General features: G+C 45.7%; 1 protein-coding gene across 4 annotated transcripts; it reads left to right on the forward strand.

Moving 5' to 3' along the window:
• Positions 1-17,345: 17,345 nt before the first annotated feature.
• Positions 17,346-121,568, forward strand: LOC137411203 (single-stranded DNA-binding protein 2-like). 4 transcript variants are annotated; one of them, XM_078769679.1, is made up of 19 exons: positions 17,346-17,456; positions 22,830-22,902; positions 26,785-26,846; positions 44,040-44,124; positions 44,219-44,296; positions 49,730-49,819; positions 89,851-89,910; positions 90,003-90,069; positions 96,051-96,112; positions 96,256-96,347; positions 96,525-96,573; positions 108,279-108,314; positions 113,590-113,644; positions 114,017-114,087; positions 117,393-117,468; positions 117,588-117,616; positions 118,123-118,227; positions 118,853-118,877; positions 119,016-121,568. In XM_078769679.1, exons 1-18 carry the CDS (start codon positions 17,371-17,373, stop codon positions 118,859-118,861), a joined length of 1,185 nt encoding a protein of 394 aa, XP_078625805.1. In that variant the 5' UTR covers positions 17,346-17,370; the 3' UTR covers positions 118,862-118,877; positions 119,016-121,568. The 4 variants fall into 4 exon arrangements, with proteins under 4 accessions (XP_078625805.1, XP_067952712.2, XP_078625816.1 ...); XM_068096611.2 differs by having other exon boundaries at positions 49,730-49,798; XM_078769690.1 differs by having other exon boundaries at positions 44,222-44,296.
• Positions 121,569-133,320: the final 11,752 nt, after the last annotated feature.

Genomic DNA, 133,320 nt, shown 5'->3' on the forward strand with positions numbered 1-133,320 from the left:
TGGGATTGAATATCCAGAGAATCCGTAAAATAAAATAGAAATATAATTTGATTATGAACATTATCTCTTTTGTCAAGGGAAATGGAATATAAAAAATTTGATGTGCTGGGTTATGAGCAGCCATTAATTAATCGTAAAATTGTGAGTAATTTTGGGATTCCATTTTTGATAGAATTTATATGAGAATAACAGCTATTTATGGATATGAGCTTCATAAAAGGAAATGAGGGAGTACAAAATTATCCAAATTTGGGAGAGGTCTTACACTGACTTCCCAGAATACTCTGCTCATGGATTTATATATATATATATAAACTTGAATTTTATCAGCATATAAATTGTGCTGCATGTATGGATGTGTATTAGGCATAGATGATATGGGAAAATAGTAAAGAAAATCTTGCTGATTGGAACTATTGTGAGTTTTAAAACGGAATGCATTGTGCATCTTAAACCAAGGGGCAGACATGAACGCGCTGTTACGTTATTAATACTCAGAACGCGCTGTTACATGTACCTGCAACATATTTGTTAATCTCGCACACCTATATTGGCATACTGGTGTCAGTAGTACTCACTGGGTGCATAGAAATGGATGAGCAACAGTTAAGGGGGTGTATTAAAACACTTACTTGGATACTTTCTACAAAAGTAGGAGTTTCAATAAGTGGTACCATACACATGGGATTCATCAAATTAAGTTTTGGAGTTCAAACAAAGTCACTGGTTAACAGATGGGAATGGATAGTAAATAAATTCTTCGATGCTGGGTAAATGAAGTGAGATATTACAAAGACTTATTAGAGCTATTGTTCTTCCTTGCAGCAGTGGGAGAAAATTTAGATCCAACATAATGAATCTATAAATGAATGTGATAGGGATAATATCCTCAATTTGTACTAATTATTTGATTGTGGGTAAAGGAATTAATTAATCGTAGTGGATTGTTAACAAGCAGCCTGAAATGTCCTGAGAGTGTGCATCCATGTAATCAGAAATCCCAGATTTGTTTTTACAAACAACATTTTGGTAGAGATCTTATGCGGACGAATACTTGCTTGGTAGATAAAAACGGTACTGCATGTTGGCAGCCACTTCAGTGGCCATTTAGGCCGAACAAATAGGAAAAAACTGTAATTGAATATGTAATTTACAGATGAGTATTTGGGAAGTAAAAAGGGAATTTATTGATTTGGGAGACATTTTTCGAAGGTTTATTAAAGTGTTGCAATATGACATTTGGCAAGGAAAATTATTGGATGGGAAAATTAGATCTGTTTATAAAATGAGTTTGTTGACCCATTGAAGTTAATTCTTTGAATTGTTGTTTAATTAGCATTTTGAGTTCAAATTGGAAATAGTTTGGTAGAGCTTTGGTTAAAACCTTTGGTTGCAGTGTTTTGGAACAAATTGATAAACCATAGGAGATTGATAAGAAAAAAAAAAGAAAAAAATATGGACCCAAAATAGAAAGTTGGATTCATGCCCCTCATTGCAAACAAGGACATGGGGCTAAGGTGGACGATCCCACAGAAAATGAGGCTGCACCTAGCAGCCCAGCAGAACATTCAGTGGTAGATAAATGATAGTCGTGATTTACAGTCATTTGAATTACATTTTAACACCCCTTGCATTGTTAAACATTACATTTTCAACATGTGATATTCCTACTTGGGATAGTGACATTTATTTGCCTACATGACATACAATTACCTGCTGATATTAATACAACATGAGTGAAAAATGTATCACAACTACACTCATGATCAGGGGATTGAGTTCAACCCCGGGAGATAGGGGGATCAGGGCAAGACAAATAATCTGATTATGTTACATATTAAGGGATTTTCTTTATTTACCTTTTAGGAAGCTTGTTAGTTTGGTATATAATGTTAAATGTCATCGACATATAACTATGTCATAGGTATGAATATATACAAGGAGTAGCAGACTTGTTTGTTGGTTTAGTAATTATATTGGCAATTGTTTTAGTGGTGGCTTGCTTGAAAGCCTTAGTGACGGTGTGTTTGAATAAGGTAACCAACAACACGATGATAACGCATGAAGTGACAAATGAGGAAAGAAATGTGAAACCAGAAAAGGAAGACTTTTATGGCGACATAAACAGTAGAATTAAGATAATGGCATAACGACAATGTTATGAGTTGTGTCAATTACAATATCAGTGAACTCATATCACCACGAGTGACACACTGTTAGAAAAACAGAGGGAAAAGAAAAAGTGGAGAGGAATTATGGTAATAATACATTATGCTTAATTTGTTGGTTTGGGAAAATTGTTGTTGGGAATTAGATATTCCCGTTTGTGATTGTAATCATATACAATGCTATTCTTAGATTAGTAATAAAATACATACCTGATTGAATATTATTTGTGTGACGCATATAAATGAATATAACGTTTGTGTTAAGGAAAAAACAACAAATTGTTGAATGTGAAACTGTCGGAAGATATACATGATTATGCTGATTTCATGGTAAGATGTACCCTATCTGATCCAGTGTGTGCGGAAAGCAGATTCAGATGTGACTGAGCATAAGGATAAGACGAGATCACAGTTTGGAGGGATTGCTAACGGAATTGGGAAGAAGGTCGAGAAAGAAAATTTGTGGCTAAAAAATGAAGTTAATCGTGGCATACACCCTCTTTCTCAAAGAATGATGAAGACATTCTCCCGTGTAACTTGGAGATGAATGCTTACCTTCACCAAGGAAATTTATGTGACCATTTGCCTGGATCACACTGCAACATATGAAAGAAAGGCGATCACTTACTCTTGTTCGAAGGCTTCGAACATTCACCACATCAGAAGTTGCAGGACAACGACATTTTACCTGCAACCTCTGTGAAATGCGGGGACATATGTTATTACTTCACCAACGTCCGGGGAACCAGCATGGAGCTGCAAAAAACGGCTGTGCCCTTGTCACAACAGCTGTGCACGATTCTGCTGGTTGCTCCTGGTAAGGACCATGAATGACCTGAACACCATGGTCCCAACATCATTGTGGATGCATCCGGCATCCCTGTTCCACATCTTGCTGGCCAATCAACGTCACACCAATACTTGCTGCCCACTCACAATGAGGGAGGAGGCAAGTCGACTACAACTGGGTGAAGGCCGTGTTCAGGAATTACTATGGTTTACAGCAAAAAGTGGCAAGAATGCTACAAGGAGAGCAGGGTCAGCCTGTGACTCCGCAATGTTACCACAACAGCGAAATCCTACACGAAGTAGTGCAGGAGCTATGAAGACATTAGGAGAAAATGTTTCATACCAGGATTCAAACACAAGTGATCAGCCCTTCCTTTCAAACAAAGTCAACATTTGTGTGGAGGAAAACGGTTTTTGCCAGATGGTGCAGATGCTTTACAAAACTTGAAAATGAAGTGAAATTGTTGTATCTTGGTGATGGTGAAGTGTTGTTTTGAAAATATATTTGTGATGCAAATGCAATAGATTGAACGATATGGAAGGAGTCAATGACCAACGAAATGTTTTGTGATTCTTGCAGGATGACGGTGTATGCCCAAGGGAATTTGATTACCAAAGTGATTGATTATTTACTTATACTTGTAATGATGTTTACTTGTAGTGATTGATTATTTACTTATACTTGTAATGATGTTTACTTGTAGTGATTGATTATTTACTTATATTGATGTTTAGATTAATGGTTAATATAAACAAAAAACAAAAAGATGAGGGAATTGTGGAAGTGTAACTCAGCATAACTTATTAATTGGCACTGGTAACTTATTAATTAACCTGGTAACAAAGCAAATACATTTTACATGCAAACTCTGTGAAGGACGAGTTTGTAAATGAGTTAGGAATGTGCACGAACATGATAATCTCTTGAAACACCTGGTCACAGCCCCAGGCTGGAGCACCCCCCTATTGTTTGATAAATGGAACTCACAACAGGGGGGGCTAGCTGGCGCCAGGAAGGCGACCAGTAACGTCAGCGGAGAAGAGATTACGAGTTCAGCGGACAGAGGATTAAGTTGAGTTGGTCCATATAAGCGGGAGCTGCGGCTGGAGTCGAGAGTACTTGCTGCGAGGAGCTCTGACGAACGGGACCATGGCGGAGGAACATCAGCCGAACGAAAAGGTCCATGGAAAAGAGTTAATCTCAGCCATTGAATAATGCGGTATTATTTGGTAAATGGAATGAAGTGAATAATAAAAAAGACCTTTTGTAAACCTGAGTCCGGTCATTGGAGTCCTGTGAGTCATACACGAAATTCTTCCACAATCTATCTATAATTCCAGTAATCTCTGTCTGTCTGTCTGTACGTTTGTTTGTTTGTCTGTGACCGCTGTTTCTCGACAACCACGGGTCCGATATACTTTTAACTTGCCAGGTATATTGCTGGGGACCCGAGGATGTGCCTTTTCAAGGTTTCATATTAATCGGACAATTACTTACCGAGCTATGTCCAAAAAACGATTCAACCAATCAGAGAGCAGCGAACGATCGCGTGTGCCGAACGTGGCGGGCACACTCTGCCTCGGATGGCACATTTGAGAGCGTATTCATTTATTTCACGTTTGCAAACTATGTTGCCGTTAAACTATGTTTTACAACTAATAAAAACGAATTTGCGATTCATTCGCTTTCCTGCGCGTTTGTGCACGCGATGGCGATTTCTTTACCAAACTCCGGAAGCCGTTCGCTTTGGACCAAACCATTGCATGTAAATAGAGGGGGGGGATTGTCACCACTCGCAAGCCGTTCGCTTTGGACCAAACCATTTCATGTAAATAGAGGGGGGGGATATAATTTTAGATATATATATAGTACGGGCATGCCCTAGTAGTAAGAAATTGCGATACAGGGATCACTCACCCTTTAATAAATGCTTTGAATAACGCACATGAAGATGTTGTCAGTTAATGTGTGGAGCATTTTTCGTCCAGACAGGTGGGATGTAATTTTCAAGGAAACCAATGTGGCCAGTTGTGCCGTAGCCTTTCTGTCGGTGTGCTTTTTACCAGCTTGGATGAGTTATCCATCTCTTACTAAAGCATGGTTGGGACTTTCCCATTTTTCCAGGAGTAATGGAAACAGGAATGATGGTGTTGGCTTTCTCTTTTCTAATAAGCTGCCATGGATTATTAAGCAAACCCTTCACCTATTACCAGGTAGAATATAGTTACGTTTGTAGGGGGTAGGCATTGATTACCTTAGTCCAGGTAGAATTGCATAGGTAGTGTGATCTGACTGTCGTGAAGAAGAAGAAACCCCATGTATCATAAGTAGGGATCCGGTAGACCATATGTCATGCAAGAGTGTATCTTTGTTCCCATGACGAGGGGTGGGGTTATGTTAATTAGTTAAGGATTATGGGTAATTCATCCCCTGTATGTAATGGCCTCTGTTATTTTTTCCTGTGTTCCTTATGACACATGCAGCACACACACATAGCTAAGAAACTGTGCATTTATGACACTAAATAAAAACCAACCGGAAGCAGGACATTGAGCATTCCGCTGATAACAACAACCTGGTGAGCACACAGGCACAAGAGGTCCATGAGGCCACGCCCCAAAGAGCAGTGATTGGTCCGGAGTTTGGTTCAAGTAAGGACTGTTAAGATGGCACTCGCTGATAGGAGCGGACACGGAGACGTCGTGAGATGATGTCAGAGCCTTGAGTATAAAGGAACGCTCTGCCCGACATTTTCTCTCTCCTCTCTTCTTCATCCTCTTGAGTCTTGGCCTCAATAACGAACGGTCGTGTCCGGACATTTTTCTCTTCTTCTTGGCTCGTGGTTTCTCTCTCGGCTGGTTCTGATTTTGATTTTCGACGGCGAGTGGTCAGAGTTCATAGCGCTCTTGCGCTGGGACACGTGGGTGCTGTGGTGGAGCAGATGGTGAGTGGACGAGCACGGGCTGCTCGCTTTGACCTCGACGGCTGGAAGAGCGAGCTGCGTGCCAAGGTCGTTCTCGCGCACAGACTTCGCACCAACGAGCGTATTTTCGCACACTAGGACGCAGGGCCCGGGACGATTCCTGACATGGTTCAAAAGCCGAATAGAGCTAAGTGCCACACAAAAACATATTCATTTTCACAGTTATTTTTCCCATTTTTGTATTTGAGTCTGTATGGGGGCGCTCCAGTTAGGACTTTATTTTATCGTGCATCATTTGGTTACCGGCATTTCTTCAATAAAGCCGGTATTTTTGTACATTTTAATTCTGTGTCATTGATTTGATTGTTTATCCACGTGCGAAGACGTCGGGTGGAAGCCGTCCAGGTAAGTTCGTCATCCTCTTTTCCCTCGCATGCAAAGAATACCATTATTTTTGGATTGAACGCCTTGGAGTAAAGCTCGTTTGGTCATCCGTGTCGCCCTGCGGTGTTCACTACAGGGTAGGCACACGACAATATGTATGATTGATGTTGACCTATTTGATCTAAGGTGTCATCTTATAAGTGTCTATTTGGGCAACACAGTGATTTGTCCATATAGGGGATGTAAGATTCCAGAATCTGTTACGCATTACACTGGTCAACAGCCAAATTGGTTCTGACTTGTTTTCAACTGTTTCTAACTAATTTAGTGCCCACGAATCCGAATCTGACCTTAAAATAGTCCAGTAGCCAGTTTTCAAGAGAGGCCTAGAAAATGAGTTTCGTGCAACACCCACTACACAGTTGGTTTGTCATTTCAGGGTGCTTGGGATACATCTGTAGAACAAATCCAGCCCTGATGTACAGTTAAATTGCGGCAGCAACAATAAATGGCAGCCACTTTTCTATTAAGGGGGTAGCGTAAAGCTGGAAATTGACGATTTTTTATGGTATTTTTGTTTTTTCAGCTCTTCCAATATGGATTCTTCAACATTATAATTAAAAGGATAGTGGGAAGTATGAGGGGATTTTCATTATGCTGTTCAAGTATGATTTAAAAAAAATTATTATTATACCTTGTATTATACCCAAAACACACAAAATCGCTGAAATATGTAGTTTTTGCTTTTCGACTGTAATTATGCAATATCATCTTTGTTGTTCAAATGTGGTTATGGTTGTAACATGATATATCTTTATGATCTTTTCAAGAAACAAAATTGGACAATCCTTAAGTAAAGTCAGAAAAATATAGATTTCATTTCCCCTTAAATCATCAACCCCACTCCTGTTATGACCAAAAGTCCACAAGTAATCTCAGCAAAAATATCTCACCAGGTCAAATCTGGCTGCGTATCATAACCATAGTCATTCACTGAACATTACAATGTTAACATATAACTGTTATTTGTTGTATTATTAAAATAAACACACATATTTTGCTACTGAATCATCCTCTAAGTGGTATAAAATCACGAAAATGTCATCATTAATCTTCCTCATCATCATCTTCTGAGTCGCTTGTGGTAGATTATTTGCTTGGGTTTTTGCATTGTTCACCTTCCATGCAAGTGCAGGCTTATGTGCATGGCATGTTATTGTTCTTGCAGGCACATACGTGGCTGCGTTGACATGCAGACACTTTACACTTGCACGCGGTCAGCTCAACTAGTCCAACTGGAGCAGGGTCTTTTGTCATGAGGGTGGGCTGGAGAGTTCCATCTTCGATGTTCCATCCACTACCATCTGGCTTTGGTAGTGCTTGGTTGGGGAGCAATGACTTCTTCCAGATGAATGACTGATAGTTAGCTCGATAAATGTGTTGCCTAATACAGTCAGATGTTGGTGGTAGGCATTCACTCTTCTGCCTTTTTTGGCAGAACTTCCAATATCTGATTTCGTCCGCCGTGTCACCTGCTGCCTGAGCTGCTGCCTGAGCTGTTCATCACATCAATACTATTCCAACGCATACAGTTGTCTAACTGTGTAAAATGTTTTGAAAGCAAAATATTTGGAAATTTCGGGAATTCCTCGAATTAGGCGATATTATTTTTGCATAATTATATGAACCGCTATGACATGCGAAATATAAAACTATTTTATAACATACACATATAGATGTCTCATACTCATGAATGAAACTTTCACAACAAAATTGGATGTATCTTGCCTGTAGGGGCTCAGAGAAAAAATAAATAAATGAAATCCGTCAAAATCTCAGATTTACGCCTCGGACACCACCCCCTCATAGAAAAGTGGCTGCCATTTATTGTTGCTGCCACAATTCAACTGTACATCAGGGCTGGATTTGTTCTATAGATGTTCCCCAATCACCTGGAAGTGACAAACCAACTGTGTAGTGGGTGTTGCACGAAACCATTTTGAGCAGATTCTGGCTCCTGGACTAAAATTTCGCTATCACGTAACCTTGACGTAGTACATCATAAGTGTGGAAAAAAATCTTTAGAGCATGCGAATTTCTTGATTAAGTCTCAATAAGTCTATTTATTGTCACAAAAAATAATATGAACTTAAAGTTTTTATTTTCATCACATAAAAAATATAAATCTCCAAAAATAATATGAACTTTATAAAATATCACAAAAAATAATATGAACTTTAAGTTTTTATTTACATCACATAAAAAAATGTAAATCTCCAAAAATAATGTGAACTTTATAAAATATCACAAAAAATAATATGAACTTTAAGTTTTTATTTACATCACATAAAAAAAATCATATCATTCATCAATATTCACATCACATTAAAAGTGCTTTTGAACTTTACTTTTGCGTTTGTAGAGCAATCACTTTCACGCTGTAAAGTCCAACAGTAGTCGCCCATCATGCTTGGATTGAATCGGCCTTGATCTCGAGTCTCCATGATGGGAATTTCCTGGTGAAACCTTTCTCCATGTTCATCACTGACATCGCCAAGATTTTGTGGAAAGAAGTCCAGATGAGAATGGAAGAAATGTATCTTGAGTGACATTCGAGCACCGAGCACCTGGTAACTCTTCAACATCTTGTCCACAAGCTCTTCATAATTTGGTGCTCGAAAATTTCCAAGGTAATTGTTAGCAAGAGCCACAAAGCTATCCCAAGCAACGCTTTCCAGCTCAGATAGTCTCGTTACAAAGTCCTGATTGGTGAGTACAAGACTAATTTGAGGACCATTGAAAACACCCGCCTTTACTTTGGCCTCAGATACAATGCCTTGGAACTTCATTAGCAAGTAGTGGAAGCCAGCACCATCTTGATCCATGGCCTTCACAAAGTTCTTCATCAAACCAAGTTTCAAATGAAGTGGTGGTAAGAATACCTTTTCAGGGCCAACACGAGGTTTCTGAATTTCAAATGAAGTGGTATTCCTATGGTATACTGGTTCTCAAAAACTGGATGTGCTGGTGAAAATTGGATATCATAATCGAAATCTACAAGTTCATGTTGATTAGAATCACCTCAAAATATACTAGAACCATAAAACTTTTAAAATTTTGTTGACCAGTGTGGAGGTGGTCATGGATATTTCCTTAGAGAGCATGGGGGTACATTTTGCTCAATACATGCAAGATGGCTTTTTTGTCGGAAATTTAGTATTCCTTTGACGTGATATTATCACACTTGAAGTGTGTGTCAGTTCCTTTTTCTCAGAAGGTGTTTTTTTTTGGAAGATCCTGAGCGCGACGAAAGTCGCCCTTTCGAAGTGCAGATGTCTGGTGGTGTTTGGTAAGGACGATTGGGAACTCGTTCTCCGTTTCCATTTTCCGGAGTGAAATTGCCATGTGCCTTGGACTCCTGGCAGGAACTTCGTCCAAGGAGAAGGCCTTCCTTTAGCATTGTTTCCAAAGATCGTATAGCTAATGTCATTGTGTCTTCTATATTCTTTGGTCGGATGGATAATAATGCCTCATATTTACCCTCGCCAGAGGAGAGGGTATTGCATTTGAGTCCGTTTGTCTGTTTGTCTGTTTGTCCGCACAGAATAAATATGATTTTCTCTGCAACCGTTAGTCCGATTGACAGGAAATTTTCACCATAGGTGCAACTCCACCTGTAGAATTTTATAATGATAATTATGACGTCATCGGTCACGTGGTTCGGCCGCCATCTTGGAAAAGCCGAAAACATTTGCAGCTCTATATCTCCGAAAGAGCTGAATATAAAAAATTGAGACATGGCTCATTGTAAAGAATGCTCCATGGGGAATAAAATATGTTAATGATGATGTCATAGGTGCCTCCATTATGACGTCATAATTCGACAAGGACAAAACTCCATCCGATGAAGATGAAATTTGTTGAGCATAATCTAGGAATAAATGAGTTTAGAAAAAAAAATTATGATGACGTCATCGGTCACGCGGTTCGACCGCCATGTTTGTTTTAACACAAAAGCCTTAAAAACAACTGAAAATACATCCTGGCGAGGGTTTACAATCTCTGATTGCTCTTTTTCTTGTTTTTATAATAGTTCCTGAGTGCTGGTATAAATTGTGAAGTTGCAGATACAGGCAAACACTCATATTTGTACTTTATTTGATGTAAATGATGGTGAAGCGCGGTGTTACGCGCGCTGCTTGTAAGCAAGGAGGAAGCGGACAACGCGGTAAGTTGTAAGAGTCTTTATTCAAGAGCTCCACTGTAACACCAGGGCGTTCCGGGCTGCGCGCCCGGTGTATATCCCGCGGCCTCGCCTACCCCTCGGGCATGGCCGCCACCCACTTGGTGCGCGGAATGATGCCCTCGCGCCAGTGAGCTTTCTTGTCCGCCACACGCGCCCCCCGAGAATTCCCGCGCACCTGGAGGGCCAGTTTGCGGGGCAAACGGATGACCCAGCCGAAGCACCCTCTGGCGACTGGCGGCGTCCGGGGTGCAGGGATGCCTCCGGCTGCACCCGGGATGGGTGCAGGCTCGGGGGGCAGCGTGCCGGCGGGGCCGGGCGGTGCTGGGGGTCCGCCCGCCGTGGGGCGGCCCTGACGCGGGGGCCGACCCACCGGTGGTGGGTGGTCCACGTCGATGTGGGCCGGCTTGAGGCGGTCTATGGAGACCCGGTCAGGAGTGCCGCCGATGTCCAAGGTGAAATGTTTCACCCCGGTCTCCAGCATGCGGAAAGGCCCGTCATATGGGGGCCGCAGTGGTGTCCGGTGGGCGTCGTGCCGGACGAAGACGTACCGGGGCGATGTGCGTAGGTGGGTGCCCGTGGTGCACCGTGGGCACCGGGGCAAACCTCTGGGCGGTCTCCTGCAGCGCGGAGCGCTCCTGCACCGTGGCCCATGGTGCTGTGGAGTCGGGGAGGAACTCGCCCGGCACCCACAGCGGTTGCCCGAAGACCAACTCCACCGCGGATGCGCGCAGGTCGTCCTTGGGCGCCGTCCGGAGGCCCAGCAGCACCCAGGGGAACCTGTCGACCCAGCCGCCGTCGCGGAGGGTCGCCCGGAGCGCGGCCTTCAACGAGCGGTGGAACCGCTCGCACAGGCCGTTAGCCTGGGGGTGGTAGGCCGTGGTGTGGTGCAGCTGGACCCCGAGCCCCTGCGCGACCGCCCCCCAGAGCTCCGAGGTGAACTGGGGGCCGCGGTCGGACGAGATGTCCAAGGGGGCGCCGAACCGGGCGACCCAGGTGGCGATGAACGCCTGGGCGACGTCCGCCGCCGTCGTTGACGCCAAAGGCATGGCCTCCGGCCACCGGGTGGTGCGGTCCATCATGGTCAGGACGTGGGTGAAACCCCGCAAGGGGGGCAGAGGTCCCACCAGGTCCACGTGAACGTGGTCAAACCGACGTTCCGGCACCACAAACGGGGCCAATGGGGCCTGGGTGTGTCGGTGCACCTTCGCGCGCTGGCACGTGAGGCACGTCCTGGCCAAGCCGCGGACGGCCTTCCGGAGGCCATGCCAGACAAACTTGTCGGCGATCAACCTCTGGGAGGCCCTCATGCCCGGGTGGGACAGGCCGTGGATGGAGTCGAAAATCCGGCGCTGCCAGCCCGCGGGCACGATGGGGCGAGGCCGCCCGAGGGAGACGTCGCACCAGAGGGCCGTGCCCGCGCTGTTGAATGGCACTTCGGTGATGCGGAGGCCTGTAATGGCGGTCCGCAAGGCCTGGACGTCGGGGTCGGCGGCCTGGTCCGCCACCATCCGGGCATAGTCGATGCCGAGGTGGACCGCGTGGGCAACGGACCGGGAAAGGCAATCCGCCACCGGGTTGTCCTTCCCCGCGGCGTGCCGGATGTCCGTCGTGTATTCGGACACGGCCGAGAGGTGACGCTGCTGCCGGGCCGACCACGGCTCAGTGACCTTGCCCATCGCAAACACCAGTGGCTTGTGGTCGACGAAGGCCGTGAACGCACGGCCCTCGAGCAGATGGCGGAAGTGCCTGACCGCCAGGTGGAGCCCGAGCAACTCGCGGTTGAAGGTACTGCACCGGCGTTCGGGCGGGCGAAGCTGCCGGCTGAAGAACGCCAGCGGTTGCCAAGCTCCACGCACCGATTGCTCGTGCACCGCGCAAACCGCGTAGTCCGAGGCGTCGGTGGTGAGGGCGATCAGTGCATCGGGCGCCGGGTGCGCGAGCATGGTGGCGTTAGCCAAGGCGAGCTTCACGCCCACGAACGCCGCGTCCATTTGCTCGGTCCAGGTGACGTCACCTTTGCCGGGCTTCCCTCGGAGGGCCTCGTGCAAGGGGCGCAGGAGCTGGGCGATGCGGGGCAGGAAACGGTGGTAAAAGTTTACCATGCCCAGGAACTCCTGGAGCCCCCTGATCGTGCGGGGGCGCGGAAACCCCTTCACCGCCTCCACCTTGGCCGGTAGGGAAACGGCCCCGTGCCTGGTGACGCGGTGCCCCAAAAAGTCGATTTCGGCGACACCGAACCGGCAATTGGCGGGGTTCACGATCAGGCCGTGCTGGCCCAGACGTTCGAAGAGCGTGCGGAGATGGTGTAGGTGCTCTTTGCGGGACGCGCTTGCGACGAGGATGTCATCCAGATAGACGTAGATGAAATCCAAGTCGCGCAAGACGCTGTCCATGAGGCGCTGGAACGCCTGAGCCGCATTCTTCAAACCGAAGGGCATCCGAAGAAATTCGAAAAGACCGAAAGGCGTGATGACAGCCGTCTTCGGGATGTCCTCCGGCCTGATGGGGACCTGGTGGTAACCGCGTATGAGGTCCACCTTCGAGAAGAAGGACATATTCGCCAAGCGGGCAGAAAAGTCCTGAATATGGGGGACAGGGTAGCGGTCGGGGGTGGTGGCGTCGTTGAGATGGCGGTAGTCCCCGCATGGTCGCCATCCCCTGCCGGGCTTGGGCACGATGTGGAGCAGCGACGCCCAAGCGCTCTCGGAGCGCCGCAGGATGCCGAGCCGCTCCAGCATAGCAAACTCCGCTTTAGCTACCGCGAGCTTCGTCGGCTCGAGGCGGCGTGCCCGGGCATAGACCGGTGGCCCGGCGGTGGGGATGTGATGTTCCACCCCGTGCTTGACGGACCCCGCGGAGAAGGTGGGCCGCGTGAGGGCCGGGAAACCCACGAGGAGGCGGGTGAATTCGTTCGCTGCCGGAAGCATGCAGATGAACCTGGCCGGAACCAAACCGCTCAGCAAGCCGCTCGGCGAGCTGCCCGATGAGCCGCTCCGTGAGCTGCTCAACGAGGCGGGCAGTGCGCAAGCGAGTGAGCTGAATGTCTCAGCCTGGACAAGCCTTCTGTGCTTGACGTCGACCAACAGGCCATTGGCACAGAGGAAGTCCGCGCCTAGCAGTGCCATAGGCACGTCGGCAGTCACGAACGACCATCGGAAAACTTGCCCTCCGAACCGCAGAGAAAGGCAGCGTTTTCCGTATGTGCGAATGGGCGTACCGTTGGCAGCAAGCAGAGCGGGACCCCGGCCCGCGGTCTGCTTGTCGGACGTACCGGCGGGAACGACACTCACCTGCGCTCCCGTGTCGCACAGGTAATGGCGCCCGGATAAGGTGTCCGTTATGTACAGGAGGCTGTTTAATCGGCCGGCGCTCAGTGCCACTACCGAGGGCCGGCCCGGGCGTTTCCCGACCTGCCGAATGAGCACGGCGGGCGACATTGCCGAGCCTCGTGGCCGAACCTAGCGTGGAAATGGCACCAGGTTTGTGGCGAAGCCGGAGGCCACGGTTTCCACGGTGGTGGTGGGCGTGGCATGGCGGCCGCCATGAGGTGCCCCTCGGAGCAGGGGTGGGCACCCGCAGGAGGTTCAGTGGCTACGCGGTGCATCGCATAGTAGGGGTGGGCACCCGCAGCAGTTTCAGGCTCAGGAGCCGCTATGGCCGCACCGAAACTCGCCTGCGTGTCCAAAGCCGCGTAGAACTTGTCGGCCCCAGCCGCGAGCGCGCGGGGCTCCGTTGTCGCGGAACCGGCCAACGCGAGGCGTACTCGTGCCGGCGGCTGGCGTTGAAATAACGCCCGGAATAGAGCGTTCGGGGTTTCGTCGCCCATGAGTGACAGCATATGGTCCATTCGGACCGACGGTCACGTGTCACCGAGCTCGGGGAGGTCCAAGAGGCGATCGGCCCGTGCGTCCACCGTGAGGCCGAACGTGGCGAGGAGGAGACGCTTGAACGCCTCGTACCTGTCGTCGGCCGGTGGGTTCCTCAGGACCGACACGACGCGGGCGGCCGCGCCGGCCCCGAGGGAGGCGACCACGTGGCAGTAGCGTGTCTCGTCCGCCGTGATGCGTCGAAGCCTGAACTGGGCTTCGGCCTGCAGGAACCAGATCTCCGCCTGAGCTTCCCAGAACGTGGGGAGCTTTATCGCTACCGCGTTGGTTGCCATGGCTGTGGCGGGTTTGGGTGGTCAGTGACGGCTGACCAGAACGTCGGAGGTCACCAATGAAGCGTGGTGTTACGCGCGCTGCTTGTAAGCAAGGAGGAAGCGGACAACGCGGTAAGTTGTAAGAGTCTTTATTCAAGAGCTCCACTGTAACACTGGGGCGTTCCGGGCTGCGCGCCCGGTGTATATCCCGCGACCACGCCTATGCCTCGGGCGTGGCGGCTGCCCACTTGGTGCGCGGAATGATGCCCTCGTGCCAGTGAGCTTTCGTGTCCGCCCCAATGGTTTAATTTGTCCCTTTTTATCGTCTAATTTCCATTTGTTATTGTTTCATTTCAGCCAATGGAGATTGTGGGAGGTATTGCCAGTGTATTTTTTCTTGTCATTTGTTTCCTTTTCTGGGATATTTCTGTATTGTTAGCCCACGTTGGACTTCTTTCCAAACGAAATCAAACGAAAATTTGATCTCGCCCATCCCTCCATGCATCAGAAACCATATCTCGGAGATGTATGGATTAATTTTGTTCATACTTGGCAGAAAGACAATACATGACTGCATACAAATGCGCATCATTTTGTTTCGTGATGCGATCAAAGGTGGACGACTGGCGGCCTTTTTAGTTGAAAAAAACCTGATGTTGAACACTTCCTCAACCATTTCTCGGACATGCATTTACAAATGTTGTTCAGACTTGGCACACAGATAATGGACGATGGCTTGCAGATCACTTGAAAGAGATCAGATCCAAGATGGCCGACTGGCGGCCATTTTGTAACTTAAACATGTCTCCAACAATTTCTCAGACATATATGGACCAATTTTGTTCAAACCTGGCACAAAGACAGTACATGAGAGTATACATATGCAGAAGATTTTGTTTTGTCATCAGACCAAAGATGGCCGACTGACAGTCTTTAACTCTGTGCAGGAAAATTACGAAAACCAAGGTGGGTGCTATGACGTTTTATGTCTTTTTCTTCTTGTTGAAGCAAGATTTATTTGTTTTATCAAATTTTAATAAATTGATAATCCCTCTGTCCTCAGCCTCTCTCCACTCTCCAACCATCCCTACCTTACTGATATCCCTCCTAACACAATCCTCCCATCTCAGCCATCTCAACTGAAGAAATTGGAAAAAATTAAACACCTTTGAGGTGCTCCATGGCTAGTTTTCTGGAAATTTGTAATATTGGCCTCGACCGTTATTCTATCAACTTTCATGCCACGGTGTAGGCATCAACCATGAACGCCACCCCGAGAATCCTGCTTTAGATGGGCCAGCGTCGGATTAGAAGGTCAGGGTCACCTTTTAATATGCGTCATAATTTGGAATCGGCAAAATGAGCTACAGGGCAACCGGGCATGTTTCATTATCCAATGTTATACCTTGGGTAGGAAATCGATTTTCCATTTGGCATCTTCTTGTACAGATATATGTACGTGCCCCAGTTGTAAACAAGGGCACGGATGCATATAATGTGTATAATCAGTCGAATTATCGGGTAGAAGAAGCAAACAAGGCTACATGGCAATTAGCACACGTTTGATTTCAAAGGAATGGTATAGGGTCGATAAGAAAACTAGAACAATGCGACTGTGTCGCCAATATGCCTCCGCATAGTCCCACAACGGGTAGGTGCCCTCGTTCACTGTCCTTAAAATAAACAAGTTTGATTTTAATCCCTTCATCTGTTTTCAAGTATCACATTTTCACCAGCCATGACAGGTTTCACATCGATTGGTGAAGCGGTTTCAGAGAAGGGAATTTTTTTTAAATATTGGCTTTCAAGCTAATATGGCTGCCATAGCACATGACATATGACCTTAAAAAATGTACACTCTACATATGTATTGGTGGGGGATCACCTTTGTGAAGTTTCGTGTTGATCGGATAAGTTTCGTTTTTCTATCCAAGGTGGCTGCCAAACCACGTGACCTACGACATCATCATTTTCAAACTATATGCAACAGTGCTGTTATATGGTATTTGTAAAATTTCACATCGATAGGGTGAGCGGTTTCAGAGATATAATTGTTTCATATTTTCCTTCAATCCAATATGGCTGCCACACCGTGTGACCAATGACGTTTTCATGATCAACTTTTAATCGCCATGCCTCGTCAATGACACACGTAAAGTTTCGAGTCAATCGATTTGGTGGTTTGGGAGAAGATGTTTTGCGTTTTGGGTTAAATCCAATATGGCTGCCAAACCACGTGACCTATGATGTCATAAATTTAATATTTCAATACAAATGGGTCATAAATCATGTGCATGCAATTTCTGATTTTTAGGATAAGGAATTTGATGAAAACATTTTTGGCTGGTATACCACTTCACCTATCATGTCATCATCATCATGCTTTTTCCCCCCCATTGGGAGTACTTGACAATGTGCCAAGTTTCAAATTTTTCCATTCAGCGGTTTCCGAGAAATAATTTTTTAATTAATCGGATGAATTAAACTCAATCGGACATGTGGTTGCTGAGAAAAACGAGGTTTAGCCCGGACGGACGGACAACCCGAAAACATAATGCCTCCGGTCACCTTCGGTGTCCGGAATAAATTATATGCGGACTAAGTTGATCAGAAATTAAAAGGCTGCACGTTACAATGTTCTGGAATAATAAGAACGGCACGAAGACGCTCAGGGCCTGGCTGTTGCCATGGCGACGGGGTCCTGTTAAAGGGGTGTCCATGTTGGCGCCGGGCCGCGGAGCGCACAACATGTATGCGAAGGGCCGCGGTGCTGTGGTGCCGTCGGATGCTCAGGCTCGGGAAAAGTAAGAGGTTTTGTTTCCTGAGGAAATTGTGTTCGGGATTAAGTGTTTATCGGGGTTTCGAAAGATAGTTTACATCCCGAATAACCAAGTCGTCGCAAAGGCGGCGAAACGCGCAATTAAATGTCTAGCCGAGCCACGTCAAGACTCGAGTGCTGTTCTTATCGACCAGGTTCTGGACGTTCCAACAGTGCGAAGTAAACGTCTAGATGTGACGGTGTTTATTAGGATCGCCATGTTGGCTCGTGGGTGTTGAAGGGACCTGGTTTTTCTTGACCACTCGATGGCGAGGCCTAGTCGCGGCCTAAACTGGCACCATATTTTCCTTTGTCGGGTTGCCTGTGTAGCGCTGAGCGCTCTCAAATCGAAGCCTCTCGCTTTGCCCTGCGTCTTGTGACTCGTATGGCATCTGCAGGTACATTTCGGACACGCGCCCCTTAACCTGTCATCTACTCACGGTCGCTTTGCTATTGGTAGTTCTATTGAAGACCCTCTGTTCGGTGCCCGGAAACATGCATTTTGATTTTGCAAATATTGATTTGGAAAACTCCGATAACATCTTTCATTGCCGAATATTTTGTGATTCTTTGGAACAATCCACGTGAATGTCTACTCATTTATTTATTTATTAAATTATTTATTTGTTTATTTGTTTATTTGTTTGCAGTTGTTTTCTGGGGTCGTCCCTCTGTGCCATGCAATCATAATTTGGCAAAAATTGAGTTGCTCCAGCCATATATACTGATTATCAAGTCGTGTTGATATAATAGTAACAATAGGGAGAATTGCTTTGCCATACTGTCCCCTACCTATAGCCTGGTGTTGGCTTAGCGGTTAGGGTGCCGGCTTGGGATCCTGGGATCCTGGGTTCGAATCCCGGTCGATCGCTGAATTAACGCCAGGGGGGTTGACTCAGCCTGTCATCCTTCCGAGATCGGCAAATCGAGTACCAGTTCACTGGTAATTCCTTGTGTGTTTCAAGAGGCGACTAACAGGGTCGGGGCAGGAAGGGCATCCGGCCATAAATTGCTTCGAGTACCAGTTCACTGGTAATTCCTTGTGTGTTTCAAGAGGCGACTAACAGGGTCGGGGCAGGAAGGGCATCCGGCCATAAATTCCAAATACATTGCTTCAAAAATGGGACCACGGTGCCCAAAAAAGACCAACCCCTGCTCTGTGGGGAAAAATGGCCTCTAAAGGCTATTCATACGTGTCCCCTACCGGTCCCAATGAATGTTCTTCCAAGAAAAAAGGGCAAAACTCGGTGAAAAAATTGAAACTCCATGAAACTCAAAATTGTTCTGCAAATTATCGTAACTAGGGCATTGCCCGTACTATATCTATATCTAAAATTATATCCCCCCCCTCTATTTACATGAAATGGTTTGGTCCAAAGCGAACGGCTTGTGAGTACAGTGACAATCCCCCCCCTCTATTTACATGCAATGGTTTGGTCCAAAGCGAACGGCTTCCGGAGTTTGGTAAAGAAATCGCCATCGCGTGCACAAACGCGCAGGAAAGCGAATGAATCGCAAATTCGTTTTTATTAGTTGTAAAACATAGTTTAACGCCAACATAGTTTGCAAACGTGAAATAAATGAATACGCTCTCAAATGTGCCATCCGAGGCAGAGTGTGCCCGCCACGTTCGGCACACGCGATCGTTTGCTGCTCTCTGATTGGTTGAATCGTTTTTTGGACATAGCTCGGTAAGTAATTGTCCGATTAATATGAAACCTTGAAAAGGCACATCCTCGGGTCCCCAGCAATATACCTGGCAAGTTAAAAGTATATCGGACCCGTGGTTGCCGAGAAACAGCGGTCACAGACAAACAAACGTACAGACAGACAGACAGAGATTACTGGAATTATAGATAGACTAGGGCATGCCCGTACTATATATATGCCCGTACTATATATCTATCTAAAATTATATCCCCCCCCCTCTATTTACATGAAATGGTTTGGTCCATTCGCAACGCCAAAGCGAACGGCGAACGGCTTGCGAGTACAGTGACAATCCCCCCCCTCTATTTACATGAAATGGTTTCGTCCATTCGCAACGACCACAGAACCCCCCCCCTCTATTTACATGGAATGGTTTGGTCCATTCGCAACGCCGGCACACGCGATCGTTCGCTGCTCTCTGATTGGTTGAATCGTTTTTTGGACATAGCTCGGTAAGTAATTGTCCGATTAATATGAAACCTTGAAAAGGCACATCCTCGGGTCCCCAGCAATATACCTGGCAAGTTAAAAGTATATCGGACCCGTGGTTGTCGAGAAACAGCGGTCACAGACAAACAAACGTACAGACGTACAGACGTACAGACAGAGATTACTGGAATTATAGATAGATAAAGCCATGTACCAAGTTTCAGTGGAATATGTTAAAGGGTATGGGGCAAAAGTGCAGAAAACCACAGGTGGGACGGACGGACGGACATAGCAAACCTATAGTTAGTTCCCTCTGTGTCGTGGATTAATAATAATAATAATAATCATACGAGTTATTTTACGACTGACTTCAACACAAGAGGCCATTCGACCCATCAAGCCTGTGTAATGGTTGCCAACCTATTGTTTGTCTATACTCTAGCCCTTTTAAATGATGAGCGTCAAGCAATGAAGCAGCACGCACCATGCAAAAGATCTTTACCTTGACTCAGACGCAGTTCAAACCACCGACCTCCCAGACTCAGAGCGGACGCTCTAACCATGATTCCACCGTGTGTGGTCAATGTTGAAGAGTACAGATTTTGTACATGATCACCTTGCTATCCACCAGATTAACTGTCACCCTGGTGTTTCACAGGCAGGGTGATTCATCAATGTGTGTGTCATCCCTCAGATGGACGTTAAACCGGGTGTTCCCGTCTGCCAGCATTACTTGGTGGATGTTAAAGATCCCACGGTGTCCTTTGTGAAGATTAGGCGAGCTATCTCCGGCATCAGGAACAAATTCCAAATTCCTGCCCTGTTCAGCAGATGGCGTTGCATCAGCGGCACTCAGCCAATGATGCAACCCCGCAGCCGTGTGCTGCATGCGAAAGACAGATCCACCAACTCCATTATAAATTTATTTAGTTATTTTTATTTTCAGCAGAGAACTAAATGGTTTAATTTGTGTTGGTGTGCTTGTTACCTCCACCACCAAAGGTAGATGGAGGTTATGTTTTCACCCCTGTCTGTCTGTCTTTGTGAATAAGATATCTCAAAATGTTGTGGACAGATTCGGACGAAATTTGGCAGAGATGTAGCGTATGTCACAAGGACGAAATTATTAGAGTTTGTTGAAGATCCGGATTGGGCTACTATAATTTTTTAAGTGATTCTTCACCATTGAGAGATCTGGCCAAAATCAATACATAGCAGGATATCTCAAAAAGTTGTGGACGGATTTGGACGAAACTTGGTGGACCGGTTGTGTGTGTGACTAGACAACAACAACAACAACAACATGATGCATTTTAAGGCCATTTTCCCTGCTAGAACGGGGGTTAGCCTTGCGGTCCCCATGACAATCTTCTCCATCTTGCCCTATTTTCTGCATCTCTCCTTGTTAACCCCCTTGCCCGCATTTCTTCTTCCACCATCTTTAGCCAAGTCTTTCTTGGTCTTCCCCGTTCTCTACTTCCTTCTACATTCATTTCCATCACTCTTCTCAACCAGTCACTTTCATCCTTCCTCAACACATGACCAAACCATCTCAACCTGTTCCTCTTCACAACATCAATCACAGGCTCTATTCCCATCATTTTTCGCAATTCTTCATTTGTCTTCCTCTCAACGATACTCCGCACATCCATCGAACCATTCGCATTTCCACCCTTTCCAACCTTCGTTGCTGCTCTACGTTCATTACCCATGTCTCGCTCCCATAAATCATAACACTTCTCACACATGCAGCATACACCTTTCCCTTCAGCTTCAATGACACTCCCCTCCTCGTCAGCACGCCACTCAGTTCCCGAAACTTCTTCCATGCACATCTCACTCGAGCAACCGTTGCCGAGTCTGATCCACCTTCTCCATTCAGCATGTCTCTGAGGTAGCAAAATGTTTTCACACCTTCCAGCTTCACGACGTCTCCAAGATCCAACTCAACATTTCCTTCATCTGCAGCTCCCTCTGTCTGTGCACACCTTACATTTGAATGTAGCTGCCACACTGGTTAATGACCCTCTCAGACCACTACATTTTTGATGAACCCACTCAGCGCACAACGCACATTGTACATTGAATGGAGTTCACTCCGACACCCTTCCTGCACACAGCACAGGGCCACTTCCCAGTTCTTTCCATCTCACCACATGCTTTACCACTTGCCATCACCTTCGTCTTTCCGATATTCACCTTCAGACCTTTTGTCTCCATACATTCCTTCCACTTGTTCATCTTTTCCTTCAGTCCATCCATACGTTCCGCAATCAACACCAGATCATCTGCATACAACAACTCCCACGGTAAACCCTCCTTTACGTTCTGAGCCAGCACCTCCATCACAGCTACAAATAGTAGTGGACTTAGTACCGACCCCTGATGCACTCCCACATTCACCTCAAACTCACCACTGTTCCCGTCCTTCGTCCTTACAGCTGTGCGCGCTCTTTTGTACATTGCCATCACGACTCTGATCACCCATTCCTCCACTCCTAATTTCCTCATTGCCCATGTCAATACTTTGCGTGGAACCCTATCGAATGCTTTCTCCAGATCAACAAACCCAAGAAACAACTTCTGCCTCTTCTCCATGTACTTCTCCTGCAACTGCCTCACAATAAAAAGCGCGTCTGTCGTTCCTCTTCCTGGCATAAATCCAAACTGCATTTCGTCGATCTTCACTTTCTTCCTTATCCTCCTCTCCAACACCCTTTCCAATACCTTCATTCCATGCTCCAATAACTTTATCGCTCGGTACGAGCCACACTCTAGAGGGTCACCTTTCCCCTTGTATAGATGGACGAGGGTACTCAGATCCCAATCCACTGGAATGTGGCCTTCTTTCACCGCCAGATTGTGTTCACTGTGTGACTAAGACAAATCGATTTTATTTTGGTGAAGATCTGAATATGGATTCGGTTATGAGGATTATTTAATTTTTTTAGTGATTCTTCACCATTGACAGATCGGGTGAAAAGTGATATTTAACATAATATTAAAAAAGTCATGGACGAGTTAGGACTAAACTTGGGGGATGAGTTGGTTAGGTGACGAGAACAAGCCGATTAGATTTTGGTTCAGGTCTGGATCCAGATCCGGCCTATAAATGGGATACAAAAATGTAACCTTTTCAGCCTGGCGGAGGTTTGTGCTCTACCGAGTGCTGTTCTAGTTTGCCTGATGTTCTAATTTTTGTTTCTTCTTCTTTTTGTAGGTTGGCTCTCTATGTCTATGAATATTTGCTGCACGTTGGTGCTCAGAAAGCAGCGCAGACTTTCCTATCGGAGGTAACACCACTTGATATGTGCATTTGTGACTTGCGTGTTGAATCAACAACAACAAACAACAGGCATTTTAAGGCCATTTTCCCTGCAAGAGTGGGGGTTAGCCTTGCGGTCCCCATGACAATGTTCTCCATTTTGCCCTATTTTCTGCATCTCCCCTTGTTATAACCCCCTTGCCCGCATTTCTTCTTCGACCATCTTTAGCCAAGTCTTTCTCGGTCTTCCCCATCCTCTCCTTCGTTCTACATTCATTCCCATCACTCTTTTCAACCAGTCACTTTCATCCTTCCTCAACACATGACCAAACCATCTCAACCTGTTTCTCTTCACAGCATCCATCACAGGCTCCATTCCCATCATCTTTCGCAATTCATCATTTGTCTTCCTCTCTCTCAACGATACTCCACACATCCACCGAACCATTCGCATTTCCACCCTTTCCATCCTTCGTTGCTGCTCTACGTTCATTACCCATGTCTCGCTCCCATAAATCATAACACTTCTCACACATGCAGCATACATCTTTCCCTTCAGCTTCAATGACACTCCCCTCCTCGTCAGCACGCCACTCAGTTCCCGAAACTTCTTCCATGCACACCTCACTCGAGCAACCGTTGCCGAGTCTGATCCACCTTCTCCATTCAGCATGTCTCCAAGGTAACAAAATGTTTTCACACCTTCCAGCTTCACGCCATCTCCAAGATCCAACTCAACATTTCCTCCATCTGCAGCTCCCTCTGTGCACACCTTACACTTGAATGTAGCTGCCACACTGGTTAATGACCCTCTCAAACCACTACATTTTTGATGAACCCACTCAGCGCACATTGTACATTGAATGGAATTCACTCCGACACCCTTCCTGCACACAGCACACGGCCACTTCCCAGTTCTTTCCACCTCACCACATGCTTTACCACTTGCCATCACCTTCGTTTTTTCCGATATTCACCTTCAGACCTTTTGTCTCCATACATTCCTTCCACTTGTTCATCTTCTCCTTCAGTCCATCCATACTTCCTGCAATCAACTCCAGATCATCTGCATACAACAACTCCCACGGTAGACCCTCCTTTACGTTCTGAGCCAGCACCTCCATCACAGCTACAAATAGTAGTGGACTTAGTACCGACCCTTGATGCACTCCCACCTTCACCTCAAACTCACCACTGTTCCCGTCCTTCGTCCTTACAGCTGTGCGCGCTCTTTTGTACATTGCCATCACGACTCTGATCAACCATTCCTCCACTCCTAACTTCCTCAATGCCCATGTCACTACTTTTTTTTCTTTTTTTTTTCTTTTTTTTTTCTATACTGAATCGAGGCTCGTGAAATAGCTGACAACCGCGAGGGAAAGACAGCACAGGGGTCCACGAGGGAAAGACAAAGACAGCACATGGGGACCACGAGGGAAAGACAAAGACAGCACAGGGGACCACGAGGGAAAGACAAAGGCAGCACAGGGGGACCACGAGGGAAAGACAAAGACAGCACAGGGGGACCACGAGGGAAAGACAAAGACAGCACAGGGGGACCACGAGGGAAAGACAAAGGCAGCACAGGGGGACCACGAGGGAAAGACAAAGACAGTACAGGGGGACCATGAGGGAAAGACAAAGACAGCACATGGGGACCACGAGGGAAAGACAAAACAGCACATGGGGACCACGAGGGAAAGACAAAGACAGCACAGGGGGACCACGAGGGAAAGACAAAGACAGCACATGGGGACCACGAGGGAAAGACAAAGACAGCACATGGAACTTCACGTGGAACCCTATCGAATGCTTTCTCCAGATCAACAAACCCAAGAAACAACTTCTTCCTCTTCTCCATATACTTCTCCTGCAACTGCCTCACAATAAAAAGCGCGTCTGTCGTTCCTCTTCCTGGCATAAATCCAAACTGCATTTCGTCAATCTTCACTTTCTTCCTTATCCTCCTCTCCAACACCCTTTCCAATACCTTCATTCCATGCTCCAATAATTTTATCGCTCGATAGGAGCCACAGTCCAGAGGGTCACCTTTCCCCTTGTATAGAGGGACGAGGGTACTCAGTTCCCAATCCACTGGAATGCGGCCTTCTTTCACCACCAGATTGCAGATCTCTGTCATTCTCTTCACACCCCAATTTCCCGCTGCCTTCAACATATCTCCCACAACTCCCATCGACCCTCCCGCTTTTCTACTCTTCATTGCTTTTATCGCTTCCTCAACTTCCTTCTCGGTTATCTTCTCTGCCGGTCCTAAAACTGGGTTACTCTCTATGTTGCCATCCCATTCTTTCTCTGCATTCAACAGTATTTCCATATATCTCTTCCATCTTCCTTTAATTCCATCTGGGTCCACAACGATTTGTCCCACTTCATCCTTCAAGCAACTCACCCCCATCACATGACACCTCTCTTTCGCTATCTGCTTTGCAATCCTGAATACTGCTTTCTGACCCTCTTCCGAATCCAAGCGCTCTCCGAACATTTTCCTACATGCCTCCTGTGCCTTTGCTACCTCTTTCTTTGCAGCCTTCTTGGCTGCCTTATAACTTTCATGCTCTGCATTTTCTGCCCCCATACCCTTCGCCTTCTGCCACTCCTTGAACTTCATTCTCTTCTCGTCAATGTTCTTTCCAACTTCATCATCCCACCACCATGTTTCCGAGTGCCTCGGTGGTCCTTTTGTCCATCCACATACCTCACCAACGGCTCCCAACAGACTATCTTTCATTGACATCCAACCACTTTCAAGCTCAACCACATCATCCTCCACCATACTCAGCCTCTCTTTTAATGCCTCCCTCACTGTCACCTCTTTCAACCTCCACACCTTCATTCTCGGTTGGTACTTCACCCGCCGAGCTCTCCTCGCACCTTTCACCCTTATGTCGCAGACAACCAAGTGGTGCTGTGAAACAGCCTCCTCCCCCGGGACCACCTTTGTGTCCCGGAGGTGCCCCCTATCTCGCCTACGCACCAGCAGGTAGTCAACGGTTGTCGTCGTCCCACCTGACGTGTATGTAACAAGCTTATTATCCTCTTTCTGGAACTGAGTATTTCAAATCAACAAATCAGCTCCATCAGCAAACTCCAAAATCCTTTCACCTTCTTCATTTCTCACACCATATCCGTAACCCCCATGAACTCCCTCAAAACCGTCCATACTCCTTCCCACATGTCCATTTAGGTCTCCTCCTACCACAACAACTTCCTCATCTTTCACGTTTTCCATCAGCTTCTCTTTTGCACACCAGAACTTGTCCTTCTCTTCATCGCTCCGACCAACCTGCGGAGCATATCCCGAGATGATGTTCACCAAGAGCTTTCCAATCATCATTTTCACCATCATCAACCTTTCACTCAATCTAGTCACACTCACCACACTGTCTACAAACTCCTCAGAAAACAGGACACCAACACCATTCACGCCCTCTGGGCACCCTTGCCACACAAACTTGTATTTCTGTCCCTGCCTGCCCTTCACCATTCTCACACCACTTCCCTTCCATCTCGTCTCCTGCACACAACATATGTCCACTCTTCTTCTGACTAATACTTCCACCACTTCTCCTGATCTCACTGTCATTGTCCCTACATTCCATGTCCCAAATCTCAGAAACCGATCTCCACGTCAGGCATCAGACGTTGCGTCGCCATAAATGGAATGATTTCCACCCTTGCTTCGATCCGGTTCCCCACCTTGAGCTTTGACGAGAGGGAGTGGGGTCCCCCACGGGGTACTTCGGGCTGTACCCTGCCCATATGTAGTGTTGTGTTTGTGTTGAATCGGTGGTTATTTTTCAATTTGGAGTGTGCTTTGTCGTTTGCGTGTATGTTATGTACAGTATTTGATGTTTATTTGTTTGTTTTTGTTTTTTTTCTCCTGATGCAGATTCGATGGGAGAAAAACATTACCTTAGGAGAACCCCCGGGATTTCTCCATTCCTGGTGGTGGTAAGCAAATGCCGAGCTTTTTCCCATGTTTGCTTGCAAGCATTTTGTTTTGTTGCATCTCATTGTTCCAACAACGGTCGTCTTCCTTGTGCAGTTGACAACATGGTGGTTGCTAGTGGTTCAATTTGGTTGCACCCAAATTTAACTCTGCTCTGGGCTTATTTGTTGTTCCTGGAAGTTGTCACCAATATGCATTTTCATCATGTCATCTTGCAGGTTTTATTTATTTATTTGCTTATTACTTGCAAAATTGAAGATTTTTCAAGTATATTGGTCGGTTGTGTTTGTGGTTCTGTCTGTCTGTTTGTCTGTTTGTCTGTTTGTCACCAGCCTACAGGTCACAATTTTCAACCGATCTTCACGAAACGTCACCAAATGGTAGAGTTGGTCAAAAGCAAGAAGCCTGTTGTTTTTGGGGTCAATAGGTCAAAAGGTCAACATAGGCCAAAGGTCACCAACTTTGGCCAAATTTCTAAAATCCTCAATTTTCATCCAATTGACTTGAAATTTGAAGAGGACTTGCATATCTGGTCACTGAATTCAACGACCAAGTATTCTTGAGGTCAACATCGGCCAAATGGTCAACATAGGCCAAATTTCTAAAATCCTCAATTTTCATCCAATTGACTTGAAATTTGAAGAGGACTTGCATATCTGGCCACTGAATTCAACCACCAAGTATTCTAAAGGTCAACATAGGCCAAAAGGTCAACATAGGCCAAATTTCTAAAATCCTAAATTTTCATCCAATTGACTTGAAATTTGAAGAGGACTTGCATATCTGGCCACTGAATTCAACCACCAAGTATTCTAAAGGTCAACATAGGCCAAAACGTCAACATCGGCCAAATTTCTAAAATCCTCAATTTTCATCCAATTGACTTGAAATTTGAAGAGGACTTGCATATCTGCTCATTGAATTCAACCACATATTATATTTTCGGTAAACACAGGCTAAAAGGTCAAGATAGGCCAAATTTCTAAAATCACCAATTTTCATTTGATTGACTTGAACTTCTAAGATGATTTATATATATGGTCACTAAATTCAACCACCATCTATTTTTGAGGTCAACATAGGCCAAAAGGTCAACATCGGCCAAATTTTTAATATCCTCAATTTTCATCCGATTGACTTGAAAATTGAACAGCATTTGCACATTGAGTCACTAAATAGGGAAACTATGCTTGCGGTCAAAAGGTCAAAGGTCAACTCAAGGTCAACCTTCCAAAATCATCATTTTTCATCTGAAACATCGTCATTTTTCATCCTGTTGACCCGAGCTTTGATCAAGATTGTAAATTTTAATCTTCATGAAAAGGACAATTTGCTGTATCAATGGAAAACTTTTGGGGGGGGGGGGGGGGGATTTTGCAAGTATCATGCTCCACATGATGTCTTCTTGTTTATTTATTTATTTGTCTTGTCAGTTCAGTGTAGATATTTAATTGTGCTGTTTCACTGAGGAGTGTTATTGCATGTACTGGCTAGCTCAAGGTGGCTGGTTTAGGGTTAACAGCCCTGACCCTAACCTGGCTATCAGCACTTATGTTAACCCTCGTGTTCCTGAGAAATTATGACAAGGTGGCTGGCTTAAGATTTTATTTTATTTTATTATTATTATACCTCTGCTGATGAAGTCGCCTGAGGCATGTTTTTGGGTTGTCCTTCAGTCTATCTGTCCATCCGTGCATCTGTGATATGGTTTCGTTTCCACGATAACTTTAGAATTGCCTAAGGGATTTAAATCAAACTTGTCCAAGTATGTACATGATGATGTAAAAATGTGGATGGAGGCACATGGGTCGACGTCGTTGCGACGTCGAAGAGTGCTGTTCTAGTTTTGTTGAAAATCGCTCTAAACATGACTGCGAGCCCCTAAATGTGAAGGGCTGTAGAGAACAAGTAAACGAAAAAACATGTTTTAGGGCTGCCTACTTTTTTCTTTTTTCTTTTTTAGTTTTAAACCTTTTATTTATTTACTTAAATTTTGATAGATGAAAATGTACCAGAAAAGAGGACCGTTGGCCAAATTTCAGCTCTCTAGGAAGTATAGAACCTAGAAAACGAACGGCTCAAATATTTGAAACGGGACAAACAAACAAAGTTCAGATGAAGTTAAATAAAAGTGTGTAAAAAGAATAAGTGGAACAACTGGCAAAACCTTCACCTCGTTCTGAAACAAGGAAACCTCTTCACAGGACCACTGTGAAGGAGGAGGTAACTCGGCGAGGTGGAAAAAAAAAAAATCCTGCCCCCATTGGGTGTTTTGTCGGAGACACCATCTCAGTACTGGATTGCCATTGGCTCCCAAAAGGAACTCATCTGCCTTCTGTCAGGTGTTGTTTTTAGTTCTGGGCAGGTGTCCGTCCCTTCCCCACTAGCAAAGGCAGTGAGGGGTTTTGAGTTTGAGCCACTGTCGTGCCATTAAATAACATCAAGTGGGTTGACTCAGCCTGTCGTCCTTCCAAGGTCGACAAAATGAGTACCAGATTAATGAAAACGGGGCGCTGCATCAGCAGCAGATCCATGCTCCCAGAAATGATGCAACCAGCAGTCGCAGGGCTCCATACAAAATTAATGAATATAAAAAGCTCATGCTTCTGTTCCACTCAGCGATGGTTGGAGACCTTCGATCTCCATATACGAGGCTCTCACTGAAAAAACAATAATAACAGGCGGCAGATTGTTTTTGTTGCAATCTTCAGGTTGTATGTACCTTGGTGTGTGCAGGAGGCCAAGTGATGCGAAGGGCATAGAAATAGCCTCCTACTTCCAATTGGAAAGGAAATGGTGGTTGTTTTCTCAAACGTTAATGGACACGAGCGTATTGCATGACATAATGTGTTCCTGAACACTGATACTTTTTATGCTTCTTCCAGGTTGGCAGCTTTGATTTGGTCTTGAATTCGGTCAATGAGCCAACTTTGATGCCATACTGGCCATGACTCATTTATAGAGCTGCCTCTCCTTTCGCAAGCATCCTGATGGCACCATAGCAACCAGGATTGATGGAAGTTGTTTTAATTGAAATCTAAATTAATTATACAATGCCTTCACAAACATTTGTATACAAATGTAACATGATTTGCTTTCTATTTTTTTTTTTTTCTGCCATGAATTCTCACTCGAATATCTTGCTTCGTCTCCACCAGGAAATTCTCGCGAATGAGAATGTGTTTCCGCGGGTTTTCCTGGTTTCCGAATGAATATGATGTGCGCTTTAGTGTATACATTATTCAGGGTTTTGCACAAATGATTCCCAATATATACAAGTTTGCATGAATAACTCTGTTTTAATGCAAAATAGCATCGCCATGCATCTTGGGGAAGCAGCAGAAAGTTTTGATAAATCGTAAGATAATGTCGGGAAATGTACTGGCAGCACACACAGACAGGCGTAACAGGTGACCTTTTGTATGGTCTTATCCACATTCTGAACTAGAACGACACTCGGTAGAGCGTAAACCTCCTCCGCACTGAACAGTTTATGTTTTGTATCCCACTGATCGGCCAGATCTGGATTCGGACCTGAACCAAAATCTAATCTGCTTGTTCTCGTCACCAAACCAACTTGTCCACCAAGTTTAGTCATAACTCGTCCATAACTTTTTGAATATCGTGTTTATCGTCGCTTTTTGCCCGATTTCTCAATGGTGAAGAATCACTTAAAGATTAAAATAATTCTCGTATCCAAATCCATATTGAGATCTTCACCAAAATTGAATCGAATCGTCCTTGTCACACACACAACCTCTCCACCAAGTTTCATCCAAATCCGTCCACAACTTTTTGAGATATCCTGCTATGTATAGTTTTTGGCCCTATCTCCCAATGGTGAAGAATCAATCACTTACAAAATTCTACTAGCCGGATTCTAATCCGGATCTTCACCAAAATTGAATCGATTCTTCCTTGTTACACACACACAATCTGTCCAACAAGTTTCGTCCAAATCAATCCATAACTTTTTGAGATATCCTGCTAGGTATCGTTTTTGGTCCTATCTCCCAATGGTGAAGAATCACTTACAAAATAAAATAATTCTCATATCCGAATCCATATTCAGAACTTCTGTTGGTCCGATTGACAGGAAATTTTCACCATAGGTACAACACCTGTATGATGTTTTAATGATAATTATGACGTCATAGGTCACGTGGTTCGGCCGCCATCTTGGAAAAACCGAAAAACTTTGCGCCTCTATATCTCCGAAAGTGCTGAATAGAAAAAATGGAGACATGGCTCATTGTAAAGAACTCTTCATGGGGAATAAAATATGTTAATGATGATGTCATAGGTGCCTCCATTATGACGTCATAATTCGACAAGTACAAAACTTCATCCTATCAAGATGAAATCTCTTGAGCGTCATGTAGGCATAAATTGATGGAGAAAAAAAAAATGATGACATCATTGGTCACGTGGTTCGGCCGCCATTTTTGTTTTAACACAAAAGCCTTTTAAAAAACCACTGAAAATACATCCTGGTGAGGGTGTAGGGTGAGGAAGGGTGAGGGTGAGGTTAGGCTAAGGAAAATACATCCTGGTGAGGGTTTGCAATCACTGATTGCTCTTTTTCCTGTTACTTTTGTAATGAGAAGCGGCTTTGGAAAAATGCCATGAAAAACGCCTTGAAAGAACACGGAAGCGACAAGAAAGGTCGTGTTATTTAACCCTTGTGGGGTATGTAGGCCACAGTAGATCCTCGATTGGGTGCTGCATTCGGTGACGAGATAAGCATAGACTGATGTCCGGATTCCTCCAAATTTATTTCAGTTCAATGTTAAATAGCATTAGCGACTGTTTAAAAAAGGTAATCATATGTGTTTGTGGTTTATAATATTTTTACTTCTGGTAGGGGTGCTCCCACGAAAACAGCACAATACGCTATTTATAAACGTTAACGTGCCATTTGTTGAAAGAGGAAAAACCCCTTGGGGAAGTGGGACATTATTAGGATTAATATGGTTTTGTAATAATATTGATATATTATGCTATTATCATTAGTTTTGTTATTAGAAGTGTCCTTGGAAAAACGCCACAATAAAGCTAACTTAACATGCATATACACCTCAACACGCATATACACCTCAACACGCAATCCCATTGGTGGGGAAAACCCCCTTGGTGGAGAAAAGCCTCTTGGGGAGGGGGAAAATTAATTCGCTACAACCTTCATTGTGTGACCCTTAGTCGTACTCGGGTTTGGTTGAGATTGGATAAATAACGACCGAATGTATTGCGGTCAAAAACTGTCAGACAGACACCAAATTACATATTTTAGTATGATTATGCTGCTCTGGTGAGCTCTAATAAAGGCAAAACATGTCTGCAGCTCGGCTATACTTTTTGTTTGTCGCTTTTGGAACCATTGCCTGTAAGGCTTGGCATACATTGTGAGATGTCCCCTAGGGGATGCAATATAGCACAATTTGACAGTGACATCGCAGTGTTGGTGTAGGTTGAAGAGCTGATTATAATCTTCTTTACTTCCAACAGCAAAACTGTTGTCCTCAGTGTCACAGCAAGGCAATGGACAATGCGCTCGTGTGACACTCCACAATCTACCCCCACGTCCCCTCCGCCTCCCCTCACCAACCCCCTGTGCATTTTCCCCAATCCCACCATCCCCTCATACACAGAATCCCCTGGGTGTAGAATGGGTATTTGTATACAGTACCTATAGAAAGTCGACACCCCCTTTCAAAATTTTCACCTTTTGTTGCCTTTTAGCCTGGAATTAAAATGCATTAAATCAGACTTTTTCTACCTATATTTACACATCGGAACAAATCAAAATCAAAAATAATCGAATCAAAAATATCAAAAAATCAAATCAAAAATACAAAGGAATCTACAAAGGAAGTGAAAAACAAAATCTACAAATTTCAGAAAATTAAATAAAAATACAAAACTAGAGTATCTTGGTATCCCTCCCCTATAATAGCAATTGTAAATTAGCTCAGGTGTAACCAATCACCTTCAAAATCGCATACCAAGTTAATTGGCCTCCACCTGTATTAAATTGTCATGATTTTGATTATTTCAGAATAAAATCAGCTGTTACTGTAGGTTTCCTCTGCTGGGTAGTGCATTTCACAGCAAAGACTCGACCATGAACACCAAGGAGCTTTCAAAGATCTCCAGGATAAAGTTATGGAAAGGCACAGATCAGGGGATGGGTATAAAAATAATTCAAAGGCCTTGAATATCCCTTGGAGCACAGTCAAGACAATCATAAAGAAGTGGAAGGCGTATGGTACCACCAAGACCCTGCCTAGATCAGGCCGTCCCTCCAAACTGGATGACCCAGCAAGGAGGAGACTGATAAGAGAGGCCAGCAAGAGGCCAATGTCAACTTTGATAGAGCTATTTATGACAAAGACTGGTCACTGTGTGTATGTGAAAACAATATCCCAAGCACTCCAAAAGTGTAGCCTGCATGGTAAAGTGGCATGAAGGAAGCCATTACTCAAAAAAGCCCACCTTGAGTCCCTTTGAGGTATGCAAAAAAACAATCCGGAGATTGTGAAGCAATGTGGCAAAAAGTTTTGTGGTCTGACGAAACCTAGAGGAACATATTTTGGCCAAAATGCAAAATGTTACGTTTGGAGCAAACCCAACAAAGCACATCAACCAAAGAACACCATCCTGACTGTGAAGCATGGTGGTGGCATCATAATGTTATGAGGATGTTTCTCATCAGCAAGGACTGGGGCACTTGTCAGCAAGAGAAGGGAAAATATATGGGGCAAAATACAGAAAAATCCTACAGGAAAACCAGCTGGTCTCTGCAAGAAAGCTGAAATTGGGACAGAAGTTCACCTTTCAACATGACAACGACCCGAAGCACACAGACAAAGCTACACTGGAGTGGCTGAGGAACAAAAAGATAAATGTCCTTGAGTGGCCCATACAGAGGCCTGACCTAAATCCAATCGAAAATCTGTGGCATGACTTGAAGATTTCTGTCCATCAACGCTCTCCATGCAACCTGACGGAGCTTGAACAGTTTTTTTTACAGAATAATGGGCAAATATTGCCCAATCAATGTGTGCAAAGTTGGTAGAGATCTATCCCAACAGACTCAGAGCTGTAAATGCTGTCAAAGGTGCTTCCACCAAGTATAAACTAAGTGGGGGTGGACACTTATCCAACCAATGCTAGTTTTGTATTTTAAATTAATTTTCTGAAATTTGTAGATTTTGTTTTTCACTTGGAAGTTGTGGGTTCCGTTGTGTAAATACAGGTGGAAAAAGCCTGATCTATTGCAATTTGATTCCAGGCTATAAGGCAACAAAAGGTGAAAATTTTGAAAGGGGTGTAGACTTTCTATAGTCACTGCATATACTATACACATACATACACACATATTGCATTGGCATCTTGGTAGCCTCTCTGATCCGTCTCCTCCTTGATTGGTCTTCCAGTTTGGAGGGACAGCCTGATCTAGGCAGGGTCTTGGTACCAAATGCCTTCCGCTTCTTAATGATTGTCTTGACTATGCTCCAAGGGATATTCAAGGCCTTTGAAATATTTTTATACCCATCCCCTGATCTGTGCCTTGAAAACTATATGTTTCGAATCAACATATATCTCTTCCTGGTTACTCCCTCCTCCGGTATGATGGACCTGAGCCTCGTCCTGGTGGTGGGGTGGCTATCTTTATCAAAAACTCTCTTCCTCACTCTCCTTGCACTGCCCTCTCTCCACCTCACCCCCAGGAGTACCTCTGGCTCCGGCTTCCTCTCCGCTCCCACCTTTTGTTCATATGTGTTCTGTACCGTCCTCCAAACAGTGATGACTCCATTTACATTTCACTGTCTGACAACATGGACCAACTTCTATCCACTCATCCCAACTCTCTCTTCCTCATATGTGGTGACTTCAACTGTCATCATGCCAGCTGGTTGGGTGTGGGCTCCTCTCTCACCAGTCATGGCACCTCAGCAAAGGACTTCTGTGACTCACTGGGATTGACACAATCTGTCAATTTCCCGACCCAGATCTCAGCCAATAGAGTATCTTCTCTTCTAGACTTGGTTATGACAAACTTCCCTGCTAATGTCTGCTGCTCTTCTTCTGCTCCAATCAGTTCTTCTGATCATGTGCTTGTCAAAGTGGACATCTCTCTGGCCATTCTCAGAGAGCCTCCTCAGCGTCGACGAGTCTGGCATTTCACTCAGGCCGACTGGGACGGTCTTCAAGCAGCCATCAATCGTCTGGATTGGTCTCCCATCTCCACTGCCTCTGACATCAATTCTTCCTGGGAATTCTTCCAAAGCAAACTGCTCTCTCTCATGCACAGATTTATCCCATCTCGTCTTCAGTTGTCTTACCCTTCCTCCCGTCCATGGTACACTGAATCTTGTGGTGAGGCAGTTGCCCTGAAACAACTTGCCTTTGCCTCTTGGAAGGCTAATCCAACTGAAGGCAATCTCAGTTCCTTCCAGCAAGCTCGGAACAAGTGTGTGTCTACCCTCAGGAGTGCCAGGAAGCACTATCTCTCCACACTCAAGAATGAACTCTCATACCTGTCTCCTTCCTCAAAATCCTGGTGGCGTCTGGTCAAATCCGTTTCTGGTGTTTGTTCCCCCTCCATCCCCTCCCTTACCTCAAATGGCCACACAGTTGACATCGCACGTGACAAAGCCGAATGCCTCAACTCTGTGTTTGCCTCAAAATCTTTAGTCCCAAACCCATCTCTCTCTGTTTCCACCTTTCCCAGTCGAACCCAACTGCTCCTGGACTCTGTGTCCTTCTCTCCTGACAAGGTGGAGGAGTTTTTGTCTAACCTCGACTCTGATTCTGCAACTGGACCAGACGGCATCTGCCCACGGGTCCTAAAATCCTGCTCTGCCGCTCTATCTCACCCTCTCTCTGTTCTTTTCACCCTCTCTTTTGCTCAAGGTCATCTGCCAGCATCCTGGAAATCAGCAAACATTACCGCTTTGCACAATAAAGGTGCAAAAACAGATCCTTGCAACTACAGACCAATCAGCCTGCTCCCAATTATCAGCAAAGTCATGGAATCCATCATTGCTTCGGATATGAAATCTTTCCTCTTCTCCAATGGCTTGATCTCTGATCATCAATTTGGTTTCAGACCAGGTCACTCTACTCTGGACATGCTGCTTCTGCTTTCTCAACAATGGATGGAGGTCCTCAATGCCAAACAGGAAATCAGAGCTGTCTCCCTTGACATATCATGTGCCTTCGATACGGTCTGGCACCCAGCTCTGCTCACCAAACTCTCCTCCTATGGTATCCATGGAAATCTCCATGCATGGCTTGCGGACTTCCTCTCTGGTCGTAGTCAACGTGTGGCCCTGAATGGATTTCTCTCATCTCCGCTTCCTGTTCAGTCTGGAGTTCCCCAGGGCAGTGTTCTGGGCCATGTGCTTTTTCTGGTCTTTATCAATGATCTCTCCGACTCTCTGGAAAATCCTCTATCTCTTTGCTGATGACTTGACTCTCTGCCGCTCCATTCCTCTTCCCTCAGATCGGCAGTCTGCAGCCTCCTCACTCTCTGAAGACTTGGACAAAATCACAGACTGGTCAAACAAGTGGAACATGTCTTTCAATCCTGACAAATCTCACTCTCTTACTATGTCTCTCCGAAAAGATCGACTGGACAACCCTCACATCTACTTTCTCAACAATCCTCTCCAAGAAGTTCTGTCGCTCAAGCTTTTGGGTCTCACTATCTGCCATGATCTTTCTTGGGAAAACCACATTTCCAAGCTGGCCTCCAAAGCCAGTCGCCGACTGGGCATCCTCCGTCGTGCGAAGTCCTTCCTAGGCACACCTGAGCTCCTCACCACATACAAGGCTTTCATCCGCAGCTCAATGGAATACTGTTCTCCCCTATGGGCCGGTGCTCCTGCCTCACACCTAGCTCGGCTTCACGCTGTTGAAACCAAAGCTTTCAGAATTATTGGAATCTCCCGCGATGAAGCTATCTCTGAGGGCCTTTCACTCACTCACCGCAGGCAGGTAGGTGGTCTTTCTGTCTTCTACCGACTCCTCTCTGGCCTTGCTCCCCCAGCTCTCTCTGTGCTCTGTCCCCCAAATATTCCGACAGGTCGCACAAGATCTGCCAGCAACCCTCTGATGGTTAAACTGCCGAAATCTCGGCTCTCTGCTTACCTTCACTCTTTCATTCCTCTTTTCTCCCGCCTCTGGAACAAAGTCCCACACTCCCTTCAATCCCACTCCTCCCTCCAGGTCTTTAAAACAGCTGTTCACCACCATCTCTTGGCTTCCCCCATCCAAAACCTTGATCTTTTCTACCCCCGCTAATTCACCCCAGATCCACCTTGTTTGAAATTCCAACTTCTTTCCTGGAAGTCCTGGCAGTGTCCATATGTTTTATACCTCTCCCACCCCCCCCCCCCCTTCCCATGCCCCTCCCCCAAAGCCCTCTCCCTCCCACAGATCTCTCGATGTCTCCATGTCTCTCGGTCCCTGCTCTCAAATGTTGTGCTTGTGTCCTTCCCCCTCTCTCCCCATCTTGTCTACCGCTCCCGATGTTATATGTTTTATGTGTCGGTCTGTCTTTCTGTGTGATTAATGTTCACTCTTTCACGAGCCTCGATCTTGTATACAAAAAAACCAAAAAAAAAAACAATGCACCAACCGACCATACACTGACCGCGTCAATGTCAAAACTTTGCAATAACGACAGAGATTGCATTGTTGCGATTATATTTATTAATTAGTATTAACGCTATTATTATTATTATGAAAACAATACGACTGTATTCGTTTATTCTGTTTCAAATCAACAATGAACAAACCATACACCGCTTCAAACTATAAACTTTGCAATAATGACAAATGGATTGCTGTGTTACGATTATATTTACTATATTATTAGTATTAACGCCATTATTATTATTACGAAAAAAATACAGCTATTTTAAGAAACCTGGGCTAATTTGTCCGAAGCAGCCTGAAGGTGAGCCATGACGACATGATGCCTAAGGCCTATAAGTACTGTGGCGCTGGACGACCCTTAACGTCTATGCTTTCGATATTTGATGATTATTTTACCAATCGGTTTGTTTCTGTTTCACACTAAATGAAAACGTAAAGGTAGAGCATGGCGATTGTGATATATGATGGGATCGACGACATGTTCAGCCTGAACGAAATTGGAATCAAAATGGCGGTGTGCGGAGTCAGCTGACGTACCGTCGTAATGACATCAGACGTAATCACATCACCCTGCCATGTGACCAGATTCTCAGCTTTCGCGGGAGTAATGCATTCGATCGTGTGTGTGTGTGTGTGTGTGTGTGTGTGTGTGTGTGTGTGTGTGTGTGTGTGTGTGTGTGTGTGTGTGTGTGTGTGTGTGTGTGTGTGTGTGTGTGTGTGTGTGTGTGTGTGTGTGTGTGTGTGTGTGTGTGTGTGTGTGTGTGTGTGTGTGTGTGTGTGTGTGTGTGTGTGTGTGTGTGTGTGTGTGTGTGTGTGTGTGTGTGTGTGTGTGTGTGTGTGTGCTCGTTCGTTCGTTCGTGAACAAGATATCTGGAAAAGTTCTGAACGGATTTGGATGAAAGTTGGTGGGATGATTGCCCTTGGGATAAGGAAGAATTGATTATTTTTTGGTGAAGCTCAGGATATTATTCCGGATCCAGGAAATTTTTGAAGGATTTTTTACCATTGGAAAATAGGGCTCAGCAGCGGCCACCCATGGCGGGAGTATGCGCTCTACTGAGTGGCATTCTAGTTGTATGTATTTCCCCTCAAACCTATACCATACATACATACGGACGGACAAACACTATTCGCGACGGCTTTGGCCTATGGGCTACGCCGTAAAAAATATCCAGAAGGAGGCGCTCCTATGGTGAAGATTTTGTGTCAATCAGACCAACAGTTGCAGAGAATATTTTTTTCATACTGATCGGATCAAGTGTTGTACTGGTTGAATTATGACGTCATAATGAAGGTACCGATGACATCATTATCATATGTTATTCCCCATGGGGAGTACTTAACAATGCACCAAGTTTCAATGTTTTCCATGTGGTTTTCGAGATAGAGAGGTCCCACTTTTTTCGATTTTTTTTCCAATATGGTGCCTGTACTACGTGAATTATGATGTCATAATTATGAACAAAAAAATATACAGGAGGAGGCGCTCCTATGGTGAAAACTTTGTCAATCGGGCCAACGGTTTCCGGGAAAACTAATTTGAAAAATGGAGTCATGCACGCACGCACGTATGTACGTACGTACGCCACACCTATGCAACCCATCGCTTAACCCTGCCTTTCGCTTCGTGAGTGCAGGGTAATACCAACACTTATAAGAATAGCATAATATTAATGATATTACGAAATAATATCCCCACTCCCCATAGGGTTTTGTAACTTGTGATATTGCCCCTCTCCCCCCACCCACCCCGACACCCTTATGGAAGTAAATTTTATTATCCGGAATTTATAATAGTGAGGCACGGTCTGATCTTTTCAATGACCTGATCTAACATAAGTAATATGAACAATAATTGGCAATTATAATACGGATAATAACATGACTCTCCCATAGTGAGCGGGTGTACACGTGCCTGAAATCATCTGATTGGGCTGAGATTCGAAAATATTTTGGTTCTTGTCTGGATGCAGATCAGTGGGATACAAAACGTAAACTTTTCAGCCTGGTGGAGGTTTGCACTCTACTGAGGGGGTTGGCTGGAGTAGATGTTGGACCCAGAATACAGGGGAGAGTGTAGGTGGAGGCCAGAAAAAGGGGGGTAGTGGAGATGGAATCCAGGAATGGCAGTGGGTGGAGGGGTTAGGGAAATGTGGTAGAGGCCAAACGCATGCAGGAGCGCAGCACAGCTACCCCTCAAAAACCAATGGAACAACAGGGTGGGAAGGACACACTTGTGAATAATCATAAACATGTGGGCAGGAAGGAAGAGGGTGACTAATCGCACACAGCAGGCAGCAATGCGAGTTTCATCATTATGTACCACGATAACCACTTGCAAACCGAGAATTTGATGTACTGACCAAAATGACGAAACCAAACAATAACTTTATTTTTTAAAGTGTCTCTTGTGTACTTTGATTGTGTCTTGCATTTTTAATAATACATTTCCATAATGGATCATGTATGTTTCTTCATGGTCTACATCTCCACACTCATAGTTTCTTGTCACCCTGTGTGTGTCGTATGAGCATAAACAATGTCCAACTTTCCTGGAATCCTGGCAATTACAAACACTGCAGCCCTTCAACACTGCATGATTTATCTTCCTTCAATCTGTTTCTTCCATGAGGATGAATTATTGCTCTTGTCTTGCTGTGGATGAGAATGCACACAAATGTAAATGGTTGTCATAACATTTGAAAGAGGTACGAGTTGCTGCCTTATTTATCAAGAAGTTTGTATAGTTTTGGTATACAGAGGTCCTCAACAAGGCCTACATTTATGTTTTCATTTATAATTGTCTGCTAAATAGTCAGTCAGAGCCCTCGTGCAGATTTTCAGGATCCTGAACATGTAATCAGGACCAAGGACCTTAATTAATAAAATGGAATGGTTTTCATTTATGAGGTTTGGGAACTACTAAAGTTAGCCCTTTCAATCAATGCCTTTCACTCACTCACCGCAGGCAGCTCTCCGGCCTTGCTCCCCCAGATCTCTCTGTGCTCTGTCCCCCAAATATTCCTACAGGTTGCACAAGATCTGCCAGCAACCCTCTTATGGTAAAACTGCCAAAATCTAGGCTCTCTGCTCACCTTCACTCTTTCATTCCCCTTTTCTCCCACCTCTGGAACAAACTCCCTCACTCTCTTCAATCCCACTCCACCCTCCAGGTCTTTAAAACAGCTGTTCACCACCATCTCTTATCTTCCCCCATCCAAAACCTTGATCTTTTCTACCCCCGCTAATTTTTACCCCAGATACACTTTTTTGAAATTCCAACTTCTTTCCTGGAAGTCCTTGCAGTGTCCATATGTTTTATACTTCTCCCACCTCCCCCCAAGCCCTCTCCCTCCCACAGTTCTCTCGATGTCCTTGCTCTTAAATGTTGTGTTTGTGTCCTTCCCCCTCTCTTCCCATCATGTCTACCGCTCCCCTTATTTTGTGTTTTGTGTGTCAGTTTGACTTTTTGTGTGATTAATGTTAACTCTTTCACGTGCCTCGATCTTGTATACAAAAAAAAAAAAAATGTTGTTGAGGTTTGCTGTAGCACTTTGAGTAGTCTCATTAATATATTTATTCGCATATGTACAGTGAATCCTGCTCGTGCAGCCACATTGCTACAGCAACAAAAGGGAGTCCGTGTTAAAAATCCTTCATCAAACGACCACCGAAGACCACACAACCAGAATTACTGGTTGGGTGGTCTCCATTAAAATAAAACATCACCCAGCGGGTGATACTCATTTGAGATGGCTGTGTAACCTCGATTAAGTGACCGTGGAAGGGTGGGGGGAGACGTCCGCCTCTGTTATTAATTTTCACCAATATGATTTCAAGGTTGACAGACTAATTTATCTTTAAAGACAGTCAAGGTGACCACAAAGTTTTCACTTGACAAGCGACAAAGTTGTTGCACGGTCAGGGTAGCGTAAAAAAATATTGCATGGAAAATTAGAGGACTATTTTGGGGCAGACAAAACTCCAACTCAGAATATTGTCAAATAAATAGCACAACTTTATGCTACGTATGAACTCGAAAACAACGTGTTCAGTGATTGAAAAAGGCACATGAGAGCAATGGGAAATTATGACTTCAGTTGGTGTAGTTTTAAGGCTCGACTGCCAGGCAGATAAACGAAACTGGTGAAGGAAAAGGTGTTCACTGACTGCAAGTATGCAAGCCAATTATGTGGACGTCACAACATTTACGGCTTCTAAAGGGCGGCTGAAATACATTTTGAGAAGACGCAGCATAGTGTTCAGGAAGATCAGAGAGGTGCTGATCAGAGGAGGTGTCTGATTTTGTCGTCTACTGGAAGTCAAAGTCGGAACTCTGCAGAAATTATGCTCCTCGTGACATTTTTCATCTGCTGTTCTTTTGTGACTTTACCAATGATACGTTTGGTGTGAAAGGAGATTATTGTGTTTGTGGTAAACGTTCCAAAAAGATTAACAGTTGCCCTGTGTGTGTCAGTTTAATAGGTGAAAGGTTTATGGACACTCATGATAGGTAATCCAGGGAAGCTGCGATGTTTTACAAAGGTTGACGTTTTAAACTTTGCCGGTGATTAAAAAAAAAGAAACCAGTTTTTCATTTTAATTACTATTATTTTTAGGAGTGACTTTCAAACTTGAATATAAAATGCAACATAAACACCTGAACTTGGGGCTAATTGTTGATAATTCTCCTTTCCATCCAAAGCTAATGAAGAATGTGACGCCGGTTCTTCCTTGTGAACACAGCATCAAAATCACAGCCTATTGATCAGGGAATTATTGAAAAGGCAGAAATGAAGTCTCGGAAGCCCACCCTACCATCCTGCTAACCCCCTCCCCTCTCCACTCCCAGCCACTTGTGGCAAATTTGTCCCCTGAACATAGCGGACCCCGGAGATCCCATAAATGATGGACAGACGGTGGTCAAAGGACCACCTGTCCTGCATCGATGGACAGTTGGGGAGAGAGGCCTCCACCCTTTGATAGATTATCTTGATGAATAAATTAGAAGAGGCTGTGGAAGATGAGGCCACAGCTAGTCTTACCTAACTTTTTCATTCACACACAACAATCAACATTTAAATTAAAATATTTCACATATTTGCAAAACCTAATTGCCCTGCAAAGCTATGGCATTACTTTTACCTATAGCCAACGTCCTAAAATGCAGTGGTCTGAATATGATTGTGGGTTATACCCACAGAGCCCAAGGAAAGTCTCACCTCAAGGGAATTGTGGCTCCCCATCCTTCCCATCCCCTAGCACTACGACAGCTTCCTTGCTTTGCCCTGGCCTAAGGGGGTCACACATTGGCCTTCCTTGGCTTTCACATGACCGCCTGATGTACTCATTGCCCCTTCTCCAACGGATTACCCATTTCCTGTTGCATACTGGAGCTACTGGGAGTGAGGCATGGCGGAGCCACCAACTATGCTCCTTGAGAGATCACCTGGTCCACGGGCATTCACCACACACGATACAAAATGTCATATGTTGCAAAAACAAAACACATTTTATTTCACACACATTTATAACCCCTTCCAATTGGTCCACATACTGCCCATCATGGCCGCCCTTACCCCATACCAAACCACCTGCATATTTCCGAACAATGCAATGGGAGTCATGGCAGTGAGAAAAGGTCTCAAGTCCACATAAATGAAATCCAGAGCTCTTGTCCCAAAGCAAGGCCCCATTAAATCGTAGCAGACTATCTGTGGAAATTGATGCTGGTCCATTTTTGGTCTGCCCATGCTTCACTTTCCATTTAGCAATATAATGTTTGAAATAGCTGCTCTCCGGGTACTTGTCCCCCACTAACGTTCGCCCGTCAGCCTGAGACCATAGCTCTGGCTGAACTCTAACGGGCGTGCAGTGCATTCAAGGCACCACCACGAGGCTCTCTATGGAGCCTGGCCTACACCAACCCGTGGCTGCGCTACACATCCATTCTCTATCCGACAGCTTCCTGGCTACCTGACGCATACACATTTCTGGGGGAATTGTCCCATCTGTAAAGACGGGTTCTTCGCTAATCAAGTTAATTTTTCACGTCGGTTGTAAGTAATGTACATTTTTATGGTTATTCCCAGACTTATCTCGCCCGTATATAGCTTTTTATCGCTCCTTTATTCTTCACGAGACACGTAAAGCTTTGAGAGATCTCGCCCTCATGTACAGTCGATGAGAGTTGCATTATGAAGTTAAAATTGTGGTACTGCTTTTGTGTGGTTGTTTGAGTCGACTTGAAAATTGCATGTTGATTGAACCTTGGCCCTATGAGTTTATAGCACCGCCACAGGAATAGATGATATTTTGAGTTTGTCTGACTGACCCTTGTGCATTCAATAACTATTGAATCAATTTAAATTAGATCTCAAATGTTGATAATTTTACACGAACAAAGGGCTTTCTTTCCAGAAATTAGAGATCTAATCCAAGAACTCGTGTATCACACCATATCTGGTTCTCTCGTGCAATTGATCTTAATATTTCTTCACTTTAATTTCTGTTCTTGTTTTTTTTTTCAGTGTCTTTTGGGATTTGTACTGTGCAGCCCCAGAGAGGAGAGAAACGTGTGAACACTCGAGTGAAGCGAAGGCATTCCATGATTATGTACGTGACATGCTTCAGGATAATGCATTTATTTTAGCGTATCTACACAAGTTCCACTATATTCTGACATTTGTTTCACTTTGTATGTTGTTAGCAGAGTGCAGCAGCTGCCCAGAGCCCAGTGCTCACAAACCTGCCTCCAGGTGATGGAATTGGCCCTGGATTTTATCAGGTAAATCAGTTCATTGATGAGACTTTGCCTATTCGGTTGTGCAAACAGTAGTACCCAATTTATCGACTATAGTTGCTTCTTTTTCTTTTTGTCCCCCGTCGCACAGCGTAGCGAAAGGGGGACTATGGCTTTCCCCTCCGTCCGTGTGTCCGTCCGTGCTTGCGTGTGTGCGTGCGTGCGTGCGTAAGCGAAAGACCGCATTCAAATTTGGTGTGTGGGTGCAACCCACGTCAAAATCCAAGATGGCCGCCACCATGAATGTCTGATGCCATGTATGTCTGAACCTTGTGAGATGAATATCTTGAAAAATAAGCGAAGTACCAACTTCTAATCTGGTGTGTGGGTGTATCTAGGCATAAGGAAGAACGCTATTGAAAATTGGGTCACCACGTCAAAATCCAAGATGGCCACCGCCATGTATGTCTGAACCTTGTGAGATGAATATCTTGAAAAATAAGCGAAGTACCAACTTCTAATTTGGTGTGTGGGTGTATCTCGGCATAAGGAAGAACGCTATTGAAAATTGGGTCGCCACATCAAAATACAAGATGGCCGCCACCATATATATGTCTGAACCTTGTGAGCGAAATATCGCGAAAAATAAGCGAAGTACCAACTTCTAATCTGGTGTGTGGGTGTATCTCGGCATAAGGAAGAACGCTGTTGAAAATTGGGTCGCCACGTCAAAATCCAAGATGGCCGTCACCATATATATGTCTGAACCTTGTGACCGAAATATCTTGAAAAATAAGCGAAGTACCAACTTCTAATCTGGTGTGTGGGTGTATCTCTGCATAAGGACGAACGCTATTGAAAATTGGGTCGCCACGTCAAAATTCAAGATGGCCGCCGCCATGTATGTCTGAACCTTGTGAGATGAATATCTTGAAAAATAAGCGAAGTACCAACTTCTAATCTGGTGTGTGGGTGTATCTCGGCATAAGGAAGAACGCTGTTGAAAATTGGGTCGCCACGTCAAAATCCAAGATGGCCGCCACCATATATATGTCTGAACCTTGTGAGCGAAATATCTCGAAAAATAAGCGAAGTACCAACTTCTAATCTGGTGTGTGGGTGTATCTAGGCACAAGGAAGAACGCTGTTTAAAATTGGGTCGCCACGTCAAAATCCAAGATGGCCGCCGCCATGTATGTCTGAACCTTGTGAGATGAATATCTTGAAAAATAAGCGAAGTAACAACTTCTAATTTGGTGTGTGGGTGTATCTCGGCATAAGGAAGAACGCTATTGTAAATTGGGTCGCCACGTCAAAATCCAAGATGGCCGCCACCATATATATGTCTGAACTTTGTGAGTGAAATATCTTGAAAAATAAGCGAAGTACCAACTTCTAATCTGGTGTTTGGGTGTATCTAGGCATAAGGAAGAACACCATTGAAAATTGGGTCGCCACGTCAAAATACAAGATGGCCGCCTCCATGTATGTCTGAACCTTGTGAGCGAAATATCATATCATAGCATGTTTTCTGCGTCTTCCACTTTGTCACGTCTTCCACTCTGTCAACTCACATCACTTCACCGACGGGGGACCTAGGCGTAACGCTTGTTTCTTTTTTCTCGAAAACTGCAGATGACCAGATTTTTTTTTCCTCGAAAAAAAAAACAAAAAACCTTTTTGACAGTGATTCTGTATTTCTGCTAAAGATGCTCATTGATCCCCACTATCCCACGGCCTGACAACAATTGTTGCACCAGAGGGTCCTTTAACACAGACCATCTGAGCCGGAGGTCCGAATACCTCCGCGAATGCCGAAACAATATTAGAGTTCCTCGTTCTTTTTGCCAAGTCCGCAATCGCCCAAATAAAGCCTAAACTGGGGAGGGGGTGGGGGAAGGGGTTGGGATCACGCGTGGAAGGCAGGAAGGCCTTTCTTATAATTAAAATGGTTTATTTACAATGTATTCATGGAAATAGATCGGCAGGATGCTATAAATAAATACAAAACAGACCCTCGGTCAACAGACACAGAGAGGGATGGTCGATGGAACACACAATATTATGTACAATGGTAAGATATAACCTGCTACGGCACCAAAATACTGGATTCAAATAACAAAGGGGAACAGAATAGGTGAGAACTTGTGCGAGCATGAACTGATTCTGGTCCAGGATGATCATGGGTCGTGTAGGTTGGTGTGGCACAGGGCAAAGTGCAGCTCAGGGTGAGAGAATGAATGGCAATGAGGAGGTGATCTCCACATCTCTCCAAACTGTCCTCCAATCAACCACAGAGAGAGGGAGAGATGTTCTCCCCAAGGTCAATCTCCAACTTCCATGTGACACAGCCTTTTTCTCCTCTGGGGCGACCTCATGGGCGACGGGTCCCATTATTGGCTGCCGGTGATCTGTGTGTATCACATCTTCCTTGCCCTCTTTCCCTAAGAGTGGAAATTTCAAGATTGTAAACCACAATTGTTGTTCCTGAATACTAATCAGACGTGGAAATATAGGGACAGGAGAAATTTCCTTGATTGAGAGGTGTTGGGTTTGTAGCATTTCCTGCTTGTACGTTCTAGCGTCGGTTGTGGATATATCGCACACACGCGTTCACGGGCTCACTTTACTGCCATGAATTGCAGTCTGCCGATCAAACAGTTCATGATGGTGCCCATTATGAGCGCTGTGCGTTTTTGGGGTTTCTTTATGCCGAAGTCCCCCAGTTGGCCTCTCCTGGGTGGGGAGTGGGGGTATTGGGAGAGGGGTAATATTTCACTGAATTATTGTGATGACTCGTGCAATATTTCAAGCGATAGTAAAATCAATCTTTCTCCACCTTTAGAGGCCATTTTTCCCCGCAAAGCAGGGGTTGGCCTTTTTCGGGAACCATGGTTGTTGTTGTTTTTTGGTCCCCTTTTTGAAGCAATGTTTTACAGCCGGATGCCCTTCCTTCCGCCAACCCTTTTTGTCGCCTTTTACGACAAGCAGGGAATTACCAGTGAACTGGTACTCAATTAGCCGACCTCGGAAGGATGACAGGCTGAGTCAACCCCCCTGGCGTTAATTCAGCGATCGACCGGGATTCGAACCCAGGATCGTAGGATCCTAAGCCGGCACAACATTTCTCGTTGGAAATAATACAAAAGTTATTGTTTATAAAGTTAGAATGATCCCTGCAGGGAAGTAAAGCTTTGAAGTTATGGGAGACTCATCTCCAAAACTAATTTTTACTGTTCATAAACTAGAGAGTTGATGGAACACGTTACCCTGCTCAGTGTCCACAGCTTCCCTGAATACAAAATATCCAACATTTCTTTGCAGTGGAATGTAGGACAGGATGCCTAATCTTGTGTTTTGTTCTGTGAGGATGTAAATTGAAATACTTGCACATTGAAAAAAAAAAATCTGAATCGTTTTCATTTCTCTGAAAAGAACATAACATAAACATTGAGTAATAAATAGAAATATGTGGTCAAAATGTTTTCCTTTTCAAATATTTTTTTTCATCTTCTCTGCCCCCCCCCCATCTCACCTATTATGCTGCTGAGCAACAAGATTAAAAATATGACATGTGGCAATAACAATTTTTTGTCCCCCGTCGCTCATTGGAGCGAAAGGGGGACTATGGCTTTCCCCTCCGTCCGTGTGTCCGTGCGGGCGTGTGTGTGTGCGTGCGTGCGTGCGTAAGCGAAGGACCCTATTCGAATTTGGTGTGTGGGTGCAACCCACGTCAAAATCCAAGATGGCCGCCGCCATGTATGTCTGAACCTTGTAACCTGCATATCTTGAAAAATAAGCGAAGTACCAACTTCTAATTTGGTGTGTGGGTGTATCTCGCCATAAGGAAGAAAGCTATTGAAAATTGGGTCGCCACGTCAAAATCCAAGATGGCCGCCGCCATGTATGTCTGAACCTTGAGATGAATATCTTGAAAAATAAGCGAAGTACCAACTTCTAATGTGGTGTATGGGTGTATCTCGGCATTAGGAAGAACGCGATTGAAAATTGGGTAGCCACGTCAAAATCCAAGATGGCCGCCACCATATATATGTCTGAACCTTGTGAGCGAAATATCTTGAAAAATAAGTGAAGTACCAACTTCTAATCTGGTGTGTAGGTGTATCTAGGCACAAGCAAGAACGCTGTTTAAAATTGGGTCGCCACGTCAAAATCCAAGATGGCCGCCGCCATGTATGTCTGAACCTTGTAACCTGCATATCTTGAAAAATAAGCGAAGTACCAACTTCTAATCTGGTGTGTGGGTGTATCTAGGCATAAGGAAGAACGCTATTGAAAATTGGGTCGCCACGTCAAAATCCAAGATGGCCGCCGCCATGTATGTCTGAACCTTGTGAGATGAATATCTTGAAAAATAAGCGAAGTACTAACGTCTAATCTGGTGTGTGGGTGTATCTCGGCATAAGGACGAACGCTATTGAAAATTGGGGCGCCATGTCAAAATCCAAGATGGCCGCCACCATATATATTCCTGAAACTTGTGAGCGAAATATCTCGAACAATAAGCGAAGTACCAACGTCTAATCTGGTGTGTGGGTGTATCTATTGGGTCGCCACGTCAAAATCCAAGATGGCCGCCACCATATATATGTCTGAACCTTGTGAGCGAAATATCTTGAAAAATAAGCGAAGTACCAACTTCTAATCTGGTGTGTGGGTGTATCTAGGCATAAAGAAGAACGCTATTGAAAATTGGGTCACCATGTCAAAATCCAAAATGGCCGCCGCCATGTATGTCCGAACCTTGTGAGATGAATATCTTGAAAAATAAGCGAAGTACCAACTTCTAATTTGGTGTGTGGGTGTATCTCGCCATAAGGAAGAACGCTATTGAAAATTGGGTCGCCACGTCAAAATCCAAGATGGCCGCCACCATATATATGTCTGAACCTTGTGAGAGAAATATCTCGAAAAATAAGCGAAGTACCAACTTCTAATCTGGTGTGTGGGTGTATCTAGGCACACGGAAGAACGCTGTTTAAAATTGGGTCGCCACGTCAAAATCCAAGATGGCCACCGCCATGTATGTCTGAATCTTGTGAGAAGAATATCTTGAAAGATAAGCGAAGTACCAACTTCTAATTTGGTGTTTGGGTGTATCTCGGCATAAGGAAGACCGCTATTGTAAAGTGGGTCGCCACGTCAAAATCCAGGACGTCCGCCACCATATATATGTCTGAACCTTGTGAGCGAAATATCTTGAAAAATAAACGAAGTACCTTCTGGTGTGTGGGTGTATCTAGGCATAAGGAAGAACGCCATTGAAAATTGGGTCACCACGTCAAAATCCAAGATGGCCGCCTCCATGTATGTCTGACTTGTGAGCGAAATATCATATCATAGCATGTTTTCTGCGTGTTCCACTTTGTTAACTCGCATCACTTCCCCGACGGGGGACCTAGGCGTAACGCTTGTTTAAAATGCAAATGAGGTTGTTGTGTTTGTACGTGTTTGAAGGGTCCTCCTGGTTCTCAGCATTCCCCACATCCTCAACCAGCTCACACTCCTGGCATGATGGGCCCTCAGGTATACCTCGGTTCTACCCAGGTATCTTTAGCGCTATACACTGCCTCAAGTAATGCATTTCATTGTGAAAATTATATACAGTAAAAGCTGTGTTATCCGGCACCCATGGGGCTTTGTCTCTTTTGAGGTTGTTTGTCTTTGTCTCTGCCAGTTAATCAAATATCTAAATGTTACGTAGAATGGTACAAAAGAGCAACTTATTAAATTTTGCCTGTGAAAAGTAGACTAAATAATATTAAGTTGTTTACACACATTCACAGTGTGTGAACAACCTAATTATTTATATTCTGTTTTGATGGGGTAATAATCTGAGAGTCAGCTATGTGGTCGTGCGTAAGCAACTTGAGATCCCTCACGTGCTGATTGGTCGAATGTGCCGGATAGCACAGCTTTTACTGTATTGTATTCACTAGCAGAGTACCCGCCCTATGGGCAATCATGTTCCAAGTGTGCAACACATTTTTCTGCCATCTATTGTTGAGAATATTTTCAGCTGACACAACTGCTTTGACTTGGATTTCTTGCTGATTTCCTTTGGTAATATTGCTGACTCTGTTCAACTTAGGTGGCCTTGGTTTTTGAGGCATCTCAATTTTCCAGGAAAAAAAAAAATATTCCAAGATAAAAATTGCAAATATATTATTCAAAGAAATTATGAAAAAAACGAAGTTCCATAGAGGCTATTTTGGTTCCACTTTTATTTCCTGAAAGTTTCCTTTAATGTCCTATGACCTAGGTCAAACAGTCAGGGAAGAGTTAGTGTGCAGAAAAGCATAGAAACAAACACTTTTTCCATTATAACTGGAAAGTTATACCGTTAATTCCTGGGAAAGGCATTTGGTAGGGCAGCTGTACTTTTTCAACTCAGACACTCAGACAAAATTGTCAGTTCTCACATGCAGACTACAAAATTTCAGGATATACAACAGTGTCACAGAAGTATCCATCTTTGTTGTCATACTTGGTGCTGGCATTCAAGACCTTGATGGCATATTTTTTTGGTATAAAAGATCGAGGCTCGTGTAAGAGCTATCGCATTAAACACACTTTAGCACATAAAACACAAAAAACATACACGGACGGACACATAAAACACAAAAAACATATACGGTCACATAAAACAATAAAGGGAGAGGGAGACAACATGGGGAGAGAGAGGGAAGCACACAAGCACGACAGTAGAGAACAGGGACATTGGGACATCTGTGGGAGGGAGAGGGCTGGGGGGGAGGGAGGGGGGGAATTTCCACCCAACTCTCGAATTTGCTTCATCGTACTGACCATGAGAAAACATTTGTGTTAGCAAATAGATTTCAATTTTCTTGAGGGTCTGACCCTGTGGTTTGTTAGCGGTGACTCCAAAAGCCAGCCGAATGGGGAACTGTTTACGTTTCATGGTGAATGGATACAGGTTGTCACTGGGTATCATGGGAATTTGGGGAATGAAGAGTGTTTTCCCAGCGTGAGGTCCAGTAGCAAAAATGGCCTCAATAATGTGGTTGCCCATCTCAACAACAATGTAACGGGTTTCATTGCAATGGCCAGAACTGTAGTCAGGGAATATTATCAGAAATCTGGGAACAAATTCCTTACCAAGAAATTTCTTCACCAATGTGTTTGTAAGGGTGTCCACTAACACATTTCAAAAAGTTTAAATTCAAGTCCCCTAGGGGAACCCGTGACAGGGATCAACAGGGGTCAATTGCCTTTTTTAAGATCAAATTTTTCTTATATTTACATTCTGGGTCACAGTATCCGACAGGAAGCATCAACATTATTCAAAGTAGGCTCATTTTAAAGCTAAGAACATATCTGACATGGTGATACCTACAACAAATCAATATGTTAAAAAGTTTACACAATTTTGAGCAAAAAATAATAATTTTTTGTCATTTTTGGGGTAAACATTAACTTTTCTGGTCTACAATTCGTCTTCTAGGTAGATACCCCTTCGTTTCATTTTTCTGAAAGTTTCCAGCAAACTGCCCAAGATATGCAGCCTTAATGTATTATAAGTAAAACATTCTGGTATTTATAAAATTGAAACTATGAAAGGTCACTGACCTTTATTGTTTTCCCTTATTGTAACATAAATTGTAATAACCGTTACTGGGAATCCGGAATCGGTTTACCATCGGTTCGTCCGCTTTCGTGTAAGGGTTTAAATCGATACTGCTCCACAATGTCAAATACCTTAGGAGTCGAGGTCTGAGTCTTCTCCAGACTCTACATCATCAGGGATACAGTTCATACATGTAATGCCTGTACAACTTCCGCATGCTGAGATACACTTGACACCATTCTTCTTGCAGTTGCACCGCCGGTTGCTGCAATCTCCAGCACAATTGCAGGTCGTGAACCGGAGCAGCTCCTCAGGAGCCATGGGGTCTACTGTTGGAACTGGCTCATAACCACGAACCCCTACCGTCCATCCATAGTCACTGGGGTCCAAAGACATGCTCTGCAGCAGCATCCAGTCCCGGGTTTGGAGATAGGCACGGAGAGAATGCTGTGCAGCTGCACCCTCTGTTGGAGGTAGAGTCTCTGGTTTGATCAGCCCGGCCGCCGCCTCCCGTGAGAACATGTTGTATCGAATTGCACCCAAAGTAGTACCTGCCTGGTTCATGGTAAATGTGCTGGAAAATCGCAATACCAGCCCCGATCACCACGTCCTTAGTAGCCCGTACGTCAAGGAAGATGTCCATATGTTCATCAATGTCCCCTGCACAAAACCTGTCAAATAGAGGCGTTTTCCCGTGGCCCCCGATTGCAGAAACCGTATCACAACCGGTGAAGGCGTGAGTAAAGAGCAGGTACCGCCTCTGTCTTTCAGAGAGAGCTTCTCGGATCCTCCTGACATCGCAAGAGCTCTTCGATGTGGTTAAGAAGAGTGGATGGTTGGTGCTTGAGCTATGGTGTACCAGCATTATCAGCACGTCCGCGTCTTCCGCCCGCACCTGAAAATAGAATAAGATATGAGCAAAGCGTCTTGAATTTTGCAAACACGGTGAACTTAACAATTGAAAAGTTATTTAACTATGCTACTCTTCTTTTCTGAGGATAAATGCACTTTCATAACAATGTGGCACATCAAAATACAATTGACGTTACAAAAATGACGATCATGTGTTTACTGATGCCCAGTGCAGCACAACATTTGCATTTGCCAAATTTAAAAAAAAATAACATTGCCTCTTCTTTTTTTATTTAACTCAGTTAATTAGTTTTATATGTGCCAATGTCAAGGTTTTTTTGTTTTGTTTTATCAACACAGAAACAAATCAAAAGTAATCGTAGTTGATGTAAGTAAAATACCTACACAAAATTTTACTGACCTCAACAGAGTCATCTGTAGCAGCAGCCAGTGCCGCTCTCACAATCGAAGTGTCAGCATCATTGTCACACTGCTCCACGGTGATCTGACATTTCCGGAATGTTGAAGAGAGGAGATGGATGAGCTCACTCTTGTTATGAGTGTTGTCCATGAACTTTGCCTTTGGTGTCAAATGTATCATATCCGGTCGAATCTGTAGATCACAGCAGGAGTTCTTGGTACGCCGGATGTGGTCGTGATATTTTGGCGAGCTGTTATAGCCATCGAAGACAACAGTGATCTTCTGAGACCGACGGCCGAGACACTGCACGTAGCTCAGGTAACTGTCGGCAATCTCCTGCCAAGTCTGACCTTGTTCCCACTTCACCATGTAGAGAAGCCATCCGCCATCAACCACCAGACTGGAGCAGGCTTGGTCAGTGAGGTCAAGTGGATCGGTCAACTCCTTCAGGCTAGTCTTGGAAAAGCCTGCCTTGTTCGCCTTGTTCATTTTCTGATCTTTGTTGCTGAACAAGGACAAGGGGAAGGGAGTCAGCTCATACTTTAAGCTTGTCTCGACTGTCATATGCCGTTGGGCGAAAATTATCAGTCGGTTGAACAACTTGAGTGAGTTTAGGTGAATCTTCTTCTCATTGACCTTGGGAATCTTTCTGAGCGATGACAGGGCCTGTACCTTGAACTTCACCTGCATGGTCGATGTCACTGACTTTCCGTCCAGCTTTATCTGCATCTCCCTCCCTACTTCAGCCGCTCTCTCAGCATTGACTGTGTCATCTGCAGTGCTCGTGAATCCTGTTGAGAAGGATACGAGCAAATGCTTGTCTCGATCGTGGTCGAAGGGATTGTTCTCCTCCAACCACTTCAGGGCAAGTCCAATCGCTTCAGCGTCTCACTTCATCCGAGTTTTGGCAAGGTCTTTGTGGAGTGGACCATGTTTCTTGGCACCTTCCTCCATGCGCTGGTTGACATCGGAGAAGTGGTTGAGGGTTTGTACCCAACACTTGTGGCCAGAATCACTATTCCTCATCCTCCCTCTGCTCAAACCACCTTCTGACTTGGCCCCCTTCATCAGTTTCTGCTCGATACAGATGTCACACCAGGTGCCAGACCAATCATGGCAAGAGTAACGGACAACGTGATTCCCGTGAGCAGTGAAACTTTCGAAGGTCTCCTTGTATCTAGGTGAAGTTTCGAGTTGCTTCATCAGCTGACAATACAGCCGTGCGCCCTTGGCGTATTGATGATGCCCCGCAGCTGAAAAGGTGTCCAGCATCCTGGTAACAATGCAGGACAGGTGCCCGTCATGGTCTGCAAGTCGTTCAGTTTTCAATATCACCAGTATTTAAACAATAATGTTCAGGTCAGTAAATAATTATTCCCTGCCTAGTAAAACAGGTCGCACTTACGAGTTGACTTCATGGTGACCTTGACAGACATGTTGTACAAATCACGTTTACACTCGAAGTGGTATCTCAGTCTTCCGACATTCCATGCCTCCTTCATGCGCTCCAAAATTGTAGCATTTCCAACCGCTTCTGCATACGCCAACAGAGTAGGGTAGCCTTTAGGAGTTGCCTGTGCGAGCTTCTGAGCTGGCGTCTCCGGGCCTTCACAGATGAAACAATTGAGCGGAGGTGCAGGAATAATGTCTACGTCCATACTGCTAGCCTGTACTGCCCTACAAAGGAAAAAGCTAGGGTTAAAAAATTAGGGTAACAAAAGAAAAATACCTTTAACGGTTATTACAATTTATGTTACAATAAGGGAAAACAATAAAGGTCAGTGACCTTTCATAGTTTCAATTTTATAAATACCAGAATGTTTTACTTATAATACATTAAGGCTGCATATCTTGGGCAGTTTGCTGGAAACTTTCAGAAAAATGAAACGAAGGGGTATCTACCTAGAAGACGAATTGTAGACCAGAAAAGTTAATTTTTACCCAAAAAAAGACAAAAAATTATTCTTTTTTGCTCAAAATGGTGTAAACCTTTTAACATATTGATTTGTTTTAGGTATCACCATGTCAGATATGTTCTTAGCTTTAAAATGAGCCTACTTTGAATAATTCTGATGCTTCCTGTCGGATACTGTGACCCAGAATGTAAATATAAGAAAAATTTGATCTTAAAAAAGGTAATTGACCCCTGTTGACCCCTGTCACGGGTTCCCCTAGGGGACTTGAATTTAAACTTTTTGAAATGTGTTGGTGGACACCCTTACAAACACATTGGTGAAGAAATTTCTTGGTAAGGAATTTGTTCCCAGATTTTGCAATTTATCCCTGACTACTGGCATCAAAGTTTTGAAGCAGCATTATGCAAGAGCCCTTTTTCTCTTTCAATACATGTGGAGGAAATCCTGATGGAGTCAGACGATTGATAAACTCAGTTGGGTAATGCTGCTCATTGTCAACAGTATCGGAGCTCTTGTACGTGAGTGAAAGTGACATGTTCTCGGCCTGGAAATTGCTCCATGATGAAATTGTTTATGGCGTCTGCAGCATTATTTGTTTGGGCCACAATTGCCCTGTTTTGCAAGCCACTCTGGATCTCGGTAGTTGGCATCCAGACCATCAAACACAAAGTTGCACAGACTTGCAAGATTTGCATTTTCAGGACACAACTCTTTTGGAATGGCAACTTTGTACTGACCAAGTTCTGTTACAATTGGAGCCATGCCAGAGGCAATTTCTTGAAGGTACTTGTCTGTCAAAGTCTGCAGCATCTGAACCTTGGGCAGCGTTTGTAACTCGCACATTCAATGTAAGCTGTAGTGGTTCTACATATTGCCACAGGCTTGATCTCTTGAGTGTCACTTCAATTATCTGAGCTCTCCGACCATGATGTACCACTGGGGGTATCTGCTTCCAATCACCAGCTAGTAGCACAGTCAAGCCTCCAAAAGGTTTATCATTCTGTCGTATGTCTTGCAGTGTATGGTTGACACATTCAAAGATGTGGCAATCACCCATTGAAACCTCGTCAATGACACAGAGGTGTGCTCTTTTTATTAGCTCGCCTGTTACATCTCTTCTTGTGAAGTTGCAAATTGACTCTTCCTTGATGGTCAAATGGATTTTAAACCGTGAGTGAAATGTCCTTCCGTTGTCCAAGAGAGTTGCTGCTATACCTGACATTACCGTAGCCAAATAAATTTTCTTCTCATCGTATTTTGGCCAGAATCAAATTAATTGTGTATATTTTACCAGTCCCTGCACTTGCATTAAGACAAAAAATTCCTTCTGCTCCATCAGTGACAGATGCAATGACTTTGTCATATGCCTCTGTTTTCTCTGCATTCAGAGACACCATTTTTTGATCAAGAGTTCTTCTCAGGTCATCAGAAACAAACTCAGTTTCTTCACGCAGAACTCTAGGAATTTGGGCTTGTGTCACAATGTCAGGATCAGTCAGTGGGAGTCCAAAATGCTTGTGCAGGTCAAGGCCTTCTCGTTGAACTCTTTCCTGAAGGTGAAACAGTACTGTATGCTCGATAACAGCAGTCGTCTAATGTACTCCTTGTTGAGACATCAGATCATGTGTCAGAGCTGGTCTCTACCTCTGCCAAAATGCAATCGGCTCAGAAGGTGTACAGAAGATGAGGATGGTTGCAAAAACATCTCGTAGCTGTGGACCAAACTTGAGGATTGATGCATCTTCCATCGCCTTGTCCTTTTCTGTGTCATCTTCTAAAAGGCCCAGCTTGGCACAGGCTGCTTGAAAGGACTCACATTGTTCTCCATCAATCGTTTTTAGATTTTCAAATGAAGTGGCCCCTGACTTGTGGTGCAAGAGCATGCAAAGAAAGTATAATTCTGACTAGTGGCCTGCTCAGGGATGTTGTTGGAATTGTACCCAATGTGTCAGCGACAAACATTTGGTCATCATTGAGAACACCTCTTCTTCTTTGCTGCCACATTTTGTTTTGTCGTTTCCAAGTGTAATACTTTGGCAGATCTGGATATAGTATGTCTTTTGCATGAGGGTCTCGTTGATCAAGTAGAAAGTAATCTGAGTTTAATAAATTGAGGTCCCTCATTCACAACATTTGCAGCTTCACCCTCTTCAAACATGACTGATTGTTCATCTGGCAATTAGCAGTGCAACTTCTCAATTGCTGGCTTTCTTTCATGAATTGGGTACTGATAGATCTGCCAGAATGCTTTACTAGCAGAGATGTATTGTTGTATTTATGAATGTATTTATGAATGTATTTATGATGTATTTATGATGTATTTATGATGTATTTATGATGTATTTATGAATGTATTGACCTCATCATGTACAGGCTGCTCATCCGATTGACCTTCCTTCACTGTGAATACAACCCTGTCTGAACCTTTCAGGATGTATTTGTAGAGGTGTTTTACTGCCTCCACAGAGTATACCACCACCTCTCAGTTTATGTGAGCTTCATAGCATGTGCTGAGCAGAACATTGTAAGGAACCACAAAAGAGTTATCAACAGTCACTAATTTCCCATGAACCTTCATCTGGAATGTTTTTCCTCCCATTTCTGGTGATCTTCTACTGTATTTTGGAAAGGCATCTTCGTGTCCAATAGTAGCTTGCCTAAAGGGTTTTGGAAATTCCTTGATGCAGTGGCCTGTTGTCTCCTTGACCAATGCAGGGACTTTCCATGTATCATTGATGATGTAATGACTTTGTATAGCTCCAGATGCTTGACTTGATCTGGTATCTCAGCACACACAATGTTGTCGATTTGTTATCACTGCTTGGCCTTAAATTATTCCTCCATGATCAAGAGTATGTGTCAAGCCACGTTTTTGCCACTCAATGGTTGCTGAATAGGCCTTAACCTTGCCCAAATAACTTTTCTTGATGAGATCATCCATCAGGGAGTCATACTTTATCGTGAAAACTCTGGCACACATGTCCGGGCGATCTCTTGGCTGCTCTCCAGGATTACGAGCCTCGTGGATTTCTTTCTAGTTTGGATTTGTTGTTATTGTCAACAAGAAGTTGGGTTTTCCATAATGATGTACAACAGTCATTGAATTCTGGAATTGTTCATTATAGAACCTGGGAGATCCATAAATGGTAGGTGGCAGAATGATCTTGTTGCCTGCATTGGCTTCATCTCCAGCAGCAATGGCATCAATCGGTCCCTGATACTTGTCTGATCTCATTTTTTTTTAAATTGTGCTGAACCCACTGCATTCTACTACCTTCGGTTTTTGCCCAATAATCCACAGCCAAATTTTGCATCAATCGGCGACTTCATTATGATGTTGACGTCATCCTTCCTGACTTGCAAGCGGTGGCTGTAAAAGTCTGTTGCACGAAGAGTGCTTCCATTGGATTTCTTTATTCCCAATTGCCAGCCATCATCACCATGAGGGAAAAGCAAAACATAAAAAAGGGGATCGTATGAACGGTGAATTGCATCAATACGCTGGAGGCCGCCACCTCTACAGTGAACAATAACATCCAAGTTTTTCTTGTCTGAACCTGGGATAATCACAGCAACTTCTGATGCTTGGGGGAGGTTGTATCTTCGACAGTGTTCATTGCTTGGTTTTCTGCTCCTCTCAGCACTCAGTACAATGTTATAATCTTTTGGTGAGTCAATTCAATGGCAGCTTTAAAGCTGTGAATGTATGGGTTGTGTTGATGCAGGGCCTCCTTTAGGTCTTGAACAATGGCCTCATTTAAACCTTGCATGATTGTCATCCTGTTTCCCAGCTCATTATCAGTGTCATGAAAGTACAGCTGAGCAAATTGAGGGTGAGCATCCTGGCAGGGAAGAAGTGAACACATTCTGTGATACCATCATTCTGTGATACCATGTGATAACATACATCCTCTGATGGATGCTGTGAAGAGAAACAGGTTGAGATGGTTTGGTCATGTGTTGAGGAAGGATGAAAGTGACTGGTTGAGAAGAGTGATGGAAATGAATGTAGAAGGAAGTAGAAGACGGGGAAGACCGAGAAAGACTATGGTATCAAAGAAAGACTTCGGCATCATAACTAAAGATGGTCGAAGAAGAAATGCGGGCAAGGGGGTTAACAAGGGGAGATGCAGAAAATAGGGCAAAATGGAGAACATTGTCATGGGGATCGCAAGGCTAACCCCCACTCTTGCAGGGAAAATGCCCTTAAAATGCCTGTTGTTTGTTTGTAGTAGATTGACGTCGTTGTCTTGTGTTTGTACGAAATTGTGCCAATCTCACAGCTTGTTCTTCTGCAGTCTCTTGTGAACGTTGTTGTCGTGTATTTCTACGAAGTTGTTCCAATCTCACAGCCTCGTCTTCTGCCATCTCGTGTGAACGTCGTTGTCTTGTATTTGTACGAAGTTGTGCCAATCTCACAGCCTGGTCTTCTGCCGTCTGTTGTTGGCATCTTTTTCTTTTTCTCTGGCGATCATGTTCCAAGCGTGCTTTACCTAGAATTATTTCAGATGTGCTTCTTGGCATATTACTGGCCCCCTCCCTGCTCAACTTAGGTAGCCTAAGAGCACCCCGGCTGTGGTCTAAAGAATCTATAGGATCTAAAGGATTTTAAAAGTCGAAAGGATAACGCTGGTCCCGCACTCTCTCATTGATATGAATGGGCACCTTAGCCGGTGAGAATCCCGCCTCTCTGTCTCAAGGCCGCAGTGCCTCCGGGGCGCAGTCTATTTTTCCGGCACCACGTGGGATGTGTGGGTTCTACTGCTGGTACAAGATGCGGTGAGCAGCCCCCAGTTTGATGGGATGTCTGGGTCTGGATGGTGAAAACTGGCTCAGCCCAGCAGTGGTCCATATGCCTGGGGACTTCTGGCTGTGGAGCATTGACCCTGCATAGACACAGGCGAAGGGTGCACACATGTAAAGGTCTAAAAATTGACAGGATGGCCGAAAGCAGTAAGTCTTAACCTTTTTGGTGCCTGCACCCCTTCGGCTCTCAAAATATTTTCTCGCATCCCTTGTCAAAAATCAATGACTTGGGACAGGTCATAGAATTAAAGACGGAGAATTCTATTCTGAGCAATCCTTTAGTAACTTTGTAATTGAACCAGCCAGCATGATTCACACCCCCAGAAATGACGTTGTACACCCCAGGTTAAGAAATACTGGTCTCGATGTATGCACACTCGCCTCTAAGCTGTCTAGCCTGGGTTTGAATCCCGACTTAGCTATAAACTGTCATCCCGGTGTTTCGCAGGTACTGTGATTCATCAATGTTTGTGCTGTTCCTCGAATGGACATTAAACTGGGCGTGCTGTCTGCCGGCATTAGTTCGTGAATGTTAAAGATCCCATGGTGTCCTTCATGAAGAGTAGGTGAGCTATCACCGGCACCATAAACAAATTACAAAGTCCTACCCTAACCAGCAGAGAGGGCATTGCATCAGTGCGAGTCGTGCCCAATTTAATAATGATACAACTAAACAGTCTTGTGCTGCATACAAAAGAAGATGTACTATTATTATTATTATTATTATTATTATTATATTATTATTATCATCATTATTATATATCGCATTATCACTGGGTTTATCGAAGAAGTCTTGAACACTTTTTATCTTTTTGCCTGTGGAGAAAAACAGTCGCTGGTATTCACTATAGGCACTATAGGCGTTTCCCCTTGCAACCACATTCCTGTAACTCGTCTCCAAAGTGATTGAAAAAAAAGCCGGCCGTCTGGCATCGCACAGCTACGGGCAGACAAGACTATAATTGTAATATTTATTGTCATATTATCATTATGGCTTCGCCCTTTGACATTTGGAACCAATATATCTAAACATCAATAATAACAATAATATTAATAGGTTTATTCTGTCTGTCAGCTTGCATAGCCCGACAATTTTATCTTGAACTACTCGATGAGGAACCATAAAAGGTCTTTGTCCGAGGACTTCCGGTTGCATGTTATTTTTTCCATTACAAATGACCATAGGCCTCTATGGTTTATTTTATTTTATCTTTTTGCTTACATAACGGCAATCTTTACTGAAGAACCGCGAGATAACGCAATCTCGTGAGATTTTGAATTGAATTCAGTTTTATTGTGAATTCATTTTAACTTATTGATTAAAGATTGTGAATTAATTTAAAAATTTGTTTTTTAAAATTTAATTTTAACATTCTTAATTGCTAACGGGAACAGGAATTTTAAATCAGACTATTTTAATGGTCTAAGATTGTTCTCTCTGAGTCTGCGAGATCGGCGATTCGAATCCCGACCGAGTCATACCAAAGACGCTTAATAATGGTCCGTGATGTTTCCTTGCTCAACGTTCAGTATTTAAAACGAAAAGAGTTACTGATAATAGCGCAGGCTTTAACAGGCCGAATGGCCTCTGACTGCATCAAAGTTCATTGTAAAGGAACTCTTATTATTATTATGATTAGTATTATTACCCTGCGTTCGCGAAGGAAAAAGCAGGGTTTGGTCCGTATGTACGCACGTGTGGCGTGTGTCTGCATTTTTAAAATTCATTTTCTCGGGAACCGTTGGTCCAATTGACACGAAAGCTTACCATAGGAGTACCTCCGCCTGTATAAATTTTTGTTCATAATTATGACGTCATAGATCACGTGGTATGGACGCCATCTTGGAAAAACGTTACACCTCCATATCTCCCAAACTTCTCAATGGAAAAAGTTGAAACAAGGCTCATTGTCAAGTACTCCCCATGGAGAATAAGATATGTTAATGATGTCATTGGTGCCTTCATTATGACATCATAATTCGACAAGTACAACGCTTGATCTGATCAGTATGATAATTTTTTTTCCTCTGCAACTGTTTGTCTGATGGACACAAAATTTGTACCATAGGAGCGCCTCCTCCTAAAGAGAATATTTTAATGATTACTAGTGAGATACCCGTGCTGCGCATGGGTGGGAGGCCAGAAGCAACCAGGCAATGCAGATACGGCGAATGCTAAAGCATGAAACCAATAAATTTCACATTCCTGTAGCACCCTCAGTCGCACGTCAGACATGGACAGCAAGTTCGTGAAGGACTTCCATGAAAAACGTACCCGTTCGCAAACAAACGGGTACGTTCACGTATAGAAACATCAATCGTGGGACCGTGGCGAATCTGCATATGGCGATCCACGAAGTTCACGTTTAGAAAGTAGAAACCATCACGGCATGTTGTCATTTACTTTTTTTTTTTTTTTTTTTTTTCAAGGATCGAGGCTCGTGAAAGAGCTAACATTTATCACACAAAAAAAATCAAACAGACACACAAAGTATGTAATAAGGGGAGTGGTAGACAAGATGGGGAGAGAAGGGGAAGCACACAAACACAACATTTGAGAGCAGGGACATCAGGAGGTCTGTGGGAGGGAGGGCTTGGGGGGGAGGAGGCATGTGAAGTGGGGGGGGGGGGGGGGATTGGGAGAAGTGTAAAACACAAGGACCCTGCTAGGACTCCCAGGAAGAAAGTTGGTATTTCAAAAAAGTGAATCTGGGGTGAAATTAGTGGGGGTAGAAAAGATCAAGATTTTAGATGGGGAAAACTAAGAGATGGTGGTGAACAGCTGTTTTAAAGACCTGGAGGCAGGAGTGGGATTGAAGAGAGTGAGGGAGTTTGTTCCAGAGGTGGGAGAAAAGAGGAGTGAAGGTGAGCAGTGAGTCTTGATTTTGACAGTTTAACCATAAGAGGGTTGCAGGCAGATCTTGTGCGACTTGTGGGAATATTTGGGGGACAGAGCCCAGAGAGAGCTGGGGGAGCAAGGCCGGAGAGGAGTCTGTAGAAGACAGAAAGACCACCAACCTGCCTGAAATTTCAAACAAAATGAAACATATCTGAATGAAAAATGAAACAACTTGAAGCCGATATCTCTTTTTTTCATTCCAAACAACATAACTCCAATCACCATGGTCCCACAAATTGATCACCAAATAAACTTTTAACAACTGTTAATGTTTCCTTCATTGTAAAAACTACTAAGTCAACAGTTAAAAGGATTTTGAGCCGATAGGTGTTACGGCATTGGCAAGATCGATGGAGACAGCGATCTGTTCGCTTATTCACCACCCAAATAGCTATGTGGAATTCTCTCATGTAGAGATTCAACTCACGTCGTTTGAACTTTGGCCGAGGTCATTATTTACTTTTAATGATGTTTGTATATGAATCAAAAAGAAGATAATTGGTTTTGGGTTGTCCTTTCTGCATATCTCGTGGGATTGTGAGTTGGAGAGACAACCGTGATGGCAGGGAGGGGGTTGGCATTCTCTCAAGCAGGGATTCAACCCATGTCCTTATAAAAAGGTCTTTGTCCGAGGTCACCGAGTCCGATCGGTGCAGCTGTGCAACGATCGGTGCAGCCGTTTGTGCGGCACCCGGGAAAATAACGTTATTTGGGAGTCCAAACCTGAAAATGCTGGAGGCCAACACTGAAATTGGAAAAACAATATAGCCTATTTTACTCAAGGGGATCCCAGAATTACCCACCCAAAATATCGTTTCGATCGGTTCAGCCGTTTTTGTGGTACCAACGAATGGATGGACGGACGGACATTTGGTGAATTATAGTAAGATAACGTCATATGTTATGTGGTGCAGGCACCATCTTGGAAAAATCAAAAAAGTTACACCTCCATATCTCTGAAACTGCTCCATGGAAAAAAAATTGAAACATGGCTCATTGTAAAGAACTCCCCATGGGGAATAAGATATGTTAATTATGTCATCGGTACCTTATTTATGACGTCATAATTCGACAAGTGTAACGCTTAATTCGATCAGTATGTATTTTTTTTTCCCTCTGCAATGTTGGTCTGATGTACACAAAATTGTCACCATAGAAGCGCCTCCTCCTGTAGAATATTTTAATGGTAATTATGATGTAATAGGTCACGTGGTACCAGCGCCATCTTGGAAAAACTGAAAAACGTTACACCTTTATCTCCAAAACCGCTCCATGGGAAAAATTGAAACGTGGCTCATTGTAAAGGACTCCATATGGTTAATAGGTGTTAACGATGACATTATTGATGTCGTAATTATGACATCATAATTTGACAGGGACAATGCTTAGTCTGATCAGTTTGAAATGTATTGAGTGTGATCTATGCAATAATTGTATTCGAGAATATAAATTTATGATTTAATTGCTTGCGTGATCTGGCAGCTATATTAGATCAAAGAAAAACAAGACCAAAAGTCTAACAGCAGCGTAGCCGGACTTGTAAAATATTATAAACCACAAACGCACATGATTAGCTTTTTAAACAGTCGCGAATGCTGTTCATAACATTAAACGAAGAAAATTGGAGGAATCCAGACATCCATGAGGTAAGTTTTACTTTCAGAACTGAGCGAAGATCTACTGTAATCTATATACCCCACAAGGGTTGGAGGTGTGCTTATTTACCAAGCAGATAGCTAGCACTTGCCAAGCCAGCCGTTCCTTAACGGTTTTGAATGGAGTGTTTGCTCGAATGCTTAAACGACTTGGCGAGCTCTCCACAAGAAATTTAGTAAATGAACACACACGCAATGTTCTTGAGACCCAATCATAGATCGACTTAAATCTATATTCCCCAAAAAGGAATGACCTTTCCTGCCAAACTCGAAGTGAGCGGGTGTTTACGCCGTAATGACCTAGCATGACGGTCGGACAAAAAACTTCCGCTACTTTAATGTATGTATATATATATATAGAGTTACGGATCTGCGGTCGGCGCTCCCCTTACCAAGGGGGGGTCAATCCCCTTGTCTTTTGCACTGGCCGATTCCCCCAGTCCTGGAAGTATGACGTCACGCCCGGTCAGCGCTGAATAGGGTATTAGGCCTATCCGTCCTATGACCTAAGTACCAGCGCCTCCTGGTACGCAAGGAAATACTCCCGATCATGCCGCAGTGTAATTGATGGATTGCGCCGAGCGAAGCGAACTGCGGCGCGAGCCGTTTAACAATGACTAAACACGATTGCGAAGCGTTTGGCCGAAATCGCGCCACAGGAACTCAATGGGGAAATCTCTGAAGCGATCGGATGAGAAAGAAGAAGCCAAAGGTAAGAAATAACAGGGATATTTATGAACTACTATTTACACAAAGAAGAGAAGAGATAATAATAATACATTTATTTTATATAGCGCTTTTCAAGAAGCCCAAAGACGCTTTGACAGAGTACATAAAACAAGTGCAAAAAGACAAAAATCAATTGGTAAATAATCAAAGCAAAAGGAAGGAGAAGGAGAAGGAGAAGGAGAAGAGATAGTCAGGGGTTAAATGCTGTGGGTTAAATGTTGAATGCAGTGTTGAACAGGTGGGTCTTGAGTGATGTTTTGCATGTGGTGAGTGAGGAGGAGTCTCTGATGGTGTGAGGTAGTGAGTTCCAGAGGGTGGGAGCAGCGATGGAGAAGGCCTTGTCCCCCCAGGATCTGAATTTGGTCCGGATGGGGGGGGTCAGGAGGTTGGTACCAGCAGAGCAGAGGTTGCGGGTGGGAGTGTGTCTGGAGAGGAGGTCAGCCAGGTAGGATGGGGCCAGGTTATTGAGGGCTTTGTAGGTCAAGAGGAGGATTTTGTACTGGATTCTCTGGGGGATGGGGAGCCAGTGAAGCTTGTAAAGGACGGGGGTGATGTGGTCACGGGTCCGGGAATGGGTGAGTAGACGGGCAGCGGAGTTCTGAATGTATTGGAGTTTATTGGTGATTATTAAGGGTGAACCATAGAGGAGGCTGTTGCAGTAGTCTAGATGGGAGGTGATGAAGGCGTGGATGAGGGTTTCTGCAGCCGTGGAGGAGAGGGATGGACGGAGACGGGCGATGTTTTTCAGGTGAAAGAAGACTGTCTTTGTGATGTGTTTAGTGTATTTGTCGAAGGAGAGGGTTTGGTCAAAGATGATGCCAAGATTCCGGATGTGAGGGGAGGTGGATACTGGGAAACAGTCGATGTTGAGGGCAAAGTTATGGGTGGATTTGGTGAGCGTTTTTGGGCCAATGATGATTATTTCAAATTTATCATAGTTAAGTTTGAGGAAGTTGATTTGAAGCCAGGATTTTATTTCAGTGATGCAGTTTGTCAGGATAGAGTGGGTGGCGGTGGAGATGGACTTGGTGGAGATGAAAAGCTGGATGTCATCGGCGAAGCAGTGGAATTGGAGACCATGACGGCGGATTAAGTGACCAAGGGGGGACAGGTACAGGATGAAGAGGAGGGGGCCAAGAACTGAACCTTGGGGGAGGGGAGCAGTGGGGGATTTGCAGTTATTGATGGAGATGAACTGGCATCTGTCAGTGAGGTATGATTTGATCCAAGAGAGGGCAGTGCCGGTAATGTTAAAGGTTGTTTCAAGTCGTGTGAGGAGGATAGTGTGATTGATGGTGTCAAAGGCGGCGCTGAGGTCGAGGAGGATGAGAATGTTGAGGTTGCCAGCGTCAGAGGAGAGGAGAAGGTTGTTGGTGATTTTGAGGAGAGCAGTTTCAGTACTGTGGTTGGAGCGGAATCCGGATTGGAATGTTTCATACAGGTTATTGGCAGAGAGGTGATGTTTGAGTTGAGTGGCTACAGCGCGTTCCAAAACTTTTGACAGAAAGGGTAGGTTGGAGATGGGTCTGAAGTTATTTAGGGTGTCAGGGTTGAGTCCAGGTTTTTTCAGAATGGGGGTAACAGCAGCAATTTTGAGGGATGGTGGGACGATGCCTGTAGACAGGGAGGAGTTTATTGTTGCAGTGATAAGTGGAGAGAGAGCAGGAAGGGAGGCCTTGACAAAGCTAAAAGTAATTTACAGGGAAAATGAAAAAGCAGATACACAGTGCAAATTCTTAACTTAAACAGGCTTACTTATACCCCAGACAACACAAAGGACAGACGACGGGCAGACTCACACGAATGGGGAATTGCAGGTTGGATTGGCTGGAGGGAGAGAAGGGTCCGTGCAGAACGGCAGGGCTGGAAGGTGCGGCGGGAAAATGCGGCAAGCAGGTCCGCCCCGGGCTGGAAGCGAGCAGGGCGGCAGCTCGATGTATTCGGCTTCACACCGGCAGCTTTCTCAGGCGTCCTCCGCCTCCTGCGCTCTTTCTCATGCGTCTCCGAAGCTCTCTCAGCAGAACCGCCACTTGCGCAAGCACCTCCCTCAAAACTCCAGCTCACCTCTCCACAGGACTCCTCAGAACTCTCTCTCATCTGGCCCCCTCGCTCATCTGGCGGTGGGGGCTTCCTGTGACGGGTTATATAGCCACGCCCTACCAAGCCATGCCCACCGATTCCTGGTTGGTCGTAAGGGCTTCTTGGCTCCACCTCTTGATGACGATGGGCAGGCCACGCCCTTCTTCTCCGAGTTGGAGCACATGGGCAATGGTGGCGAATGCTGTTGGAGATGTAGGCGAATGCAGTTGGTAATGGAGGCAAATGCTATGGAAAAGGGGCTCTATCTTATTTGATTTGGTGCAACGTAAGATCGACTATTGGACACATGGCCTTAACTGAAACACAGAATAATGATATAACTATGGAGACGTCCTATGATTTGCTACGTGGTGCGATGGACTAACTAGGGGATGACCTTTGATCTTACAACAACGAATGGAGGTATTTACACGAATCATTACATTACACAAAGGGGGTATATTTACAATAAATTACACACAGTGCACGTTTTCCCAAATCCGTTACTATATATATGTATATATATATATATATATATATATATATATATATATATATATATATATTGTTACAGACACGACTTTGATGTTAGGGTGGGCCGAGCGGAATGGCCGCCGTGTCCGCACAAGTTACCCGATTATACTCGAACGTTGACTAAATCGCGCTATGCTAAATCAATGATGGAAAAGACACAACGGCTGGATTAAAATGACACGACACCAAGGGTTCAGTTCTCAAGACCTCCGGAGGAGGTTATATTAGGGCGGAAGGTCAGATTACAACGACAAGAGGGACAGCATAGGAAGACAGGCACTTAGACACACTCTTATAATAGCCCCGACAGACGACAGATAAACAGGACAAAAACTGACTCACACGGGGATTGATGGCAAGGAAAGCGGGCCGTCGATGGCTCAAGGTGCACCGTTCTCGGAGGGGGTGCACCGTTCTCGGAGGTACTGCAATACCGGGTCGATGCGTGGAGCTCGCTCAGCGCTTGGAGGTCGCGACTTGTCTTCTTCAGTCGGGGGCGCATCTTACGTCACGTCCGGTAAGTCGCCGCGTATATCCGGCGGGGAGTGACACGCCCTCGGCTTGTTAGCTCCGCCCCAGATGGAATCGGCCCGTTGCTTCTCATTGGGTGCGTGCGGGGGGGTTACCGGCTCCGCCCTTGACGAGGGGCTGACAAGGAGCCCCTTCGTGGTAACCCCGTCGGAGCGCATGGTCAATGGCGGCTAACCGAGCCGGTGTGAGGACGCACACTCCCCCGCGCCGCGCCGTTGTTGTAGTTGTTGTAATTGTTGTTGTCGTTGTTGTTGTAGTTGTTTGGGGAAGAAGATGGGAGGAGGTATGGGAAGGTCCTAAACTCACTACTGGTGCCATATAATCACATTCTGGTGCAACGAAGAGTCAGAATTAATGGAAACGAGTCCTTAACTGACATAGACTAAGAATAACTAGCAAGATGTCCGAAAGTTGTCTACGTGAGATGCGGTGGACCTGGGCACGACATTTAATGGGGGAAAAAGGGGAAGGTCGGTTCTACAGAGTGTTATTTACAGGCAATGGGACTAGGGAATGGGGGATTGGGGATAGTTGGGGAGTATTGGGGAAATAGGGGAGTATTTACAAGCGGATATTGAGGCCAAGTCCCATATCCGCAACATTGCACCCTTCTCTACCCTCGGGGCGTCCCGACCCGATAAATTTTTACCTATTTTAGTGTGGCACTCAGATGTAGTTCCCTCTACTATTAACTCTACCCTGAGTGCGACAGTTTTACAGATATTCACAAATGAGTAAATATGTCCCCCTGCGACGTTGCACCCTTCTCCTCACAGAAACACACCCACAGGATAACCGAATCCGGAAAGAATTCGCAAACTAAACATACAGCCGGTAGGGAGCATTATTTACAAGACTACGCTGCTATTTACACTACGATCCAGGACCTGTTTTTGGAGGAACACATGCAGATGTTATGCATAGAGAGAGCACGCATGCCAGCATCGATACACCAACCCACGAGTGCTCTGTGGCCTTACGGCCTTTAATAATGTGCAGAGCACCCCATCCAAGCACCAAAAGCACCACCCCAGCACCAATCGGTGCAGTCACCATTGTTCAATGAATAAAAATAAATTCAACAACCCCTAACCCTGCAGGTGTCTCTTGCTCTTCGTGTGGTGCACTTGGCCTTCTTACTTCCTTAGAAAATAAAGAAAGGCGCCAACCGCGTCCATTTCCTTATTGTGGCCGTCAGGGGGCCAACTATAAGTGGTTCACCTGTTTGGCATAGGTGCCACGTTGACCCAGAGGTCCATCAATGGGTGGTGCTTGGCCGCAAAAAAACTGCGGTCCATGGTGGGCGGCCACAAACATTGCGGTCCATATGGCGTATCGATCCAGGCAGCAAGCAGCGAAAGTGCAGGCCCACAACTGCGTAGCCAGCACCTCTCTCTCCTCTCTCTCTGCCCCAAAGCCAGATCCTCGGAGGTGGGAGACAAAAGAACAAGACAAGTGAGTAAGGTGGTAAGGGCGCAAAAGTGCACGCAACACAAGGTAATGCACACTAGGGGCACATGGGAACCAGGTGAGACAGGTACGTTCCTACCGTACGCTCCCCCCCCCCCCCCCCACCAGGTAACCTACATGGCCCCTCCCTTACCCCTTACTGTATCCACAAAACACAACACTACCCATAAACATCTATTTTACTAATCAACAAACGTCCCTACTGTCTTCCCCGTTCCTCCCATAAACCAAATTCGTCTTCTCTCCCTCCTAACCAATCAAATTTGCCATTTTCAACTCTCATCAAAATTTGCCATCTCCAACTGAACATCAAAATTTGCCATTATCAATTCATCATCAGTCCCTCCTAAGTTGGAGAGATGGAATCACCCCAATGTCTCATCCACGTCGTGATGCGTCTCACCAATCCACACAGCAATTCTCATTTCCTGCACACAGAACAAGGAAAACACAGGTGTGGAGTCATCATCATCACCACAGGTAAGTGGCTGCGTATGGTGCGACAGGCTCATCAATCCTAACTATTTCCTAAATGACTTTAACAACTTTACATTACCCGGGGTCTTTCTCCTGCCAAACCATTGGCCCTCTTACACTATGGGTTCTAAAAACCAATTCCCATTGACCAAACTGTGGTGCTTCTCAATTTGGGGTCTCACTCCCCCGATTCATCTCCCGGTGCCCTCGCACAATTTCTGGGCCGTGACGTGTAGCTCTCCCAGCAGGTCTACCCACCTGCACACCTCCACCACTGTAGTTGCCACCCGAGCTTACCTGCTCCTTACCCTAACCTAACTAACTGGGGAAGGCCCTCTCGCACTCTCACCCCCTCAGTGCCCTCTCTGGCACGGGCTGCCCGATCCACACCCGGGATCCTCAGGCACCCACTGACACTAACGGCTCTCAGAGCCCACCTGCGGCCTCACCTGGCCGACATCCTCGCAGTGGTGGAGTGCCCAAACCAACTACACACACTAACAGGCTACACGCCCAGCCATTTCCACAACACTAATGCACCCATCCAAATACCATTCTGCAACCGCACCACAAATGCCAATATCCAACCACAATTTACCTATACCCTCTACCTAACACTTACACTACCCGCCCCGGGTACTCGTGAAAGGGGTCCACTCTTCCCCCATCCACACCTTCGCACCATGCACACCACTCCGTACCACTTACTCCAACTCTCTCCACACACCTGTACTTGCACACCTGTGCTCTCACTCTTGGTGCCGCCTGCACCCTTCTCTCCCCAAGCGCCTTCGCGCTGATCCACCACACTCACTACTCATCCATTGCTCCACACACCTGTCCAGTTGCACACCTGTGCAATCACACCTGTTCGATCACACCTGTTCAATCCTCACCTGTTCAATCCTCACCTGTTCAATCCTCACACACACGGCATCATCTCATCTAACTACTCCCCTCTGAAACTTGCGCTTCCCAGTCGTCCCTTTAAACTATTGCGCTCCCTCGTCATTATCATCCACTCTAATCTACCTGCGTCCCCTCTACAGGTATCCTTGTCACTAACTAACCTTAACGTTACCTAATGTCATCTTCGCTAGATCCCTACAATTATCCAAGCCCTCCCTGGCTCGGTTGTCATAGCCACCCCATAAACTATTGCGCATTTGCCCCCCCCCATGGGAAGGGTGGCAGGGATGCCACCCTTACCCACCGGACCCATCGCTCATCAATCCCCCAGTCCTCTGGCACTAATAAGCCCCCCTTATTCAGAGGTACTGGGTCCCGCCTCGGCATCTAAAGCCGAGGCAATCCACGGGGGCGCCTGCTCGCCGGTGTAAGGTCTTATCCGGTCGGCGTGGACGATCCGAGGGAGGGCTCGTGGCCCCATTTTGATCTTAATGACCACGTCACAGATTTGCGACAGGACGACTCCTGGGCCTTGCCAGGGGGAGGTGAGTTTTGGGCACCTTCCCTTCCGTCTCCGGGGATTAAAGAACCAAATCTTCATCCCCGGAGCGTATTGACTCCCCTGGCTCCGGTCGTCGTACCTGCGCTTCATCTTTTCCCCCGCCAGATGGAGTTGGCGGCGGGCGAAGGCATGGACTAGCTCCATGCCTTCCTCTAGGTGACGTGCGTACCCCTCCCTCGGCGGGTTAACCACTGTGTCTGGCACGGGACCGCATAGCAAGTCGGCGGGAGCCCGTAACTCCCGCCCATACATAAGCAACGCTGGACTGCATGCGGTGGCCCCGTGCTGGCTGGTTCGGTAGGCCATGAGCAAATAAGGGAGATGTTCGTCCCAGTCATCCTGACGGGTGGCGGTGAACAGTGCCAGTTGTTGGATTAGAGTTCGGTTAAATCTTTCCACCATCCCGTCAGATTGAGGTCTTAAAGGCGTTGTTCTGGTTTTCCGAATTGACAGGAGACTGCACACATCTTTTAGCAATTTGCTCTCAAAATTTCGTCCCTGGTCGGTGTGCAACTCCTGTGGAATCCCATGCCGGCACACAAATCCTTCCACGAAGGCCTGCGCTACCACCCCTGCTTCTTGGTTGGGGAGGGCGTAGGCCTCCGGCCACTTGGTGAAATAGTCCATTACAACGAGGATATACTTATTACCTTGGCGGGTGCGGGGCAGCGGTCCTAGAATATCCATAGCCACCCGCTCAAGGGGGGCCCCCACCTGATGTAATTGAAGGGGGGCCCTCATCCTCCGTGCTGGTCCCTTTTTGGCAGAACAGGCGTCGCATCTCCGACACCAGTCCTGTATGTCGCGCCCCATATTCACCCAATAGAACCTCCGGCGGACCCGAGATATTGTCTTTGTCCTGCCCAAATGGCCGCCGGAGCGGGTACCATGCACCTGTTGCAATATGACGTTCTTGAATTTGTCAGGGACTATCACCAGCCAGGAAGTTCTATCAGAGGGAACCTCCACCCACTTGCGATACAAGATGTTGCCTTTCAATTCCAGGGTCTGCCACTGAGCCCAATATGCCTTTGTTTGTGCCCCGAGGGGGGTGACCTCTTCCCCCTTTGGTCTTTGCCCCAATTTGACCCATTGGAACACCGGCCCCAGAACAGGATCCTCCTGCTGGGCCGTGCTCCAAGCCAACTCTCCAAATTCTTCGTCCGCGGTTAGTGGCAAAATTGGCCCTCTCACCCGGGTTGCCCGGACAACGAGGGTCGGGTCCGAATCGCCCAATTGTTCCCTCTCCTCGTGTCTTGCACAAAATTTGCAGTTTTCCCCCAGACAAGGACGCCGAGAGAGTGCGTCCGCATTACCATGGGCCTTCCCGGCCCTATGGGCCACATCAAAATCGTACTGCTGCAACTTTTCCAACCACCTTGCAATTTGGCCCTCCGGTTCCTTGAACCGAAGGAGCCATTGCAAGGAGGAATGGTCATTTCTAACCAAAAATTTCCGCCCGTACAGGTACGGGTGAAAATGGTTCATGGCAGCCAGCATGGCCAATAACTCTTTGCGAGTGACGCAATAATTTCGCTCGGGCCTACTTAAGGCCCGACTATAATAACCAATCACTCTCTCCACGCCCTCCTGTGTCTGAGACAAAACTGCGCCCAATCCTTCCTGGCTCGCATCCGGGTCCAGGGTAAATGCCCCGTTGCTAGTGGGGTACGCTAGAAGGGGTGCGGATGTTAGACACCCCTTCAATTTTTGGAAGGCCTCGTGGCACTCCCGTGTCCAATTAAATCGCGTCCCCTTCTCCGTAAGCCGGTGGAGGGGACGGGCCAACTCCGCAAATTTCGCCACAAAGCGCCGGTAGTAATAATAATAATAATAATTCATTTATTTTGTATAGCGCTTTTCCAGAAGCCCAAAGGCGCTTTGACAGAGTGGCAAACATAATGCATAACAATACATGAAAACAACAATTTCAAAAAAGACAAGAATCAATAGGGAAATATTTAAAGCAAAAGGAGGGAGAAGGAGAAGAGATAGTCAGGGGTTAAATGCTGTGGGTTGAATGTTGAATGCAGTGTTGAACAGGTGGGTCTTTAGTGATGTTTTGAATGTGGTGAGTGAGGAGGAGTCTCTGATGGTGTGAGGTAGTGAGTTCCAGAGGGTGGGCGTAGCGATGGAGAAGGCCCTGTCCCCCCAGGATCTGAATTTGGTCCGGATGGAGGGGGTCAGGAGGTTTGTACCAGCAGAGCGGAGGTTGCCAGGTAGTAGGAGCAGAGGAGGTAGTAGGAGCAGAGTCCCAAAAATCCCCGCACCTCTTTGATGGTACGTGGTGCGGGCCACTCCTCTACCGCTTTAATTTTGTCTGGGTCTGTTTTTACCCCCTCGCGGCCGATCACGTGACCTAGATAGGCCACCTCTCTTGCAAACAAAGTGCACTTACTCGGGTTCAGCTTCAACCCTGCCTGTCTGAGGCACCCGAACACCTGGTCCAAATTAGCTACTGCCTGGGGGAACGTTTGGGCATGTACCAGGACGTCATCCAGGTACACCAGGCATGACTGCCATGGCATGCCGCCTAGTACATGCTCCATCAATCTTTCAAAGGTGGCGGGGGCGTTACACAAACCAAACGGCATCACAGTAAACTGATACAGTCCCTTACCTGTGGAAAATGCCGTTTTCTCCTTCCCTGCCCTATCCATTTCCACCTGCCAATACCCACTCTTGAGGTCCAAAGTTGAAAACCAATTTGAGCCCGCAACGGCATCGAGGGTGTCATCAATCCTTGGCAGGGGATATGAGTCCTTGAGTGTCACGTTGTTTAGCTGGCGATAGTCCACGCAGAACCGCGTGGTCCCATCCTTCTTTTTGACCAGCACAACAGGTGACATCCAAGGACTTCCCGAGGGCTCGATCACGCCTGCGTCGAGCATTTTTTCAACCTGCTCGTCAGCTTCCGCCCTCTTGCTCCAAGGGAGCCGTCGGGCGGCCTGACGAATAGGCCGGGCCTCACCGGTGTGGATCTGATGTTTCACCAGGCCCGTACGTCCAATATCCTCGGTGGACAGGGAGAAGAGGTCCAAATGGGACCCAACCAGTTTGTGTAAGGCCTCCCTCTGGGTACCTCCCAACTCTACGCTACTACGATTTACCATCTCGCAAATGGGATCGGGCCAATTCCTACTTGTTATTGAAGGCTCCCCCCGGGGTCGGCTCGGCTGGACGTTCTCGCCCCTCACTGTCGCGACTTCCTCAACTGGGGTGCAGCCAGCTACCCTCGTGCCCCTTACTATAGTGCGTGGTTCTGTACTCATATTTATTACTCGGACGGCCACTACCGGTCCGTCCGTTTTTACAAGGGTGCGGCCCACGATTAAACCCGGTATGGACTGCGCTGCCACCGGTTCGACCAGGCCGCAGGACTCCTGCCATGTTGGGCGAGCTGCCCACCGGGCCGGCACTATCGCCTCGGCCCTTGGGGGGATGGTCACGGCCTCGGAAGCCTCCAGCTCCGCTCTCTCGGCCGTGCTCACTCCCCCTAACGGCAGCTCTTCTACTCCCACCTGCAGGATCCCCCGGCACAAGTCGATTTTACAGCCGCTGGCAGTCAACAGGTCCAACCCTATTAAACATGGGTCGCACACCTCCGCCACCCAAACATCTATCTCCCTCCTTACCGACCCTAACTTGAGGGTCACAGAACCACGCCCTATGATCGGGGCCGTTACCCCGGTCGCAAGCTGCAAACTATAATTTTGCAGGCGCTGGATCTTATCCCAGCCACCTGCGCTCGAATCAAGGACCACAGGGCTGATGATAGTGGCGCTAGCTCCTGTGTCCACTACGGCGTCTACCCCCACGCCGGCAATTTTGCATCTAATTGTCAGGCTACCGGTTCCAATTTGGCCACAATAAATGACCTGTCGCGTCAATGAGGGCTCTCCTCCATCCTCTGCTGCCGAACACCGCCCTACGTGCCCGACACCTTCTAGTTTCCCGGGGTCTGGCGGGGGGGTGTCTGGGGTCGGCTAACCCGCTCCCCCCTGGGCGGAGTTGAGGACCTCAACCGCCGGGGATCATCCCGGCGCGCGGCTCGACAGTGCCGCGCCAGGTGACCCAGACGGTTGCAGGTATAGCACCTCACCTGATAAGGTGCTTGCCTCCGGAATTCCAAATTTCCCCCCCTGTAGGTCCGAATTGGATTACCCGCTCGTGGTCCACCGCGGGCCACCTCCGGGGCCGCCTGCCATGGTCCAGGGCCTGCCAGGCGCTGGTCCACCAGCCTCCGGACCATGCCCGCCAGGTCAGGACCCACGTCGTGGGCGGGCCCCCTAAGGGGTCCGCCCTCCATCGGGGGTCCCACCTGGCGGACCGCCATTGCGAGACGCTCGCCCCCCCGGGCCAGGGGCCTCGCTGCTTCCCAACGGGCCGCAGCGTCAGCCGCCTGGCTCAGAGTCTGCGGGCGCCACATGGCGAGCTGTTGCCGGAGCTCAATGTCCGGGAGGGCCTGGATAAAATGGTCCAGTGCCAGGCTTTCCCGGGAATCCGCTGCCATGCTAGCATGTGCGATCCCCACTGCGCGGCGAATGTCGTGGGCAAGTTCCCCGATGGCTTCCTGGGGCTTGCGCTTTCGCAGCGCGAGCTGAGCTTTAACAAGCTCGCTCTGCTGTTCTATGCCGAATCGATTAATTAGGGCGTCGCGGAGGGCTGGCAGGGTGAGAGCACCCGCTGGTAATGCCGTCAGCACCTCCGCCGCCGCGCCGCGCAATGCGGCCACCAGGTGTACTCCACCTTCGTCCTCACCCCAACCGTTGCCCTTACACACACAGTCGAACTGCGCCAGGTACGCGCGTAGATCACTCTTGCCGTCATACGGCGCGAGTGGGACCTTGTGGGACCATCTCGTATGCGAGTCGTTGCCCGCCTGCCGGACCCCGTGCGTCGCCCCTTGCGGGGTCAGCGCGGGGCCGAACCGGCCGGGCCCCCACAGTACATTACCCCCAAGGGGCTCTCGTGCCTCCCCGGTCCCTCCAACAACTACCCCTGTTGGTGTCGATGCATGGGTCACACCTCCGCAACCCGCTACCCATTCCATACCACCACAACCTTGCTCACCCACACCTCGCACCTCTCGTTCCATACCCTCCGGACCAGCCATACACCTCACTCGTGGCCTCTCACGAACATCCGGGTCTATCTCGACCCCCAAGCTTATTAAATCACCTGGCGCATCATACGCACGACCATATTGGTCACCACTTACACCGGGTCCTCTTTCTCTTCGCTTCTCCTCCATCACCTGCGAATCCCTCATCCGGTTAATGAGCACATCATCACGATCCGAACACAGACTTTGGACCAATTCTTTTACTTCCTCCTTTATCTCTTTCTTATCCTCTCTCCGTCGCTTCTTAATTTCGCTCACCCCTTCTTCCACTTCTTCTAATTTTTGCTTCACCTCCTTCATCTCTTCGTGCGCCCCTTTAAGTTCTTCCTCTAACTCCACTTTATTTTTTTCTATGTGCTCCCGCACCTCCCGCTCTTTAACCTCCATCACCTCTACCACCTTGTCCATTTTCCTCGTCAGGTCCTCATGTACCGTCTGACACTCTTTTTTAATTACCCCTACGTCCTTTTTCATCTCCTTCTGTGTCGATTTTAAACCCTCTATTACCGCTGTGTTCTTCTTTACCTGGTCCCCCAACTCCTTTTGTCCCACTGTCAGTTGTTCTACTCCCAGCGTCAACTCCTCTATACCCCCTTGCAATTTTACAGTCCCCTTCCTCACCTCCTTCTCCATGCGCTCCTTACAGTGCCTCACCTCCTCGCGCACTCCTCCGACCTCCTCACTCACTCCTCTTCTGATCTCCTCTCCCATCACTTGCATCTCCTGCCCAGATGCCACCCTCATCTGCTCCATTTCCTCCCTGTGAGCATCCAGTTTGGTTTCTACCCCCATTCTGACCCCCTCTATCTGCTGCCCCATTTGTTTAACTTCCCTTTCCGCTTGGTCCCTCATGTCCCTCAATTTGCCTTCCATACTGTTTTCTAACCCCTCTAACCCCTTTTGCATCCCTTCCATTTGATTCTCTTGAGCGGCCATTCTGTTTTCTACCCCCATTAACCCCTCCTGTATTTCCCCTAATCTATCGTCTAATTTCCCAAATTTCTTGTCTAATCCCTTAAAATTATTGTCTAATCCCTTAAAATTATTGTCTAATCCCTTAAAATTATTGTCTAATCCCTCACTGGTACCCCGCGCTTCGTCCCTCATTACCCCCATTTGGTTTCCCATTACCCCCATTTGGTTTCCCAATCGCTCACTCTGAGCCCTCATTTCCTCCCTCATTTGCTCGCTATTCTGGGCCATAAGGGCCTTCATTTGTATGAAAAAAAGGTCCAAATTTACCAGCGGCGCTACTACGGGCGTGGGCGCCGTGGCCATGTGCGAGGCGCTATTTCGCGCGTCTGCTACCCTCGCTGCTTCGCTCTCCTCGCGTCCCTCAATTTGGTCCTGGACCGACCCTGCCTCACTCTCCTCTACCGGACCCCAGCTGTCTTGATCCGCCATAGCGCGACTTTCAAAATTCGGGTTTTTATTTTCGTAAAACAAATTCAAATTTCGCCGTTATAATTTCGAGCGGGAAACGCGCTCCGGATCGAATTCTACCTCCCCAACACCAATTGTTACCCTAGTGGTACAATTGGTGTTCCAAAATTTGGGCCTAATAAATTTAGTCCCAGGTCCGAATCCGACACTCCTGACACCAATTGTTACAGACACGACTTTGATGTTAGGGTGGGCCGAGCGGAATGGCCGCCGTGTCCGCACAAGTTACCCGATTATACTCGAACGTTGACTAAATCGCGCTATGCTAAATCAATGATGGAAAAGACACAACGGCTGGATTAAAATGACACGACACCAAGGGTTCAGTTCTCAAGACCTCCGGAGGAGGTTATATTAGGGCGGAAGGTCAGATTACAACGACAAGAGGGACAGCATAGGAAGACAGGCACTTAGACACACTCTTATAATAGCCCCGACAGACGACAGATAAACAGGACAAAAACTGACTCACACGGGGATTGATGGCAAGGAAAGCGGGCCGTCGATGGCTCAAGGTGCACCGTTCTCGGAGGGGGTGCACCGTTCTCGGAGGTACTGCAATACCGGGTCGATGCGTGGAGCTCGCTCAGCGCTTGGAGGTCGCGACTTGTCTTCTTCAGTCGGGGGCGCATCTTACGTCACGTCCGGTAAGTCGCCGCGTATATCCGGCGGGGAGTGACACGCCCTCGGCTTGTTAGCTCCGCCCCAGATGGAATCGGCCCGTTGCTTCTCATTGGGTGCGTGCGGGGGGGTTACCGGCTCCGCCCTTGACGAGGGGCTGACAAGGAGCCCCTTCGTGGTAACCCCGTCGGAGCGCATGGTCAATGGCGGCTAACCGAGCCGGTGTGAGGACGCACACTCCCCCGCGCCGCGCCGTTGTTGTAGTTGTTGTTGTAGTTGTTGTTTGGGGAAGAAGATGGGAGGAGGTATGGGAAGGTCCTAAACTCACTACTGGTGCCATATAATCACATTCTGGTGCAACGAAGAGTCAGAATTAATGGAAACGAGTCCTTAACTGACATAGACTAAGAATAACTAGCAAGATGTCCGAAAGTTGTCTACGTGAGATGCGGTGGACCTGGGCACGACATTTAATGGGGGAAAAAGGGGAAGGTCGGTTCTACAGAGTGTTATTTACAGGCAATGGGACTAGGGAATGGGGGATTGGGGATAGTTGGGGAGTATTGGGGAAATAGGGGAGTATTTACAAGCGGATATTGAGGCCAAGTCCCATATCCGCAACATTGCACCCTTCTCTACCCTCGGGGCGTCCCGACCCGATAAATTTTTACCTATTTTAGTGTGGCACTCAGATGTAGTTCCCTCTACTATTAACTCTACCCTGAGTGCGACAGTTTTACAGATATTCACAAATGAGTAAATATGTCCCCCTGCGACGTTGCACCCTTCTCCTCACAGAAACACACCCACAGGATAACCGAATCCGGAAAGAATTCGCAAACTAAACATACAGCCGGTAGGGAGCATTATTTACAAGACTACGCTGCTATTTACACTACGATCCAGGACCTGTTTTTGGAGGAACACATGCAGATGTTATGCATAGAGAGAGCACGCATGCCAGCATCGATACACCAACCCACGAGTGCTCTGTGGCCTTACGGCCTTTAATAATGTGCAGAGCACCCCATCCAAGCACCAAAAGCACCACCCCAGCACCAATCGGTGCAGTCACCATTGTTCAATGAATAAAAATAAATTCAACAACCCCTAACCCTGCAGGTGTCTCTTGCTCTTCGTGTGGTGCACTTGGCCTTCTTACTTCCTTAGAAAATAAAGAAAGGCGCCAACCGCGTCCATTTCCTTATTGTGGCCGTCAGGGGGCCAACTATAAGTGGTTCACCTGTTTGGCATAGGTGCCACGTTGACCCAGAGGTCCATCAATGGGTGGTGCTTGGCCGCAAAAAAACTGCGGTCCATGGTGGGTGGCCACAAACATTGCGGTCCATATGGCGTATCGATCCAGGCAGCAAGCAGCGAAAGTGCAGGCCCACAACTGCGTAGCCAGCACCTCTCTCTCCTCTCTCTCTGCCCCAAAGCCAGATCCTCGGAGGTGGGAGACAAAAGAACAAGACAAGTGAGTAAGGTGGTAAGGGCGCAAAAGTGCACGCAACACAAGGTAATGCACACTAGGGGCACATGGGAACCAGGTGAGACAGGTACGTTCCTACCGTACGCTCCCCTCCCCCCCCCACCAGGTAACCTACATGGCCCCTCCCTTACCCCTTACTGTATCCACAAAACACAACACTACCCATAAACATCTATTTTACTAATCAACAAACGTCCCTACTGTCTTCCCCGTTCCTCCCATAAACCAAATTCGTCTTCTCTCCCTCCTAACCAATCAAATTTGCCATTTTCAACTCTCATCAAAATTTGCCATCTCCAACTGAACATCAAAATTTGCCATTATCAATTCATCATCAGTCCCTCCTAAGGAGGGAGAGATGGAATCACCCCAATGTCTCATCCACGTCGTGATGCGTCTCACCAATCCACACAGCAATTCTCATTTCCTGCACACAGAACAAGGAAAACACAGGTGTGGAGTCATCATCATCACCACAGGTAAGTGGCTGCGTATGGTGCGACAGGCTCATCAATCCTAACTATTTCCTAAATGACTTTAACAACTTTACATTACCCGGGGTCTTTCTCCTGCCAAACCATTGGCCCTCTTACACTATGGGTTCTTAAAACCAATTCCCATTGACCAAACTGTGGTGCTTCTCAATTTGGGGTCTCACTCCCCCGATTCATCTCCCGGTGCCCTCGCACAATTTCTGGGCCGTGACGTGTAGCTCTCCCAGCAGGTCTACCCACCTGCACACCTCCACCACTGTAGTTGCCACCCGAGCTTACCTGCTCCTTACCCTAACCTAACTAACTGGGGAAGGCCCTCTCGCACTCTCACCCCCTCAGTGCCCTCTCTGGCACGGGCTGCCCGATCCACACCCGGGATCCTCAGGCACCCACTGACACTAACGGCTCTCAGAGCCCACTATATATATATATATTGTTGTGATATGAGAATGGTATTTTTTTTTTGTTGTTGTGTAAATTGTTGTAAAATATCGCGCTCCTTACTCCAGTGTTGTATAAAGGTCAAAGGGCGTTCCCGTAGTTAGTTCCATAAAGCATACACGAAGGACACCATATATCCCTGTTCAGTAGTTTATTTCCTTATGCTGTGTATTAGGTTAAGGCTTTGTCTTCCATTAACCAATACTCCATTGCACCGAATTCAAATAGATAGATCCCCTTTCATTCCCATTCCCAAAACCTCTACTGCCAACTGCATTTGCCGCCATTACGGCGTGGTCAGCTCGGGGAAGAAGCGCGTGCCCGCCCATCGTCATCAAGGGCGGAGCCAGAGGACCAATCAGGGCCGAGGCGAGCTGACCGATGGGCGTGTCCTGGACACCAGCGGCTTGATCGCCTGAGGCGCTGTAAAGCGCGCGCGCGAAAGCCGAGAAGTTGTTGTTGGACTAAGTAAGAGAGGGAGAGGTGAATTACAAGAGTTGTGCCAAAGGTTCCAAGAAAGAGTTGCGCTAGAGGTTCCAAGAAAGAGTTGCGCCAGAGACGGCAGACGAGTCGGGACGAGCCCTCGGAGAAAGAAGGGAGACGCGTCCTGAGGTGAGCCAGAGAACCAGCAGCTTTGGCTCCACAAGCAGCGTTGACTCCACCAGGCAGCTTCGACCCGTTACCCCGCGGGAACCAGATTGCGGTGGCATCGGTGGCCGTCGAGGTCCAGCCCGACGTCCCGTGCGGGATTAAGCCCGAACCATCTGCCCCCAGCTGAACCTTCCCATTCCTCCTTCCAGCATTCATTCCTGCCATTCCATCCTTCTTGTGTACGTGAGTTTGTTTTGTTTGTCTTGTCCCAGGGAATAAGTTAAGCTTGTATAGTTAAGCTAGTATTTTCACTGTGTCACCTGCTTTTTCCATTTTCCCTGTATATAACCTTGACTGCTCCTTTTGCTTTAGTGTGTGTAAATAATAAATCCTGTTATTCTTCTGTACGTCTTCTTCTTCCTCTTTACATTTGGTCGCTTTAGAGGTTTCCATATTGAATATCTGTGGCGCGATTTTGGCCAACGTTCAGAATCGGGTTAGTCGGGGTAACTGTTAGGGCCGCGGCGCGATCCGCTCGGCAAAACAACATCCTATCCGCGGTCCGTAACAATATATATATATATATATATAAAAAGCCTGGTGTTGGCTTAGTGGTTAGGGTGTCGGCTTGGGATCCTAGGATCCTGGGTTCGAATCCCGATCGATCACTGAATTAACTCCAGGGGGGGTTGACTCAGCCTGTCATCCTTCCGAGGTCGGCAAATTGAGTACCAGCTTGCTGGGATGAATGATCCCGGTGTGTACCCAGATTTAGAATAGGTACACAGTATCCCTGCGCATCGTAAGAGGCGACCAAGGGTTGGCGTCGGCAAGGGCATCCGGCCATAAAAACATTGCCTCAAACAGGGACCCATGATTGTCATGGGGCCCACAAGGCTAACCCCCGCTCTAGCGGGGAAAATGGCCTCAAAACGATCATTCATTCATTCATTCATTCATATGTATATATCAGATATTGTTACGAATTTGGTAGAGCAATATGTAGAGCAGAGTAGATCTGAGTAGGCAACATGCTTCGACTGTCGCGATAGGGAATCTACCTGTAATAAGTCATGTGTACGCGTTTTGTCGGTTAAGATGTATGATTGTTAAACTACCAGGAGATTCGTGTGTTAAGTAGTGTTGGGAATAATGAGTAGAGCCCTTGTGTGTCTCACCTGGTTAGCCAAACCTTTGTCCCTTTTGGCACTGCAGACCACATAGACACTTGGTTAGGATCCCTTAGTACAACATTAATGGCGCCCTTCCCCCCTGATACGACTTCGGAAGAAATCAGGCCAGAACACCGCCACAAATGGCCGCCACCATTTACACCTCCGAGAGGCCTATCCACCTCGCATAGCACGTGCTGTGACCAAGGAGAGGCAGTGGGCATGACCTGAGCGAGCCGGCGAGTCGGGGGAGGCTCTGATTGGCAGAGCAGTGCGCCAATGCTGACGTCACCGGCCGGGGAGATGAGCGGAGAGCCGAATGCCATTGCGCAGTTCAGTGCAGATCTGATCCCGAGTTGAGCAGGAGGATTGAGAGAGTCGAGTTCCATTCCTGAGTCGAGTTGAGTTGAGAGAACGCCAGGCAGTTCGTTTGAGGTGCGCACGGGCAGAGTTGGCAGTTGATCCAGAGCAGTTGGATTCCTGGCAGTTCGCAGTTCAGCGCAGTCGATCCCGAGCAGTTGGATTCCTGGCAGTGCAGTGCAGTGCAGAGCCCGAGTCCATTTTGAGCAGTTGGGTTTGAGACGCGGCAGGACTTTGGTCCGAGTCGACCTCGTGTGGAGCCGTTGGACGCGTGGCGCTTGGAGCGAGGCCTTGTGGGACTTGGGGCGAAGGACCTCGTGGTGTGCGGTCGGGCCGGGCAGGGCGGTGTTGGACAGCAGCCAAGGAAGACGACGAGACAGATAAGCCCGAGCTCCGTGTACACTTGACATAAATGACGTGTTTCTATGGTATTCATATCCCCTCGTCTCGTTTTTGATATCTGGTGTGCGGGATCCCGATTTAGAATAGTTCATTACCAGCGTGTATTTTCATCCTTCCTCAACACATGACCAAACCATCTCAACCTGTTCCTCTTCACAGCATCAATCACAGGCTCTATTCCCATCATCTTTCGCAATTTATCATTTGTCTTCCTCTCTCTCTCTCAACGATACTCCGCACATCCGTCGAACCATTCGCATTTCTACCCTTTCCAACCTTCGTTGCTGCTCTACGTTCATTACCCATGTCTCGCTCCCATAAATCATAACACTTCTCACACATGCAGCATACACCTTTCCCTTCAGCTTCAACGACACTCCCCTCATCATCAGCACGCCACTCAATTCCCGAAACTTCTTCCATGCACATCTCACTCGAGCAACCGTTGCCGAGTCTGATCCACCTTCTCCATTCAGCATGTCTCCGAGGTAGCAAAATGTTTTCACACCTTCCAGCTTCACGCCGTCTCCAAGATCCAACTCAACATTTCCTCCATCTGCAGCTCCCTCTGTGCACACCTTACATTTGAATGTAGCTGCCACACTGGTTAATGACCCTCTCAGACCACTACATTTTTGATGAACCCACTCAGCGCACATTGTACACTGAATGGAGTTCACTCCGACACCCTTCCTCCACACAGCACAGGGCCACTTCCCAGTTCTTTCCACCTCACCACATGCTTTACCACTTGCCATCACCTTCGTCTTTCCGATATTCACCTTCAGACCTTTTTTCTCCATACATTCCTTCCACGTGTTCATCTTTTCCTTCCGGCCATCCATACTTTCCGCAATCAACACCAGATCATCTGCATACAACAACTCCCACGGTAAACCCTCCTTTACTTTCTGAGCCAGCACCTCCATCACAGCTACAAATAGTAGTGGACTTAGTACCGACCCCTGATGCACTCCCACCTTCACCTCAAACTCACCACTGTTCCCGTCCTTCGTCCCTACAGCTGTGCGCGCTCTTTTGTACATTGCCATCACTACTCTGATCAACCATTCCTCCACTCCTAACTTCCTCAATGCCCATGTCAATACTTTGTGTGGAACCCGATCGAATGCTTTCTCCAGATCAACAAACCCAAGAAACAACTTCTTCCTCTTCTCCATGTACTTCTCCTGCAACTGCCTCACAATGAAAAGCGCATCTGTCGTTCCTCTTCCTGGCATGAATCCAAACTGCATTTCGTCGATCTTCACTTTCTTCCTTATCCTCCTCTCCAACACCCTTTCCAGTACCTTCATTCCATGCTCCAATAACTTTATCGCTCGGTTTGAGCCATACTCCAGAGGGTCACCTTTCCCCTTGTATAGAGGGACGAGGGTACTCAGTTCCCAAACCACTGGAATGCGGCCTTCTTTCACCACCAGATTACAGATCTCTGTCATTCTCTTCACACCCCAACTTCCTGCTGCCTTCAACATATCTCCCACAACTCCCGTCGGCCCTTCCGCTTTTCTACCCTTCATTGCTTTTATCGCTTCCTCAACTTCCTTCTCAGTTATCTTCTCTGCTGGTCCTAAAACTGGGTTACTCTCTATGTTGCCATCCCATTCATTCTCTGTATTCAACAGCATTTCCATATATATTTTCCATCTTCCTTTAATTCCATCTGGGTCGTCAACGATTTGTCCCACTTCATCCTTCAAGCAACTCACCCCCATCACATCACACCTCTCTTTCGCTATCTGCTTTGCAATCCTGAATACTGCTTTCTGACCCTCTTCCGAATCCAAGCGTTCTCCAAACATTTTCCTACATGCCTCCTGTGCCTTTGCTACCTCTTTCTTTGCAGCCTTCTTGGCTGCCTTATAACTTTCATGCTCTGCTGTTTCTGCTCCCGTACCCTTCGCCTTCTGCCACTCCTTGAACTTCTTCCTCTTCTCGTCAATCCTCTTTCCAACTTCATCATCCCACCACCATGTTTCCGAGTGCCTCGGTGGTCCTTTTGTCCATCCACATACCTCACCAACAGCTCCCAACAGACTAGCTTTCATTGACATCCAACCACTTTCAAGCTCAACCACATCATCCTCGACCCTACTCAGCCTCTCTTTTAATGCCTCCCTTACTGTCACCTCTTTCAACCTCCACACCTTCATTTTCGGTTGGTACTTCACCCGCCGAGCTCTCCTCGCACCTTTCACCCTTACGTCGCAGACAACCAAGTGGTGCTGTGAAACAGACTCCTCCCCCGGGATCACCTTTGTGTCCCAGAGGTGCCCCCTATCTCGCCTACGCACCATCAGGTAGGCAACGGTTGTCGTCGACCCACCTGACGTGTATGTAACAAGCTTATTATCCTCTTTCTGGAACTGAGTATTACAAATCAACAAATCAGCTCCATCAGCAAACTCCAAAATCCTTTCACCTTCTCCATTTCTCACACCATATCCGTAACCCCCATGAACTCCGTCAAAACCATCCATACTCCTTCCCACATGTCCATTTAGGTCTCCTCCTACCACAACAACTTCCTCATCTTTCACGTTTTCCATCAGCTTCTCTATCGCACACCAGAACTTGTCCTTCTCTTCATCGCTTCGACCAACCTGCGGAGCATATCCCGAGATGACGTTCACCAAGAGCTTTCCAATCATCATTTTCACTATCATCAACCTATCGCTCACTCTAGTCACAGTCACCACACTGTCTACAAACTCCTCAGAAAACAGGACACCAACACCATTCACACCCTCCAGGCACCCTTGCCACACAAACTTGTATTTCTGACCCTGCCTACCCTTCACCATTCTCACACCACTTCCCTTCCATCTCGTCTCTTGCACACAACATATGTCAACTCTTCTTCTGACCAATACTTCCACCACTTCTCCTGATCTCCCTGTCATTGTCCCTACATTCCATGTCCCAAACCTCAGAAACCGATCTCCACTTCGGGCTGTACCCTGCCCACATGTAGTTGTAATTGTCATGGTTCTCTTTTTGAGGCAATGTTTTTATGGCCGGATGCCCTTCCTGACGCCAACCCTCTTAGTCGCCTCTTACGACACGACACGCAGGGATATGGCGTACCTATTCTTATCCAGGGTACACACTGGGAAACGTTTAAAACATGGAAATTGTTGGGGGGGGGGGGGGCGTCAGCATCACGGCTGCGGTTTAAACATATTTAAATAAATATTTAAACAAAACCATGAAAAACAATCTGGGAAAAGTCTCTAAGTGAGAACGTGGATTTGAGAAAGCAGGAGCAGAGGTGAAAGAAAAACGAGATATAGGGGGCGGGGCACAAGTCGAGACGAGGAGGCCGCACGAGACACCAGGCCGCACGAGGCGCGAACAAAGAAACGACTAATTACACACAAATTTGCAACAACTACAAAACCAAAACCAAATAGAAACACACAATAACACATACACAACAAAATACGCAGCGGAAATTTGACAAAGAAACGAACGGGAAAACACTCAAACTTTGATGCCGTGGAGAGATCGAAGCAAGCCCCGTCGCTCGAGGGACCGGAAGTCCGCGATCCGCGATCGCCTGATATAAATTTCGGCGGTTGCGCGACAATATATATACTCAACATCGAAAAAAACATCAAATCTTCAGAAAGACGCTCATTGAAATCCTTCCCCTAAAAATGAAAAATATTTGAACACAGGTAAAGTTCAGCTATCTTTACTAAACACATGGCAATAAACAAGACTTTCCCGAGTCAATAAACAATAATTTCCTGACATTGATCTCGCGAGATCTTGTCGGGGCAGTCACGGTTTTTCGAAGCTGTTCCACGATCTTCACGCACGCTCGTCGAAGTTAAGTAATTGTCACAATTGTATTTTTGTCGAAACTGTATTTATCTTACGTGTGTGTACCTTTTGTGTGTCCCTCGGAAGATTCTCGGTGTTAATCTTTCATACCTGTATAAAATAGTCGAGTATTTCATGCCGCGCGGCCCAGTTGTCCCCCGTCGCACAGCGGAGCAGAAGGGGGACCATGGTTTTCCCCTTCGTCCGTGCGTCCGTCCGTCCGTGTGTGCGGGCGTTCGTGCATGCGGGCGTGCATGCTTAAGCGAAGGACCGCATTCGAATTTGGTGTGTGGGTGCAACCCACGTCAAAATCCAAGATGGCCGCCGCCATGTATGTCTGATGCCATGTATGTCTGAACCTTGAGCTCAATATCTTGAAAAATAAGCGAAGTACCAACTTCTAATTTGGTGTGTGGGTGTATCTAGGCATAAGGACGAACGCTATTGAAAATTGGGTCGCCACGTCAAAATCCAAGATGGCCACCGCCATGTATGTCTGAACCTTGTGAGCGGAATATCTTGAAAAATAAATGAACTACTAACTTCGAATCTGGTGTGTGGGTGTATGTAGGCATAAGGAAGAACGCTATTGAAAATTGGGTCGCCATGTCAAAATGCAAAATGCAAAATGGCTGCCTTGCGTCTTCCACTTTGTCAACTCATCACTTCACCGATGGGGGACCGAGGTGTAACGCTTGTTTAAAAAAAAAGAAGAAGATATTGTCCCTAATTATTTTCTGTTGACCTTCATCTGGGGTGTTACGGCCTGAAGCACACCAAGCCCAGCCTTCAATCACACCGGCTTTATTTATGGGTTGATACACTCAACATCTAGCCCGACACATAAAACAAAGAAGGGAGAAGAGGGAAAAACCTGAGTAGGCCGGTCCAAGAGTAGGCCGGTCCAAGAGTAGGCCGGTCCAAGAGTAGGCCGGTCCAAGAGTAGGCCGGTCCAAGAGAGGCCCCAGTGCAGGCCCAGCTGTAGGCCCCCAATGCAGGCCCAGCAGTAGGCCCCCAATGCAGGCCCAGCAGTAGGCCCCCAATGCAGGCCCAGCAGTAGGCCCCCAATGCAGATCTAGCAGTAGGCCCCAGTGCAGGCCCAGCAGTTGGCCCCAGTGCAGGCCCAGTGCAGGCTCCGTGGTAGCCAGAGTTTAATCCAAGTCCACCGTCAGGTTCAGAGGTGGCCGCAGAGGTTGATCCGGCACAAGTCAACCTTCAGCTACCGAGGTGGCCGCAGGGGTTGATCCAGCACAAGTCAACCTTCAGGTACAGAGGTGGCCGGAGGGGTTGATCCGGCACAAGTCAACCTTCAGGTACAGAGGTTTCTGCTGACAACTCCACCAGCACAGAAAAAGGCACTCCGCCATGAGGCCTCTTCCAAAATGGCCACTCTCCCCTCTGAATCACCTTTCTGGCCCCTCCTCTGCCCCTCAGCCAATCATAGCCTTTATACCTGTGGACCAAACTACTTGGTCTAACTCAAAGGGGGGTGGGGGGGGGGGGGAGGGGGAGAGAAAGAAGAAAAGAAAGGTCACAGACCGTAACATGGAGTTTTGTGATTCCCATCCGATATCCAAATAAATTATTTATTTATTTATCTCAGGCTGTGTGTGCCACTGCTTCCGCCATCTTTTGAGCTCTGATAATTGGGTTAATTGAAATCTTCTGGAGGGAAATTAATTGTGATAATCCCCTTGTTTTGCCGAGACTTTTGTTTTTGTGTTAGACACGCATGAGATTGGAGTTGCATGCACAACCGCTTTGGTGATGTGCCATCCAAGTTTAGCTTTAAGCTGGCTGTCTACAGGATTACGATTCCCAACGTGTACAGTCACTGTCTGCAGTCACTTGCTGTTCTGGGTAGGGGGCCATACACATGACAGTATGTTGGATCTTACAGTATAATCCATTGTCCTGTATGTTTACAGTCATCAACTGTGCTATGAATGGGAATAATTATGGCAGTTAAAGAAGTAGTCGTCAAGAGAGATCAGATATACAGCGATCAGATATACATCGATAGCAGAAAGCTGAATTCAAAATTTATAAAAGTGAAATAACTAGGTAAAATATAAATGAAAAGGCATTAACAGTGGACGCATTCATCTTTTGGGTGATCTTCATTGTCTGGTGGTTTTTCTTTTGTCGTGTTCCTCTTAGGCATTCATGTCTCCTCGCTTCGCAGGCGTTCCAAGGGGGCCGCATCGAATGCCCAGCCAGGTACAATAAGATCTTCGATAAACCGTGCACATTGTGGAAAATGATTGCATGCATTTATTCTACTGTGCTTTATCTTGTTGTTTTAATGACAGAGCCTTGGAGGAATGCCAGGGACACAGCCTCTCATGCCAAATGCGATGGATCACACTCGCCAGCCAGGTCTGTTTTCAAAGCTCTTAACCATCTTGGTATTGTTTTTATGTGCACAGGAAAATGATGACAACTTATTTGGCATGGCATTGAAAGAGCTGCCAGAAAACATCCCCCAGTTTTTACCTCTGCCACCGAAGGAGGACGGAGGTTATGTTACACCGTGTCTTGTTTGTTTGTCTTTGTCTGTTTGTTTGTTTGTCTTTGTCTTTGTGTGCAGGATATCTCAAAGTTGTGGACAGGTTGGGTGTGTGACAAGGGTGAATTGATTAGATTTTGGTGAAGATCCGAATCCGGATACTATAATTTTTAGTCATTCTTCACCTTTGAGTGATAGAGCTAAAACCAATAAATAGCACAGCGGTATCTCAATAAGTTGTGGACGGATTAGGACAAAACTAGGTGGACATGTTGGGTATGTGACAAGGATGAATTGATTAGATTTTGGTGAAGATCTGAATCCGGATACTATAAAAAAAGTCATTCTTCGCCCATGGAGAGATGGGGCCAAAAACTATATATAAAGCATGATTTCTCAAAAGGTTATGGACAAGTTATGACAAAACTTGTTGGATGAGTTGGTTAGGTGATAAGAACAAGCCGATTAGATTTTGGTTCATGTCCGAATCCAGATCCGGCCTATCAGTGGCATACAAAACGTCAACTAATCAGCCATGCGAAGGTAATGTGTTCTAACGAGTTCTCTTCTGGTAGATTACTCCTATGAAATAACCTCATGGAGTGGATCCCAGTGTCCGGCTGTCCGTACAACCGCTAACATTGGACTCAAACATCTCACAAACTACCTGACCGATTATAGACCAAATTTGGTACGATGCATCAGGACAGCAAAGTCTTGTGGGGTTGTGCTCCACATCCAGATGCACCCCCTGCAATGTGGGATGAAAGGTCCGCCCTCCCCCCCCCCCCTCCCCCCCAAAAAAAATATTGGTATTTGATTCAAAAATCTTCTCAGAAACCGACAACTGGATCCAGACCAAACTGCCTATGCGGCATCGTGACCATGCCCTAACCTTAAGTTCTGCTCCCGATGGCCGTATCTCCCCGAGAAAGGAGGCCACAGGTTCCTTCCCCTAATCCCCCATATTCACGAAAACATATTGTTCTCACAAACGACATGACCGATATTGACCAAATTTAGTACAATATATCAGAACATAAGGTCTCATGGGTTTGTTCTCCCCATTTGGACCCGCCCCCAATAAGAAGATAAAAAGGGGGTTTCGCCTCAAATTCAGGTAATTTAAAGCCATGGAGAAATAGCTGTCAGTCCCCCATGGATCTATCATTTTGTATACTTTCCCTGTTTTGTTTTGTTTTATTCATTTTTTTGAAGTGTAACGAAAATGTATCTTTGTGGCCCCAAAATACAAAATAGCCAATTTTTCTTTTCTTGGAGCCAATGTACGATTTATCCTTAATTTATCAATTAATTATGGGCAAGTATTTAATGTAAGAAAAATAATTTGATGAAAGTTTCCCAATTATTTCTTAATATTATTATATGATATCTACTACTTTCTCGGAAGTAAATCGGAAATTAAAGTAGAGAATTCAATTTCAAGATTCAATCAAAGTTTTATTATTGACATTCATTTTACCAGTAAATTTACTACAACATGGAAAGTAACTTAACCTGTGAAGTGGCTAGGCCCGAGTGCATGCCCATACTTGAAGTGCAGCATATTTTAACAATTCCTCATTCAAACTGTTCATTCAACACCATCAAAATACAAATATGAAGCAACAACCAAAATGCTTGTGACTAACTTTAATGACTGATGAACGAAACATTTGCATCATATGATGAAACTGACTGAGAGACTGAACTTGATTTTGCCTTTTGAGCGGACTTAAGTTTTCTCCAAGTTACCAATGCAGCGGCAATTGTTAAACTTCTGGCAATTGTCCCGAGTTTTATTTGAAACAAGCTGATATACCCATCATGGAGGGCGCCTCGTTTCTGCAGATGATGACCGTTTGTCCGGTCCTTGAGTTCTGTGCTGTCTGGATTCTCAATTTCATAATCAACTCTTCCTTTTCTAAAATATTTCGTCTCCTTTTTTTTTATTGTATGTGGCTCAAAATAGTCCTTTAGGGCCATATAATAGCATTACCGGGGGTGACCCCAGAAGAGCTACCCACCGGAATGTCATGATTTACCATACCAGCACACTGGTAGTACAGCGGACTGGTAGTACAGCTTTCGTATTTTAACAAATTGTGCATTTTTTGAGAAAAGCATGAAATTTCTAGCATAGTTAGTATATACCATAAGGTTTATTTTCAGATGTGGAGGGAAGTCAGATTTGACCTCTGAGGACCGTGAGAGGTCAAATCCAAAATAGCCGCCAGTCCACCGGGTCTAATGTTCAAACGCGCTTATAGGTGTCATTTCCAACTAATTTGGGGATGCCCATTCATTTGGTGATACTTTTGCGATCGCCAGAACTCAAGGACATGCATTTAGGTCACGGTCAAGGTCAAATTACGTTAAATATCTATTTTTATGATACTGCAGTTGGAACTGCTATTGGAAAAACTTCATTTGAACTTTTAAAACTTTATTTTTTCAGGTACAGGGATAGGTACAGAACACCCAAAGACCAGAAATGATGAAAAAAAAAGTATTTACACTGCAAGGAATGATGCAATAACCTCTGAAAAAATAACTGTAGTCAACCAAGTATGTCCACCAAAACTTACATTAAATCAAGTGCAATGATGAAAATTTGGTAATGATCTAAATCTAACAGTCTCCAGAACAGAAGCACAGTGCAGTGCACTTGAATGCAGCTTTGGCACACTTGCAGCGTCCAGTGCACCCTTTCTTGCAGCCACAGTCGATCAATTCATGGCACAATTTTGATGCTTCAGGAAGAGTGGTCCAAAGAGGCTGCCACCCAGTTGTCTCCTTTGTCCAGCCCCAGTCAGGTGGGTCTGGCATCTCTGGATCCATGACCAATGCCTGGTTACAACAGTTGGCCTGGTAGAAAGTGCGCTTGATGTGCTGCTTGAGTGTTGCCTGGGTTGGAGGAATGTTCTCTAGAGTTCTACACTTCTGTGTGAAGAGCTGTTTCCTGGCATCATTCACTTCCGTGCTCTCACTGGTTCTATCGTACATCAGCACCACAAATCGCTCTAGCAGTAACATTGAGCCTTCACTGACCTCACTTGGCATGCCTAGGAGTTCATTGACAGCATCATTCACCTCTGGGCATCCCCAATTTAGTTGGAAATGACACCTATAATGTTTTTCTACACTATTTGGTTCCACAATTAAGCGCGTTTGAACATTAGACGACCTTTGACCTTTCTTTACACTACGGAGGGTGATATTTACTTAACAAAACAACCACAATTCTCAAATCCGTTACAATATATTACATAAAATTAAAGCAAGATACGTAATTGGTCGTGATAGTTCCGTGGTGCACAAATATTTACAAAGGGTGTATTTGTTCACATTTACGTTGGGGGGGGGGGGGGTTATCGGGTGGGGAGGGTGGGAGGAGGGAGAGGAAGGGTGATGTGATGTGGCTTGAGTGAGTCAAGGTACACTGCTGTGCCTTCAGAAAGTATTCACATCCCTTGACTTTTCACATTTTATGTTGGCCTGAATTTAAAATGGATAAAAAAAAAAAATTCTCGCCGATCTACACAAAATACCCCATAATAACAAAGTGAAAGCATGTTTTTACAATTGTTTTTACAAATTTATTGACTATGAAATACAGAAATATCTAATTTAAATAAGTATTCAGCCCCCTGAGTCAATAATTTGCAGAAGAGCCTTTGGCAGCAATTACAGCTTTGAGCCTACTTCGGTATGTCCGTATCAGATTTGTACATCTGTATTTGGGGAGTTTCTCCCATTCTTCCTTGCAGATTTGCTCAAGCTCAGTCAAGTTGGATGGGGAGTGTCGGTGAACAGCAATCTTCAAGTCTTTCCACAGATTCTCCATGGGATTCAAGTCTGGGCTTTGGCTGAGCCACTCAAGGACTTTCACGTTCTTGTTCTGAAGCTATTCCAATATTGCTTTGGTTGTATCATTGAGGTTAGTGTTCTGTTGGAATGTAAATCTTTGCCACATTGTAAGGTCTTTTGCACTCTGAAGCAGGTCCTCCTCAAGGATTTTCCTGTATTTGGCTCCGTTCATTGTTCTCTGTATCCTTACAAGTCTTCTAGTCCCTGCCGCTGAAATGCATTTCCATAGCATGATGCTGCCACCACCATGCTTCACGGTAAAGATGGTGTTAGATGGATGATTACCTGTGCTCTGTTTCCACCAGACGTAGCGCTTTGCAATCAGGCCAAAGAGTTCAATTTTCATCTCTTCAGACCACAGAATCTTTTGCCTCATGCTCTCAGCTTTCACGCACCTTTTTGCAAACTCCAGGTGTGATGTCATGTGCCTTTTTCTCGGGAGTGGCTTCTATCTGACCACTCTCCCATAAAGCCTAGATTTGTGAGGGGCTGCAGAGATTGTTGTCCTTCTGGCAGGCTCTTCCATCTCAGCGAAGGAACTCTGTAGTTCTGTCAGAGTGGTCATTGGGTTCTTGGTCACCACCCTGACCAAAGTCCTTCTTGCCTGGTGGCTCAGTTTGGTCAGCTCTAGGAGTAGTCTGGGTAGTTCCATATATTTTTCCATTTCGTACTGATGAAGCTCACTGTGCTCTTAGGAACTTTCAAAACTTTAGAAATTGTTTTGTATCCTTCCCCAGATCGATACCTCTGCAGAATTATATCTTGTAGTTCTATGGACAGTTCCTTGGACTTCATGGTAGAGTTTCTGCCCTGACATGCACTGTCAACTGTGGGACCTTGTATAGAAAGGTGTGTTTCTTTCTAAATAATGCCGATTCAATTTAATTGGCCACACATGTTGACTGCCTGGTGTTAGCTTAGCGGTTTTGGGTGCCGGCTTGCGATCCTAGGATCCTGTGTTCGAATCCCGGTCGATCGCTGAATTAATGCCAGGGGGGTTGACTCAGCCTGTCATCCTTCCGAGGTCGGCAAATTGAGTACCGGCTTGCTGGGATGAATGATCCCGGTGTGTACCCCGGTTTAGAATAAGTACACCGTATCCCTGCGCATCCTAAGAGGCGACTAAGGGTTGGCGTCAGGAAGGGCATCCGGCCATAAAAACATTGCCTCAAACAGGGAACCATGATTGGCATGGGGCCCGCAAGGCTAACCCCCGCTCTAGCGGGGAAAATGGCCTTAAAACGATCATTCATTCATTCATTCATTCATACACATGGACTCAAATCAAGTTGAAGAGAGATCTCAAGGATGACCAAAGGAAATTGGATGCACCTGAGCTCAATTTGGAGTGTCATTGCAAAGGGGTTGAATGCTTATTGACTCGAGACATTTCCGTTTTTCATTTTTAATCTGTAAAATTTTCAAAAAAAATTCATTCCACTTTGATATTATGTGTTATTTTGTGGATATCGGTGCCAAAAAAAATCTCAATTTAATCCATTTTTAATTCAGGCTGTAACACAACAAAATGTAAAAAGTCAAGGTGTGTGAATACGTTCTGAAGGCACTATAGGTGAAGAGGAGAGTAGTAGAGTTGTGGAGATGATGAAGTAGAAGTGATCACCTCATTGTCCAATGGCGAGTGATAGATTTAAGTGCATATTAGACACAAAAAGCCCGATCACGGGTTGAGGTTTCCTCATTATTTTGTTGGTCACGTGGTTGGCTTGGAGTGAATTTGCCGCTGGCAAACCGTGATTCTAGAAGGTTCCTCATTATGTACTTTGTTTTTGCCAGAACACCTCAGGTTCTCCATTCATGTCCCTTACAGGACCGTAGAGTGTACAAAAGCACAACTTAGTGAGTGATCGATCTTAATGGCGTGAAGGAGGCTTTAAAATACTATGACAATTTGCCGCTGTTTGCAAATTATGACTGGTATTCTTCACATTGTGTTGTATGCACACTGGGATGGATGCAGGACATGCATCGATGGGAGGTCCTATGCAAAGGATGACTCCTCCACGTGCAATGGGACCACAGGTAATTGACAATGATATTGTAGCTGTGACCTACATTCCAGGAATATTTGTTCTTTCATATAATGTATGTTTTATTTTTTTGTGTACTCTTGTAGCTACCTTTTAATCAGTCTATTCTTTTTCCCCTCCCCTACCCCCACATAGTCTGAGCCATGGTTCTCATTGCAGAGTTATGGAGGAGGAGTGAGGCCTCCCCATACACCTCTTGGTGGCCCCGCAATGCCTCCAATAAACATGTGAGATGAGAAAATTCGTCTGTCCGTCTGTCCGTCCTACCCTTGATCATGAAACACACCCATGGTTTATATCTTCAATGTTTCCAAAATTTATACTTAAAATATGACGTTTTTTTGTCTTGTTTGTTTGAAAAATAACATACAAGAATATATTGTGCTTTGTTTGTTTGGAATTAGGGGGCCAGGAGGTGGAAGACCATGGCCCAACACTTCTAACCCAAATTCTGTAAGTTTGAAACATTTTGCTCTGCTCACTTCCACTGGAGCATTTCTTATCCAATTTAGTTGATGTGCTTTTTTGTTTTGTTCCTCTTGTGCTGGGTCGTCAAACCAAATGCATGAATTTGAGACATAAACTGATTTCTTAATTGTAAAATGCCTTTTCTCATCTTTGCGATGTCCCTTTAGGGTTTCCCCTCCCCTCCCCCCTCCCCCCCCCCCCCCCGCCACCCCCTATCCCCCACCCTTCCGTATCTGATTTTACCTAAAATCCCTAGATTCTTAATCCATCAGGCAACAAGGTTCTTTAAAGTGGAATAAAGTCAAATTTTACATGAAGGAGCTGACTGATAAAGGTTAGCAGGTTCACAAAAACTACCGAAGCATATGGTGAGGGGAGAGGGTGTATGTGTGTGTGTGCGAGGAGTGGTAAGGGGAGGGTGTGAGGGAGGAGGATGGACATACACAAGGAAGAAAACAGATTAAACTAGAACGGTACTGGATAGAGTGCATACCTCCGAGGGGGTCACGCTTAATTTTTTTTTGTTGTTTTAATTGCCGGGCCACTAAAACAGAATTTTTTTTTTTGGTGGCCCAGCCGTATACTATTTCCTGGTGAATCAAACTTCATAAAAACCGTATCCACGTTTAAATTACTATTTCTCACGACACCGACAGATCAAATTTCAGTGATTTTCATACCAGCAACCTTGCAAATCGTAATTACAGGACACTTCTGTCAGCTACCTACTAACCTACAGCAAAATAATAGTTGGACAATGTATGTTTGTTCTTGCCGTTGAGAGCACATGGGTTCAGGGAACCGTACAGCACCATAGGCTTCATCATACAGTCCCCTTTTGCGTTTGCGCAGAGAGGAAATAGCCAGACCTTGGCGGCCTTGAACCCTGATGCTGTCCCCTCGTGCTTGGAGATAAAAGTTCGTGTTTTCCAAAATAGACCTGTCGCGTCAATGTTGAACACCTGCTCTAGCAGGTACTCCTTCTCATCGATGAGCTGCGCGAGTTGAGCAGAGAACGTTTTGGCTGCCTCCTGGTACGTGGACGCATGCTCAGCTTACATTTTGATGTTGCGGAAACGTTCCGCTTCCTGAAGCGGTCACACGACCCCCTGCTCACTCGGAATGGACTGGGGATGCTTGTACCCGCATCGCTCAGTGCATCATTCATAGCCGCACCTGCATCACTCGTGCTAGCACCACTCGCGCCAGCCAGATAGGCGTACATACGTCTTGCCTTTGCACAAATGAGAAGTCCACTAAAAAGCATGTTTTTCTACGAGTCGTCCTCTATCCGTACATTGAGAGCATTCTCTCTCCATCCCTTCAATGTGGACGTCCCGGACCTGGGCGACCACTTTGGTGCTCGGTGCAGCGCTCGCCGCAACACTTTCTCGGATCACCTTCTCATTCTTCCGTATGTAGCGGATAGTGGATTCATTTACTCCATGCAGTCTGCCCACAGAGGCCGTACTCTCTCCTCTCAAAATCCAGTCCTGCAGCTCCATTTTCTGGTTCAGTCTCCTCACTTAATTCTGCCTCTTTGCAGTCAATGCATCTCAGGCACAGGTCTTGCGCTAGGGAGCAATGTTTTATCAATGAGCGAGCGGAGCGAGAGGCAAAACACAGGTCAAGGCAGCGGGACGAGAAGAATGATTGAGACCCAGAACACGCTGGCCATAAGTAGTAATGTGGGCATTGTGGGTAGCTGCGGGAGGAGTAAAAATTCTGCCCATTGCTTGTGGGGGGTGTTGGTGGATGATACTGTCTTCAGCAGCTAATAATAGATGCGGTGAAGCATTTTAATTGTATAACTTGCGGGTAATTCCGTCTTGAGCAGCTGGTAATAGATGTGGTGAAGTGTTTTATTTGTGCAACTCTCGGGTGATGATGTATTTAGCAGCTGGTAATAGATGCGGTGAAGTGTTTTATTTGTGCAACTCGTGGGGGATGATGTCTTGCGTGAATACCCAGAAGGTGGCTGGCCTTTGTTGCTAGCTTGGTGATATGATCCTCCCCCCGTTCTGCTTCTTGAAGCGGTCACACCATCCCCTGGCCCCCTCTTCCGGCACGCGCATATGGGAGTGGGCTTCATGCCCGACATTACACAATTTCGCCACTCACGCGCGCTTGTCGGAATCATCAGCTTGCTCCAGAGCTGTTCTCAGTTCACGCATGGTTTGTGAAGTCAACTCTTGGATTCGGGCTATCGTGCCGGCTGTGCAAGATTTAGCTAACTCAGGGTCAGGGATTGAGGGCAAGGCGGAGTGGGAAGAGGGAGGTGGCAGATCTTGAACCCTCGCACCGTTCTCGTACAGGGGTGAATGGAGTGGCAGTTCTCATATGGGGATGTCTCGTGCCTCTTCCTCCGGACCCTGGACCAGTGGACCACCATGTGTTGTTCCCCTGTACCTTCATTCAAAACTTACTGATACACACACGGATCAAAACTCTCGAGCATCCAATGACAATGATCGTGATGAGGAGTCCCACGGCAACCATCATCCAATGAACTATCTCTGCTCCCCATCCTCCGAAGATGCTTTTCAACCTCGTGGCAGGTAGGGGTAGGCCTTATTCCCACGCACGAACATTGTCCCACGTGGTCCAACCCGAGAGCTTGCTATGCAATGTCCATCCCCCCTCAATTTCAAACTCACTTTTGCAATGGGCCCATCATTCAGTAATGTGATTACCTCCCAACCTCGATTTACCCTACTCAGGGTCCTCTGGCATGTTGAGTTTCCCCAATGTGGCGTGAATAATTTTTATATCCCAGGCTTTCTAGATAAACGGATCTTTCCTCTTGTCACACCAGCTACCTGCCTCGATACCTGCCAATAGGTGTTCCGCTCATGTTCGTGCTCCTCTACCTCCTCGTGTTCCTCCTGCACCATATTGTCGTCTTCCTGTGATCAGAATATCTTACACTGTGTGGTGTGCACCCACGACGGTTTTTTAAATTTATTGTATACAAGATCGAGGCTCGTGTAGGAGCTAACATCAATCACACAAAAAAGGGACACACAAAACATACAATAAAGGGAGCGGGAGACAAGATGGGGGAGAGAAAGGGAAGCACACAAGTGCAACAGCAGAGAACAGGGACAACGGAAGATCTGTGGGGGGGAGAGGGCTTGGGGGGAGGAGGCATGGGAAGGTGGGGGGTGGGGGGGGGGGAGGTGCGAAACACATGGACACTGCTAGAACTTCCAGGAAAGAAAGAGTGTCGGTATTTCCAAAAAAAAAAGTGGATTTGGGTTGAATTAATGGGCGGAGAAGAGATCAAGGTTTTTGATGGGGAAGATAAGAGATGGTGGTGAACAGCTGTTTTAAAGACCTGGAGGGCAGAGTGTGATTGAAGAGAGTGAGGGAGTTTGTTCCAGAGACGGGAGAAAAGAGGAATGAAGGAGTGAAGGTGAGCAGAGAGTCTTGATTTTGGCAGTTTAACCATAAGAGGGTTGCTGGCAGATCTTGTGCGACCTGTAGGAATATTTGGGGGACAGAGCACAGAGAGAGCTGTGGGAGCAAGGCCGGAGAGGAGTCTGTAGAAGACGGAAAGACCACCAACCTGCCTGTGGTGTGAGTAAGTGAAAGGCCCTCGGAGTTAGCTTCATCGCAGGAGATTCCAATGCTTCTGAAAGCTTTTGTTTCAACAGCGTGAAGCCGAGCTAGGTGTGACACAGGAGCACCAGCCCAGAGGGGAGAACAGTATTCCATTAAGCTGCAGATGAAAGCCTTGTACGTGGTGAGGAGCTCAGGTGTGCCAAGGAAGGACTTCGCACGACGGAGGATGCCCAGTCGGCGACTGGCTTTGGAGGCCAGCTTGGAAATGTGGTTTTCCCAGGAAAGATCATGGCAGATATTGAGACCCAAAAGCTTGAGTGAGAGAACTTCTTGGAGAGGATTGTTCAGAAAGTAGATGGGAGGGTTGTCCAGTCGGTCCTTTCGGAGAGACATAGTAGGAGTGTGAGATTTGTCAGGATTGAAAGCCATTTTGCACTTGTTTGACCAGTCTGTGATTTTGTCCAGGTCTGCAGAGTGAGGAGGCTGTAGACTGCCGATCTGAGATATGAGGAATGGAGCGGCAGAGTGTGGAGTCATCAGCAAAGAGATAGAGAGGATTTTCAAAAGAGTCAGAGAGATCATTGATGAAGACCAGAAAAAGCACAGGGCCCAGCCTGGAGGAACTCCAGCCTGAACAGGAAGGGGAGATGAGAGAAACCCATTCAGGGCCACACGTTGACTATGACCAGAGAGGAAGTCCGTAAGCCATGCGTGGAGATTCCCATGGATAGTGAGGAGGAGAGTGTGGTGAGCAGAGCGGGGTGACAGACTGTATCGAAGACACGTGATATGTCAAGGGAGACAGCTCTAATTTCCTGTTTGGCATTGAGGACCTCCATCCAATGTTGAGACCATAGAAGCAACATGTCCAGAGTAGAGTGATCTGGTCGGAAGCCAAATTGATGATCAGAGATCAAGCCAATGAAAAAAAGGAAAGATTTGATATCCGAAGCAATGATGGATTCCATGACTTTGCTGATAATTGGGAGAAGGCTGATTGGTCTTGTGGTTGCATGGATCTGTTTTGCACCTTTTTGTGTAAAGCAGTAATGTTTGCTGATTTCCAAGCTGATGGCAGATGACCTTGAGCAAAAGAGAGGGTGAAGAGAAGAGAGAGAGGGTGAGATAGAGCGGCAGAGCATGATTTTAGGACACGTGGGCTGATGCCGTCTGGTCCAGTTGCAGAATCATAGTCGAGGATTGACAAACTTCTCCACCTTGTCAGGAGAGAAGGGCACAGAGTCCAGGAGCAACTGGGCACGGTGGGTACAGAGAGGGATGGGTTTGGGACACATGATTTTGAGGCAAACACCGAGTTGAGGCATTCAGCTTTTTCATGTGTGGAGTCAGCTGTGTAGCCATTTGAGGTAAGGGAGGGGGTGGAAGGGGAACAAACACCAGAAACAGATTTGACCAGATGCCACCAATATTTGGAGGAGGGAGACAGGTTTGAGAGTTCAGTCTTGAGAGTGGAGAGATATTGTTTCCTGGCTCTCCTGAGAGTAGACACACACTTGTTCCGAGCTTGGTGGAAGGAACTGAGATTGCCTTCAGTTGGATTTGCCTTCCAAGAGGCAAAGGCAAGTTGCTTCATGGCAACTGCCTCACCACAAGCTTCAGTGTACCATGGATCGGAGGAAGGGTTTGACAACTGAAGACGAGATGGGATAAATCTGTGCATGAGAAAGAGAGCAGTTTACTTTGGAAGAATTCTCAGGAAGAGTTGATGTCAGAGGCAGTAGAGATAGGAGACCAGTCCAGATGATTGATGGCTGCTTGAAGACCGTGCCAGTCAGCCTGAGTGAAATGCCAGACTCATCGGCGCTGAGGAGGCTCTCTGAGATTGGCCAGAGATATCCACTTTAACAAGGAAATGATCAGAAGAACCTATTGGAGCAGAAGAAGAGCAGCAGATATTTGCAGGGAATTTAATCATTATCAAGTCTAGAAGAGAAGATACTCCATTGACTGAGATCCGGGTCGGGAAATTGTCAGATTGTGTCAGTCCCAGTGAGTCGCAGAAGTCCTTTGCTGAGGTGCCATGGCTGGTGAGAAAGAGGAACCTTCACCAAGCCAGCTGGCATGATGACAGTTGAAGTCACCACTTATGAGGAAGAGAGAGTTGAAATGAGTGGATAGAAGTTGGTCTATGTTGTCAGACAGGGAGATGTAAATGGAGTCATCACTGTTTGGAGGATGGTACAGAACACATATGAACAAAAGGTTGGAGCGGAGAGGAAGCCATAGCCAGAGGTACTCCTGGGGGTGGGGTGGAGAGAGGGCAGTGCAAGGAGAGTGAGGAAGATAGTTTTTTTTATATAGATAGTAACCCCACCTCCAGGACGAGGCCCAGGTCCATCATACCGGAAGAGGGAGTAACCAGGAAGAGATATTAAAGAATCAGAGACATCTTGAAGGAGGAAAGTTTCTGTTAAGCAGATTACGTCTGGTTTGTCAGAAGCAACCTGTATGGAGAGATCAGTCAGGTTTGAGCGAAGGCCCCGGATGTTTGAAGTCCATACCGTTAAGGAAGAGGGAGGGGGAGCATCGGGTACATGACAGGGGAGGGGTAGGGTAAGATGAGGGGTGAGAGGGGGAGGTAGGGAGAGCTGTTGATAGTGTGGGAGATTGCAGAAGAGTTAGGAGAATGGGAACGATGAGGAGGACAAAAGGTTTGATGGTGATGGAAAGAGGCACAGTGAGATGTTGTTTGAGGGGGGGGGGGGGCAGGGCATAGTCGAAGGTTGGAGGAGGTGGAGGTATGTGATGGAAGGGAGAGGAAGTAGGGAGGGGGCAGCTTTGAGGAGGAGGTGGTTGGGGTGAGATTTGGAGAGTGATTGTAGGGATGGAGATTAAAGAGGAGGGGGGAGTTTTGAAGGGGATGGGTGAGGGGGGAGTTTTGAAGGGGATGGGTGAGGGGGGAGTTTTGAAGGGGATGGGTGAGGGGGGAGTTTTGAAGGGGATGGGTGAGGGGGGAGTTTTGAAGGGGATGGGTGAGGGGGGAGTTTTGAAGGGGATGGGTGAGGGGGGAGTTTTGAAGGGGATGGGTGAGAGGGGAGTTTTGAAGGGGATGGGTGAGGGGGGAGTTTTGAAGGGGATGGGTGATGGAGGAGTTTAGGAGGGGAGGGGTGAGGGGGATTCTGATTTTCAAGTCAGAGATCCGTTTGAGAACGTTAGAGGAGGGGTGGAATGAAGGTGAGTTTAGAGAATGTAGGGAGGAATGACTGTAAGAGATTGAATTTTTTTTTTTGAAGAGGAAATTGAAAAATGCCTTTTAAATCGGAAGAAAAACAGCGTGTTGTAATAAACCACTGAATAAAACACTGCAGGGGGAAGTTTAAACATATTTAAACAAAACCGTGAATACCAATCTGGGAAAATGCCCTAAAGTGAGGGCGTGGATCAGAGAAAGGAGAGAGGGTTAAATGAGATGGAGGAAACTGGAATTGGAAGGGTGAGTTACGGCTGGAGATGGAAGGAAGAGGTGGAAGAGAAGGAGATAAAGGGGTGGGGCGAGGAGAGAAGGAAATAATAATTTTTTTGTATATAAAACATTAAACAAAGGAAAGATGTTCGGGGAAGTTAGGGGGAGAAAAGGACATCTAAGAAATAAGCAATACAGCGAAGGAAAGAACTTAAATACACAAAACACCGTCTGGGTGAGGGAAGCCTCAAGTTACCAGGCCGCACACGCTGTGCGAACAGAAAACGATTTAATGATACACAAGTTTGCAAATTGCAAACCAAGATTAACTCGAAAACACACAGTAACACATACACAATAAAATAACGAGCGGAAATTTGACAAAGACACAAATTGGAAAAATACGTAACTTTGATGCCGTGCAGACGTCGAAGTCGCAACCTTGCTCAATGGACCGGCTTACCTTCACACTTGACCGCGGTATGCGATACAAGAAGTACTTGATGCAGTCCCGTCCACCTGGGCTGCAGCGCTGCCTTCACCTGCTCAAACACTCCCGTGCAATGTCGTTTCGTTCCTCCAACTCAAATCTAAAGTACATATTTCTCATATCCACTTGCACCATCATATTTGAATATCTCAATAATCATTTTAAGTGCAAAAATATTACACATCCCAATCCTCATCACAGCTGGTAGTCAAAATCACTTGTGACACACTCATGCCGCGATCAGCGCACACAGCTCCGCCCACAATCACCAATCCTGTTGCTCGGTAACGCTGATGAGAGCGCATCCTCCGTACCTTACAATTTCACCTTTGTTTGCGCGTGCATGAATAAGTAGTCCGTGTTTTCCCTGCTCCCTGTAACGACACCCATTCGGCTCGTAAAGAGAACGAAACACGCAACAAAGTATGTTGTTGCGATCCCTCCGGTCGCAACCATCCGCAGACCACAACTCCCCAAAACTGCCCAACCACGCACATCGGAAACAGCCGTCCAGGTGCGCGCCGTCTTCCTCTTCACACATTCGTACTCTTCAGGTTCCCGCACATGCGTACACTCATCTCCACTATTTAGGTTCGTAGCATATGATTATGCGTTCACCACTTCTGAATTGCCTTCTGGGAACTCTCACATTGGATGCCAACACAGTGACACCACCGACTCAGTCACAGTCACAGACAGACACAGAGTGAATGATATTGAACACCAACACGTCACGACACGGTGACGTATTTGCTCTATTTATCGTGCGTACAATGCTCATCTGAGACCCAGTTCGAACACAAAGGGATGGATCACACTGACGTCATAACATTGAACAACCGAGATCTCAATCGCCATAACTATATACAGTGCATTCAGAAAGTATTCAGACCCCTTCACTTTTTTCACATTTTGTTATGTTGCAGCCCAATGCTGAAATCGTTTAAATTCATTTTTCCCTCATCAATCTACACTCAATACCACATAATGACAAAGAGAAAACAGGATTTTAGAAAGTTTTGCAAATTTATTTTAAAAAACAAACTGAAATATCACATTGACATAAGTATTCATACCCTTTGCTATGACACTTGAAATTTAGCTCAAGTGCCTCCCATTTCTCTTGATCATCTTTGAGATGTTTCTACACCTTGATTGGAGTCCACCTGTGGTAAATTAAATTGATTGGACATGATTTGGAAAGGCACACACCTGTCTATATAAGGTCTCACAGCTGACGATGCACATCAGAGCAAAAACCAAGCCATGAGGTCGAAGGAACTGCCTGCAGAGCTCAGAGACAGGATTGTGTCGAGGTACAGATTTGGGAAAGCCTACAAAAAAAATTCTGCCGCATTGAAGGTTCCCAAAGCATATTGGCCTCCATAATTTTTAAATGAAAGAAGTTTGGAACAACCAGTACTCTTCCTGGAGCTGCCCGCCCAGCCAAACTGAGCAATCGGGGGAGAAGGGCCTTGGTAAGTAAGAGAGGTGACCAAGAACCCCAAGGTCGCTCTGACTGAGCTCCAGAAATCCTGTGTGGAGATGGGAGAAACTTCCAGAAGGACAACCACCACTGTAACACTCCACCGATCTGGACTTTACGACAGAGTAGCCAGACTGTCCACTCGATCGCCTGCTGATCTGCGCGAGGGAGGAAGGTGGGGGCCAAAAACACCCCCAGACCTGACCGCCGCTCGCCCAGTGCGCGACTCCGACTCGCTCCACACGACCGCCCGGCACTGCCAATGGAGTCGTGTGATCCGATCACAAGCATTCATTCCCCATATGCGGCCAACCTTAATGCGGCGTACGGCCAACCTTATTGCTACCAAAAACGTCTTCTTCTTCAAATAAAATCGACACCCATTAATTACGTTCTGACTGCTGAGACTCCTCAGACCTTTGACGACCCTTCATATCCTGAAGATGCAAAACACACCAAAACACACCATCTCATAAAGATCCATTTTATTCGCGAATCCATACATTTAAGCTCGCATTCATTGGAGAACGAGCTGGGTTCGGCTAATTTGGGTAGCAAGACACCTTTTACACGAATCATCCAAATCAATGTGTCGTACCTTGTTCCCAGATGTGGAGAGGCCTCCTCTGACTTCATGCCTCCTCTCATGCTCCGTGGGGACTTCATGGGGAGGGACCTCCTCTGTGTAGCACGTGCCTTCACTTGTGACTACTCACTCATTCCCGTCTCTCAGGAACATAATGTTTCCAAAATATCCAAAACCTACCCCATGTTTAATTTGAGTGCCTGATCTGACTGAATCCCCTGTCATATCTACCTATCATCCCTTCGACAGAGAAATTTCTCAGCCCACCAGCCGAATGGCTCCCAGTGTACCTTAGATTTGGTGATCATTTTTCTTCTCCTTTCACCAGATGTTCCTTGTTCATTACCCATCTTACTGGTATTTCCTCCCTTACTCCGCAACCCGTTAGTTTAAAGGAGACGCCCCTTATCCGACTTCCTCCACTGACGGGTGCACGGCAATACCCGAAGAGTGTTGCGGTCGTTCAGGTCCTCGAGGCAGAGTGTAGCGAGCGTCCGAGTGTGCAGGTACCACCTGTCCCTTAAAGAGATGCTCACAACGCATCCAACTGTGACACTCCTGCCGGACCTCCCACGCGTGCGAGTGTCCAGACTTTCTTTCAAGGCTGCTTCTTGAAACACTCACAGCGCGTCTGAGTGTCCAGGCTGTTTCCCCTGGAAACACTCACAAGTGCTCGGGCCCCAAGCCACTTGTACCTTACCCCCTTATCTTTAATAAATCTCTTCACCCTGTCCGTTCCCCATTAACTTTCCTTTGAATCCGTGCCAGAGATAAAGCCAAGACAGGATCCTTCACTCAATGGCAGCAGAAGTTACCATTCTACCAAGAAAGTTCTCACCATTTAGTGGGCGCCCGGAAACCTTGCTGCCATCGAGAAACGACCCAGTCCCTCTCCCCTCCAGGCTGGATCCCATACTCGTCGCCATCTGTCGTGGGTTTAATAAGCACCTCGTCTCAAATCGGACAGTTTACAAGAGATTTATTAATAGATAAGGATACATGCATGGGAGACGTAGCGTTTAGGCCAGTAACACCACTTTTGGATGACACTCATGGTTCTTACATAGCCAGCACCAACATCTCAGCCATCAACAACCCGCATTCGGCTTAATATATGTTCCGCTAGGGTCAGGATAACTCCAAACAACAGCTCATGTCCCTCCACACGGACTGCCGTCTCGAAGAGAAATTTGTACAGAGTTGGCAAGTCAAAGCCTCATAGGGAAATAATGTTTTGCAAGGTCAAACATCTATAGAATATTATGATAACAGATGCTCCAAAGTCAGATAGTTGGCCACCAGGACTGGAAATGGGTCAGTGTGTCGCTGCTGCGACCATCAGGATAGGGAATTCAATGAAATCCTCCACAATTGCACGACATCGGTGATTGTCGGAGACCCTTACACATTGCGATGCATCATGATACATGATAACTCATCATTAAAACTTGAACATGTTTAACTTTTACGATTGTCGCTGATGCAAATGAAAACCTAGTTTATGTTTACGTTACACGATTATCAAAAACTGTTGCTGACAATCTTGGTGCATTGCGTTGGCCCTAAGGTGTCAACAAAATGGGTTAATGAAACATCAGCCTTTACGATCGACAGCAGTGGCTGTCATGTTCTAAGTTTGAACTGTTCGCTGCATGAGAACGAGCTGACATGAGAACTTGTATGGATGACGTTCTTTCACAATTGTATACCAACTCGTTCTTCAACTTCTGCATTAACTCGTTTGCCATCCAAACAACTTTTTTCTGATGATGGAGTTAAAACATGTATGCTTCGCCATAGCTCCATTAAACTGTTGATATGCACTCTCATCACACTGGTGGCTCTTACAGTTTTTCAATGGTCGCTCCCATATTTCACACCATCAGACTCTACCATTTCTGCCCATATGAACCCATTGGTGTTTGCATTCCAAACTCTGTGTCCCTGGGTATGGCTTACCCTGTTTTAATTTTATAAATTTCTGAACTGAATTTTTTAAAATTCATTTTGGTACTTTTTTGGATCCTTGCATTTTTTTTTTTTATGTTAAACTTGTATTTTGTAGAATGCTCCATTTCTCTTTTCAAATATTTTTTGTCACATGTGAAACTTACCTTGAACTTGCAATTTCCTTCACCAGACCCCATTCTCAGCATCATCACCTGGAAGCTATGGGGTATGTTTTTATGCATTATGTGATGTTAAAAAAAGTGTTCTCGCTTTGAAAAGGTTTAATGGATGGAAAACCGTCTCCATAAGCTATATAAGAATTTATTGCAACATAATGGGATTTGAGTACCAGCTTGATGGGATGAATGATCCCGGTGTGTACCCAAATTTAGAATAGGTACACAGTATCCCTGCGCATCATAAGAGCCGACTAAGTGGAGCTGCAAATCTTTCATACCTGTATTGAAAATCGTGTTAATTCGGGTCGTGTTTTGAGGCCTTGTAGTTGTACAGTGAACACTGTACAACCTTGAGGCTTTGTTTTTCTCTCAGCGGTCCGTGTTTTTGTGATCCAATAACTTTCGTTCTCTGTTTTCCCAATCTTTTCACCCCATAGCCCTCTTCCTTGTGTAAATCACAACTCAAAAAAATCCCAAAAAAAGACATTTCCTTCTCTGTTCTCATTCGTTTATTCATTCTTATTCGTTCGTTCGTTCGTTCTTCGACCACGTGTTTCTCCCCCATTTCCCCAGATAGATTGTCAAATTTCAACTCGTTATTTTATCGTCCATGCGTTGTTGTTTTGATTATAGTTACTTTTGGTTTGAATTTCCTGTAACTTGTAATTATTTAATCGTGTTCTGCTCCTCGTGTGCGGCCTTGTAGTTGTACCCCCGTCGGTGTTTGTTATCTTAATCGTGTTTTGCTTGGCTCTTAGTTTTTTTCCCTTCTACCCCGAACATAATACTCTGTCTAACGTTCTAAATCCCCACCTCCCCCCCCCCCCCACCCCCAAAAACCAAACAAACAAAAAAAAAACCAAAAACATTTATTTTCCTTTCTCCACGTGTACTGTTGACTCATCCTGTATTTTCTGTCCAGGTGTGCTGTTCGCCCCGCCCCCATTAACTCCTTGCCATCCACCGTTTGCCCTTCACGTGACTCGTGGTGGTCCCTCTCGGCTCTCCCCCCCCCCCCCCCCCCCCCGTTGGTATTTTTGTGCACATAAGATTGTTCACGGTTCTGTTTAAATATTATTTAAATATGTATAACCTTTCCCCTTCAGTGTTTTACTCAGTGGTATTTTACAACACGCTGTTTTTCTTCCTATTTAAAAGGCTTTTCTCAATTTCCTCTCCAACTCATTCCACCTCAAAAAAAAGAAATTCAATATCTTATACGTCTCCCTCACTACATGGTCTAAATTCACATTCATTCCATCCCTCCTCCATCATTCTGAACCGGATTGCTAACTTGAAAATCACAACAAACCCAATTTGTTTTCAATGTTCGTCTTTCATTAATCATCCACTTTCTAAACTCCCCTCTTGCCCCTCCCATCCAAATCCCTCCCCTTGCACCTACACTCCTAAACTCCCCCCTTGCCCCGCCACTCTTAAACTCCCCCCCTGCCCCTCCACTCCTGAACTCCCCCCTTGCCCTTCCACTCCTGAACTCCCCCCTTGCCCTTCCCCTCCCAAACTCCCCCCTCACTCCTCCACTTCAAAACTCCCCCCCAACCCCTCCCATTCAAATCTCCCCCCATACCATTCCTCTCCAATTCTCCCTCCTCCCCCCTCCTCCTCAAAGCTGCCTCCTCCCCACTTCGTCTCCCTTCTATCTCATACCTCCACCCCCCCCAACCTTCTTCTTTCCTCTGCCCCCCCCCTCAAACAACCCCTCACTGTGCCTCATCCCTTCACCTTCAAACCTTTCATCCTCCTCATCCTTCCCTTTCTTGGAACTCTTCTGCAATCGCTGACACACTAACAACTGCTCTCCCTACCCCCCCCTCTCATCCTTCATCTTACCCTACTTCTCCCCTCCCCTGTCCTGTACCCGATGCTCCCCCTCTCTCTTCATTAACGGTATGGACCTCAAACATCCGGGGCCTTCGCTCAAACCTGACTGATCTCTCCATACAGGTTGCTTCTGACAATCCAGACTTGATCTGCTTAACAGAGACTTTCCTCCTTCAAGATGTCTCTGATTCCTTAATATCTCTTCCTGGTTACTCCCTCCTCCGGTATGATGGACCTGAGCCTCGGCCTGGTGGTGGGGTGGCTATCTTTATCAAAAACTCTCTTCCTCACTCTCCTTGCACTGCCCTCTCTCCTCCTCACCCCCAGGAGTACCTCTGGCTACGGCTTCCTCTCCGCTCCCACCTTTTGTTCATATGTGTTCTGTACCGTTCCCCAAACAGTGATGACTCCATCTACATTTCACTGTCTGACAACATGGACCAACTTCTATCCACTCATCCCAACTCTCTCTTCCTCATATGTGGTGACTTCAATTGTCATCATGCCACCTGGTTGGGTGTGGGTTCCTCTCTCACCAGTCATGGCACCTCAGCAAAGGACTTCTGTGACTCACTGGGATTGACACAATCTGTCAATTTCCCGACCCGGATCTCAGCCAATGGAGTATCTTCTCTTCTAGACTTGGTTATGACTAACTTCCCTGCTAATGTCTGCTGCTCTTCTTCTGCTCCAATCGGTTCTTCTGATCATGTGCTTGTCAAAGTGGACATCTCTCTGGCCATTCTCAGAGAGCCTCCTCAGCGTCGACGAGTCTGGCATTTCACTCAGGCCGACTGGGACGGTCTTCAAGCAGCCATCAATCGTCTGGATTGGTCTCCCATCTCCACTGCCTCTGACATCAATTCTTCCTGGGAATTCTTCCAAAGCAAACTGATCTCTCTCATGCACAGATTTATCCCATCTCGCCTTCAGTTGTCTTACCCTTCCTCCCGTCCATGGTACACTGAATCTTGTGGTGAGGCAGTTGCCCTGAAACAACTTGCCTTTGCCTCTTGGAAGGCTAATCCAACTGAAGGAAATCTCAGTTCCTTCCACCAAGCTCGGAACAAGTGTGTGTCTACCCTCAGGAGTGCCAGGAAGCACTATCTCTCCTCACTCAAGAATGAACTCTCAAACCTGTCTCCTTCCTCCAAATCCTGGTGGCGTCTGGTCAAATCCGTTTCTGGTGTTTGTTCCCCCTCCATCCCCTCCCTTACCTCAAATGGCCACACAGTTGACATCGCACGTGACAAAGCCGAATGCCTCAACTCTGTGTTTGCCTCAAAATCCTTAGTCCCAAACCCATCTCTCTCTGTTCCCACCTTTCCCAGTCGAACCAAACTGCTCCTGGACTCGGTGACCTTCTCTCCTGACAAGGTGGAGGAGTTTTTGTCAAACCTCGACTCTGATTCTGCAACTGGACCAGATGGCATCAGCCCACGGGTCCTAAAATCCTGCTCTGCCGCTCTATCTCACCCTCTCTCTGTTCTTTTCACCCTATCTTTTGCTCAAGGTCATCTGCCAGCATCCTGGAAATCAGCAAACATTACCGCTTTACACAAAAAAGGTGCAAAAACAGATCCTTGCAACTACAGACCAATCAGTCTGCTCCCAATTATCAGCAAAGTCATGGAATCCATCATTGCTTCGGATATGAAATCTTTCCTCTTCTCCAATGGCTTGATCTCTGATCATCAATTTGGTTTCAGACCAGGGCACTCTACTCTGGACATGCTGCTTCTGCTGTCTCAACAATGGATGGAGGTCCTCAATGCCAAACAGGAAATCAGAGCTGTCTCCCTTGACATATCACGTGCCTTCGATACGGTCTGGCACCCAGCTCTGCTTACCAAACTCTCCTCCTATGGTATCCATGGAAATCTCCATGCATGGCTTGCGGACTTCCTCTCTGGTCGTAGTCAACGTGTGGCCCTGAATGGATTTCTCTCATCTCCCCTTCCCGTTCAGGCTGGAGTTCCCCAAGGCAGTGTGCTAGGCCCTGTGCTTTTTCTGGTCTTTATCAATGATCTCTCCGACTCTCTGGAAAATCCTCTGTATCTCTTTGCTGATGACTCCACTCTCTGCCGCTCCATTCCTCTTCCCTCAGATCGGCAGTCTGCAGCCTCCTCACTCTCTGAAGACCTGGACAAAATCACAGACTGGTCAAACATGTGGAACATGTCTTTCAATCCTGACAAATCTCACACTCTTACTATGTCTCTCCGAAAAGATCGACTGGACAACCCTCCCATCTACTTTCTCAACAATCCTCTCCAAGAAGTTCTGTCGCTCAAGCTTTTGGGTCTCACCATCTGCCATGATCTTTCTTGGGAAAACCACATTTCCAAGCTGGCCTCCAAAGCCAGTCGCCGACTGGGCATCCTCCGTCGTGCGAAGTCCTTCCTAGGCACACCTGAGCTCCTCACCACATACAAGGCTTTCATCCGCAGCTCAATGGAATACTGTTCTCCCCTATGGGCTGGTGCTCCTGCCTCACACCTGGCTCGGCTTCACGCTGTTGAATCCAAAGCTTTCAGAATCATTGGAATCTCCCGCGATGAAGCTATCTCTGAGGGCCTTTCACTCACTCACCGCAGGCAGGTAGGTGGTCTTTCTGTCTTCTACCGACTCCTCTCCGGCCTTGCTCCCCCAGCTCTCTCTGTGCTCTGTCCCCCAAATATTCCTACAGGTCGCACAAGATCTGCCAGCCACCCTCTGATGGTTAAACTGCCGAAATCTCGGCTCTCTGCTCACCTTCACTCTTTCATTCCTCTTTTCTCCCGCCTCTGGAACAAACTCCCACACTCACTTCAATCACACTCCTCCCTCCAGGTCTTCAAAACAGCTGTTCACCACCATCTTTTATCTTCCCCCATCCAAAACCTTGATCTTTTCTACCCCCACTAATTCACCCCAGATCCACCTTGTTTGAAATTCCAACTTCTTTCCTGGAAGTCTTGGCAGTGTCCATATGTTTTATACCTCTCCCACCCCCCCCCCCCCCTTCCCATGCCTCTCCCCCAAAGCCCTCTCCCTCCCACAGTTCTCTCCATGTCTCCATGTCTCTCGGTCCCTGCTCTCAAATGTTGTGTTTGTGTCCTTCCCCCTCTCTCCCCATCTTGTCTACCGCTCCCGATGTTATTTGTTTTGTGTGTCTGTTTGTCTTTCTGTGTGATTAATGTTCGCTCTTTCACGAGCCTCGATCTTGTATACAAAAAAAAAAAAAAAAAAAAAAAAAGGGTTGGCGTCGGAAGGGCATCCGGCCATAAAAACATTGCCTCAAAAAGGGAACCATGAGGTCATGGGACCCGCAAGGCTACCCCCCGCCATAGCGGGGAAAACTGGCCTTAAAATGATCATTCATATATTATACAATGCGATTTACACATTTATGTTTTACGTGACAAAGCTGTGTGATTGAAAGCAGACGTGAAAATAATGAAGTTTTTAATATTTGTGTTGGTTGTATGCAACATCTAGGGTCCTCCTGGCAGTGGGGGTCCTCCAGGAACACCTATCATGCCAAGTCCTGGAGGTGAGTTATCTGAAGATGAATCCAAAGAAAATAGGCAAAACTAATGTCTGTCTACTTCCATATGTCGGAGGTTGTGGTGAGATATGATTCTGCCAATTCTTGCCCGGATTGGTTTAGAAACAGAGGCATGGTGAGAGTGGGGAAATGGGGAGGGAGGCAAAGGAGGGTAATGAGATTGGTTATATGACTGCTACATTGTTTATGTGATCAATTGTGCACATGTACGAGATAACAAGTTACTTAGCCTACTAAAATGTAATATGAATGAAATTGCAGACCTCAAATTAACTGATTGCAACTGAGGGACAAAGGGATACTTTGAATGTTACTTGCATTGTTTATTCCATGCTAATTTCTTCCCCCATCTTGCAGAATCAACTGGATCTAATGAAAATATGTACACAATGATGACCCCTGTACCACCTGGAGCAAACCGTCCAAATGTAAGCTTTAATATTGAAGAAGAACCATTTCTTTAGTGTCTTCAGACGCATAGGGTGGCCGAGGCAGTTTTTCCTTAGCTAGGGGCCACAGTCCTGGACAGGCCGCCACTCCGACGCAGTTTAATATTGACTAAATGTAAACTTTGCTATCAAACTAAATAATGCATTGTATTTTGCTAAGGGGTTTCGTCAACTATTTTTGTCACAAAACCTAAGGTTCTATGATTGGTTGATGTCCAACCAGCAGTCGGGCTGCGTTTAAACTTGCGTTTAAAAGATTCGACACAAGCAATTTACACTCCTTGGTGCTGTGCACATCAAAAGCAAATAATTATTGCCTCTTCTCTCTGCACCTCCCCCTCCCTGGTTGCGCAACTCCATTTTACGATTTAGATACACCACTTAAGAACATTGCTGAAAGGCCATCGCTCTACGAAACCACTCGTAAGTACGAGTTGGGTCTACATGTAGAAGGAACCAGAAACTGTTCGATACTATGAGATCATTCCATATTCAGAAGCAGCAACAACACCCCTGAACATTACCGACTTTTCCACAGCCTGCAAAATATATGTACAATATTTATACTTGCCACCTTTGTACTCTACTCAACTTTCACAATCAGCAGCTAGGTTCAACAAACAATAGAGTCGCCTATAAGAAAATATTCCTTCCACATTGAATCATAAGTGTACTAGCATTAACCATACACTGAACACAATAACACCAAACATTTTAAAAATGAAATCCACCAAGAAACATTCGGGAGAGTCAGCAATTCAAACGTCAATATTTTCTAGTTGAAAATCCAGGTTAAACAACCCTGGTTAATTAATCTTCTCTAACATTCATCTTGATTATCTATATCTTAAACCAATAGTTTTGTAGAAATATAGGCCATCTCCTGCTTCTCTTAATGAGACTTTGCCTTATCCCTGTCCACCAAAGGCTGATTCGAATTTGCTAAACAAATTTAGTCCCATAGAGATGCATCAGAAATCTCTTGATGTCCCAAACAATGACAAGTCCTTCTGTAATTCTCAATGGGTAAGTAATTCTTCTGTGTATTCATCAGCTTCTTCCTTGCAAAACTCACTGGGAAGCGTTTGCCCTTGTGTCTGTGCAAAGGAGCAGCTCAAATGTCAGACGCATCGGTCCAGAGCACAAACCACTTACTCGGGTCTGGTGGTCTTGATATGTTTGAGTACGAGTTGTTTGAATGCCATCGACTACTGCATATCCTCTCTGTTCGGTGAAAGGTAGTGAATTGGTGTATCATCCTGCATCCTGAAGTCATTGCCTCCATTGCTCCTGACACAACCTCTCAGCATAGCTTTGAGAGTCCCATTAAGGTTATCTACCTACCATACAGTCACACACGAGGCGGTGAGGCCTGTCCTGAGTTGATGTACATCCAACAGTCGATGCCATAGGAATGTGTAGCTGATGTTGACACTTCTTCACTTCTTACATGTACTGTTGACACAAATGGCCTACCCAAATCACTATCTGGGACTCCCTGGCGACTGTACAGTTCCACGTGAGCATAGACCACTGACTGTTCTAATGTTCTTCAACAGAATGGCCACTGGGTCTCTGGTGGCGCAGCATAGTCCATAAAGGTAGGGATGCAGCGGCACCATTCTCACCCACTAGATCAAATAGTATATTGCCTGAATGGAATGTCAATTGATGGCATCACACTCCAATGGAGTTTTCGGTACATGGCCCTTCTGAAAAGTCCTCTGACAGTTGTCTCAAGACTGACAAAATCTGTTGACATCACCATTTTGTCTAAATTGCCCTCCCTCTTACACCCTCCATGGTTGAATTGAAAGACGCCTCCAGCACTGCTTAATGGAGTGGAACCGGCACTGTCACTTGGCAGACGTCCCAGATTTGCCCTTGGATTTAAGAACGTGCACACTCCCACCCATCTCTCTTATAAGGACACTTCTTCCCCTCCTCCCCCAAGTATTTCATTCTGATTTCGATAACCTTGGAGTGATACATCCTCCTGCTAAAACCTGGTTAGCTGGTCCCTGTCCACAATGGGACATCTGGACACCGCTGAAACCACAAGAGTAAGCTGAGGAATCTCGTGGACTTGGGCCGGCGTGGTCACCTCATTCGGCTGCTTCCATATCATCCGATGGCCTACCTCTACATACATTGACTTGCCAACTATCAAATTGTAGATTGCATCCTGCAGGTACTGGGCATCAACTGCACACATTGAATAAGGAGTATACAACTCAATCTTGACCATTGGCACCTCATGTACCCTGTTGTCAATAAACAGCTTACAATTAAACTTCCAGTGGTACAGGTCATCTTCTTCCAAATGCAGCACATGCATGTGAGTAGCATAATTGGCTGAGGCATCAGCTCAATCGAGCCCTCAATGCCCCCTGCAGGTCAGAGCAGGAATTTTGGAATTTGTTCAGGGTGCTGGCAATAGCTCACCTATTCTTCGCAAAGAACAATGTGGGATCGTTAACGTCCACCAACTAATGCCGGCAGATGTGATGCCCAGTTGAACATCCATCCGAAGGATGGCACACACATTGATGCTTCATCCTGCCAGCAAGACACCAGGATGACAGTTTGTAGCTGGGCCGAGATTCAAACCCAAGCTATACAGCTGAGGTGAGTGTGTATAACTCTGGGCCATCCTGCAGCCTAGGTACAGGTCCTTCTTCCCATACTGCTTCACCACGACTCCATTGCATTCCTTAAAAACTAAGTTTCCTGCTTGGAATGACTTTTTTTTAAATTTTGTTTGACTGCTAGGAAAGGAGAGACAGACAGAGTAAAAATATTATCTCACTCCTCTGCGCACATGTAATCGGGACAAATTCAGAGCCGAGGAACGATAAAACGGCAAACTTATCTTCCTATTCATGTTCCAATTCGTGTTCAAAACATAATATTCAATTTAAATAAGCTGTTCCTCGATCATAAACTGACGATCATAAATTGTTAAGACGGACAGACATGAACCAATTGCATTAGCCTGCTTTTCGCTTCACATGCGTGGGATAGCGAATGTTAAGGCATTATGCATTGCTAATGGGATGCATGTAATGGCAAACATTGATACTAATTTTATTTTTGATGTTCATGTTTCCCTTTTATATAACTTTACTGTAAAACACTTTTCAACACTTTCTGACTTATTCCCTTGAGGATGCAAACACCTTTTACTGTACCTTTTATGTGTTTTATGTTGTATTTCTCAAATTACTATTTCAAGATGATGCAAATATATTTTGAGATTTTGGGTTTATTTTATTGTTATACAGTTTTCCATGGGTCCTGGGTCTGACGGGCCCATTGGAGGAATGGCAGGGATGGAGTCGCACATGAATGGATCACTTGGTAAGTTATGTGCTTGAGTTTCATAAGGTTATGTTTCATTTTTGTTTTTATGTTTAGCATCTTTTGGACTATGCCTCATCTGAATTCTAATCTTTGTCTTTTTTCTTCTTCTTCTTAAGGCTCTGGGGATATGGATGGAATGGCGAAGGTAACTTGATTACCCTGTCTGTATATTTTTTTGAGATATCGTTGTCAATGATATCAAGTTAGACCTCATGTACTTAGATCAGTTATGTTGTGAGGTGGGGCAGCAGTTGCCACGGATGGCACGCAATATGTTAAGAATGCAGTTTGACTGACCCTTGCCAATCATTTGAAATTGACAACAAGTGCCTACATAAGAGAGATATAGAACACGTGAAGTACTCATTGGCTGTAGACTTTAACATGCATGGGGCCATGGCTCATCATTACTGGCATCATCAAGTGGACATGCAAATGAGAATCAAATGTTAAATAGATAAATAAATTAAATAGAACACAGCATGCAAGGTCAAATGCACAATTTTCACTTTTCTTTCATCAATTTCTCTGGTGCAATTATGCAATCAAAAATATTGTATTATATTGTGTGACTTTTGTTTTTGTTTTTCTTCAAATACTAAATGAGCTCCCCCATCCCCTCCTCTCCACCCATTGATATATTCTTATTAGAATTCTCCCAACAACCTCAGTGGAGGCATGAGTAATCCACCTGGGACTCCTCGAGAGGAAGGAGAGATTGGAGGGAATTTTCTTAATCCCTTCCCAAGTGATAGTGTACGTATTTGACTAAGCCATTAATAAGAGGTTCAAAATTTTGTTTTTAATTGATAACAATACTTTAAACTCATATGTAGTTAGTTATATGATGCAGCAAGGCCATTCATTTATATGAGTAAGAAATGACTACTCTTTGTTCGAAAGATGCCAAGCTTTCACTAATGAGCAGGTTTCACTATATTTTTTCTCAAAATTGGCTGATTATGGTTTTACATATTTTTTTCATATTTATTAAATATAATTTATCATTATTCTTCCCTCTCCTCTCCCTATGTTTTTCTTCTTATTGATTTCAATTTTCATTCATTCATTCTTCTCTCCCCACACCCTATCATGTTTTTATTTAAAAAGATTTTGTATAAACATTTCAATATATATATTTTAAACATTTCAATATATTTTTTTCCCCCTTCACTCATAACTGACATGCCTTAACCATAAAAATCAATGAATTTAAAGCTACATTTTTGATGACACATGTGTGCACATACATAATACACATACACAGATTTTGTGTTTGCTGTTTTTGACTGCATTTATTCACTGTACTGTTTCAACTGCAATTTTGTGCTGAGACATACATTCAGTTTAATGTTTGAAACTTTTTTCTTTTTTTTTCCAGAACCTTTAAATAGCACTGAAATAACGTGAGTATATTTCCTTAAAATAAATACAAATGTTTCTTTTTCATCCTTTGAAAAAGTTTTGTATTTCCCCCCTTTTATACAAAATGCTATTCTTGATAAGTTTAATTATTTTATTTTTTTGGTGTGAATGTTTTTCAGACCTTGAGGATGGAAATTGGGTTCGTGTTTCCTTGCTCTTTTCCCAAAACCAGGCTTCAAGCATGGATACTGCTTCCAGCATTGACTATGTATACAAATGTGTGCAAGTTGCTAGTCATATGTACTATTGCATCAACTCTGTTCATTTTTATTGATATCCTTGATTTCGTAAATAGCCATGTATTTTTTTTTTCTAAGCCTCGTTATCAAGTTATGTTGTTTTATTATAATGGTGTCGTACCTAATGTGATATTTTTGATGTATAAGGCTTCATTAAAGTAGCTTGCTTATCTTCAAACTATCGGTTCTGCTTGGCATGGTAGTTTGTTTTTATATTTCCTTTCAACACATCATTCACTGTTATTAGCTTTCGTCAAATAGCTTCAAGGACGTCTTTCTTACAGTTTAATCCTCCTGCTATTTGCTTCTTTGAAAGCTTGTACATGACTGCACATGGTATTACAGAATCTTTTGTGCCAAATGCGCTTTTTAATTTATGTAACCTACAAACTGCAGCTTTTTTTTTAGATGAAAGGTAGACAGTACTGCCATGCGTTTTGGTTGACAGCTGCTATGAATCTCTTCTTTGGGTGTCAGAACATTGTGTTATATTTGTCTTTGAATTCTTGTAAAAGTACTTCACCACTTCACCATATCTGGGTGTGTTTGTTTGCATTTTGATTAGCCTTTTATTCACAGTTATTTGGACGTAGATAATTAATCAAATAAATGGTCAGAAGACCCAGAATTTTTCAGTCTGAAACAGACGAGCATACTGTTTGCATGAAAATTTAAGAAAGACTTATTTTAATTGTGAACCATTTTTGGTTCAGATATCAGTGTTTTTTGCTGCCACAACATCCGTGCATGTGTGTACTGCTAAAAGGTTAACGTTCTAATACCTGCGGTAAGATGACCTACTATTTTAGCATGTTATGCTGACAAATATGTGCACTCAGAAAGTTCCAGAGGGACATATGCTCTGTACTAGTGGTTTGTGGTTTTTAAAGAAGTTGCAGCCTTTGCAAACATGTATTGCATCATCCAGGTCCTCCTGGATAGTTTTTGTTTTTTTTTTGTTGTTTTTTTTGGCTTTATCATTGATGGAGGATTTTAGGCTTTTGTTATGCTTACCAAATTTGAGAGCCAGCTAGGAGCCATATACCTGATATTGGGAAAGACTTGTGTAAGATTTTGCTTTTGAATAGAGGTACTATCAGCATTGTAATAGTATTTTTTATTGTGTAGTGCATTTGTAGTCTAATCTATGTTAGATATGGTAAATGGGGATTGGCTGTTTTATAAGATACAGTGTGAACGTGTGCTGTCATGAATGAATGGATACACTTTATTTTGCTTATAAAAACTTGATTTGTATTGTGTGTGGAAAAGTAATGCTGAGATAAAGAAATAAATTTTAGTTCATCCCCTAATTGCTGACAGTAAAACTGCCTTTCATGCTATTTTTTACATTCTTTTTGTAATCACAAGTTCAAGAATTTTTACCCATGTATGCTATTGCTACCTCTTCCCTTTTGCATATTTAGTTTCTATGCTGTACATTCATTCACAAATCTTGTATTATTGTAGTTATTTTTTTCTAATGGTGTGTACAATACAGCATGGATAAGTATTTTTTAATCAGTCTTTTTAAAACCACAGAATTGTTTATATTGGCCCCACTATTATTAAGTCTCTACACAAGTGGGTAGACGATGCTTTGCAACAGCTCTGTTTTTATGTTTTGCATTTTTGCTGGCTTCAATATCAACATATTGTTTATAAAGTGTTTCATTAATTTTCTTCTGCTGGGCACCGACACACATACGCATTATATATGTATTTATCACTATAAGTGATGACTTTCAGAGGACTTTTGATAAAACGTAGTGATGGATTGTTATTTTTATTTTTTGTAATTATGTTGTCAAAATTAATCTGAAATTTTTTCTTTCACATTCATACACATGTATTGTGCAATTTGGATTATGAAATGGACATATGTTGCTCGAGATTTATCAAGAAAATACATGTTGTAGGTCTATGCAATAGTACATACCTCCAGCACCAAATTGTTTCTTCTTCTATTTTTAATCTTTCTTTGAAGATACTGTAATGTATATTCTTAAACCCAACGCATTGTAAACATGCACACCAGGTGAAGTTCGCATTCTATTTTGATGTTTACTCATTTTCATTGTGATCAATTATAGTATCACATGTTATCAATGTAAAATAATATAAATGCTGCATTTTCTTCTTGCATAAATTTCTTCTGGTCAGTGTCTTTGTACAGTCAGCCCTATATTTTGTAGCATGAATGATTAATAGATGGATGGATTGTATGCTTGTGGAAGCTTTCTTTAACACAGTTTATACTGATGTAAGTCTAACTTTAATATTTTGCAGGAAAAGCAATGCAGTTAGTATGAAGACTTGACTTCAGTCATTGCAGTTAATTTATGGTCTTTTTTTCTGTATTCAAGTTGATATTTGTTCCTGTGTTTAGTACAAGCTAAAATGCATTTGCTGCAATATATGTCCTGATCTCTCCGAGTGCATTGTGTTTCAACCTCTGGCTAAATTTTTAAAATGAATTTTGAGTTTGCAGAAGTTCAAGGTGGCTGAAATAGCAAATCTTGATCAACAGGCTTTGATCGAGATTTACTTTTAATCCTGGGAAAATAGAACTCGATGTCACAAACGTCTTACTGAATGAAGCATGTAGCAAGCATGCATTTCCATTTGCAGTTTCACGGTGGACACTATTGCACCCCTTCTGCATGAACATATATCCAGTATTTAACTCTAAATCTTTTGAACTACTTTTTTTTTTTAAGTGGATCCATTACATTTTTAGTGGTCAAGCTGGATGGAGTAAGAATGGTCCACTCAATGGCAACCAACAATGTTCCACCTCCAGGCTGCCGCCACTTTAATTTAAACTACATTAACACCATTTAGTCCCACTCCAGCAGGCTAAATTACCATGCACATTTACATGGGTGTTAATGCTCCATCAGGAGACAGAATTTAGTTGTGAAAAATGTCTGCCAACCCCCGGCTCCCCAGATTATTTCTTTTGTACAAATAAACATTGCTATAAAGTGTCATCCATTCCAGATTAGTAAAATGTGCCTCGGCCTGCTATGAAGATGGAAATATTTTCATTCGGTCTCTGTTTGCATGTTTGATAAATTGGTAGCCGTGTTGGATGAATGATGCTTTTGTCAGATGAACAATGAGGTGGATTGTAAAAGGGAAACCTGTGATTTAGACATTGATGAACTAGTCATAAGTAATTGTTGGTGGGAATAGCTGCAAGAATGAGATGAATAGAAAAAGGGGATAGTAAATAAATTGTAAAATTTACCGGTCCTCAAATTTATACCTAAAGAAAACAAAAAACCCCCATTGTGCCAGTTTCTCCCTCCCCAAATGATTGTTCTTTTATTTTAATCCTGCACTACAATAAACATTCTTGGGGTGAAGCAAAAAATGACAATTTAGAATTCAGATACAGGATATGGAAGAAGACAGACAGACAGGAAGGGGCCATTTGTCCTATCTAGGCTGTGCCACATCTGCACCTCTAACTTATTCTCTCAGTTTCCTTATCTTCTAAGATATTAACCTTTTAAGTACTATTAGCTTGATCAAACTCAACATGTTCAAGCAAGGATTTTGGAATCGTCAAGGAATCAAGGCCATGATACAAGGTAAACGGTGTACTCTTTTTGAAAGATACTGTGGGATGTTTAATGTACACGACCTTAATGCAGATGAGACAGCTGACTACGTCATCTGAAGCCATGCTCTGAGATACAGACCTTCCTTCCAGCATGTCACCAGAGCATCAGCTTTTCGTGATGTATGATCCTGATGTGGATTAAATGCAAACATGACAGCTCGATTGCAAGCACTCTCTGGGCTATCTTTCCACTCTATCTTCTATTTGTCTGACTTTGTTTTTCTCTTACTTAGAAAATAAAATTTAGTCTCATTCACGTAATTTATGACCAAATTATAAATTTCTCATTTTAAGGCTTCATGTCAAACAAACAATTAAAGATATTGCACTCAATTTTTGAACATCTGCTTAGTTAGATTTTGTTGATTATATATGCAGAAATTCCATGGAGATTGAAGAATATAGAAGCTGTGAACTTATATCCTTTTGATTTTATTTTTGTGAAAGTCTTTGCCCGAGCGTATATGGATTTTGATTTCTTTTTATCCATATTTAATAACTCACGACCAAAGAAATAAAACGAGTTCATAATAACAGTCGTATTCAAATTTTTTATTCTAATACACTTTCAGGAGAATGGTTGGACAATGAAGTCTAATGTTGACTCTAATTATGGAATAGTCTGCGAAGCCGAGTGTTTGTCAGAGACGAGATAAACAATGGATTTTATCAACCCAAGGTTGATTAGAGTACACTGTATAGTAAAATATTGCTGTAACTTTTATGGTAATACACTGACAGCCCAGTTGCCAGTGGATCACTGTACAATATATGGTGGGTGAGTAACGGTACACCGTGGGGTCTGCAGGATTTTGCTGCAATTTTAAAAGCCACTGTAACCATTTTCACCATCCGTATGAGATATCGAGTTATCTAGTTCCATCAAGTCATGGCTGACCTTTGGTTGACATTCATGATCAGATTTCTCCAAACGTCCCAATGCTGCACTGCTTCCCGAAGCTCTGGCAGACAGCTTGGTTGCAGCTTTTACCCCATCCATCCAGCACATACAAAGTTTCCCTCTTCCTCCCTCAACCATTCCCAGCATGGTTAACTTCTCCAAACTTTTGTTTTCTGCACGCATGTGTCCAAAGTGTGACAGTTTCTGTTTTAGCGTCAGTGCTTCTAATGTACATGGCGGTCTAATTTCTTCAAGCACCGATTTGTTTGTTCTTCTTGCAGTCAAAACACATCTCAAAGTTGTTAATATTCTTCCTTCCTTTCTTTTTCACTGTCCATGACTCACATCCATACATTGCAACTGGAAATACCAGAGCATTCACCAGCCTCCTCTTGGTTTGTATTGTTACGGAATCCAACGTCGGCCCTCCCCACTTACCAAGGGGGGATTAGTCCCCTCGTTTATATGACTGACCGACGTGGTCCTGGGGGTATGACGTCACGCCCGGTCAGCGCTGGGTAGGGTATTAGGCCCAACCGTCCTATGACCTAAATACCAGCACCTACCGGTACGCAAGGAAATACTCCCACGGTCGCAGCGTAATGGACTAGTTGCGCCGAGCGAAGCGAACTGCACCGTGAGCCGGTTACCAAGACTGACCCGATTTATCTTCGTCGGCCGAATCGCGCCACGGACCCTCGATGGGGGAAATCACTAAAGCGACCGAATGTGAAAAAGAAGACGAAGGTAGGAAGAACAAATATAATTTATTACTAATATTTACACAATTAAAAGAAACCAAGGAGGAGGAAGGATAATAAAATAAAAACAGAAGAAGAAGAAGCGGACACAGTGCACCTTAGCTTACCTATACAAGCTTAATTAATACCCCAGGACAACGTGAAAGACAGACAAACGATCACACTTACACGGGGAATGAATGGCTTGGGGTGGATGGCTTTGAGAGGCAAGGAAGGTTAAGCGGGGACCGGGCCGGAAGGCACCGCCGTCAAAAAGCCGAGCCGCGGTCGTGAGAACTCCCGCGGTTTCAAACTGCGCGGGCGAAGTTCCTCTTTACGCACTGCTGCGTCGCGCGCTCCTTGCGTTGCCTCGGTCCGTATTTCCTGCAGCTCGGCACGTATCACGGCTGCTTGGACTCATCTGCTCATCTCCAGCGCATCTCTGTAGCTCATCTCCAGCGCATCTCTGGTGGGGGCGTCTCACGCGGGTTATATAAGCCCCACCCTTGAACCTTTGCGAACCTCCCAGATTGTTCTCTCTCCGCCCTCTCAAGCCAAACCCCTTATACTTGGTTGGTTGTTCGGGGCTGGCTCACTCCTCCCCTCTATGATGAGGTGGAGACACGCCTTTCTTCTTCCAACCGACCGCGTGCTCAATAGAGTCCATTTGCGGCGAAAACCATCCAAACCTGACACTTTGCAGATGGGACCTATTCTTATTTAATTCGGTGCAATAAAGAGTCAAACTATTGGGAAACACAGCCTTAAACTACATAGAATAAGGGAATAACTATTTAAAAGGATATATGGTGCCCTGCGTGTAGGTTTATGGAATTAACTAAGAGGACGAGCTTCGACCTTTCTTTACATTACGGAGGGTGACATTTCCACACAACAAAACCATAATTCTCACATTCGTTACACTTTCTCAAATTCGTTACACTGCCCCCTCCTTCCTTCAGGCCCGTCCTCGGGCCTATAAAACTTTACTTTTAGTGTGACACGTAGGTGTAGTTCCCTCTACAATTAACCTGACCCTGAGTGCGACAGTTTTAAAACACAATTAAGTATGTCCCCCTGCTGCATTGCACCCTGCCTAACATTTGCGCCCACAGCTAACCGAATTGCGGAATGGTTTTCAAACTATACATTTACGGTGGGGAGCATTATTTACAGTGACGTTATTCCTTATTTACAACGCAACCCAGGACCTGTGTTTTTTTTCTTTTTAGGGAAACAAAAAGAAATTCCTGTTGGGGGGGAGGAGACAGCACGCATTGCATCGATGCACCAGTACCAATAACACCAAAGCACCCAAAAGCACCAATCAGTGCAGTCATTACAGTTTGAAATAAACACAAAAAAAACAACTGGTGGTGGTCTTCCTCTTGCCTGCTGGGCCGATGTTCTTCCCGATGTCTTCTCTCTTCATGCGGCCTATTTGAAAATAAAAAGCACAGTGTCCATTTTTTTTATTTAGGGCCACAGGGGCCAACTAAGGATGGTCCACCTGTTGGGCATAGGTGCCACCTTACCGAGGTCCACAAGCAAGATTACCTGGCCACTATGGCCGGTCTCCAACAGAGGTGCCCTGCCCTGCGAGGGTCCTGGCACACAAGGCGACCTCCGCACACTCCCCTCGACGCCCAGTGGCGCACAGTCCTCGAGTGGGAGACAAGGGGGGGGAAAGAAGACAGGTGAGCGAGGGGACGGCTCCGACCATTCAGTGCGGGGCCCGACCCGAATCGTGCGCGACACTCCGTAAAGCCTAAGTCACACATAGGCAGATATTTTGGCGACTGCCGGCGATCAAGATTTTTCGGCGACTACTGGCGATTTCGGGCGGTCAAATATGGTCAGGCGGCAGTATGGCGACTGCAGGCGGCCACATTGCGACTGCATTGCGACGACGCCCCGAGTCGGATGGCGACTGTTGAAGATCGACGACGACTGCATTGTGGATGCACGGCGGCAGCGTGGCGACAGTCTGGCGGCTAGATTACGACCGATGGCGGATCGCGGCGACTGCATTGGGGCTGGGTGGCGGTTTACTCCGACGTCCGCAAGACTGCAATAAGACCGCCGGCGATTGTAGACGATTCACACAACTTTTTAAATCTTTATTTCTCTATTTTACATTTCACTTTATTCATTTCAATGATGTATGACATGAAGCATAAAGATGTTTGATGTACAATAAGAAAGTTAATAAAGATGTGTCATTGTAATGTAATAATCAAACTTTTCTGCAGGGAGAGAGAATGGAAATAAAGTCCAACAAATTATTTCCACTGGTCCCAAGTCCCATAAATAAAGTTTCCAAAGGACCAAAGTCCCAAAATTAAAGTTCCCAAAAGTCCCAAGTCCAAACAATAAAGCCATATCCTTGTCGGCACCACAGGACCTCACTCCACGGAGACCCTCACACCATCCTGTCTTGCCATGGAATCGTGGTATGTCGTAATGCAGTCGCCAGGCAGTCGTATCTCTGTCGCCAATGGCCGTAACTCGGCCGCCAGTCCTACTACTGTCGTCGTCAGTCTCCCATAGCTGCAGGGGAGACATGGCAGTTCTTCTGTAGTCGATATGCAGCCGCAACAGTGTCGGCCCGTAGTCGGGAAGATGCCGCAGGAAGGCCGTATGGCATTCGCATCTCTGCGGTGCTAGCTGGTGGGGCGATTGCGGAAGACTATGAGCGACTGGGTTGCGGCCGCTTTACGGTCTTATTACGGATACCGACGACAGCATGGCGGTTCCATCACGACAGCATGGCGGATCTTTTTTGAGGACGACTGAGCGCGCCGTTTTTAAACATTTAAAAAAATATTTGGCCCCTTTGCGGCTCTTGCCGACTGCAGCCGACCTGGGGAGGATAACCACGACTACAGAAGACCGTCCATTACGGTTTCATTACGATTGTCGGCGGGTGGTGGCGATTTTTCCAGTCGCCGACAATACCACCTATGTGTTACTTAGGCTTAACGGGGCGAAACAGCATCGATCCGCGCGAAGCTTCGCATCCAACAAAGCGCACCGAGCGCCCACGTCGGCTATCCATCACCCTATCCGCTGCCCCGTTCAATGTCGATGCTTCACTCGCATATGCGACCCGTTTCACACTCACAAAACCTGGCATCTCGGCGCCTCCAGTGCATCCCACACACTCCGTCCATTCCACCACCGCACTCCCTGTTACACACCACACCTCTCGCGCACCCTCTTGCGCACACTCGCCGTTCGCACACTTCCTTAACACACCTCGCGCATCGTCTTGCGCACTCTCCCCACTCGGTACGTACCCCGTACCACTCACCATGGACGTGCACTCTTGCATCCACCCACTAACGCGCTCCGATGGGCTCTCCCACACCCGCGCCACAACGAACTCAGGTATGCTTCCTCACACATGTTCCACCACCACCTTACTCTCCGTGTCACACTCACCCTCGCACGTACACTCAGTATCGCTCTCACTCCCTGTGTCACACTCCGTACACCCCGACGTGCATTCTCGCTCGCACTCGGTTTCACACGCGCTTTGTAACACGCTCACTCTTTGACGCACACTTTTTTTCACACGCGCGCCATTTCCACTCACAGGGGACCCTTCACCAACGCCCGGGTGCCATATTGACCCCAATCGCACGATAATTCTCTTCGCGCCAGACATCCTCTTACAAAATCTCCCGGCACCACATACAGCCCGTCTCACCTTCGGGGTTCTTCTTCCTCCCTGCACCAACACCTGCAAATCTTTATACGGATTAATGAGCACAGCATCGTGATGTGAGCACGGACTTTGTACATAATCCATTTCTCCCTTCAATTCCCGGGCTACCTCCGTCGTCTTTTCAATTTCAACTATACCCACCACTACTTTTTCTTCATTCACCTCGACGACCGCTGGCTTTAATAAAATTTTCTCTCCTACCTCAGCGGTCGCCGGCTGCCCCATACCCCGGGTCGCGATGTCTACCCCGGTCTAGTTACCTGTGCTTTTCTCCGACTCACTCAACCTGCGCTCCTTGAGTCGCGTTACCTCCTCGTGCACCCGTGGGACCCTCCCGCTCAACCTGCGGTCTCTGTCCCTCTCCAACCCCTCATTAATTTCTTTGGCTTGGCCAACCATGCCCCCCAGTTTGTCCCCTAATCTGCTTCCGAGCCCCTCAAATTTGCCTCCGAGTCCCTCCAATTTGCTTCCGAGCCCCTCAAATTTGCCTCCGAGTCCCACTTTGCTTCCGAGCCCCTCAAATTTGCCTCCGAGTCCCTCCAATTTGCTTCCGAACCCCTCAAATTTGCCGGCTAAGCGTTCACTGTTGCCCCTTGCTTCGTCCCTCATTGCCCCCATTTGGCCTCCCATCCTGTTTTCCATCCCTTTGAAATTATCGTCTGTTTTTACCATAAAGGCCATCATCTGTTTCATAAACAGGTCCAAATTCATTGGCATCTTGGGCTCAGCTGCCGCAACCACGTGCGAAGTGCCGCCATTTTGTGCGCCTGATACCTCCTCAACCACCTCCTCATTGTTCTCCTCCTCCATTTCTCCCACATACATTTCCCTGAGGTCCTGGGTCGACTCTACACCCTCTAATTCCCCCACCGGCATCCCGTCGCCTTGACCATCCATGGCACGATTTTAAATTTCGGATGTTATAAAATACAATTTTTGGGCCACTCGTAATTTGAGCGCGCTAAGCGCTTCAGGTCCGAATCTCGCTCCCGGCACCAAATGTTACGGAACCCAACGTCGGCCTCCGTTCCCCTTATCGAGGGGGGATTAGTCCCCTCGTTTATGACTGACCGACGTGGTCCCTGACGCTGTACAGCGACCTCCCGGAAAGGCTGGTGGCACAGCCCCGTTCGTACCGCGGACAGATGTTAATTGCCGAGCGGTTTTAGCAACCGCGGCATGAACTATTAACAGATACTAGACCTGATTCCTGAACGTTGGCCAAATCGTGCCACAGGTATTCAATGGGGAAAAGACAAAGACGACGGATGTGAAGAAGAAGAAGTCAAAAGGTAGGAAATACGAATATGATTTATTACTACTATTTACAACCAAAAGAAACCAAGGAAGAAGGAAGGATAATAAAATAAAGACAGAAAGAATGGAAGGAGACACAGTGCAAATATTAACTTATTCTACAGGCTTAACTTATACCCCAGGACGAGACGCAGAACAAACTCACATACACAGAAGGATGGAATGGCAGGAATGAAGGACTGGAAGGAGAGAGGAAGGTTCACCTGAGGCAGATGGTTCGGGCTTGATCCCGCACGGGACGCCGGGCTGGACCTCGACGGCCACAGATGCCACCGATCCTGGTTCCCGCGGGGTAACGGGTCGAAGCTCCTGGTGGAGCCAACGCTGCCTGGTGGAGTCAAAGCTGCATGGTGCAGTCAAAGCTGCCTGGTGGAGTCAAAGCTGCGTGGTACTGCTTCTGCCGCGTCTCTCTCTCCCTGTCTGAGCTAACTTGAACTCCCTTCAACTCTCCTTGAACTCCCTTCCGTTTCTCTTACGCAACTCTCAGGACTCTCTTGAACTCCCTCCCGTTTTCTCTTGAACTCCTCGCAAAGGCTTCCATGCGCGTTTATATATCGCCTCGGGCGAACAAGCCCCCGGCCTCCAGGACACGCCCATCGGTGAGGTCGCCTCGGCCTTGATTGGTCGCGAGGGCTCGCCGATCCCGCCCTTAAAGGAGGCGCTGGGCCGACTCCTCCAACCTTCGGCTCCGAGATGACCTCGTGGCTAATGGAGTCTTGCAGCGAAAACAACCACAACCCCACAGCAGCGGCAGAATGCAGCAAACCGCTCAATGCAGTTGGCAATTGTTGAAAGGGGAATGTGAAAGGAATCTACCTTGTTTGAATTTGGTGCAATGGAGTGTTAATTAATGGAAGACACAGCCTTAATCTTATACACATAATAAGGAGATAACTACTGAACAAGGAGGAAATCTATGATTGGCTACGTGTGGTATATGGAATAACTAATGGGAACGACCGTTGACATTTATACACAACAAATGGAGGAAGGAGGGTGATATTTTACAATTACAATAACAAAACACAATTCTCAAATCCATAACTATATATATATAACAACTATCATGAAACATTTACATTTTGTAGTCCATTGTATAATTTAAATAAACATAAATGCAAATTTCGCACATGGAAAAAGTAAGTACACCCTTGGCTCTAATAGGTGGTATTGCCCCCTTTGGCAGAAACAACCTCAAGTAGGCGTTTCTTATAACTGTCTGCCAGTCTCTGACATCGACTGGGAGAAATCTTTGCCCACTCCTCCATGCAGAATTATTTCAGCTGTGCGATGTTTGAGGGGTTTCTTGCATGCACAGCTCATTTCAAATCCCCCCCACAACATCTCGATGGGATTTAGATCCGGGCTTTGACTTGGCCATTCCAGAACTCTCTATTTCTTTATTTTCAGCCATTCCTTGGTGGATTTACTGGTATCTTTAGGGTCATTGTCATTTTGCAAGGTCCACCTTCGGATGCGCTTCAACTTTCCGACAGATGGCCTCACATTATCCTCAAGCACCCTCTAGTACAATGAAGAATTCATAGTGGAATATATGATGGTGAGCTGCCCAGGCCCTGATGCAGCAAAGCTGCCCCAAACCATAATATTTCCACCACCATGCTTTAAAGTTGGTATCAGGTTCTTGTGGTCAAATGCTGTCCTTGGTTTTCGCCAAACATGTCTTCTGGTACTGTGGCCAAATAGCTCTACCTTTGACTCATCTGTCCAGAGCACATTGTTCCAGAAGTGCTGGTCTTTGCCTTGGTGGTCATTGGCAAACTTTAGTCTTGCCCTGATGTTCTTTCTGGACAGCAAAGTTTTCCTCCTGGCACACCTCCCATGTAGATCAAATTTGTGCAGCGTCTTTCTAATGGTAGACTCGTGCACTTTGACATCAACAGTGGCAAGAGCTACCTATAGGTCCCATGATGACATTCTGGGGTTCTTCCAAAGTTCTTTCAGCATCGTGCGGTCTGCTATCGGGCTGAACTTGCTGGGGCGGCCTGGCCTGAAGAAGTTGGCAGTTGTTTGGAATCTTCTCCACTTGTCGATGATCTTCCGGAGTCGAATGATTGATTTCAAATTGTTTAGAGATCTTTTTAAATCCCTTCCCAGACCCGTAGGCATCTATAACCTTCTTTCTGAAGGCCTCAGAGAGCTCTTTTGATCTAGGCATGGTGACGCCGCACACTTCAACAACAAAGAGCAAACCAAACTAAATGTTTGAGGTTTAAATTAGACAGGTTCCTCCAAGGTCCTCTCTAACGATGTTCTAATCATTTGCACCTGAGCTGGTGCATCTGATTCAATTTTTAGGTATTTGAAGTAGTGATAAATGTAGGGGTGTACTTCCTTTTTCCACATGCGAAATTTGCATTTATGTTTATTTAAATTATTCAATGGACTGCAAAATGTAAATGTTTCATATTTGTTATATTATATCAGCTTTATCTATATATACACAAAGAATTAAGTTAAGCACCCCCCCCGTTTTTTTACAACCTCGCACATTACAAGTTTGTTGTCGTCAAAACAGTGTAATATACCCATGATATTGCTATATTTTCTGGAGAAGTGATATTATGGTCACATAAAAACATAACAATCATGCCGTTTTCAATATTTTATTCTGAATAATTTAAGGTGAAATTTTTTGGGAATTTTAGGCATATTTTCACCTCAATTTAAGTATGGAGCTATAGGTCCATCACGGACAGTGTGGATGACGTTTATGTTTTCTAACGTACAGTCATTGTTCTGAGAAGACCTCTAGCGATCTTTGCGTCAATAACGTGTGTAGGACCCACGTGATCGGATCACTGACTCAACCAATCACTTTTTTTCACTTTGATCACTCAATTTCATCAATGGATAATTGCTAATGTCATACCAATCATTATTTGATCTCACATACCTTAGAATATATGCCAATGTATACATATACACAAAGAATATATATTAGGGGGTGCTTACCTTAATTCGTTGTGTAGGGGTGCTTAACTTAATTCTTTGTGTATATATAAAACACAGTTTGTGTGTGTGTGTAATGTTACCGATAGACTCCGAAACGGAGAGGCTCACGTACTTGATATTTGGCACAGACATGGCCATTGAGCCTGGGAAGAACATGGCCGACCTAAAAAAAATTATTTCATAATATTTTTTTACCATATTTTTACTTCAGCGAGGAATATTATGCACGGAATCTGACCGGTGGCAGAGCAGCGCGCTGATTCGCTCAGAGCGATCACGTGATGTTCCTTGCCGCCATTAACTCAGTTACGCGTTCGCACGTATTTCAGAGCGAAAAGCGATTGCGTTTTTTCACATTTCCGCGAGGAACATTGCCATTCACACCACATAGGTTTTTTTTTCTTTCATCTTTAGATCCATATTTTTTTTCAGCGAGGAATATTCTACACGGAATCTGAATCGGTGGCAGAGCAGCGCGCTGATTCGCTCATTCGCGCTCATTGATGACGATCACGATCACGTGATGACGTGGTCACGAATGATGTTCGTGACGCGATCACGTGATGTTCCTTACCGCCATAAACTCACAGCAAGTAGCATAGATTTTAGCATGATTAGCATTTAGCATGATTTAGCATAGATAGTAGCATGTTTCACATAGATTTTTTTTCAGCGAGGAATATTACACACGGATTCTGACCGGTGGCAGAGCAGCGCGCTGATTCGCTCAGAGCGATCACGTGATGTTCCATCCCCGCCGCCAGTTGGCTTCACTTTTCACGGAGTATGAGCGTTCTATATATTTTCAATTCGGTGCGCCCGACTCGCTCACGTACTTGATTTGTGGCATCGACATGGCCATTGGGCCTTCACGGTGTAATTTGTGCGAG

This window comes from Myxine glutinosa, chromosome 1, assembly GCF_964187855.1.
Source record: "Myxine glutinosa chromosome 1, kmMyxGlut1.1, whole genome shotgun sequence".
Taxonomy (NCBI): Eukaryota; Metazoa; Chordata; class Myxini; order Myxiniformes; family Myxinidae; genus Myxine; species Myxine glutinosa.

Excerpts from the sequence above, each read along its gene's own strand:
- LOC137411203 (XM_078769679.1), top strand. The coding sequence starts at position 17,371 with ATGTTGGCGCCGGGCCGCGGAGCGCACAACATGTATGCGAAGGGCCGC. Across the intron at positions 22,903-26,784 it reads CGCAGACTTTCCTATCGGAG|ATTCGATGGGAGAAAAACAT; the intron begins GTAACACCACTT and ends CTCCTGATGCAG. Across the intron at positions 44,297-49,729 it reads TTGGCCCTGGATTTTATCAG|GGTCCTCCTGGTTCTCAGCA; the intron begins GTAAATCAGTTC and ends ACGTGTTTGAAG.